This window comes from Mesoplodon mirus (assembly GCF_964341445.2).
Source record: "Mesoplodon mirus genome assembly, chromosome: 17".
NCBI classification, from domain to species: Eukaryota; Metazoa; Chordata; class Mammalia; order Artiodactyla; family Ziphiidae; genus Mesoplodon; species Mesoplodon mirus.
Window position 1 is genome coordinate 728641 of NC_138993.1, and position 144179 is coordinate 872819.

The 144179-nt window shown below is 43.2% G+C and overlaps 3 protein-coding genes across 4 annotated transcripts; 1 reads left to right on the plus strand and 2 right to left on the minus strand.

Moving 5' to 3' along the window:
• Positions 1-1991: 1991 nt before the first annotated feature.
• On the minus strand, positions 1992-7091 carry LOC309792484 (uncharacterized protein; the record flags this gene model as incomplete). Its single annotated transcript, XM_082602148.1, has 6 exons — positions 1992-2243; positions 4089-4338; positions 4433-4582; positions 5280-5640; positions 6073-6129; positions 7003-7091. 5 exons carry the CDS (start codon positions 7089-7091, stop codon positions 4195-4197), a joined length of 801 nt encoding a protein of 266 aa, XP_082458274.1. The 3' UTR covers positions 1992-2243; positions 4089-4194.
• A 10388-nt stretch (positions 7092-17479) lies between these two features.
• On the plus strand, positions 17480-102580 carry LOC309792771 (zinc finger MYM-type protein 2). 2 transcript variants are annotated; one of them, XM_082602576.1, is made up of 25 exons: positions 17480-17498; positions 18552-18620; positions 39106-39962; positions 45085-45370; positions 46561-46726; positions 47670-47882; positions 60327-60398; positions 65313-65463; positions 65926-66041; positions 68680-68796; positions 70701-70851; positions 73118-73290; positions 80310-80475; positions 81124-81158; positions 86968-87097; positions 88047-88162; positions 88772-88940; positions 90154-90279; positions 91087-91181; positions 92667-92835; positions 93919-94070; positions 99036-99150; positions 99772-100023; positions 100313-100433; positions 101708-102580. In XM_082602576.1, the coding sequence occupies exons 3-25, from the start codon at positions 39116-39118 to the stop codon at positions 101898-101900; spliced, it is 4131 nt and encodes a 1376-aa protein (XP_082458702.1). In that variant the 5' UTR covers positions 17480-17498; positions 18552-18620; positions 39106-39115; the 3' UTR covers positions 101901-102580. The 2 variants fall into 2 exon arrangements, with proteins under 2 accessions (XP_082458702.1, XP_082458703.1); XM_082602577.1 differs by lacking the exon at positions 17480-17498 and adding an exon at positions 17508-17614.
• Positions 102581-134211: 31631 nt separating this feature from the next.
• On the minus strand, positions 134212-135444 carry GJA3 (gap junction protein alpha 3; the record flags this gene model as incomplete). The annotated part of the gene is made up of 1 exon (XM_082601902.1): positions 134212-135444. The coding sequence occupies one exon, from the start codon at positions 135442-135444 to the stop codon at positions 134212-134214; it is 1233 nt and encodes a 410-aa protein (XP_082458028.1).
• Positions 135445-144179: the final 8735 nt, after the last annotated feature.

Consider the following 144179-nt stretch of genomic DNA (forward strand, 5'->3'; position numbering starts at 1 on the left):
AAAATTAGTCTGTATCTGTTTCTGTAGATTAGAGTCCTAAAGTTAGAATGAGAGATCATTGCTCATTTCAGCATCACATGTACTAAAATTGGAACGGTACAGAGACGATTAGCATGGCTCCTGTGCAAGGATGACATGCAAATTTGTGAAGCATTCCATATTTTTTTAATTTTCAAAAAAATTTTTTAAAAAGAATGAGATCATAGTATATGCAAATTTTAACTCTAACAGATATTTGTATTCATCTACCAGTTTGTATTCCAACTATTAGTACATGATAGTAGCTCTTTTTCTCATACTTCATCAGCATTGGTTGTTAACAGTTTTTATTGTTATTTAAGAAGCAAAAAATTGTAAGAAGTTAAAAATTGTAAGATTTTTGCTTTAGGATGCCTACTGCAGCTAAATTTGTGATTGTAAAAAAACTGAAAACACCCTAAGCAGTAATTAATATACAAATAATTACAAATTAGGGAATATACTTATTGCAGAATATCTACTATTAGCCATGAAGAAGGAGGTGGAACTACAGGGTATTTCTCCCAAACTTCCGCAGTTCATACCCTGTGTGCCAGGACAATGCTAAGTTCTTCACGTGTATCAAAGCTTCCAACTCTCATTACAACCCCATGTGGACAGTGCTATCATCATACTTAACTTGTGTTTAAAACAAAATTCAACTAAGTTTGGAGAGCTAATTGGCTCTATTCAAAGATTCATGAAGCTGGCAACATCCCTTCTAGCAGACAGAAGGGCTCTCTGCAGAGCTATACAGAATGGAAGGTTTTTATAAGCTGGAGGGTGGGGCAAGGAAGTCATTAGCAAAAGAAAAGAAAGGGTTATTTGGGGCCAGGACATCATTTTTGGGGATAAAGGACTGGGCAAGGGTTTTGTCATGCAGACTGCCTCTCCTTCCTCCTGGTTGGGGGTGGGGGGGAGGGGCGGGGGAGAGGATGGTATTACTTCATTGGTGCCAACCAGAAAATTCCAAACTGGTTGGTTAAGATTACATTTCTGGGGAAGGTTGAAACTGTAATTAGATTAGGTGTTAAATCTTGGCTTTAGCACGTGATGCTTTAGCACAAGTGGTTTTTTCCTTTAACAATTACAAATGAGGGAACCAAGGCAGTACCACATAGCAATACTGTAGACTACTAAGCAGCAATTAAAAAGGATTAGGTGGGGGGCTTCCCTGGTGGCGCAGTGGTTAAGAACCCGCCTGCCGGTGCAGGGGACACCTGGTCTGGGAGGATCCCACATGCCGCGGAGCAACTAAGCCCATGAGCCACAACTACTGAGCCCATGAGCCACAACTACTGAGCCCGTGCGCCTAGAGCCTGTGCCCCGCAACAAGAGAAGCCACCGCAATGAGAAGCCCGAGCACTGCAACGAAGAGTAGCCCCCGCAGCAACTAGAGAGAAAAGCACGTACGAAGACCCAATGTAGCCAAAAATAAATAGATAACTAAATAAATTTATATATATAAAAAAAGGATTAGGTGGACCTATTTGTACTGATCTGGAACATGTCTGTACCATATCATTAACTGAAAAAGCCAATGTGAGAGTGATAAATGATACGATTCCATTTTATATTTTAAGAGTATAAATATTTATTTATTTATTTATTATTTTTTTTTTTTTTGCGGTACGCAGGCCTCTCACCGCCGTGGCCTCTTCCGTTGTGGAGCACAGGCTCCGGAGGCCCGTTGTGGAGCACAGGCTCGCGCAGGCCCAGTGGCCATGGCTCACGGACCCAGCCGCTCCACGGCATATGGGATCCTCCCAGACCGGGGCACGAACCCGTGTCCCCTGCATCGGCAGGCGGACTCCCAACCACTGCGCCACCAGGGAAGCCCTAAGAGTATAAATATTTATGTAAACATACCTGTGTGAGCATAGAATCAAATACAGAATATTATTCTATTAATAATTTGGACTTGAAAGATTTGTGAAGAGGGTTCCGACTGATGTCCTAATGTCTAATTTACCTAATTTTAAAGGAAAGAAAGAAAAAAGAGGAGGAAGGAAAAGATAGAAGTAAAATAAAGAAGTGAAATAGTGTTCATCCTTGGGACCTCCCTGGCGGTCGAGTGGTTAAGACTCCACACTTCCAATGCAGGGGGCGCGGGTTCTATTCCTGGTGGATCCCACATGCTTCGTGCTCAAAAAAAAAAAAGTGTTCATCCTTAATGGTAAGCAAAAATTGGGTGCCACCATGGTTAAGCAGCTTTTTCCTTCCACCTAGTGATGGAGAGAAGAAAATTATTAACCTACTCAGAATTTGGAAGCTATTCAAAGCAAACGTGTCCCCTTAGTTTATTTAAACAAAGTCATTAAGTTTTCTCCAACCATCTGATTATTACACGATCTGATATTTACTACATTATACACTGGTCACTACCACACCAGCTTCCTCCCCATTCCCCACTTGCAATACTAACTGGCCTCCAGATTTTTTCTGAAAACAACAAAAGATTTTGTTTCTTAAGCCAATTAGTTCCAAATAACTCTTACATCTTCAGTTAGCTTTCCCAATGTTTCTGTAAGAGAGCCCACTGGACTATATTGCAGATGGCTTGGGGCCTTTTACTTGGTTTCAATTCAGTTTCTCTAGGTAGAACCAGACATTTTGTCAGTGCATTTGGGGATTAAAATGCATATTTCCCCAGAGACACGCTATAACCTATTCCCACTTTAAACTCTAGGACATGTCCTATATTAGGAAAATTTTTATGAACTATATAACAGAAATAAATTAGTAAGTATATGTTCTGCATCTATAGTTACAATGCACATGGGAATACAAAGATAAATAAACTATCATTCCCGCCCCCCAAGAGAACAGGGAGAAGACCTGTAGACAACAAATATTTCCACCTACATTACAGTATTTTCTTCGCTGTAGCAAAGTTCTGCGGAAGAGGAAGGGAAAAGGGTAGGGGAAACTCGACAGAGGAAGTAATGTTTCAGCTGGACCTTCAAACAACAGTCTTTAAACTTTTGCTCACATACTCCCTAGAAAGATTTTGATGAACTATAAACACTTTTACACATATAAAGTGACATCTAACATAATTTCTGTGTAGTTAAAATATGCCCATTAAAAATACAAATCTTAAATCACTTTTATTAATGTGTTCAATGGCATCTAAATACTGTATTGTCAGGCTTCCCTGGTGGGGCAGTGGTTAAGAATCCACCTGCCAATGCAGGGGACGCGGGTTCGAGCCCTGGTCCAGGAAGGTCCCACATGCCGCAGAGCAACTAAGCCCTTGAGCTACAGCTACTGAAGCCCGTGCTCCCTAAAGTCCGTGAGCCACAACTACTGAGTGCGTGTGACACAACTACTGAAGCCTGCGTGTTCTAGAGCCCAGGCTTCGCAACAAGAGAAGCCACCACAATGAGAAGCCCATGCACCGCAATGAAGAGTAGCCCCTGCTCGCCACAACTAGAGCAAGCCCACGCACAGCAACAGAGACCCAACGCAGCCAAAATAAATAAATAAATAAAAAATTAAAAAGTACATGAACAAGAAATTCTTCAGTAGTAGGAAATTTTACATGATTCATTTTTCTTGCTTGAACTTCATTTCGTTTCTACTTCCCCCATAGAATTTTATCCTAGTGTAATATATATTTGTTCTTAAAAGTCTGCTGGCAATCATCCTATGATATTGCTCTGCAACAAAAATATGTAAATAAGTTTTAATTGAAAATTTTCTAGGCCCATAAAGCTAAGTGTTAGACATTTTTTAATCAATGAAATATGAATTACATTGATAACTTTCATTAAACCGACACAATGTACTATGCACTTCAATTAATAATGCATAAAAAGTAGAATTTTAGGGCTTCCCTGGTGGCGCAGTGGTTGAGAGTCCGCCTCCCGATGCAGAGGACGCAGGTTCGTGCCCCGGTCCGGGAGGATCCCACATGCCGCGGAGCGACTGGGCCCATGAGCCATGGCCGCTGAGCCTGCGCGTCCGGAGCCTGTGCTCCGCAACGGGAGAGGCCACAGCAGTGAGAGGCCCGCGTACCGCAAGTAGAATTTTATAGAAAACTCTTACTTAAGGTATTTTTTAATTACCTTTTTGATTTCCTCGTTGACCCACTGTTTTTTTTTAGTCGCATGTCATTTAGTCTCCATGTAATGGTTTTTTCCTCATTTCTTTTTCTGTGGTTGACTTCCAGCTTCATGTCGTTGTGGTCAGAGAAGATGCTTGGCCACAGGGAAGATGGTGCCAAGGACCATGCAGCGCACGACGCAGCGGCCCGGGGTGAGGCCCGCGGCTCTGTAGGTGCCTCGAGCTCTCACATATGGGGTGCTGTTCAGGCCCCTAAGAGCAGGACGATGCAGAGCAAGAAATCTGACCCCAGGAGCCCGCTTCTGTCCCTCACGTCCTCTGCTTCCCCGGCCAGCATCAAACTCACAGCATCCAGGGCAGAGGGGATCCACCGTGGCCACCAAGCAGGGAAGAAGGGACAGGTGTCAGCAGGGGACGGAGGGTCCTGTGGTCCACAATGGGTGGCGTGGGAGGCCTGCCAGACAGCCAGGAGGAGGATCATTCCTCCCGGTGATCCCTGTGAGAAGGGGCGGCGAGACGTGTCACTCGGACCTGCAGCCTGATCCCGAACGAAGCCTTTTGGTACGAGACGAAGTTTCTAGCGCTTCGTTAAGCCCCTGGGCTGAACAGCAGAACTCTGCCCACACCTCGGCACCGGCTCCAGAGGACGGCCAACCCCCGGACCGCCCGGAAGGACCCTGGAGCCGCGGAAAGGCCTTTTACTCTCCACCCTCCTGCGGGGAAGGCGGACCCAGAAGACCGTCCTGAGGGCGCTCCCAGCGCAGCAGGCCCGGGGGCCGCAGCTCCAGGGGCAGGACTGGGTAGGCAATGACCTAGCGCCGGGCAGGGGGCGTGAGGGAGAGGATCGAGGGCTCAACATGCAGGCCGAGGTCGGGGGCTGGCACCGTCCATCGCCCTCACCTGAGATCCAGCCGCTCACCGCGGGTCGGCCCCCGGCCCGGGCACCAGGAGTCTCTGCAGCCACCGCCCACTGGCCGGCCCCCCACCGGCCCCCGCGGAGCTCGTCCCCCCAACCCCGCCCCCAGCCGGCCCCCGCCTCCCTCCCCGGCCGCGGCCCGGACCCCAGGCCTCCCCAGACGGGCTCCCGCCCCGCGGCGCACGCCGGCCGGGGGTCTCTAGAGCCCGAGCCCCCTCTCCCGAGCCCGGCCTCCCGTCCTCCACCGGCACGTTTCCGAAACGGGTTGCACACTCACCTCGGGCCCCGCTGCTGCAGCCGGTCCGCGTCCGGGACGCAGGCTGCGGGACGCGAGCTCCCCGGGGCCGGCCTCGCCCGCGGCTTCGCGCTCCGGCACCTGCACGGCGGCCGCTGCTCTGCCCTCGGGCTGCGCAGCCTGCCTCCCGCTTCTCACATCGCGTCTGATGGCTGCCCCTCGGCCCCCTCCTCCGCCGGCGGGGGGACTCCGGCGGGGCCTGCGGCGGGGGCTGCGCCTTGCAGGCGGGGGCCCGTGTGTCCTAGGGTGGGACTGGGAGCCCTGCCCCACTGGCCACCCAAAGAGCCGCGCCACGCCCGTCAGGTCCCGCCGCCCCAGGTCTTTTTCCGGGACAGCTGGGCAGCTGGGCGACGATAGATAGACAGATATATAGATAGTTAAATAGATACCTGGGCAGCTGAGTGATCCTATATATACACCTGGGCAGTGGGCAATGATAGATAGATAGTTAGATAGATAGATAGATAGATAGATAGATAGATACCTGGGCAGCTGGGTGATCCTGTATATACACCTGGGTAGCTGGGCGATGATAGATAGATAGATAGATAGATAGATAGATAGATAGATAGATACCTGGGCAGCTGAGTGATCCTATATATACACCTGGGCAGTGGGCAACGATAGATAGTTAGATAGATAGATAGATAGATAGATAGATAGATACCTGGGCAGCTGGGTGATCCTGTATATACACCTGGGCAGCTGTGCGATGATAGATAGATAGATAGATAGATAGATAGATAGATAGATAGGCAGATAGATAGATAGATACCTGGGCAGCTGGGTGATCCTGTATATACACCTGGGCAGCTGGGCGACTCCAGGGCAGCTCGGTTAACTGAAGAACACATAAAACAAGAACAAAATGAAAGAAAAAACGCTTCAAGGTTATTTCTAATATTATAAAGAACTATTATGGTATTATATGAAAATAATTAAATTAGAAAAACAGAACTTGGACAGCTTTGAAATTAGTTACAAATAACAGTCATTTATTTGTATTCAGAAGCATTAATGTATTCCTAACAGCTGTTTTTCCAAGTTTGTGGAAAAAGAAAGTAAAAAGCACTCATAAGTAGAATGCTCAATAACGTTTTACTTACAAAATTTGGACTATATTTCTTTCAAAAATCCAGTCAATTCAAATTAGGATTACTTTCTTGTTCTCCTATCAGCTGTTCTTCTTGATAGATAGCTTTTTTTGTGTGTGAATCTTCTCATCTTTTCTTGAACAAAATTGATCAGATTTGCTGACACTTTAATATCAGAAAGTCTTTGCGTCTAAACTTTAAACTAGCTTCTAAGTCTTTTTTTTTTTTTTTTTTTTAAATTCTGTTGGCCACGCAGCGCGGCTTGTAGGATCAACAGTGGCAGCCTGGAGTCCTAACTACTGGACCGCCAGGAAAGTCCCTCCTAAGTCTTAGAAGTGGCTTTCAGTGCATTTGTACCCCGCACCCTTCTATCTCAGTGCCACCTACTGACCGCTCTACCTCCCTGCTGAGGCCAGCAGCATCAATTCTTGCCCAGACCACAAATCAGCTTCCCAAATTCTGCTCTTGCTGCCCTCGAGCCATCCTCCACAAAGTGGGCAGGGTTATCTGCTTAACATTCACATCATACTGTATCACTTTTTCACTTAAAAACCCTCTTTATGGCTTCTCCAGGCACGAAAAGAAAATTCAGACTCCTCAGCACGGCCTACAAAACCCTCCTTGAACTGTGCTTGCTGGGCACTGCCTGCTCAGGAGGTGTCACTGCTTCCCTTGGTCCACTACACTCCACCTTGTTCATCTCCACTGCTTAGGATGGGTTTAATTCTTGCTTTACCGGCAGTCTAGAACAATATTCCCCTTGTTATTCTAATGGTTCCTCCTAAGGCAGATCTCAATTTAAATGTTACTTGCTCAGAAAGGTCTCCCACGATCAGTAGCACAGGTCTCCACTGATATTCCCTATTAAGAAGCTCTGTTTAATTCCTTCCTAGCACTCCACTGTAATTATTTTATTCATATTCGTTTTTGTTCATTTTAGTGTTTGTCAGATCCTTCTAATCGAGTGTACACTATACTCTCTATGAGGCTAGGGATTATATCTGTCTTATTCACTGTTCTATCCCTTGCACTTATCATAGTATCTGGCATAACTCAGTTAACATTTGTGGAATGAATGAACATCAAAGATCTGAGGGACTTCCCTCGTGGCTCAGTGGATAATAAGAGTCCACACTCCCAATGCAGGGGGACCAGGTTCAATCCCTGGTCAGGGAACTAGATCCCACATACATGTTGCAACTAAGAGTTCTCATGCCACAACTAAGGAGCCCGCGTGCCACAACTAAGACCCGGTGCAACCAAAAAATAAATAAATTAATTTTTAAGAATCTTAAAAGTTCCACACAATGTTAATAACATGACTAATTTTTGTTACTACCACTAAGTGTTAGGGTTTTTTTTTTCATTTTATTGAAGTATAGTTGATTTACAATGTTGTGTTAATTTCTGCTGTACAGCAAAGTGACTCAGTTACACATATATGTATTCTTTTTCATATTCTTTTCCATTATGGTTTATCACAAGATACTGAATATAGTTCCTGTGCTATACAGTACCACTAAGCATTAGCTGATAAAACTTTTCTGTCTTATCATGCTTGATGACTCTAACCCTGATTACAATTCTTATTTCTTTATTACATTTAAAAAATGACAATTGAATTCAAAATTAGAATAATTCAAAATTATCAACATAGATATGGTGTCTCAAAAGCACTTCCCACAAACCGTTTTATATCACATCACACATAAAAAATAAGCATGTCTTTTTTTTTTTTTTTTTAATTTCCCTACCTGTCATGAGTATGCAGTCATTCCGGGTCCCACTTTTCCATGGATAGATCCTTGGACATGATTTCTGTTTTAGGGGTAGAGGGAAGCCAAAGTGCAAGTCTTCTGTAGCTACATATTAGTCTCCACCGTATGCATCTCATCTTAAAATCTTTTTACCTGACAACAACAAAACAGAGATGACGATCCTATTCTCAATGACGATTGTTTTTTAAACAGGTTTTTTTTCTTAATTTATTTATTTTTATTTTTGGCTGCCTTGGGTCTTCGTTGCTGCTTGTGGGCTTTCTGTAGTTGTGGTGCAGGGGCTTCTCATTGCGGTGGCTTCTCTTGTTGCGGAGCATGGGCTCAAGGCATGCAGGCTTCAGTAGTTGTGGCACGTGGGTTCAGTAGTTGTGGCTCATGGGCTCTAGAGAGCAGGCTCGATAGTTGTGGCGCACTGGCTTAGTAGTTGTGGCTCGCGGGCTCTAGAGCGCAGGCTCAGTAGTTGTGGCGCATGGGCTTAGTTGCTCCGTGGCATGTGGGATCTTCCTGGACCAGGGCTCGAACCCCTGTCACCTGCATTGGCAGGCGGATTCTTAACCACTGCGCCACTAGGGAAGTCCTCAATGATGATTTTATTCTTCTAGATATCACCAGTTTTTTACTGAATCTCTTCTTCACTTCTAACAAGACATATATTTTTATCGGTGATATAAATATTTGAAAACATTCTGTGGAAAAATATTGATACATCAAAATGTTAACAAAGTAAAATAGCAAGGAGAGACCACTATACACCTATTAAGTGGTGAGACTGCAAAATACTGACAGCACCAAATGCTGATGAAGATGTGGACACCAGAAACTCTCATCATTATCAGTGGAAATGCAAAAGTTCACTTTGATCCATGGTATTTATCCAAATGAGTTGTAAATATGTCCACACAAAAACCTGAACATGGATGTTTACAGGAGCTTTATTCATAACTGCCAAAAACTTGGAAGCAACCAAGATGCCCTTCTGTGGGTGAATGGATAAATAAACTGTGGTGCATCCAGACAATGGAATATTACTCAGCACTAAAAAGAAATGAGCTGTCAAGCCAGAAAAGCCATGGAGGAATGTTAAATGCTTACTGCTTAGTGGAGAAAGTCAATCTGAAAAGGCTGTTTACCCAGGCTTTGGAATCATAGTATGATTCCAACTATGACATTTTGGGAAATATAAAACTATAGACCCTTTCACTAAAGGTCAGGGATTGGCACAAGTTACGGGGATGGAGTTCCATAGGTGGAACACAGAGGATTTTTAGGGCAGGAAACCATTCTTATGATGGTATAATGTTGGGTACATGCTATCATGTGTTTGTTAAAACTCACAGAATGTACAACACCAAGAGTGAACCCTAGTGTAACCTATGGACTTGGAGTGAGTATGTTGTGTCAATGTGGGTTCATCCACATTGACACAACAAATGCACCACTTTGGTGGACATTGTTGATAGTGGGGTGGGCTGTGCATGTGTAGGGACAGTGGGTACATGGGAACTCTGTACTTTCTGCTCAATTTTGCTGTGAGCCTAAAACTGCTAAAAAAAAAAAAAGGTCTGTTGAAAAAAAATGTTACCAATAGCCATCCTTGGGTAAAGAATTACAGGTAATTTTCTTTTTCTTTTGCACCTTTTGCACAGGCTTTCCAAGTTTTGTTGTTGTTATTGTTTGTTTTTTGCTTTTGTCACTGACTGTGAATTTATTAACTATGGAAGTAGGAAAAATATTTTAAAAAGTAAGTATACTAAATTCAAAACTGTTAGACTTGCTTAATTTTAGGTTTTAATCTCTTAGAGAATAATAGCTACCTAGTACAGAAACTCAAAAGAAAAAAAGTTGATAATATAAGGAACGCTTAAATGGGCAAAAATTAAGCTTTAAATCATTATTTCCAGCTTATACTTTTATAAAAACCATAGAATTTAATTACTGGAGAGGACCTCCATAATCACTGAATAGAATTTTCTTTTTAAAAATTTGCTTCTGGTTGCAGTCAGGACCTCTAAAGCTTAGAAGGCATTTGGGTGGGCAATGCTGCCTGCAAGATAAAATGAGAAAAATGGTGGGTCCTTGTACTCAAGTATGAAACAGGTAAGGTGGAGCAAAGAGCATTCTTTGTTAAGAATATAGTGGTATGGGACTTACTTGGCAGTCCAGTGGTTAAGACTTCGTACATCCGATGCAGAAGGTGCAGGTTCGATCTCTGGTTGGGAAACAAAGATCCTGCAAGCAGTGCGGTGCGGCCAAAAAAAAAAAAAAAAAAGAATATACATATATATATATATACACATATATATGTATATACATATACACACACATATATAGTGGTAAACATTGGATTATTTAATAATAAAAAAGCCACAGGAACTGAGAGGAAGGCAACCTTCATAATAAGTTAGGAAAGTGAGAGGGGCTGGAGGAGACGCTGGGATCCTGAGGGATGAGAAGGCTGTGAAGATAAAAGTGGACTTTACTTCAAGAGCATATTATGCACAATTCCCTTATTTTATTGAAGGAGAAACTGAGGCTCTGGAAGGTCCAGGGTCACAAAGCTGATGAATGGTGGAGTCACATCAATGTCAGTTCTGCGTTCTCTTCCAGATCATTACAATGCTTGTCCAGAGACTTGTTCATCAGCTGTATTTCAGTCTCATCAAATGTAAAGCATTTTTTTAGGAAGGAATAAGTATTTCATATATTAGGAAGAATGGCAACTTAAATCTCTATTTTTTTAAAAATGAGTTTTTCAATCTATAGTTCATTCCAGACTACTCTCAGTATTCAGTAACATCTTGTGTTTTCACTTCTGTTTTAGAATCTGAATTTATCCATGATTTGCTTTCTCTAGAATAATGTTTTTCAAACCACAGTTTGTAAGCCATGTAGTCAATTTGGTGGGCTGGAACCACTGTTCATTAAAAAACAAACAAATAAAAAACAAAACAAAAAACAGTATAGACTAGATTTAAATAGATTAGAATAGAAAATATTAAAATTCATCTAAGGTAGTAAATAAAACAATTCTATGAAACTTTTTTTTAATTTAATTTAATTTTATTATTATTATTATTATTTTTGCAGTATGTGGGCCTCTCCCGTTGTGGAGCACAGGCTCTGGACACGCAAGCTCCGCTCATGGGCCCAGCAGCTCCGCAGCGGCATATGGGATCCTCCCGGACTGGGGCACGAACCCGTGTCCCCTGCATCGGCAGGCGGACTCTCAACCACTGCGCCACCAGGGAAGCCCACTATGAAACTTTTGATTCAGATATGTAATTATGTATGAAGGTGGGTTTGTACTATGCCTCCTTGTATAATATATATCCTAGTGATTGTCATGATCAAAAAATTTCATGGGGCCTCCCTGGTGGCGCAGTGGTTGAGAGTCCACCTGCCGATGCAGGGGATACGGGTTCGTGCCCCGGTCTGGGAGGATCCCATATGCCGCGGAGCGGCTGGGCCCGTGAGCCATGGCCGCTGAGCCTGCGCGTCCGGAGCCTGTGCTCCGCAGCGGGAGAGGCCACAACAGTGAGAGGCCCGCGTACGGAAAAAAAAAAAAAAAAAAAAAAATTTCATAACGCCTAGCCACAGCAATCAGACAAGAAAAAGAGATAAAAGGAATACAAATTGGAAAGGAAGAAGTAAAACTGTCACTGTTTGCAGATGACATGATACTGTACATAGAAAATCCTAAAGATGCCACCAGAAAACTGGGAGAGCTCATCAAATGAATTTGGTAAAGTTGCAGGATACAAATTAATATATAGAAAGCTGTTGCATTTCTATACACTAACAATGAACTATCAGGAAGAGAAGTTAAGAAAACAATCAAAACAATCTTGAGAAAGAAGAACAGAGCTGGAGGAATTATGCTTCCTTACTTCAGACTATACTACACAGCTACAGTAATCAAAACAGTATGGTGCTGGCACAAAAACAGATGCATAGATCAGTGGAACATAATAGAGAGCTCAGAAATAAACACACACACTTATGAACAATTAATCTATGACAAAGAGACAGGAATAAACAATAGAGAAAAGACAGTCTGTTCAATAACTGTTGCTGGGAAAACTGGACAGTTACATGTAAAAGAATGAAATTAAAACATTTTCTCACACTATGTACAAAAATAAACTCAAAATGGATTAAAGACCTAACTGTAAGACTAGACACCATAAAACTCCTGGAAAAAACATGGCCAGGAAAGTCTTTGACATAAACGGTGGCAATAGTCTTTTGGATCTGTCTCCTAAGGCAAAGGAAACAAAAGAAAATACAAACAAATGGGACCTAATTAAACTTAAAAGCTTTTGCACAGCAAAGGAAACCATCAACAAAATGAAAAACCTACTGAATGGGAGAAGATATTTGCAAATGATATGACTGATAAGGGGTTATTATCCAAAATATATAGGCAGCTCATACAGCTCAATATTAAAAAAACAAACAACCTGATAAAAAAAAAGTGGGCAGAAAAGTGGGGGAGGGATAAATTGGGAGATTGGGATTGACATATGCACGCTACTATGTAGAAAATAGATAACTAATAAGGACCTACTGTATAGCACAGGGAACTCTACTCAACACTCTGTAATGACCTAAATGGGAAAAGAATCTAAAAAAGAATGCATATATGAATATGTATAACTGATTTACTTTGCTGTACAGCAGAAACTGATGCAACATTGTGAATGAACTGTACTCCAATAAAAATTAATTTTAAAAAAGTGGGCAGAAGATCTGAATAGACATTTTTCCAAAGAAGACTTACAGTTGGCCAACAGGCACACAAAAAGATGCTTAACATTGCTAATCACTAGAGAAATGCAAATCAAAATCACAATGTGATATCACTTCACACCTGCCAGAATGGCTACCAATCACGTGGAGAAAAGGGAACACTTGTACACTGTTGGTGGGAATGTAAACTGGTGCAGTCACTGTGGAAAACAGCATGGAGTTTCTTCAAAAGATTAACATATGCCAGGGTTTCTCTGGTGGCACAGTGGTTAAGAATCCACCTGCCAATGCAGGGGACATGGGTTCAAGCCCTGGTCTGGGAGGATCCCACATGCCGTGGAGCAACTAAGCCCGTGCGCCACAACTACTGAGCCTGCGCTCTAGAGCCCACAAGCCACAACTACTGAGCCCGTTCACCTAGAGCCCATGCTCCACAACAAGAGAAGCCACAGCAATGAGAAGCCCGTGCGTCACAATGAAGAGTAGCCCCCACTTGCCGCAACTAGAGAAAGCCCGCGTGCAGCAACAAAGACCCAATGCAGCCAAATAACTAAATAATTTATTTAAAAAAAATTAACATATACCTAAAATCACCCAGCTCGTTGTGGGTAAAGCAAGTTCAAACTTGGGCAGCCTGCCTCCTAAGCTGTTATATTGCATCTCAATTACTGGTGAGCTCTTGGTTTCCAAAAATACAATTGTACCTAACACTTATTTGTATTGAGGTATAATTGACATATAATATTATATTAATTTCAAGTGTACAACATAATGACTTGATATATGTATATTGTGACATGATCACCAAAGTAACTCTAGCTAACATCTATGACCACAGAGTTACAATTTTTTTTCTTCTGATGAGGAATTTTTTTATTTAAAAAAAAATTTATTTATTAATATGGCTGCTCCAGGTCTTCGTTGTGGCATGCGGGATCTTTCGTTATGGCATGCGAGTTCTTAGTTGTGGCATGTGGGACCTAGTTCCCTGACCAGGGATCGAACCTGGGCCCCCTGCCTTGGGATCATGGAGTCTTAGCCACTGGACCACCAGGGAAGTCCTGTGATGAGAACTTTTAAGATCTACTCTCTTAGCAACTTCTAATATTTGTATATTGCTTTCATAGGAGTTATTTGGTCCTTACAACACTGCATTACTATATATTATAAATGGCTAAACTGAGCCTTAGAAGATAACTTGCTCAAGGGTTTGAGTGGCCACACAAGTATTTGAAATGCAAGTCCTCTGCTCAAGTCTTCATGTTGCCTTCCTGCAAAGCTTAGTATGCTTTTGTGATTAGTACAGAATAACTCCACACACACAATTTTAGTAACAGCTTTATCAAGTTATAATTCCGTACCATAAAATTCATCCACTTAAAGTGAACAATCCCATGGTTTTTAATATATTCAGAGCTGTCCAATCATCACTACAATCAATTTGCTCCAAAAAGACACTCCACACACTTTAGCTATGACTCCTCACCTCCCTAGGCCTGGGGAACTAATATTCTACTTCCTATCTCTATAAATTTGCCTCACCTGGATAATTTACATAAATGGAATCATACAGTGTATGGTGTTTTGTGTCTGGCTTACTTCCTTTAGCATCCTGTCTTCAAGGTTCACCCATGTGGTAGCCTGTGTCAGAACTTCATGCCTTGTTATTGCTGAATAATATTCCATTGTATGGATCTACCAGATTTTGTTTATGCATTCATCAGTTAATGGACATTTGGGTTGTTTCCACCTTTTGGAAATTATGAATAGTTCTGTTGTGAACATTCAAATAATTATTTTTATAAGTACTTTTCTATAAAATTAAGTGTAGTTTTTTTTTTTGCGGTACGCGGGCCTCTCACTGTTGTGGCCTCTCCCATTGCGGAGCACAGGCTCCGGACGCGCAGGCTCAGTGGCCATGGCTCACGGACCCAGCCGCTCCGTGGCATGTGGGATCTTCCCGGACCGGGGCACGAACCCGTGTCCCCTGCATTGGCAGGCAGACTCTCAACCACTGCGCCACTAGGGAAGCCCAAGTGTAGTTTTTCTTTAAATTATGACACAAACATTTTTTTCCCCCCAGCTTTCAACTCTCAGCTAAAATTCTCCCTGATATCATGTAGGTAACCCAGTGAACATTTTCATGCACAAATGGATTTGAATGAATACAAAATGTGACTAATATATACTACAGTAATTATTAGTCTTGTTAATTAATTATAAAACATAAATAATTTCATAATTAGTAGCAGTATAGAGCTTCCTTAAATTGAACAGCACGCAGCAATCCAATCTATCGCTGAAGTCTATGACAGAGCTTATTTGGAAGTACCTCTACTTAAGCCTTCTAACTATAAACTCAATGAAGAGAAGTTACTGCAACGGTACATGGTGACAGAAAAGGGATGGTACTGTAAGTTTTCACGGAGTGATTACAGTATTGCCCTGCATTTGGTAATAGGGGACAGTTCTGTTGTGAAGATACTGACATCGAGAATGTCAATGTAGAACAGTACTGTGTAATACACAGAGTCTTACAATATTTTGTTTTATCAAAAATTGAAAATTTTTATAATTAAGAAATAAAATGCAGAAAAATAAATGATGCCATTTTGAGAAAGTGGGTTTAAATACATATTGGACATCCTCCAATTTAAATAAAGAGCAGCATATTTATTGCATTTAGCCATAGGTGTGAGGACTACTTGATTGTTTTATTCATAATGAATCTCACTTTCTATTAGACTACGCTAAGTGGCATCTCTATAAAGTCGGTCTTTACTGAGACCTTCATGGATGATTATAACTTCATTAAAAAATTCATGTTGACTTAGTTCACTCTGTATGACAGACACTAGGACCATCCACCTTGCTACAAATAGCTCAACTTCGTTTCTTTTTATGGCTGAGTAATAGTCCATTGCATATATGTGCCACATCTTCTTTAACCATTCATCTGTCGATGTACACTTAGGTTGCTTCTATGTCCTGGCTATTGTAGAGTGCTGCGATGGAACATTGTGGTGGGAAGCTGCTGCATAGCACAGGGAGATCAGCTCGGTGCTTTGCGACCACCTAGAGGGGTGGGATAAGGAGGGTGGGAGGGAGACGCAAGAGGGAGGGGTTATGGGCATACATGTATGCATATAGCTGATTCACTTTGTTATACAGCAGAAACTAACACACCATTGTTAAGCATTATACTCCAATAAAGATGTTTAAAAAAAAGTTCATGTTGTTCACCATCGTGTTGAACTTTAAAGTGTAACAACACCCGTCTATTTACCAGTAGGCAATCCTGAAATCTGGGTCCACTTTATCCATCCATTTACTCCCCAACATCGTCGGCTGCAGTCCCACCGACGGCCGCCAGGGCGGCCTCCCCGCTCGCCTCCTACGTGGAACCTCGGGACCCGCACAGCCCGTGACGTGCGCTCGGGACATAGGTGTAGACGGCGAACAAAAGCCGAGTCCTGCCGCCCAGGTGGCTCCTTGGTCGGAACTCGCCCGGCCCCACCGGGCCCAGCCCGGCCGGCACCTGCGTTCCCTCCCGCCACGGGGTCGGCCCGTCCGCCTCGGTGCCAACGAGGGCAGAGGCCCAAGGGCAGGGACGCGGCGGCCCCGCCGGGGGCGGCCCAGCTCTTCCGACAGGCGGGCGCCCGGCTCGGGGACCCGCAGCCGCCTCCATCTTGGCCAGCGGAGGCGGGAGCGGCGTCCGGCCCGGGCCCCGTCGCGCCGGCCGGGGCCAGGTGCGGAGCCGGCAGCGGGCGCCGTCCCGGCGGCCGGGCGGCGGGGCCCAGCCCGGGCTTCCCGGGACGAGTCGGAGTTGCCCCCAGTTCCCCCCGCGGCCCCGACAAGATGGAGGACGTAGTCTCCTCCCGCAGCCATGACGGGAGCGAGGGACGCCTCCCCACGGGGCTGAGGCGAGGGGAAGCGCTTCCAGCCTTCGGAGTGCGGGGACCCCCCTGCCGCCGGCCTCCCGGCCCCCGGCTCCCGCCCGCGTCGCCGCAGCCCCTGCCCGCTCGGCCCTCACGGGGCTCCCAGACACTGGACAGGGAGGGCGTGGGGGACATCGAGGCCGCGGCGCTCCTCGGGCGGCGTCGCTCGCGGCCGCTGCAGGGTCAGGCGGCCCGGCTCAGGCCCTTGGGCCGCCCGGCCCCGATAGCTCTCTGCCCCCAGGGGTCGAGCCGAGGCGGGTGCGGCGGGGACGAGAGTCAGCGGCCCGACCCTGACGGGCCGGGCCGGAGTGGGGGCGGGGAAGGGGGGGGTGGAATGGAGGTGCGGGGGTGTGGCCTACGCCTAAAGGACAGGGCGTCGGACCACCCCCTCGAAGGGGGGGTCCTGAAGGAAGGCGGACGCAGCCAATGGGCGTGCCCGAGGCCCCTGGCCCGCCCTCCCCGGCCGCCAGTGAGGGCGTGGGGGGCGGGGCTTGCCGGGCCGGGCCGCGCCGCCGCGGCCGCAGCCTCCGCCTCCTCACCAGCGCTAAAGCCGGGACTGGACCGAGCGGAGTTGCGCGTGTTGCCGAAGGGGGGGGGCCGGGGGCGGGGAGGTTCGTTCCGCGGAGCCGCAGCCAGAACCGGGTGAGGCTTGTCCCCGCCGAGTCTCCAGCCCTGGGCCGCCGACAGTGGGGGTGGCCGGGAGCGGCGCAGCCTCCGGAGGCGGAGGCGGAGGCGGAGGCGCCGGGAGGCGGAGATGGGTGAGGGCGGCCTCCGGAGCCTCCCACCGACCCGGGACAAGCGCCCCGCGGCGCGGCCGCCGTCGCCGCTAGCGCGTCGGGGCCTCGGGCTGCCGGCGGCTCCGCTGATGTCCCAGGCGCCTTGGCGGGCGGCCCGCGGGCTGCGGGAGTGCGGGCGCGGTCGCGAGGGCCGGGTGAGGCGGCCGCCGGCGGCGGGGTTCGCTCGGGGCCGCCCGGGGCGGGGGCCGGCGGCGGGGGTCGCGGGGGGGGGTGGGGGTGGGGCGGGGTGGGGGAGGGGCGCCTCCGTGGGTGCTCGGGGCCGCGCTCGCACCCTCTCGGCGGCGGCGCGAGGTCCCCAAGTTTGGCGGCGAGGGCTCGGGCCCCCCGCGCCGGTCCCCTCCTTTGCCGCCCCGGCCCCGGCGCGCGCGCGGCTCGGCTCCGCACGTATTGTTTGGCCGGGTCTCTAATGGCGGACGGGGAGGCAGCGCTGCCGGTCGCCGACTGCGGGGGGGCAAGTCTCGGGCCCGGGGCAAGAGCTCGGGGCAAATGTGGGGGGTTTCCGCCCCGCGGTGACGCGAGCCGCCCCCCGCCCCTGAGTGGATGCGGGCGCGATGGGGACGGCGCTGGGTGGGTCGGTTCGGGGGATAGGATTCCCCGCTGGCGTCGAGGCTGCGCTCGCCCTTCCCCCTCCCCCTCCCGGAGCAGGCCTGCTGCCCTCCGCCTCCTCCCTCCAGGGTTTGCCTTTCACGTGGGTTTTGGTCCCAAATAAAAATTTTACGCCGTTTCGCTCTACTTTACGTAGGAGGGGGTTGTTGATCACGGGCTGGGGAGCAATAATCGAAGGTCCGAACCTCCTTGACCTCTTATTCCCTTCTCTGTCTCCTCCTGGTGGAAGAGGCTTGGTTCTCCCACCTGGTTAGGTGTTCTTGATCCATTTTTCATTTTTCCTCTTACCCAGGACCAGGAGTTGCCTTCATCTCTACCTGGTGCATCTCTGGCAGAACGTGAGGAGGAAAACACCCCCATTGTGAGTCTTTTGCCCCTCATTTGAGGCTCTTAGAGGACGTTGTCAGGTTGTCGGGCCGGAGCGTCTCCGTTGTTTTGAGGGGGCGGAGCTTTCCCCTGGGTGGCAGCTGCCCCCGGGGCGCAGCCTGGGTAATGGCTGGTGAGGCAGCTGGGAGTGGGCGCTGCTGTTTGCACCGCTGCAGACATCTCTCCTGCTGCAATACCAACCTCAGCAACCAGACGACGGGCTCCTGCAGCTGCTCACGTTACCCGGGATGGGGGGTGGGGGAAGGAGGGCATATTGCTGGCGCCCTCTAGAGTTCCAGGGCGGGAAGTGAAGTTGTTGCGTTTCTGATGCTCGGTGTGCAACCATCTTTAACACTTTCTCTTCCTTTACAATGGAGAATTGATTGAAGGGATTGGAGGAACAGAAAGACGGATTTAACTCTGTGTGTACGACGTAAAACACAAATTTTGACCCTTGGGGTTCATGAGTTGGTAGATGTCTTTGATGTGTTTGCTTAGGAAAGGGCATGAGGTCCACTCCTCCAGTTCTCTTAGTTTACCAGCTAGTGTGCTGGTGAGACCAGTCCGCTGCTGTGGTTACTCTTAGTCCCCCATATTTTGTGATGCTTAGTCTTCACTCGAGTTGTTCTTGAACGTGTTATCTGAGGGTTATCGTTTATTGCTTGCAGTTTGTTGGTTTTAAGGTAGTCTTGGAATGTGCGAGACACTAAGGTAACCATAACGAGTCATTTTCCATCAATTGAAATTAGTTACAAAATATCAGTGAATTTTAGCATCCTAGAAAATTGTGTCTCTGGAGCCTCCTGACAGTTGGTATGGTAACTTGCAGATCTCTGTCAGAGGTGAGTCATGAGTATAGTAGCTCCTGCTTAAATATTAAGTCCCAAATGGGTCAAAAAATAATTGATGATGAACATACTGATTGCATACTGATTGTGAAGGATGATGTGAGGATGGCAACTTGTATGAAACAAACACTACTTGAGGCACTTTCATGTATTATTTCCTTTACTCTTGGCAAATAGCCTGCAGGGTAATAAAAATAGCATGCATTGAGCCCTTATTGTATGCCAGCACTATAGTAAGCTAAGTTTTTTTAAAAAGTTAACTATGAAAACTTTCAAATTTATGAGTGAGAATAGTATATTGAACCTCTTTGTACCTATCATTTACATTCTATAATTATCAACACATGTCCAGACTAATTTTTAACATGTATTAAGTAATTTAATCCTCATGAAAACCTGGTGTTTTTTATTCCTAATTCGTAGAGGAGGAAACAGAGGCATAGGCAGATAGCTAGGTAGTAGTATTTGGTAAAGTAAGGATTTGAACTTAACCAGTTTGATTACAGGCCTAAGTTCAGCAACTGTGTTGTCCTGTTTTATTTTTAAATTTTTTATTTATTTTATTTTGTTTTAGTTTTTGGCCACGAGGGGGCGGGGGTGGAATGTGGGATCTTAGTTCCCCCACCAGGGATTGAACCCACGCCCCCTGCATGGGCAGCTTGGAGTTCTAACCACTGGACTGCTAGGGAAGTCCCACGTGTTGTCCTGTTTTAAAGTGTATAATATGCTTGTTTTACAAATTTAGAAATTGAAACTGAAAAAAATTGAAGGTTACAATTTTCTCAGCGGATATTGTTTTCATGGAGAACAGTGGGTAAACAAATACGAAATGTTTAACTCTTACTGAGTACCTTTTAAAAAAATAGTACCACAGTTATCAATTAGATTATTTGACTGCCTTAAAACTAACAGGGTCTGTTTGAAACAGAAATAATATATTCTCTTTTTTCAGTGTGTCTGTGCAATTTAGTATCTATAATTGTTTCCTAAATACTGTAACTTGAATGACTGTAACTTCTGTAATGAGTTTAAAGCTCTTTTCAGGCATTAGATCATTCAGATATAATGGATCAAGGATTAGATCTTTCAACTAGATGGGCAATGCTTATTTTATCACCCCATATTTTCACAAAAGATTTACCTTTATAAAGTTTTTTCCTTTGTTCTTATTTGTGATGTTGATGGGGGAAGGTCGATTGGTTAAATAAACATTTGGAGATGAGGACATACAAAATATATAATCAGGACTTTCCTGTAATGTCAACACATGTATACCAATGAAAACCATGGTTCTTTCTAATACAGTTGATCCTTGAACTACATAGGTTTGAATTGTTGGTCCACTTATACCCAGATTTTTTTCAATAGTACTACACCATCTGCAGGCAGTTGGATCTGTGGATACGGAGGAACTCAGTAATAGGAAGGACCAACTATAAGTTATACATGGATTTTTCTTCCTCCCTCCCCCCTCCCCCCTTCCTTCCTTCCTTCCTTCCTTCCGTCCTTCCCTCTTTCCATGCATGAGGGATCAAACCTGTGCCCCTTGCAGTGGAAGCTTGGAGTCCGAACTACTGGACCGCCAGGGAATTCCCTATACATGGATTTTCAACTGCTACCCCCTGACCCCCACCCCCATTTTTTGAAGGGATGTAGTTCTTGTTTTCCTTAATGATTTAGCTCAGAATTAAAGTCTTTTACTTAAAAACACCAACTAATGGTGCTTTAATGCGCCAGACAATAAGATGAAGATAAGCTGACAATTTTAAATTGACATTGATTAAATCAAAGTTCTTTATTATACTTAAATTTATTGCACACTTAATGTGAATTAGGTGCTTTTAGATGTACTTAAAAGTATTTTGACATTTAAAAATACTTCACATATTTATGGTACCTTTCTTTAATGAATCCTTAATAGTATGTATTCCTCCCATTGTCCTTTTAAACAGTTGAGGGAAAGAGAGTGGTCCTTGCTTTTCCATGTTCTGCTTATATAATCTCATGGGCTGGAGTTTTGTACCTCATGTGGTGGGACATCTCTGAATCACTCAGATGTCACACAGATGCTGACAACGAATGTTTTCAGACTTGTGTGTGGATATGGAGCTTGACATACCATCTTTGTACAACAGTGTTCATATCCTTAAAAGTTTTATTGTATGTTGCCCTTGTTTGAGGTACAAAAGTGCCTAAACTTAATGTACTTGAGACAAAATGAATCTTCACCTTTAGTCAGATGCTGTGTTATTACTGTGATGGAAAGAATGTGTATGAATGCCGGAACTCTATCTTTGTTGTCAAAAGGTGTGGTATAATTAGAAATTTTATATCTTTTTCTAGGCATTCATGTCTGTCTGCCCCATTAACAATATTATTCACACATATATTATTATATTGAATAACACTTACTCTAGGAGGACTTTGGCTTATTCAACTTGCATGTGTTTTTTTTAGGCAATGCAAGATGAGCCTAAACCCAAGTGCTTTCTCCCGTTGGATTATCTAACAGTATTTTATGTAGGGCATTTTAAGTTAGGAAACAAGTACACAGAGAGATTGTATTGATTCCATGCATTTTCCATTTTTTCATTTCAGTTGGTTAATTTTTTTCTGTTCCTGTCAGAGCATAGAATTGGGATTTTAGAATTGAACAGGACTTCTAAAGCTAATGAAATCTCAGAGTTCTTATGGACAACTCCAGTATGTAAGAACCATAAAGTTGTCACTGAGAAAAGTTGCTTTTAGATAAATCAGTAATTTTGAACTATGGGGCTCTGGGTAACAACTGTAGTTTTTTATTTTTTATTTTGGTTGTTTACCAGCAAGAAAATTGTTTTACGTAGTTGGAATTGCAAATTTTTTTTATCTGTAACCTGTTTTTTAAACAAGTCACTTTTGTAATCTTAGGTTTCTGTTATTAAAATAGTAATGAGAAGAGAATTATGAAGGCCAGCACTAAACACAACTTAGTAACAAGATAAGTTGGTCATCTTGAAGTGTGTTAAAAGTTGGATTACAGCACATTTGAGCATATCTGTTGTTTTATTGCATATTTTTAAACGTATTAATTTTTTGGATCAAGTTTTACACAACACTTGAAGCACTTTGTAACTGCAGAATAAATTTTTGGGAACTATTGAAAAGTCTAGGGTTAAAATGTGTAGAGAGGTTTGCTGAATTGCTTGCTCACATGACTAGTTTGGGATTTGTTCTTAGTTCTAGTTTATTTTTAACTTCATAGCAGTCCATTGAAAATTACAAGTAATAAAATTTAAGAAAAATTTGGGGTCTTTAAGTTGAAAGAAGGGTATGACTGTTGGAGGTTTTATTTTTACCGATTTGATCAGTGTCCCATAAGTGTTCATGTTTACTACTTCAAGGAATGATTTAAGAGTAAACTTTGGATATTAGGATAAATATTTGATAGTCCTGGCTTTAAAAAAAAAACAACAAACTTTCACATATTTGTGTTATTAATGTGATCTTGTTTTTATCTTTCTTGAAGAGTTACCAAATTATTGTTAGAGAATTTCAGCCATTCTCTTTAATATCAATAGGCTGCCAAGGGTCAGATTTCTCTTCTCCAGAGGGTTCTAGATATTTGTCTCTCTCTGTTCCTAGTGAATTTGAAGGTCAGATTTGTTTTTGTGAATTTAAAGTATTTTATCCTTAAATTATTAAATATTTTAGTGTGATTCTGATATTAAACTGTGATTTAAGATAAATTTACTAGGAATAGGATTAATTGTTGCAACCTCATTAAAATCTTTGGGAAGGATCTGTTATAGTTCTTGCAATAAACATTTTGTTTTCTAACTATACATTTTGATTGGATAAGAAAAATACTTAGGACTTCCCTGGCGGTCCAGTGGTTAAGACTCCGTGCTTCAACTGCAGGGGCTGTGGGTGTGATTCCTGATGGGGGTAAGATCCCACATGCTGCGCAGCATGGCCAAAAAAAGAAAAACTTTTTAAGTAAATATTTTAAGTAAAATTGTGATGCACAGTTAGAGGTTTCAGACAGAAGAAAGTTTATAAAATGTGACTAATACAATGAAACAAATTACTCAGTTGTTTTACTTTATAGCAGTGCCATGTATATGTGACTTTTTCTGTAGTAACCTAGATTCCTTTATTAATCGTAAGAATTTAATCTGAAATTATGGTTTTGTAACTTAAAAACATTAAAGAAAGTTTGTAATACTGGAACAGTTTCATAATCATTCTTTTCAAAGAGGTATATCTTTTGCCTAGGAAGAGTGGTGTTTCTTGGACTATTGAGCTGGACCAGACTGAGAGTAGTTCAGGGTAATCAGGGCACTGTGGAAATCATTTATTCAACAAATTGTGTATCGTATACTATCTATTATATATCAGGTAGTCAGAAAAGATGTGTTCTGTTAATGTTGGCTAGCAGTTTCTTTGGTGCTAATGCTCATTTGGGGTGGCCCCAATGATTATCAGATTAGTGAATTTTGTTTCCCGTTCTGTGGAAGTAAAGAAATGTTAGAGTGGAAGTGAAAATTTAGGTTAAATGAAATTTTTATCTTGTCTTTTTGTTTTAGATTTCTATTGGTATTTTTTTCTTTGAAGCTTGTTTTATTTTAATTATTTTACTTTATTTTGATTATTTCTGGCCCTCATGTGGTATCTGAATTCTTGTATGTTCATGTTTGCATGTTTGTTTTTTTCCCTAAATTCTTTTTTTAAAAAATAATTAATTTCTGGCTGCGCTGGGTCTTTGTTGCTGCGCGCGGGTTTTCTCTAGTTGGGGCAGGTGGGGCCTACTCTTCATTTCAGAGCACGGGCTCTAGGCGTGCGGGCTTCAGTAGTTGTGTCACGCGGGCTCAGTAGTTGTGGCTCACTGGCTCTAGAGCTCAGGCTCAGTAGTTGTGGCTCACGGGCTTAGTTGCTCCACTGGACCAGGATTGAACCCGTGTCCCCTGCATTGGCAGGCGATTCTTAACCACTGTGCCACCAGGGAAGTCCTGTTTGTTTGTTTTGAAGTAATGAAAAATTTGCTCTTGTTTTAATTAGTTATATAAACTTGTCGCTTTAAAATTAAACTTGTTTTAGCTTTACAACTTTCATTACTATGAATATTGTCTCACTTTCTATGTTTATTTTTGTATGTCTGTTTTAATACTGTGAAGTCCTGTTTCCAGGAAGTCATTACATTCTATATCTGCAAACAGTTTTAGTTGCCCATCAAAGCTTGTGTTGAATTTGGTCTTTTTCTTCCATGACACAAGCTCCTGACTACCACTATTCCTTGTTGTCTTCATTTGTATAATCACGTTTTGCATCCTTGATGTCCTTGCCCAGCTGTTTTCATCCTATCTTCCTCTTGGACTTAAGTGTTCATTTGCCTTTCCTAACTTTCTTTTGCATTAAAAAAAAGAAAAATTACCACACAGTATCTGGAAAAGGCATCCTATGTTGTAAGTCTAATTTTGCTGTATTTATATGAGGCGTATCCAGATTTTATTAAACTTTTGAATTTGGTGAGATCATGGAAGAAATTTGCTGAAAATTATCAAATTTCACTTAAAATAAATTTTCTTTTATATAAATTATGCCTCAGTAAAACCGTTAAAAACCATTTTTGCTCCACCATTTACCAACTTGTGGTCTCTGGTAAGTCATTTAATCTCTAAGCCTTAATTTACTCATACGACAAATAAGTATAGTACTGCCTACTTTCTTGAGATTGCTGTGAGGTGGGTTAAAAATAATACAGAGTATGTGATTGGCCAGTAGTAGGTGCTCAGTTAACAGCAGCTACAGTTCTTCCCTATTTATATAGAGCAAACATCATGAATTTGTTGCCACCACTGGGATAGTACACTCAGTGAATGCTCATGCGATAGAAGGAATTATGTTCCTGTTCACAGCCTTCTCTCTGACGGCTCCTTCATTAGTCTTTTAAGTGTGCTAACATGCTCTCTCTTCCAGAATCTCTGCACCTTTCCCAAACTTCCTTTTCCTGTACTTTTCCAAAGAAACTCACTGATTTGCACTCTCAACACTATACCAAATCTGCTGTTTTGAGGTCACTAGTGACTTAATTTTCAAATCTTAGGTGCCTTTTTTTGGTCTTAATTCTGTAAGATTTGAAATTTATTATATTCCTTGAAACTCTATTGACTTCTGGGACTTTGAACTTAACATTATCTCATACTTGTGATGATCTCCTTCACTTCCCCTCATTAGATTCAAATATGGAGACCTTTATGTATCCTTATTTCCTAAGGTACTTAGCCCTCTCCTGTTTTGTTTTGTACTTTGACCTTAGTCCATTTTGTTAGAAAGTGGGAGTTACATTTACAAGGCACTTTCATCCTATTTCTTTCCCCAGTCTACAGCCAGATTAATTTTCCCTAAAGCCCAGTCTGATCACATCACTCACTTTCCAAAATCTTCAGGGATTCTTGCTGGCATGTGAAACAAAATACAAACTTATAAACTAAGCCTGGGCTTTAAAACCCTTAAAAAGAAGAAATCAATTAGGAAATGCATAATATGTGATTTTTTTAGGTAGATTCTCAGTGTTCAGTTTGTGGAGACTGTCGTGTAAATGAATAACTGTAAACAATGAAGCGTAATCGGTGGCCTACAGAAATGAGTAGTTGTATGCATATCAGAAAGGATAGTTCTTAATATTTTGGTTATAAAGATAAAATGTGCCCTTACAATCAAGTAATAAAGAAGTATGTGACATAGAAAGTGTAAGTTCCCCCATAATCCCATGATGATTTTTCCTGCTCATCATACTAATAATTTTGCATATATATTGTTACCAACAGTCAACATTTTCGATAATTGCTTCCCTATCCTTATGTTGCCAAAGTCTTCAGCTGATTAATGTTTGAATTCTACTAATCAGTGTATTAGAGCAGGTCACAAGTCTCAGTTCTATATGATAGAGGGTCATGTGGTAGCATTAGTTCAGCAGAAGCTTAATGAGCAAGGTGGGAAGAGTGGTGCTGGAACTGAGCCTGCCCTGAAGGCAGGGTCAGATCAGGCAGGAGTCTTATAACGGAAGTAGACTGGAAAGCCACGGAAGAAGCAATTGATGTAGTCTGATTTAATTTTTAAAAAGATCTTTAGATAGTCTGGGGAATATAGTAGGTGACGTCAGTAATCCAACAGAAAAATGGTGATGAATTTCTAGGGCTAGAGGAGTGTCAGAAGAGATGGTTAAAAGTGGACAGTTTCAAGATTTATTTGGGAAGTAGGATAGGAATTGGGGATGGCATGGCTGTTGGTGAAGAAAGGAGAAGATATTAAGGCCTCCAGACTTCTGGTATGAGTAGCTAGACACATAAGATCCCCAAATGGCAGAGACTGGAGGAGGGGCAGATAAAGAGTGAAAGAGCATGCTTGAATAACTAGATGTAGGGAGTAGGCAGTTTGGGGCTTTGAAACATCTTGACTGAGATAAATTAAGGACTCTGGGACATTGAGGTATTATTTAAAATCATGGGAGTGGATGAGATCCCTAAAGAAAGTTAAAATTACTTGAAAGTACATTGCAGTTAAAGTTTGGTCCTATGGGAAAGAAGAGGTTATTCCTTACCCCAGAAATTCTGTGCCCTAGAGCTAACCTGAATCAATCAATTAATTAATTAATTTACTAGATCAAAAGAGATTTTTGTTTAGACGCTGTCATAGCCCTTGAATGGATTTTTAGTATGTTAATTAAATGATTCCTGTCAGCTTCTAAAGCCAGAGTAGCATTGTTGTGGATCTCTGATAAAGATGTTATAAAATGATTTCGTGGCTAGATGGTAAGCAGCATGAGGTTGTATGCAGAGGTCATAATCTGTGTTCATCTGTCACTGACCCCTGTCCCCTTTGCTCACTCCCCAGAGGTTAGTGGTAGCATCAGTTTAGTGTGTATTACTACAAATCCTTTTTGTGCATATGCTGACATGTACCTATAAGAGTAATAAAGTAAATTTATATGTGCATTTTAAAAACATGTATATGTATCTTTTTGCAACTTGCTTTTTTCACTTAGTGGTATGTCTTAAAGATTTTTCTGAGTTAGTACGTAAAGGTCTCTTCAAACTGTTGTGTGATACTTCATGACATGGATTTAACAGTTTAGCTATTCTGTTGGTAGACATTTAGTCTATTTGGAATTTTTTGTTATATATAAAATTCTGCATGAAATATACGTGTAGTAGTTTCTTTGGGTTCATGTGTGTTTTCTCTGGGGGAGATTCTGGAGAACAGGAATTACTGAGTCAGTATGTGCATATTACATGTTTTTATAGGTACTGCCTAATTGCCTTCCACTGGACCACAGTACTGACTACCCTTTCTACTAGTTTCTCCACATTCTTGACAATACTGGATGTTCTCAAATAGTTAAAGTTTTGTCAATTTAATTTATGTTCTTTCTAAAGTATGGATATCAGTTCTTGTTATATCGATTACAAATATATATACACATTATATATTATATATAACTATATATCTTTTGTAAATTTTTATACCTTATTTATGGTGCTTCTTTGCTATGTAAACATTTTATAATGTAATGGGAAAAATCCATTTCACTATTGCAAGAAATAGGAGCAATTATAATGAATATGCAAGACTTTTATGAAGGAAATTGTAAAATAATACAGTAGGGCATACGAGAAAACCAGAATGGACAGATTTACATATATCTGGATGGGAAGACTTCAATAATGTAAAAAAATTAATATTTTTGTCTTCAAATACCTCTAAATTCAATGAAATCCTAACTAAATACCAGATTAGATACATATGGTACCAAATTTAAAAGGTGTAAAAAGGGTAGAAAGGTAAAAAAAAAAAAAAAAAAGGAAGACTCCCCCCTCTCCATCCACACAGTTCTCTTCCTTAGAAGCAAACCATTGTTGTCGTTTTCTTGGCTGTTTATGTAGTTATTCTGTGCATGTGTGCGCGTGCTCATGGTGCGTGTGTTTATCTGTTGTTAGGTGCCTTGCTTGCATTTATTTTATGGGAGAGGTGGTTCCATATTAGTGTGGAAGTATGTTGAGAGCTGCCTCAGTTGTTTCCAAGGCTGCCTCATGTTTCACTGTTTGTCTTTATTGTCATTCATTTTATCAGTTGTCTATTGAGAGACATTTAGGGTGTTTCAGTCTTTTAACTTTACAATGAATACCTTTCTACATTTTGTTCTTAAAAACATGAGATGATATATCTGTAGGAAGAATGTCTAGGAGTGGAATTGCTTGGTCAAAGAAATATTTTTTTGAGTTGCTGTCAGTAGAAGTTGTACCAGTTTACACTGATTTACACTATGAGAGTACACAGTTAAACCTTTTGATTTTTGTCAGTGTGTTAGGAGAAAATTGGTGGCCGTTTATTGGAGTTTTAATTTGGATTTCTCTTAAATATTTCATATATTTAAGAGACATCTGTATTTTCTTTTCTTGTGAACTCTGTTCACTTTTTTTTGGTCCTTTATTCTCACTGGTTGTTGGTTTATCTCATTGATTGTAGGACCTCTTTGTCTTCATTTTTTTAGGATATGAGTCGCAAATATTTCCTTTGTAGTTAATCATTGTTGTATGTTTGGTATTTTTTCCCCCCATAGAGGTGTCTTCTATTTTTTTTTTCAGAAAAAATTCTGGTAAAATGTATTAACATAAAATTTACCATTTTTACCTTTTTTAAATGTGTAGTTCAGTGGTATTAAGTATATTCATAAGTGTTTCTTAAAAATCACCACTGTTAATTTCCAGAGCCTTTTCATCATTCCCAAACATAAGCGTCATACTCATTAAACATAATGCCTGGTGCCTCTTTACCACAGCTCCTAGTGACCTCTCTTCTACCTTCTGTCTCTATGAAATTGCCAATGGTAGGTACCTTAAATAAGTAGAATCTTAAAATGTTTGCCATTTTATGCCTGGCTTATTTCACCTAGCATGTTTTCAAGGTTCATCTATGTTGTGGCATATATCAGAATTTCTTTCCTTTTTAGGACTGAATAATATTCCATTGTATGCCTACATTTTGTTTATCCATTCATTTGTTGATGGACCCTTGGGCTCATTCTACCTTTTGGTCATTGCGAATAAGACTGCTGTGAACATTGGTATCCATTTGAGTCCTGGCTTTCAGTTCTTTTGTATATATGTATATAAATAAATCTAGACGTGGAATTGACTGCTCATATGTTAATTCTACATATAGCTAATTTTTGTATGTCTCTCCAGGACTTGTTATTTTCCTTTTTAAAAAAATAACATCCAGGGCCTCCCTGGTGGCACAGTGGTTAAGAATCTGCCTGCCAGTGCAGGGGGCATGGGTTTGAGACATGGTCCAGGAGATCCCACATGCCGTGGAGCAACTAAGCCTGTGCGCCACAACTACTGAGCCTGCACTCTAGAGCCCACGTGCCAGAACTACTGAGCCAACATGCCACAACTACTGAAGCCAGTGCACCTAGAGCCTGTACTCTGCAACAAGAGAAGCCACCGCAAGGAGATGCCCGTGCACCACAACGAAGAGTAGCCCCCACTTGGCACAACTAGAGAAAGCCTGCGCACAGCAGCAAAGACCCAACGCAGCCAATAAATAAATAAATAAATAGATAGATAGATAGAATAATTAAAACAAAACAAAACATTCAGGGACTTCCTGGTGGTCCAGTGGTTAAGACTTCGTGCTTCCACAACAGGAGGCATGGGTTTGATCCCTTGTCGAGGAACTAAGATCCCACATGCTGCATGGCACAGCCAAAATAAAACAAACAAACAAACAAAAAATCCATCTTCATTGCTGTGAAATGGTATCTCATTTTGTTTTTTTTTAAATTTTTACTTTTAACTGTGGTAAGAAAAAAACAACAACACATAGCATAAAATTTATCATCTTGGCCATTTTTAAGTGTATAGATCAGTAGTGTTAAGTATATTCACATTATTGTGCAGCAGATTTCCAGAACTTTTTCATCTTGAAAAGCCGAAACTCTATAACAATTAAACAATTCCGCATTTACTCCTCAGCACCATCCTACTTTCTATTCGTATGATTTTTGACTTCTTGAGATACATTATATCATTTATGTGTGATCATACAGTGTTTATCTTTTTTCACTTAGCATAGTGATCTCAAGGCACATCCTAGCTGTAGCATATAACAGGGTTTCCTTTCTTTTTAATGCTGAACTTTTGGTTGCATCTACCTTTTGGCTATTATGAATAATGCTGCTGTGAACATAAACACGCAAGTGTCTCTTTGAGATCTTGATTTTAGTTATTTTGGATATAGTATACCCAGAGTTGGATTGCTGAATCTTACGGTAATTCAATTTTTAATTTCTTGAGTAACCTCCATGCTGTTTCCTATAGCTGCTGCACCTTTTTACATTCCCATCAGTAGTGCACAAGAGATCAAGTTTCTTCAACCAACCAACCAACCAACCAACCAACCAACCAGTTTCTCTTCACTAATACGTGTTACTTTTTGCTTGTTTTGATAGTAGGCATCCTAATGGATGTGACAAGTTTCCTGGTTTTGATTTGCATTTCCCTAATGACCAATGATGTTGAGCATAGTATCACTGGGAAGAATTTGAGAATGATCAGTGTTAATTCTTCTTTAAATGTTTGGTAGAATTCACCTGTGAACCCCTCTGGTCCTGGTTTCTTTGTTGGGAGATTTTTGATTACTGATTCAATCTCTTTGCATGTTATAATTCTATTCAGAATTTATATTTCTTCTTGAGTCAGTTTTGGTAGTTTGTATTAGGAATTTGTCCATTTTATCTTGGTTATACAGTTTGTTGGCATATAATTGCTCATAATGTTCTCTTATTCATTTCTGTAAAATCAGTAGTGATATCTTATTTTCATTTCTGATTTTTTTTAAACTTTTTTATTTTTGGTCTGCTATTCACATATCAATTACTTTCTTTTTTTTTTGGCCGCACCGCATGGCTTGTGGCATCTTAGTTCCCCGACCAGTGAAAGCGCCAAGTCCTAACCACTGGACCCCAGGGAATTCTGTTCGTTTCTGGTTTTAATAATTTGAGATTTTGTTTCTTTGTCAGTCTAGCTAAAGATTTAATTTTTTCAAGGAACCACTTATTTTTTTTTTCTATTCTGCTTTCTGTTTTGTTTATCTGTGTACTCATCTTTATTACTGCATTTTTTCTACTAGCTTTAGTTTAGTTTGCTCTTTTTCTGGTTTCTTAAGGTGTAAAGTTTGTTTATTGATTTGAGATTTTTAATGTAGGCATTAATAGCAATAAATTTTCTGCTGAGCACAGCTTTCATTGCATCCCTTAAGTTTTGATATGTTGTGTTTTTGGTTTTTGTTTCAAAGTATTTCTTCACTTTCCCTAGTGATTTCTTCTTTGACTCATTGATTGTTTAAGTGTGTTAATTTCTACCTATTTGTGATTTTTCATTTATGCTTCTGTTATTTCTAATTCCATTCCATTGTGATTAGAAAAGATACTGTATCATTTTGATCCTTTTAAATTTTTTTTAAAAAATAAGTTAATTTATTTTATTTGTTTGGCTGTGTTTGATCTTTGTTGCTGCACACCGGCTTTCTCTAGTTGTGTTGAGCGGGGGCTACTCTTCATTGTGGTGCGTGGGCTTCTCATTGCGGTGGCCTCTCGTTGCAGAGTACGGGCTCTAGATGCGCAGGCTTCAGTAGTTGCAGCATGTGTGCTCAGTAGTTGCGGCACGCGGGCCCTAGAGCGAGTGGGCTTCAGTAGTTGTGGCACATGGGCTTAGTTGCTCCGTGGCACGTGGGGTCTTCCTGGACTGGAGCTCGAACCCATGTCCCCTGCATTGGCAGACGGATTCTTAACCACTGCACCACCAGAGAAGTCCCTCATTAACATATATTGATAATTATTTTTTTATGCATTTGCCTTTTAAATCATAGGGGAAAAAGTAGTTATAAACCAGAAGTACATTAATACTGGCTTTCTATTGATTTACTTTATATTTATATATTCAATTGTGTTCTTTATTTCTTACGGCTTCAGTTTACTCTCTGGTGTGTTTTTATTTTTGCTTGAAGAATTCTCTTTAGTCTTTCATGTTGGGTAGGTCTGCCGGTAATAAATTCCCTTTTGTTTATCTGGAAATGTCTTAATTTCTCCTTAATTTTGGAGGAGTTTTTTTGTTGGATATAGAATTCTTGGTTGACAGATTTTTTTGTTGTTCTTCACCTTTTTAAATGTCATGCCATGGCTTCCATGGCTTTGGATGAGAAATATACTGATGATCCAAATCTTTTTGAGAGTCCATTGCATATGATGAGTTACTTCTCTCTTAATTTCAAAACTCTCTTTTACTGTCGGGTCCACAATTTGATTATTACCTGTCTTGGTGTGGCTATCTTTGAGCTCAACAGACTTGAAGTTTGTTGAGCTTCTTGGATGTGTATATTCATCTTCATCATATTTGGGAAGTTTACAGCCATTGTGTCTTCAAATATATTTTTTGTCCCTTTTTTTCTCTTTTTATGTTACATGTGTTGGTGCACATGGTGGTGTTTCACAGATCCCTCAGGCTCTGTTCATTTTTCTTCATTCTTTTCTTCCTTCTCCTCAGACTGGATAATTTTAATTATTCTGCCTTTCAGTTTACTGATTCTTTCTTCTGCTTGCTCAGATCTGCTATTGATCCCCTCCAGTGAGTTTTTCATTTCTGCTATTTTTCACCTCCAGAATTTCTGTTTGGCTACTTTTTTTGTTTTTTTAATTGAAGTATAGTTGATTTACAATGTTGTGTTAGTTTCAGGTATACAGCAAAGTGATTCAGTTATACATATATATATATTCTTTTTCATATTCTCCATTATAGGTTATTACAAGATATTGAGTATAGTTCCCTGTGCTATACAGCAGGTCCTTGTTTATCTATTTTATGTATAAAAGTAGTGTGTATTTATTATAAAAGTAGTGTTTATCTATTTTATATATAAAAGTAGCATGTATCTGTTAATCCGAAACTCCTGATTTATCCCCCCCCCCCCATTTCCCTTTTGGTAACTATAAGTTTATTTTCTCTGTCTATGGTCTGTTTTGTAAATAAGTTCATTTGTATCATTTTTTTAGATTCCACAAGTAAGTGATACCAAGTGATACTTGTTTTTCTCTGTTTGACTTCCCTCACTTAGGGTGATAATCTGTGGGTCCATCCATGTTGTTGCAAATGGCATTATTTCATTCTTTCTTCCCGCTGAGTAATAATATTCCATTGCATATATGTACCACATCTTCTTTATCCATTCACCTGTCGATGGACACTTAGCTTGCTTCCATGTCTTAGCTATTGTAAACAGTGCTGCTATGAACACTGAGGTGCACGTATCTTTTTGACTTAGAGTTTTCATCTTTTCCGGATGTGTGCCCAGGAGTGGTATTGTTGGCTCATATGGTAGTTCTATTTTTAGTTTTCTAAGGAACCTCCATACTGTTCTCCACAGTGGCTGTACCAATCTACATTCCCACCAACAGTGTAGGAGGGTTCACTTTCGTCCACACCCTCTTCATCTGTTTGGTTACTTTTTTTTTTTTTTTTGGCCACGCCACATGGCTTGTGGGATCTCAGTTCCCCAACCAGGGATTGAACCCGTGCCCCCTGCATTGGAAGCGTGGAATCTTTTTTTTTTTAATATAAATTTATTTATTTATTTATGGCTGTGTTGGGTCTTTGTTGTGGTATGCAGGCTTCTCATTGTGGTGGCTTCTCTTGTTGTGGAGCATGGGCTCTAGGCACATGGGCTTCAGTAGCTGTGGCACATGGGCTCAGTAGTTGTGGCTCGCGGGCTCTAGAGCACAGGCTCAGTAGTTGTGGCGCACAGGCTTAGTTGCTCCGCGGCATGTAGGATCTTCCCGGACCAGGGCTCGAACCCATGTCCCCTGCATTGGCAGGTGGAATCTTAACCACTGGACCGCTAGGGAAGTCTCTGTTTGGTTACTTTTTATGATTTGTATCTGTTTAAAATAGTTTTCATTTTGTTCATACCTTATTTTTGGATTTCCTTTAATTCTTTGTCCATGCTCTCTGTTAGCTCATTGAGCGTATTTAAGGTAGTTGACTTAATGTTTTTTTTAATATTTATTTATTTACTTGGCTGTGTGAGGTCTTAATTGCAGCATGGGGGCTCTTTTAGTTGTGGTGTATGGGATCTAGTTCCCTGACCAGGGATTGAACTCGGGCCCCCTGCATTGGGAGCGCAAAGTCTTAGCCACTGGGCCACCAGGGAAGTCCTGATTTAATGTTTTTGGCTAGTTACTCCAGTATTTGGGATTCCTCAGGGATGGTTTCTAATTCTTTTATTCCTGTGAATAGGGCATACTTTTCTGTTTCTTTGTGTGTTTATACCGTTCTGAGAATATTATACCTCTGGATATCTGATTCTCCCATTCTCCTTAGATTGCTGATTTTTCCTTGGGGATGGAGCTGTTTATTTTTGACTTTTTAAACATTTTTTTGCAGAGTGTGAATTTCTTGTTGCTTGTGTCCTTGAAGTTACTGTTCTATCACCCCTGTGGTGAGCTAGTGACCTGACAAAAAGTTTTTGTAAATGTCTGGTAGAAAAGAAAAAGAACACTATACAGGGTTGTGTTTCATTAAATCTGAGAGATGCTACTGGGAATGCTTCTGCTGCCCAGAGGGCTGAGACCAAGAGGAGCCCAAGCCACAATCCCAGATTTTGTTGGAAGTCCCTCACTGCCAGTCCTGTGTTCAGCCAGACCCCAGAGGACTGCAGGTGCTGTCCCCTTGGCCGACCTGGGGGGAGGAATGGGGGATGCTCGCCCACTTAAAGTGAGCAGCAGCCTCTTCTTCACACACTCCCCTGGTGCCTAATGTCCAGTCAGGTGCAGAGATCCAAGAGATTGCTTCCAGTCCCTCTGTCCAGTCCAGCCTCATTAGTTACTTGGGTAAAGGGACCCATACCCAGAACTTCTAATGCTGCCATTTTGGGTGACATCTGTCTACATCTGTTTTTAAGGACCTGTGAGGACCTGTTGCCTTATTCTTCTAAAAATTATGTTGATCAAGATACTTCCTACTTTATGACAAGTGAATGTTGACTATAAGTTTAACTTCATTTGTAATCCAGTCATTTCAAACTTTCTTTACTGTGGGTTTTTGAGGTGTGCTGAGTTGGTTACAATGAGTCATGCTCCTTTGCTTTCCCTCTTCCAGAGTTTTGGTGCCGTTGAATTATCCCTTGTTCTCCTTGTTCTTGTGGGTTTGTCTTTTTTTTTTTTTTTTAATCTCCTTATTTAGTTGGTCTTTTGATGGAAGCAACATTTTATCTCTGTCTCCAGTTGACGATACAATTAATTTAATATTAATTTCTACATATTAAGTTTATACCCATCATTTGACTAAATTACAGGCATACCTCGTTTCATTGCACTTCTCAGATATTGCATTTTATTAGAAATTGAAAGTTTTTTGTTAAAAATTGAAGGTGTATTGAGCAAGTCTATCGGTGTCATTTTTCTAACATCATTTTAAAATTAAGGTATGTACTTGTGTTTGACATAATGCTGTTGCACACTTAATAGACAACAGTATAGTGTAAATGTAACTTGTATATGCACTGGGAAACCAAAAAATGCATGTGACTCACTTTACTGCGATACTTGCTTTCTTGTGGTGGTCTGGAACTGAACCCACAGTATCTCTGAGGTATGTCTGTATCTCATTATAGTAGTTTTTCAGGTAAATTTTTTGAGTCTTTGAGATAAAGGCTAATACAATTTGCATATAATGATAATTTTCCTTATTTCAAATTGTTATATCTTCCTTTTTCATGTTATTACATTGGACGGTACTTCCAGAACAGTGCTGTGTAGTAATAATAAAGAATATCCTTACCTTAACCTTGACTTTAATGATAGTATTTTAATATTTCCCATTAAGCTGGATGATATCTTTTGGTTTGATATATATATATATATATATATATATTTATAAATCCATTTTCCCATTTTATTGATTGATTGATTGATTGATTGATTGTACGCGGGCCTCTCACTGTTGTGGCCTCTCCCGTTGAGGAGCACAGGCTCCGGACGCGCAGGCTCAGCAGCCATGTCTCACGGGCCCAGCCGCTCCGCGGCACGTGGGATCCTCCCGGACTGGGGCACGAACCCGTGTCCCCTGTACCGGCAGGTGGACTCGCAACCAGTACGCCACCAGGGAAGCCCCATTTTTCCCATTTTATTAAGAAATTTTATTCTTTCTTTATTTTGTGGCCACGCTATGTGGCTTGCAGGATCTTAGTTCCCTTACTAGGGATTGAACCTGGGCCACCGCAGTGAAAGTGCCAAGTCCTAACCACTGGACTGCCAGGGAAGTCCCAAGAAATTTTATTCTTACAAAGTTTAATTTGTCATACTGCCTCAGAACTATTACAAGTGCCATTAACACATGTTGAATAATACCCTTTCCTCTAGAGTAGAGAATAATTCACCTTAGCTTTCTTTGTACCTCTTATGGTACCTAGAAAGCTCTGGAGCTTATTAATGAGGAAGTGATGAATGCTTTTCTTGAGTCACTTTGAAATGCTTTCTTTGTGATTTTCTTTGAAAGTTCATAAGCTTTTCTCAGCAACTACTGATACTTTATTGTTATGAATGTCAACATTTTATTTTTTAACTACCTTTTCTTTGTTTTTTCATGAGAACATTGAGTATTATGTTGATTCTCACAGAATCAAAATATTATAAAGCTGAAAGCATTTATAATTTATGATGATTGTCTCAGTCCATTTGAGCTAGTATAACAAAAGTACCATAGACAACAAACATTCATTTCTCAGAGTTCTGGAGGCTGGGAAGTCCATGATCAAGGCTCCTGCCGATGGGGTTGTCTGGTGAGGGCTTGTTCCTGGTCATAGACAGGCTGCCATCTTGCTGTGTCCTCACATGGTGGCGGGGGAGGGGGGGAGGAGCTCTCTCTGTGTCTTTTACAAAGTGGTCACTAATCCCACTCATGAGGGCACCACCTTCCTGACTTAATCACTGCTCAGAGGCCCCGCCTCTTACTACCATCTCGTTGGAGGCCAGGATTTCATCATATGAATTTGAGGGGAGGCACAAGCATTCGGTCCATAACAATGATGGAGTGGAAGCTTAAAAATGAATTAGAAACTTATGGAAATCTTGAGGTATAGGCAAAAACTGCCTGGTGGTTATTAGGAGTTATCTGTGTTAATTGATTTTCATTCAGTTATTTATCTCTTTAAATTATAAGAAAAACCCTGGGAACTATTTTTATACCCTTTTATTCTAGGGAAAATTGAAGCCCAGAGAAGTAGTTATTTGCTTGACGTTAAATAGCTAATTAGAATTGACTTAATGTAGAAAAGTGGCTAAAAGGAATAGATTTTATTTGGATAAGGTAGAAATGATCAATTTTAATCAGATTCTTTTCTTTATAGGACTAAATGAGCGTTTGGTAGTTGAAGCATATTATCAGTGACATATAGAAGTGACCAAATTTATTTATAGTATAGGATTTGAAAATAACTTGTTATGGTTGAGTAATTATTCTGCTTGGGAAGTGGATTACTGCAGAGAACCGTGTAGTAAGGAAAGTCTTATTCTCTGCTCCACGGTTATCTTGTGAGGAGAATGAATGGATACCTTGCAGCCACCAGAGGGCACTGTGGACTCAGTTGTGGCTTAAGCCCCAGAAATTGTCTTCTGTTTTAGGTATACTAAAACATGGACAAGATCGAGAAAACTCGTGCTTTAAAAGCCTTTGCATTCCATAACCTCAGTAGATTTACGCCACATTCCTCTGAAAATTGTTTTTGTTGATGAGGATACTTCCTACCTTCTGGCAAATGAATGTTAACTACAAGTTCGGCTCCATTTGTGTTTAAAAAGCTCAGCTCAGTGCTCTGTGTCGACCTAGATGGGTGGGATGGCGGTGGGGGTGGGAGGGACATACATACAGCTGATTCACTTCGTTGTAACATTGTAAAGCAATTATACTCCAATTAAAAAAAAATCTCATTTTAGCTTGGCACTTTGGGCTTGATATTTCTTTCTTTTGATACTTGTGTATTTTGAATATTGATTTGGTTACTGTTCTATTGAATGGCTGTGTCCTTTTTTAATTAACAAGAGCTGTGCTACATTATTGTATTGTTTAATACTTAATTACATATTATATAGTAGTTATGAATATTCACATCCTGACCTCTCCCACTTCCTGGCTGTGGTTTTGGACAGCTTACCTTTTTTTTTTTTTTTAAATAAATTTATTTATTTTTGGCTGCGTTGGGTCTTCATTGCTGCGCGCGGGCTTTCTCTAGGTGCGGCGAGTGGGGTCTGCTCTTCGTTGCGGTGCACAGGCTTCTCATTGGAGTGGCTTCTCTTGTTGCAGGGCATGGGCTCTAGGCGCTTGGGCTTCAGTAGTTGTGGCACAAGGGCTCAGTAGTTGTGGCTCGTGGGCTCTAGAGTCCAGGTTCAGTAGTTGTGATGCACGGGCTTAGCTGCTCTGCGACATGTGGGATCTTCCTGGACCAGTAAAAGTACCTTTAAGAAATTTTTTGAATTAGAGTAACATCAAAAACCATACAGTGACATTTGTAAAATTTCTTTTCCCCCCATCTCCTTAACAGGTTCTTTGGCATGGACACAGGTTCATCAGGAGGATTAGAATTGACTGATCAGACTCCTGTTTTGCTGGGGAGGACGGCCATGGCAGCTAGCCTCACGGACGTAGGAAATTCATTTAGTGGGCCACCTAACCCTTTAGTGAATAGGTCTAGTAAATTTCAGAACTCATCAGTGGAAGATGACGATGATGTAGTGTTTATCGAACCTGTACAACCTCCTCCGCCTTCTGCACCAGTGGTAGCCGATCAAAGAACCATAACATTTACATCATCAAAAAATGAAGAGCTACAAGGAAATGATTCCAAAATTCTTCCTTCCTCAAAAGAATTGGCTTCTCAGAAGGGAAGTGTAAGTGAGACAATTGTCATCGATGATGAAGAGGACATGGAAACAAATCAAGGGCAAGAGAAAAATTCCTCCAATTTTATTGAACGGAGACCACCCGAGTCTAAAAACAGAACCAATGATGTGGATTTCTCCACTTCCAGTTTTTCAAGAAGTAAGGTAAATGCAGGAATGGGTAATAGTGGTATCACCACAGAACCAGACTCTGAAATTCAGATTGCTAATGTTACGACCTTAGAAACAGGTGTGAGCTCTGTGAGTGATGGCCAATTAGAAAATACTGACGGGCGAGATATGAACCTAATGATCACACACGTAACATCACTGCAGAATACCAGCTTGGGAGATGTCTCTAACGGACTGCAGTCCAGTAACTTTGGTGTTAATATGCAAACATACACCCCGTCTTTAACTTCACAGACCAAGACTGCAGTAGGACCTTTTAATCCTGGTAGAATGAATGTGGCAGGAGACGTATTTCAGAACGGAGAGTCTGCAGCTCCTCACAATCCCGGTAAGCCTGGAGGGGCTTCTGCCCCGTGGAAGGGATTTTGCACTGGTGGAGTCTTTGTGTATTGTAGTCATTGGTGCTGCTTCGGTTAGTTTATTCATGTAAGACATAGTAATTCTATTGACTTTAAGTTTGAAAGTTTAACTAATAAGGGACGTAAAACCGTGTATATGGTATTTCTCTGTAGATAATTAGAAAATCAGATAAATTAATGTCTAAAGGAAGTAAAACAAAATACTCTTTATATTCACCACCACTAAAGTCTAATGATTTGGCATCTTATTTGTCACATACTGACTTTATGCTAGTGTATTTTTTTTAAATTCATTTATATTTGGCTGCATTGTGTCTTCCCTGCTGTGCGCGGGCCCCCTCCAGTTGGCAGTGAGCGGGGGCCACTCTTTGGTGCGGCGTGCGGGCCTCTCATTTTGGTGGCTTCTCTTATTGTGGAGCATGGGTTCTAGACACAAGGGCTTCAGTAGTTGTGGCATGCAGGAGCAGTAGTTGTGGCGCACGGGCTTAGTTGCTCCATAGCACGTGGGATCCTCCTGGACCAGGGCTTGAACCCGTGTCCCCTGCATTGGCAGGCGGACTCTCAACCACTGCGCCACCAGGGAAGCCCTATGCTAGTGTATTTTTAATAGTATTGTTTTAATGTGTAAAAAGAGAACAAAAAGATAAATAGCACATGTAAGGAGCAATATGTTGTATAATTGCATTTAGATTTGTTTTTACTTTTCCTGTGTTTAATTTTGACTGCCTGTCTGATTATAATTTTTACTTATTAGCACTTTGTTATTTTTTCTTATATTTAAAGATTGGTAAATTTCTTGACTACTTGAAAACATTTTCTGCAGGCATTGTTGCTCTGTGGCAGCTGTGAGAAGAGCTCTGTGGCTCTTCCTGGCTGTGTCCGTGTCCGCCCCAGGCCTCTGTGTGGCCTGCCGGTCTCTCACACGCCTTCTCTCCGTCCTTCTCAGGCTGCATCGTTTTAGGCTCCTTAGCAACTTTATCAACCTAGGATTGTGGAGAATAATAAGGAATGACTGAAACCTAAGCCACATAGAATGTTCTGTGAAATGCGAGTTGTTTTCCTTTCATACTTATTATTCTTTTGGTTATGAGAGTAATGTCTAATTATTGAAGAATGTTTGGAAAATCCATAATTAAAAAATGATGAAGAAAGGTTACCACTGTTATTAATACTTTGAGTGGTTGTCTTTCAGTGTTTTTCCTTTGTATTTCTTAACTTGGTTGAAGTGCAGTTCTTCGTAATTTTGCTTCCCGTTTCCCCACATTTAATATTACTCTGTATTTTCTCATACCATTAAAGTTATTTATACACAGAAGTTTTAATGACTGCACAATGGATTTGGTTATACCATTCCCATATTTGGTTTTTACATTGTTTTCCTTTTTTGCTCTTGTCGGTCTATGATGAACTTTTTTTTTTTTTCAAATTTCTGATTATTTCTTAGATTATATTCCTAGAAGTGAAGTTACTGGGCCAAAGACTCTCACTACTCCCATCCCTCCAAAGATTTTTGGTTGTAAAAATTTTCTGCTTTATGCTGTTTTGAAAGAAATATGTTTCTTATTACTCAGTTTTGAAACTTCCTAATGTCTTCCAAGATCCTTTCACCCTGTATGCATTTATATATATCTGTTGGTAGGTTATCGTATGCATATATGTGTATGTGACATCGTATGAACATTTTTAAGTTATGGAAATGTATTGTGATGCTTCTTTCTGGAAAGTTTGTACCAGTTTATACTGCTATCAGCTGTGTATTAGAGGGTCTTTCCTTCTACCTCACATAAAAGTTTAAGACATGATAATAGTCAAATTAGTTTCAAAATAGCTGTTTTGTCTTATAAATATATGAAAAACATAAGTGTATGAAAAAGAACATAATGTTCAGTCTTACTGTTGAGAAACACTTAATTCTAACCTGAGATTGCAATATATGTATAGCTTTGCAGACTTTCCCTTTCTCCTGCTCTTTTATTTATTTATTTATTTTTTGCGGTACGCGGGCCTCTCACTGCCATGGCCTCTCCCGTTGCGGAGCACAGGCTCCGGACGCGCAGGCTCAGCGGCCATGGCTCATGGGCCCAGCCGCTCCGCGGCATGTGGGATCTTCCGGGACCGAGGCACGAACCCGTGTCCCCTGCATCGGCAGGCGGACTCTCAACCACTGTGCCACCGGGGAAGCCCTCCTGCTCCTTTAAATACCTAACAATAATCTTGAATTTTTGACCATATCAAGAGTATATGTTTGATTTTGTTAATTCTCTATTTAGTTCACTTCCAGTTTTTACTATTTAAATAACTCTTCAGGAATATTCTTATCCATGTATCTCGGGATACGTAGTACCTGAGGACTATTGCTGGGTCAAAGCACATTAAGAATTGTGTTCCTGTTCACACAAACTCTTAACACAGGGAATGTAAAGTACGCATCAGAAAACCAGACAGATACACCTCTTGCTCCTGACTTTATGGATTAGCTCTTGTGTGTTTGTGCTTTGTTTGTCGTAGAGAATGATAACATCGTGGCTGTTCATACTGCTGGCTCTCAGACTAATGGTGACTTGGGCAAATTAACCTCTATGCCTTAATGTCCGTTGTATGAAATAGAGAATGATTAAGTCTCTTCCATTCCTAAAAGTATTTTGATGTTGGAGGAGGTGAAAATTTGAAAGTAGGGGAATGTAAGAACTGAAGCATAGATAAAAGGAGCCATTGCATTATTTATACAGGGCCTAGCATGAAATTGAGAAAAATTGCCATTTTTCAAAATCAAGTTAATAGATAGATGCCTTTAGTTTTAACTAGGTTCCTTTTTAAAAAAATTATTTATTCTGTCTCTGCCGGGTGTTAGTTGCGACACACGGTATATTTAGTTGCGGCATGGGGACTCTTAGCTGTGGCATGCATGTGGGATCTAGTTCCCCGACCAGGGATCAAACCCACGCCCCCTGCATTGGGAGCAGGGAGTCTTACCCACTGGACCACCAGGGAAGTCCCTAACTAGGTTCCTTTAAGTATATATTCAAATGACAAGCCTGCAGGTTTGAAAATCCTAAGGAGCCACTATTTATGTTGCAAAAGCTATTACTTCTAACATGTATGCAAATATAATTTTTTAAAATTTATTTATTTATTTTTGGCTGCATTGGGTCTTCATTGCTGTGCAGGGGCTTTTCTTGTTGCAGCGAGCAGGGCCTACTCTTCATTGCGGTGAGCAGACTTATCATTGCGGTGGCTTCTCTTGTTGCAGAGCACAGGCTCTAGGCACACGGGCTTCAGTAGTTATGGCATGCGGGCTCAGTAGTTGTGGCTCGCAGGCTCTAGAGTGCAGGCTCAGTAGTTGTGGTGCACGGGCTTTAGTTGCTCTGTGGCATGTGGGATCTTCCTGGACCAGGGATCGAACCTGTGTCCCCTGCGTTGGCAGGCGGATTTTTAACCACTGCGCCACCAGGGACGTCCTCAAATATAATTTTTGATTTAAGGCCCTTCATAATATGGGATTGCCAGTTGTTTCAGTGATTTGCTTTCTTCGTGTTCCTTAGTATTTTTACCTCTTTTATTAAAACAGGTCAGTTACCCTGATGATAGCAGGATAACAGGATTCCAGAAGGTACTCCATTTACTCTGTGTATAGAACATATATTTATTTGGAGGGGTTGTGGAGTAAAGTAAAATTTGAAGAGCAGTATATGAAGCCCCTTGAAACCATTAGGTTGATGGACTGGGTCAGAACCAGGAAATTGCCCTCTTCAAGGTTTTGGTAGTAAAGAAATTTTCTCATACTCTGGATATATTTATACATTGTTTCTCATATGGAAGGGCATCTTTTTTGTATGGAAATACAAATTTCAGAAGAAACTAGAAAGGAAAAATATTACAAGAGACCAAAGTAGTAGAAATTATAATAGAAGTGGTAACATGAAAAGTTTCAAAATGAAAACACATTACGGTGTATTGGTATTGTAGTGCGAGTCTGTGTGACAGTAAGTAGTATGGTGAGCTGGAGACATCCTGCGAGGTCCCAAAGAAGCTTACTGAGAAAGAGAGGAGGGAGAACTCTGCACCCTGGCAGTCGGTTCCCCAGGCCTTAATGCTGTGCCGTGAAGCTGTGCTGCTGGCAGTGGCAGAGCAGCGGGGTGTCGCGTTGGTCCCTAGACGTTGGCTTAGCGTCACCACTTCTGTGTAACGCTCCAATTTCTGTGACATCATGTGGTATACTTAGAAGCCATGGAATGAAACATGTATATGGAAAAGCTGTTCTTAGAAAGGTGTTTTTTTTTTTAAATTTTTTGGCTGCACCACGTGGCATGTGGGAATCTTAGTTTTCCGACCAGGGATCGAACCTGAACCCCTTGCATTGGAAGCGTGGAGTCTTAACCGCTGGACCACCAGGGAAGTCCCTAGAAAGATTTTTTGTTTGTTTGTTTGTTTGTTTGTTTGTTTTAGCGGTACACAGGCCTCTCACTGCCGTGGCCTCTCAGCACAGGCTCCGGATGTGCAGGCCCAACGGCCATGGCTCACAGGCCCAGCCGCTCCACGGCATGTGGGATCCTCTTGGACCGGGGCACTAACCCATGTCCCCTGCATCAGCAGGTGGACTCTCAACCACTGCACCACCAGGGAAGCCCTAGAAAGATGTTCTGAATATAGTCATTTGTAAACTTTATCCGAGCTATATTGTATTTGTCAAAGGTTCTGGTTGGGAAAGATTTTATTAGATATTTATGTTGATGTGTGTGTTCCTCGCTTAAAGTAATATTTTGTAAATTCTTCCTGTTTAGTAACTAATGGCTAATATTTTTTAGTGCTGCTTATGTGCCAGTCACTGGTTTATAAACCATGTACTATCTCATTTAAAGTTACCATTTCCAGTTTAAAGAAGAGTTAGGCACAGGGTTAGTAACTTCCCAGTCTAGTAGGTAATGGAGCCTGAATTTCAGCCATCAATTCTGACTCCAAAGTTTGTGCCCTTGACCTCTCTGCTATACTGCGCCTTATCAATGTCTGAAACTTGGACAGAATGGAAAGTTAAAACTGTGTCTCTGATATAAATTTCAGTGTATGTGTTTTTGTTTTGTTTTGTTTGTTTAGATTCTTGGATCTCCCAGTCAGCATCCTTTCCCCGAAATCAGAAACAGCCAGGGGTGGATTCTTTATCACCAGTGGCCTCGCTCCCTAAACAGATCTTCCAGCCTTCTGCCCAACAGCAACCCACTAAACCCGTTAAAGTCACTTGTGCAAACTGCAAAAAGCCTTTGCAGAAGGGACAGACAGCTTATCAGCGCAAAGGCTCAGCTCACCTCTTCTGTTCCACCACCTGCCTCTCCTCCTTCTCCCACAAGCCTGCTCCAAAGAAACTTTGTGTCATGTGTAAAAAGTAAGGTTTACCTTGCAGCGTATTTCCTTATGGGTGAATATTGGTGGTATAAAATGTGATAAAAATTGTTTTAAAGGTGAATTACTATGTTTTAAAAACTTGTAAGCTTGTTTGAATATTAAAGCCAAACTCACATTTATGATGGCTTTGGAGTGTTCTCTATCAAGCTGAGGTGGCTTAGGATTAAAAGCCTTCCTATTTGGATAGGCTTTGGGGTTGATTTAGATACTAGGCCCTTATAATTAATTTTATCTGTAATCTCCATTGGACTTACTGAATTTGTAAAAATACATACATGCTTATTTACATTATTAATTATAAGAATTTAGTTGTAGCCAGACAAAATTGTTAAGCAATTTATGTATGACTAGTTTTGTGTTAAAATAGGTCAAAATTTGGACTACCTTCATGTTAAGATTGTTAAAAATTGGCAAATCTTTGGATATTATGTGCATTTATTTATGTTTGTCTTGAACGTTAAGTCATTTTAATACTCACTTCTTCAAGACTCAGGTACCTTTTTTTTGACAGCCTTGGAGTGACAGGACCCTCTCCTGCCATTTTTTAGGTCTGGTCTCACTAGTTAAACATGAGCTGAACATGGTATGTTGTGTGCAGGGTTAACCAGGTAGGTTTTCTGCGCCATCTCTTGGCGCAGCCCACGTTTGTAAGGATATTTTCGGGTCTTAGACCTGGGAAAGGCTGAGTGCTCTGTGTAGGTTCAGTAACTTCAACTAGTGGGACAATTGTTAAACAGTGTTTTGGCTGCTTCACAGCAGTAGACCTGCATACAGCAATGTAGGACCCGGAGCTTGAGAATTAAAGGAAAACTTCAAAGGTCATCAATAGTGTCATTTCCTAGCATGTCTAATTGTAGTTGAAAGCTGTACAGAATGGTAGGTGGGGTTATGTTGGGTTATGGGATGTATTTAAGTTCACTTATCCTCTCCATATTTCTGTGACCTAGGTACCTCATGCTTTCTGCTTACCCATGAGAGGGAAATTGAATAGGTGTCGTAAATTTATACCTCAGTAAATTAGGCCTTGACATTAAACTCCATGTAAATAACAACAATTTTTTTTAAGTGATTCCAATATCTGAAAGCCTTGTGGAAATTAAAAATGTCAGTTATTACTCTTTAATTTATTTTAAAGAAGAGTTTGACTTTGCTGCTCCTCGTATTTTTCAGAGATATAACTACAATGAAAGGAACTATTGTTGCTCAAGTGGATTCGAGCGAATCCTTCCAGGAATTCTGTAGTACATCTTGTCTGTCTCTTTATGAAGACAAACAGAATCCTACTAAAGGAGCTCTGAATAAATCAAGATGTACAATTTGTGGTAAACTAACAGAGGTTTGTATTTTTGTGCTTTATCATTTAGTTCTAACTAATGGGAATTTTTTTTTTTTTTGCGGTACGCGGGCCTCTCACTGTTGTGGCCTCTCCCGTTGCGGAGCACAGGCTCCGGACACGCAGGCTCAGCGGCCAAGGCTCATGGGCCCAGCCGCTCCGCGACCAACCACTGTGCCACCAGGGAAGCCCTAATGGGAATATTTTTGACTTTTAACTCTTTTGACATAATCTTTCATCAGTATGTATTTCCTTAAAAGTGAGGGTATATAAAACCTATCTTATAAATATCCCATTATGTAATCCCATTCTCCCATAGGGAGAATGATTCACAAAAAAATTGAAATATAACATCAATTGACTTTTTTCCTGAGGTTGGGAGCACTCACAGAAAAAACCATGGTGTTTAAATAGGCTGACTGCACGTGAGAGACAAGGAACAATCTTGCTTAAGAAGTGGAACAAGCGGAGGGGATGTTTTTGAGGACTTCGTTAAAAATGTATTACGGTTTTTGCATTTGATGAACTAAAAAGAAATCTGTGTATACGTACTTCATTTGAATTATTTATAATGTTAGTCCTCTCCTCCCTGTTGTACAGCAATGTACTTATATTTAAATAATTTTCTTTTGCATTTGTCTAAAGATTTCCAGTCTGTTTGGAAGTTTTATACTAACACTGCCCAAACTGGGTTGTTTCCTGTCACTTTTAGATACCTCTAGAGAAGTTTGTACGATGACCCTGGTGGTCCTCTCTGCCTTGCACCGTATATATATGTGTATAAAAAAAGTTTAAAGAAGAATGAAATGTACTTTGTCTTGCCTTTTCCCTAAACAAGCCTTACACAGAAAAACTGAGGCATTTTCTTTCTATTGGAGCACCTTGTTACTTAGCTACATGTCACATATTGATTTGTTTTTTAAAATTTTGCTTGTTTTTCTTTTAGATTCGCCATGAAGTTAGCTTTAAAAATATGACTCATAAGCTGTGCAGTGACCACTGCTTTAATAGATACAGAATGGCCAATGGTCTAATAATGAATTGCTGTGAGCAGTGTGGGGAGTACTTGCCCAGCAAAGGTGCTGGAAACAACGTCTTGGTCATTGATGGTCAGCAGAAGAGATTTTGCTGCCAGAGTTGTGTCAGTGAATACAAGCAGGTAATTCATGATCTGATCAGAATCAACCGTTGTTTTGAATGTGCTTTTAAATTGCTATAATAGTTTCACTCTAACAGCATTAATCAGATTTATCTTGAAGTCTCATTTAATTCCATTATTGTCTTAACAGCTTAGAGATAACCAATCTCAAGTGAATACTGAAATACATGTAGGTTATTGGAAATAAGTTTGTGATTTTACATAGAAAGGTAGATGCTTACCAAAGTGATTCCTTTTTTGGGTGGTGGAGAGGGGTCGTAAATATGGTTTTTCAAATTGTTGATGCTTAGCGTAGGAATGATTATTTTATTTCCATATGATTGTTAATTTAAAATTTAAGGTCTTTGACTTAGTTTATTTTTTAATATATACCTGTGGTTTCAAAAGTCAGAGCAGTCTAGCTCACATTTCTTTTTTCTCTTGGTTCCTACTTATCCTTTATACATATCAGTTTTAATTCTTACTATTTTGTTTTCTTTCTGAAAAATTAAGGAAATAATGTATTCTTAGTTTCTCTTTTATCTGTACAAAAGGCAGCATACTGTATGTACTGTACTGTACCCTCCATTTGTATCTTGGAATCATTCCCTGTCAGTATATTCCTTATTCTTCCTTATTCCTTTTATGGCTGAGTTAAATTTTCAGGAGTTCTGTGAGCCAGTTGTTAAAACACGCATTATTAAAAGTTAAGTTATAGAAACTTACAGGTAAATTATCTTTGTATTAGTCTGCTAGAGCTGCGGTAACAAAATACTGAAGGGCTCAGACAACCAAGAATTAATTTTCTCACAGTTCTGGAGGCTTAAAATCTAAGGTCAAGGTGCCTTTCTGGGGTGGTTTGTGGTGAGGCCACTCCTCCAGGCTTGTAGGTATCCTCCTCCTTGCTGTGTCCTCACGTGGTCTTTCCTTTGCTCTCAGAAGGAGAGAGCGTCCTGGTCTGTCTTCTTGGACCTAACCTGTAGGACTTCATTCAACCCTAACCGCCCCCTTAAAGGCCCTATCCCAAATACAGTCTTGTTGCGGTTAGGGCTTCAAGATACTCATTTGAGGTGGGGTGAGACACAATATTGAAGACAAAGAAAGTAAATACTTAAAACATACCACTTCCTAATTACTTTATTACATTTCAGTATTACCTGTGCTCTTGAGGTTCTTTACATTACTTGTGAGATGGAAATATTATACATAATGGTGTGCTTCTGTGTATCTCTCCCCAATTTCATGTTTAGTTTTATGTTGGTGGCCTGAAATTAGCCACAGTGGGGCGAGTCTCCTGGTAGATGCTGCAATAAATGTGGTGCTTACTCTCACTTCCCGAGAGCTAGTGGTGAACCGTATACGAGACAGCACGGGGCTGACTGTTGTTTGTTTGATCACTTTGCTGTTCGTGGTGTTGGGGTTATTTCCCGTGTTTTGCTGCTGCAGATGACAGATGATGAGTAACCTGTGCAGGCACAGCCCAGAGGTCTTGCGGGTTCAGTTCCAGACCAGTGCAGTAGAGCGAATGTTGCAGTAGAGCAAGTCATGTGAATTTTTTGGTTTCTCAGTGCACATGAGTTACGTTGACTATTAAGTGTGCAATAGCACTGTGTCTAAAAAAATGTACACACCTTAATTAACAAAAAGATTAGCCGTCACCTGAGCCTCAGCGAATCATAGTAGTAGCATTCCAAGATCACCGAGTATACCAAGAGATCACTGTAACAAATACAGTAATAATGAAAAAGTTTGAAATGTCGCAAGAATTACCAAACTGTGATACAGAGACACGAAGTGAGCAGATGCTGTTGGGAAAACGGCGCCGATGAAGTTGCTCCACGCAGGGTTGCCACAGACCTCCAATCTGTAAAAAAGGCACCACAACGAGGTCTGCCTGTCTACGCTTGACTCTGTGGAGAAGTTTCAGGGTAGATTCTCAGGAGCGAGATTGCTCAGCCAGAGGTACGTGCACATGTTGGTTTGTTAGACACTGTCAGATTCCCTCTGCGAGACTTGGACCAGTCTGCATTCCTTTCAGCAGTGTATGTGGAAGTGCTTGTTTCTCCATAGCCTCTCCAGCAGGGACTTTGAGCACTTTATTCCGTTTGGTAAAAACAGTATGTTTAGTAAAATTGGTATTTCTTTTATTAGGAATGCTGATGAGCAGCTTTTCATATTTCACAGCTCATTGTCTTTCCTTTTCTGTGAACTGTTTGTTTACCTCTTATACCCATTTTTCTGTTTGGGCTTTGGTTTGTCTCAGTCTTTCCCCCATTAAGTCCAACTTTTAATGAGCAAAGTGCATCTGTAATTTGTTCGTGAAACAATTATTTAGCAACTATTTTGCAGGTACTGTGCTAATTGCTTGAAATAGTCTGATGGGAAGTACAGTAGACAGTTCCTGCTTTCATGGGATTTGCATTGTGCTGGTGTAGTTCAGATTTGTTAACATAAGGAAGGTTTTGCGGTGATTGAAAGGATCAGACTAATTATAATCTCCAGAACTCAATGTGGTGTTTGATGTTGGTGATATCATTGCATGAGTTATCTTCTGATACCTAGGTTTGGTAAGAGCTAGCTGCCCTGGGTTAAAGTCGTGGCCCAGCACTCATCCTCTGTGTCCTGGGCAGTTGCTTAAATCCCCCCCCCGCACCCCCGCCCCCCCGCACCCTGCCTTTTTTCATCACGTGTCTTGCCTGATGGTATTTCCTACAATTTTTTAAATTTTTATTTATTTATTTTTGGCTGTGTTCAGTCTTTGTTGCTGCTTGCAGGCTTTCTCTAGTTGCGGCGAGCCAGGGCTTCTCTTGTTGTGGAGCACAGGCTGTAGGCACGCGGGCTTCAGTAGTTGTGGCTCATGGGCTTAGTTGCTCCGCGGCATGTGGGATCTTCCCGGACCAGGGCTCAAACCCGTGTACCCTGCACTGGCAGGCAGATTCTTAACCACTGCGCCCCCAGGGAAGCCCCCTACAATTTTTAATGAGTGGAAATAGTAAGTACCTTTTTCTTTTCCCAGTGGTAATGCCTTTGGTGTTTCCTCATTAAATTAGATGCCAACTTCAGGGTTGGTAAATATATTTTATCATATTAAAGAAGTATCCAAGGATTTGTTTCATTACATGTTTTATCAGAAATGAGAATCGAGTTTTGAAGGTCTTTTCAGTGTCTATGGCAGTGATTGTATGATTCCCCCCCCCCTTTATTTATTTATTTTTTTGGTTGTGTCAGGTCTTAGTTGTGGCATGTGGGATCTTTGTTGAGCCATGCGGGATATTTCGTTGCAGCGTGCGGGCTTCTCTCCAGTTGTGGCGTGCAGGTTTTTCTCTCTCTAGTTGTGCCATGCGGGTTCCAGAGCGCGTGGGCTCTAGTTTGCAGCACGTGGGCTCTCGTTTGCAGCACATGGGCTCTCTTGTTGAGGAATGCGAGCTCAGTAGTTGTGGCACGGGGGCTTAGTTGCCCCGCGGCATGTGGGATCTTAGTTCCCCCACCAGGGATAGAACTCGTGTCCCCTGCATTGGAAGGCGGATTCTTTACCACTAGACCACCAGGGATGTCCCTCCCCACCCCTTTAAATCTATTAATATGTGAATTATTTTAATGGATTTCCTAATTCATCTAAACATTCTTGCATTATTAGAATAAACCATACCAGATCATTATTGTATTTTAAATTTTATTTCTAGTTGTTAATATTTAGTACTTTTCCATTGGTATTCATAAGTGAGATTGGTCTTGAATTTCCTTTTTTTGGTGCAGTCTTTAAGGTATCAGTGTTATATTTGCTTTATAAAAATGCTCAGAGGAAAATTCATACCCTTATATACTTAAATGAGTAAAAATGAACATAAATGAATTAACTATTAAACTCAAAGTTGTAAAAAGAAAATAAATTAAAGCAAAAGACAGGAAAAAAGATAAAAGTAGAAATTAATGAATTAGGATATAAAAATAGTACTAAAATAATTCAAAATGTTGCTTCTGTAGGAAATCAAGTCTTTGCAAAACTAGACAAACCGATTGTCAATCAGGAACAGAGGTTTAAAAATGCACAGATTCACAAAGATAAGAAATGACAAGTTGGACTTACCCATCAAAACAGAGAAAATTGGAGAAAATCAACAAGGGACTACTTTGTACAACCCTATATAGAAATGTTGAAAACCTAGATCAAGTGAGTCATTTTCTATCAAAATATAATTTCCCTAAATTGACTCCAGAGCAGATAGAATAAGGCAGAGAAATTTCCATAGAAGAAATAGAGATAGTTATCAAAGAACTACCCCACAAAATGAAATAGGCTCAGATGGTTTCACAGGGAAATTCCATCAGATTTGAACTAGGTAACCTTAATGTTATTTAAACCATTCCAAAGCATTAAAAAGGATGAAAACTACTCGTGTTAAAAAAAAAATTGTGGTAAGTGTATATAATATAATATTCCTAATTTTAAACATTTTTAACTATACAATTGAGTGACATTAATTACAGTCATAATTTGTGCAGTCATTACCTCTATTTCCAGAACTTTTTCGTGACCCAAACAGAAACTCTGTGACAATGAAGCCAATAACTCCTCATCTTCCCCTTCCCCGCTGACCCTGGTGATCTCTGATCTACTTTCTGTCTATGAATTTGGTGACTCTAGGTATTTCATATAATTGGAGTCATACAATATCTGTCCTTTTTGTCTGGTTTATTCACTTAATGTGATGTTTTGAGTTTCAGCCATGTTGTAGCATTGTTTTTTATGGCTGAATAATATTCATTGTATGCATATACATTTTGCTTATTCATTTATTTGATGATGGACATTTGGGTTGTTTCCATCTTTTGACTATTGTGAATCATACTGCAATGAACATTAGCATATAAGTATCAGTTTGAGGTCTGTTTTTCAGTTCTTGTGGGTGGAGTGGAATTGTTGGGTCATAGGGTAATTCTATGTTTAGCTTTTTGAAGAATGGTTAAACTGTTTTCCACATCAACTGTATCAGTTTAAATTCCTACCAGCAATACATGAGGGTTCCATTTGCTGTCCATCTTTGCCAACACTTGTTATTATCCATTAAAAAAATTTTTTTTTTATTATAGACATCACAGTAGGAGTGGAGTGGTATATCTTTGTGGTTTTGACTTGCATTTCCCTAATGACGTTGACTATGTTTTCATGTGCTTTTTGGCCATTTGTATGTCTTCCTTGGAGGAGTATCTATAGAAGTCATATATAGTTTTTTAAAAATGTTTGTTTATTTGGCTGTGTCAGGTCTTTAGTTGCGGCATGTGACATCTAGTTCCCTGACCAGGGATCAAACACAAGCCCCCTGCATTGGGAGCACAGAGTCTTAACCACTGGACCACCAGGGGAGTCCCTCATTTTACTTTCTTGATAATGTCATTTGCAGAAAACATTTTAATTTTAATGAAGGCCAGTTTACCTCCTTTTCTTTTGTTGATTGTGTTTTTGGTGCCCTATCTAAGAATATGTTACCAAATCAAAGGTCAAGGTGGTTTATCCCTATGCTTTCTTCTAAGAGTTTTATGGTTTTAACTCATATTTAGGTCTTTTGTCCATTTTGAATTAATTTTGTTGATGATGTGAGGCAGGCATCCAACTTCATTCTCTTGTGTGTGGAAATCCAGTTGTCCCAGCACCATCTGTTATTGGATTTGTGTGGGTTTTTTTGTTGTTGCTTTTAATTTTTTTACTTTTTCATTTATTTATTTAGCTTTTTGACTGTGTCATGTGGCATGTGGGATCTTAATTCCCCGACCAGGATGCGAACCCGCGCCCTCTGCAGTGGAGGCTTGGAGTCTTAACCACTGGGCCACCAGGGAAGTCCCTGTTAATTGGACTTGTGATATTTGTCAAATATTAATTGGCCATAGATGAGTAGGTTTATTTCTGATAACCATCTTTGTAGGAAGTTTTGAAATCAGGAAATGAGTCTTCCAACTTTGTTCTTCTGTTTGGATACTCTAACCCCACTGTAGTTTTGTATGACTTTTCCATTCCTGCAGAAAAGGCTTTTAGAATTTTGAAAGTGATTGCATTGATTCTGTAGATCGCTTTGGGTAGTACTGACATTTCTGCAATGTCAAAGCTTCCTATGTATGAACATGGGATGTTTTCTCATTTACTTAGGTCTTTATTAGCTCTAGTAGCTTTATTGTTGATCCCTTGGGGTTTTCTTTTTTTTTCCTTTTTCTATAAATTTATTTATTTTTATTTTTGGCTGCGTTGGGTCTTCGTTGCTGCGTGCAGGCTTTCTCTAGTTGCGGCGCGCAGGGTCTACTCTTCATTGTGGTGCACAGGCTTCTCATTGCAGTGGCTTCTCTTGTTGCAGAGCTCAGGCTCTAGGTGCGTAGGCTTCAGTAGTTACGGCATGTGGGCTCAGTAGTTGTGGCTCTCAGGCTCTAGACGCAGGCTCAGGAGTTGTGGCACACAGGCTTAGTTGCACCGTAGCATGTGGGATCTTCCTGGACCAGGGCTTGACCCCGTGTCCCACTGCATTGGCAGGCGGATTCTTAACCACTGTGCCACCAGGGAAGTCCCTGGGTTTTCTTTATATAGAGTCAGTTCATCTCCAGTAGTGATAGTTTTACTTCTTCCTTTCCAATTTAGATGTCTTTTATTTCTTTTTCTAACTTGTTCTGGCTAGAACTTTCACTATCATGTTGAATAGAAGTGGCAAAAGTAGGCATCCTTTCTTGTTCCTGACCTTAGAGGGAAAGATTTGTGTCTTTCTCCTTTGAGTATGCTGTTAGCTATGGGTTGTTCATATATGGCATTTGTTACGTTGAGGTGGTTTTCTATTCCTAGTTTGTTGATTGTCTTTTATCATAAAAGGGTGTTGAATTTTGTTAAACTTTTTCTTCATCATTTGAGATTATCATGTGGTTTTTACCTTCATTCTATTCATGTGGTATATTACATTGATTATTTTACATTTGCATTACTGGGATAAACCCCACTCGGTTATGGTGTGTAATACTTTTAATCTGCTGCTGAATTTGCCTTACTGATATTTTCCTTTAGATTTTTGTATGTATATTTGTAAGAGATATTTGTCTGTACTGTCTGTCTGTCTTTGGATTCAGGGCAGTGGTGGCCTAATGGAATAGGAGTGGGAGGTGTCCACCCTGTTCTGACCTGGGGAGAGTTTGAGAAGAATCTGTGTTAGCTCCTCTTTCAATGTTTGGCGGAATGTCCCAGCGAAGTCATTTGATCCTGGCTTTCCTTTGCTGCAAAACTTTTGATGACTGATTCAGTCTCTTTACTTCTTACAGGTCTGTTGATATTTTCTGTTTCTTCCTGAGTCAGTTTTGGTGTTTTGCTTTTTTTTTTAAACGGAAACCACTCCAGGTATTTATTTATTCATTTAATTAATTTTTTTACCTTTGGCTGCGTTGGGTCCCTGTTGCGGCGTGCGGGCTTCTCATTGCAGTGGCCTCTCACACTGCGGAGCACGGGGTCCAGGCGCATGGGCTTCAGTAGCTGTGGCGCGTGGGCCCAGCCACTCTGTGGCATGTGGATCCTCCCGGACCAGGGCTCGAACCCGAGCCACCTGCATTTGGCAAGCGGACCCCCAACCACTGCGCCACCAGGGAAGCCCCTGGTTTGCATTTTTTAAGGGATTTCTGTCTCATCTAGGTTATCCAGTTGTTGGTGTATAATTATTCATAGCATTTTCTCACAGTCCTTTCTTAGGGAATATTTGTAGTATTGTCCCTACTTTTGTTTCTCTGTTTTGTTCTTTGTGTCTTTTTTCTTAGTCTAACTAAAGGTTTGTTGGCTTTTTTTGGTCTCTTCATTGGCCAGCTTTTTGTTTCAGTGATTATATTTTCATGCTCTTTATTTCTCTGCACTCTATTATTTCCTTTCTTCTGCTGTCTTGGGTTTAACTTTCTCTCTTTTTCTGTTTCTTTAAGGTGTCAGGTGTAAGTTATGTATTCGATTTAGATCTTCTCTTCAAAAATAGGTATTTGCAGTTATAATTTTTCCTCTGAGCACTGTTTGCACTGCATCCTGTCACTTTTGGTATATTTTGGTTTTGCCTTGACTCATCTGTTAAGTATTGAAAAATTTCCCTTGTGATTTCTTCTTTGACCCATTGGTTAAGAGTGTGTAGTTTTTATATCCCTATATTTGTAAATTTTCTAGTTTTGTTTTTGTTATTCATTTTTTATTTCATTCTGTTATGATTGGAAAAGATACTCTGCGATTTCAACCTTTATACATTTATTGGGACTTTTTTGTAGCCTAACATATGGTCTTTCCTGGAGAATGTTTCATGTGCACTTGGGGAGAACATAGTGGCTTGTAGTGTTATTCATATCCTGTACATAAGTGCCAAAATCCCGTGTGGCTGGTCTGTCCATTATTGAAATGGGTGTATGTATTGAGTTCTACAGCTGTTACTGTAGAATTGCCTGTTTTTCCCTTCACTTCTGTCAATGTTTGCTTAATATATTTTGGGTCTCTGATATTTGGTGAAAAAGTTTATAATTGTTCTATCTTCTTGATGAATTTACCCTTTTTCCAGTATGGTTTTGTTTTCTTTTGTTTCTTGTATTAATTTTTTGACTTAAAGTTTATTTTGTTTGATGTTAAAATTTTTTTTAGAAATTTGTGGTGTATTGTGGGGATTCTTGTGGTTTATCCATTCTAGGGTTCCTTCAGCTTCTTCTCCCTGAAATTAGTCTTTTGCCTAATTTGCAATGTTTTCAGACTTCTGAGTACTCGTTCAGCCCTGCCCTCTTTTTCCTCTTCCTCCGGGACTCTAATAATGTAGTTATTATATTACTATAGTTACAGTCCTGCAGGTCCCCGAGGCTCTATTCTTCTTTATTTTTACCTCCAAGGCTGTGTTATTTCTAATATTCAGATTGGATAATTTCTCTTTTCCCCTTCCATGGTCCTGTCCTCTGTCTTTTCCATTCTGCTCTTGGTCCCATCCATTAGGGTTTTTTGGGTGGTGGTTATTTATTTATTTTACTAATACTTTATTTTGTTTAGAACAGTTTCAGTATTACAGAAACATTGATCAGATAATACAGAATTCTCATGGTATAGCCCCTCCCCTCACCGTTTCTCTCTGTATTGACACCTTAAATTGGTATGATAATTTGTTACAATTAGTGGACTCATACTGAAATATTATTAGTATGTAAAGTCCATAGTTTACGTAAAAATTAAGAAAATCTGAATAATGTCCATTTCCTGGTCCAGGATCCCATCCAGGATGCCACATCATATTCAGCAGTTGTGTCACCTTAGGCTCCTCTTGGCTGTGACATTTTCTCAGACTTTTCTTGTTTTTGACGAGCTTGACAGTTTTTAGGAGTCAAGTGTATTGTAAGAGTCCCCTCTGCTTTCATCTCTAGACAGACTGGGCTCTGGCTTTAGGAGGGAGATGACAGAGGTGTTGGCCTTTTGCACTTTTGCAGTTTTCATCACATAACAAGGAAGGGTACATGTCTCAACATGACTTATGACTGTTGACGTTGATGTAGATCACCTCGCTCAAGTGGTGTCAGGATTCTCCACTGGAAAGCCCCCGCCGCCCCCCGCCTCCGTTCCTTGTTTAATGTTTGGAAGAAAGTCACTCTCCTTTAAGGTGGAGTATATAGTTACCTGGAATTTTTCTGCATAGGACTTCTGCCCCTGTTTTCAGTCCTGCAGTTTCCATTTGGACCTTCTATTTCTTTGATGAGAATCTCTGTTTTTTAATTGTTGTGTTTTTTTCCCTTGTTGAAGCATTTTTATCATGGCTGCTTTAAAATGGTTGGCGCATAATCCTAGGGTATCAGTGCTTTCAGCGTGAGCATCTTTTGACTGTCTCCTTCTGTGGCTCTGGCTCCCTCCCCTCTGGGCTCCAGGGGGGCCTGCTACTGCGCTCGCTGCAGCCCCACTGGCACCAGGAGGATTCTCCTCCAGAGGACAGAGCATTCTTCATAATGTCAGTAAATAAAGCTCACTTCAAAGTGGTGTTTCATCTTCTTTTTCAGTTGTCATAGTTTTTATATTTCTCATACTATTTGTTCGTAATTTTAAGTAGATAAGAGGGAATCTGTGTGTGTGTTGTCACTGATAAAGGGACATACTCAGACATGTTTGGAGAGCACTGCAGTGATGCTCTAGTGAATGTCTTTTTCTAAAGCCTGGGAACTAAAACTGTACAGTGATGTTTTTTCGTCCCTGCTCCCGCATTCCTCCACCCCCAGCCTTCTGTCTCTAACATCTAAGTTGGCCGCTCTTGTTGTTCATCCCTGTCCGTGTAGCCCAGTTAGTGTCTGGAGTGTACAGATACAGGTGATTAATCATCTAGATCCCGGCAGTGGGGACGGTCTAGTGCTCAACACTTGGCTTTCAGTATTTTCCATTTTCTTAAAAAATTTTTTTTATTTAAAAAAATTTTTAATTTTTATTGAAATATAGTTGATTTACAGTGTGTTAGTTTCACATGTACAGCAAAGTAACTTGGTTATATGTACACATAAATCTATATATTCTTTTCTTATATTCTCTTCCATTGTAGATTATTGCAAGCTGTTGAGTGTAGTTCCCTGTGCTGTACAGTGGGTCTTCGCTGGTTATCTACTTTACATATAGTGGTGTGTGCATATTTTAATCTCAAACTTCTGATTTATCCCTGCCCCCCTCCCCCCGTTTTCCCCTTTGGTAACCATGAGTTTGTTCTATATCTGTGAGTCTACTTCTGTTTTGTAAATAAGTTCATTTGTATCATTTTTTTTTTTAGATTCCACATATAAGGGATATCATATGATATTTGTCTTTCTGTCTGACTTACTTCACTTAGTATGATAATCTCTATCTAGGTCCATCCATTCTTGCTGCAAATGGCATTATTCCATTCTTTTTTATGGCTGAGTAATATTCCATTGTATATATACCACATCTTCTTTATCCATTCCTCTGTCAGTGGACATTCAGGTTACTTCCATGTCTTGGCTATTGTAAATAGTGCATCAGTGAACAATGGGGTGCATGTATCTTTTCAAATTATGGTTTCCTCCAGATAGATGCCCAGGAGTGGAATTGCTAGATCATATGGTAGCTCTATTTTTAGTTTTTTAAGGAACCTCCATACTGTTCTCCATAATGGCTGCACCAAATACATTCCCACCCACAGGGTAGAAAGGTTCCCTTTCTCCACACCCTCTCTAGCATTTACTGTTTGTAGGTTTCTTGGTGATGGCCATGCTGACTGGCCAGAGGTGACACCTCATTGTAGTTTTTTTTTTTTTTTTTGCGGTACACAGGCCTCTCACTGTTGTGGCCTCTCCCGTTGCGGAGCACAGGCTCCGGACGCGCAGGCTCCGCGGCATGTGGGATCTTCCCGGACCGGGGCACGAACCCGTGTCCCCTGCATCGGCAGGCGGACTCTCAACCACTGCGCCACCAGGGAAGCCCTCATTGTAGTTTTGATTTGCATTTCTCTAATGATGTTGAGCATCTTTTCATGTGCCTCTTAGCCATCTATATGTCTTCTTTGGAGAAATATCTGTTTAGGTCTTCTGCCCATTTTTGACTTTTTTTTTCATATTTATCTGCGTGAGCTGTTTGTATATTTTGGAGATTAATCCTTTGTCACTTGCATCATTTCCAAATATTTTCTCCCATTCTGTAGGTTGTCTTTTTGTGTTGTTTATGGTTTCCTTTGCTGTGCAAAAGCTTTTAAGTTTAATTCAATCCCATTTGTTTATTTTTGTTTTTATTTCCATTACTCTAGGAGACTATTTTCCATTTTCTTGCATAGTATTTTGACTTGTAAGGAAAGCAGGATACTTTCTGCAAAGAGTAAGGATATAAATTTCTATGTGCTGGAAGCTGTTATATGTGCTTTAAAAAGAGTTTCCAAAACAACCCGTTTGCAGATGATGAAAACTGTAACTGTGTAATTTCCAAATCAGTTTTCTTTTGTTTTTGTTTGTTTGTTTTGTTTGTTTGTTTGTTTTGGCCGCACTGCAAGGCTTGTGGGATCCTAAGTTCCCTGATCGGGGATTGAACCCAGGGCCATGTCAGTGAAAGCACCGAGTCCTAACCACTGGACTGCCAGGGAACTGCTGAGATACCGTTTTATGTATTATTAATAGATTTTACTAAATACATTTAGAATACATTGTCATCTAAGAGAAATATGTGATTTTTTTTGCAAGGTCTACTTAGAGGTGAGTCAAATCTAAGGGTCTGTTTTTAATTCTTTTTTATCTAGTTACTATTATTTTTTTATAGGATAATTATAAAGTTATGATATATAATAATTATTCTGTAAGCTGGTCAGTGGCACTGTAAGACAGACAGGCATTTTTAAAAGTTGGAACGAGGTTGTAAGTCACAAAACAGGTAATTAAGAATCAACTTTTACAGATTGCTTGTTGACCTTTCGATCTAGCAGCCTTTCTTTATATCTTTTTATAAAGCCTTTTAAAATCTTTTTTTAGGTAGGTAGCCATCCAAGCTTTCTGAAGGAGGTTCGCGATCACATGCAGGACTCTTTCTTAATGCAGCCTGAGGTAAGCAGGAGTGTGGCTGGGGTTAAGGCCTCGACATGACATGCTCTGCTACTGCCTTTATTGTGTGTCTGAAAAATCGTGTACGTTTTGAAGTGTATTAACATTTATGAACTTAAAATATGTCAGATGATGATTATTTTCTTACTTTATCTCAAGACCGACAAACTTTCTCATTTCACTAAATTTTACATGTGTTTTCTTGTGATGCACTCATTTGCTTTTAGGTATTTATGTTATTAAAAAATTATTTTAAGATATAGATTTTTAATGCACAGTCCTTGACCTCAGTGGGCATTTAAAAAAAAATAAATTTATTTGTTTATTTATTTACTTCTGGCTGTGTTGGGTCTTTGTTGCTACGCACGGGCTTTCTCTAGTTGTGGTGAAGTGGGGCTACTCTTTGTTGTGGTGCGCGGGCTTCTCATTGTGGTGGCTTCTCTTCGCTGCGGAGTGTGGGCTCTAGGGTGTGCGGGCTTCAGTAGTTGTGGCACGCAGGCTCGGTAGTTGTGGCTCGTGGGCTCTAGAGTGCAGGCTCAGTAGTTGTGACGCACAGGCTTAGTTGTTCTGCAGCATGTGGGATCTTCCTGGACCAGGGCTCGAACCCATGTCCCCTACATTGGCAGGCGATTCTTAACCACTGTGCCACTAAGGAAGCCCCCAGTGGCATTTAAATATAGGATATAAGAGTCCTTCTCTTGTGCCTACCTGAAAGAGGAGGGGGAAAAATCCTTTCTTTCAAAAAATGTTTCCAAATCTATATTCCCGTTAAGCCACATGAATAAATTAGGACTTTAATAATAAATGTATACAATTAAGAATAATTATAATTGTAGTACAGTGATCAAAATAAGGAATTTTATATTGATATAATACCACTGATTAACCTATAGACCTTATTCAAATTTTGTTCATTAATGTCTGTTATAGCAAATTGAGGAAAAATAATTTATAGCATCCAATCCAGGATCATAAGCCATTATTTAAAAACAAGTTTTTTTCAGTTTCTCCCTCTGTTCTTCTGAGACCCTACTTCCAGGTGTATTAGATTTCCTGCTCCTGTCCCACGGTCACGGTGGCTCTGTTATTTATTGAGGTTTTTGAAGTCTTGTTTTCCTTCTGGCTTCATTTTAGAGACCTTGTGATGTGCCTTTCGTTTTACTGATCTGTTCTAATCAACTCTTGGCTCCATGTGGTGTAGTTTGTGTCTTGGACTTTACTGGTTTTCTCTAGAGGTTCCATCTGGGTCTTTTATGTCCTCTATTCCTGGCCTCACTGTGTTCATAGTTTTCCTCCATGGGTTTCTTGAGTATATCAGCGTATTTATCATAGTAGCTCTTTTAACATCTTTGCCTACTATTTTCCTATCTGTCCTTTCTATATAAAACTTCTATATAATGAGTTATACAGTTGACTGAGAGTCAACTTGAGTGAATAAAAGAAGTATAAGGTTTACTTGAATTTATCTCTTAATCTTCACTTAGTATAAAAATTAGTATAATAGCATGTCATTGTTGAAGTTTTATCACTATCCCCCTCTCCACAGGATTCTTCACTATTTTTATGCTTTGGACTCCCTTGGTAACATGGTTAGATGGTTTCTCAGCATGCTGTTAAATGCATAAAATAAAATATCTATGATTACAACTAGAACCAATTATTCCAAATATAGTTATCAAAATATTTAAAAATTTTTGAAATGTGATATATATACACTGTATTAATGCATTAAGTAATAAGGTATAGTGGTTATTAACTATAATTTTTTTGGGGGGGGTTCGCGGGCCTCTCACTGTTGTGGCCCCTCCCATTGCGGAGCACAGGCTCCGGACGCGCAGGCTCAGTGGCCATGGCTCACGGGCCCAGCCGCTCCGCGGCATGTGGGATCTTCCCGGACCGGGGCACGAACCCGTGTCCCCTGCATCGGCAGGTGGACTCTCAACCACTGCGCCACCAGGGAAGCCCACTATAATGTCTTTTGAAGTAATGTTGGACATCAATGATATATTGAGCCACCTGCCAGTATAAGATAAAAAGTTGGGGATTTTTGTTTTAGCAGGTTTTGCTAAAACTAATGTGGTTTATTACCTCTAATCAGAATGAAAAGAAAGCTACATTTCAGTTAGATGTTAATGAATATAAAGATAATAACTTTTCCATGTGATGTCATGGACCTAAGTTTTTTTCAGTTGTATCTGGATGTGGCCAGGAAGTCAGTTCTGTGCAGCCACACTTGTGCCCATTTCCTAGATTAGATTTGCAGTAACAAGTCCATCAAGGCTTTATCTCTTGAGCACCTACCCTTGCCGTCCACTTGCTTGGTTAAAAATGTAGTAAATGAGATATTTTACTTACATCTAAAAGGAAAAATTAGGGAGAAGTTTTAGACTCATGTGATGGTTAATTTTGATGTTCATGTGGAGCTGGTTAACATGAAAATGTAAGGCACCTTTTTTCAATGACTAGACTGAAAACGAGCCCATTTGCCGCAAACTCCCCATTATTTTTTCGTTTTACCTCACCAGTGTTGTTTCTATCACATCTACCTCATACTCCTTCTTTTACTGAATTTATAATTTATTTCCCCCCCATGCCTGAATGGGGAATATAATAATTGTGAATTTGTTCCGCTTAGTTTTGTTCCTTAAATCACTCAATGCATATTTGTAGGGTGCATGAAATTTAAATATGATTATGTTGTTTACATAGGAAACAGAGAAAACGTGGCATGACAGCATATATCTTTTTTGCTAATACTCTCCCGTTGGATGGGCCTTTTTGTTGTTGAAGTAGTGGCAACTGTGAAAGTGGCTGTTAAAGAGTTTTCAGTGTTAATGATTCTGTTTTTCTCAGTTTCACACAAAACTATTTCTCAGTGGGGACCAGTTGCTTAGTAGCTTCTTGCTTACTTGACCCAGGTCAACTGGTCTACTTTTTTTGGGTACGTCTTAAAACTTACTAACTACTTAACCATTGTGGCAGTAAAATCATTGTCGACTTGAAGGATATTTCTAATAAGTTAAAAAATCTATTGCAAGATTAGAATGGATGATTGGACCTCATTTATAGCTGTAAAAGAATTCTTCATAGATGCTGCTCTGTGGAGGTCTCACATCCACCTGCTGGGAGCTGCTTTATTTTTCTCTCTGTAACTCTGTGATACAATGGCAGGTGTCCTGATATTTTTAGTGTTCCTCATTTGTACTGTGGTGCCAGGTTCTAAACATTCTTTTATTTTTCTTTGTTTCATTGATGTGTTTTCCTTGATACTTCTTCCTATATAAATAAAATTTAAATTATTATATTAGGCCCCAGGAAAACATGTTGTCCTTTCAAACAGAACAACAGCCTTCTCCTCTGCTGTCCCGAACATTGGGAGAGTCAGAATCAGACTGAATAGGTTTACAGTTATTCTTATTTTTTCCGTGTTAGTATCCTTTTGCTATTGATAAGTTTTTCTTTTCAGTTTTTCTTCTCTTTTCTTTTTTTTTGAGCGTATCAGAGCTTGAAGAATGAGTTGGTTTCCACTTTGAAAAGTAAAACTTACGGCTTCCTTTGGGTGATGTTTAAGTCAATAAGGAACCACTAGGAATAGAACACGCATTCTTGGCATGGAAATAGCTGTGTTTTCTCATGACTTTTATATTAATTGTATGCTGAGAAGGTTTTTCCTTTTTTCTTTTTTTGGTGTTGATGTTAAGTTGTTTTTGGCTAACGTTTTTACCTTCAGTTTCTTATTTTATTTTCTCAAATCCTGTGGCATTTGTGAAATTTATCCATGCAGTTTACTCATTTTTTTGTTATTTTTGGCCTGATTGTCTTCTTCCCTGACATCTATTATTCATCCATCCATGGAACGTTGAGCACTTCTTATGTCATCATATTGTACTAGGTGGTGTTGGGTGCGAAGCTGCGTGAAGTAATCTAAACATCATGTGGAAAGACGGATGCTCAAGTCCCTTCTATAAAATGACCTTGCGTCTACGAATGCGGAGGACTGACTGTACGATTACTTTGCATCGTGACATGTGATATTTGATTTAACTGATTATGACAGTTCTGTTACAGTTCAGAAAAGAAGTCAAATACAAGTTGCACTTTTAAAGGCTTGCTTTTACTTTTGTTTGATTTCTAATTGTGACTATCAAGTCAATTTTTAAATGCAAACACACCAGTTCCCTCTGAATTGTATTTTTGTAAGACTGTCCATATTTCAGTGATACTGCTTTTGTCTAGTAATTTCCAAGCTGCACCTCCTTTGGCCTTTCCTCCTTTGGTCTTACCTCATTCTCTGAATTACATCAGGGTTGGCAATATTCACCTTTGACATGAATGACTTTATTATTACCTATTGACTAATTATTAACTTTAATAACCAAAAATCATTTTGAATGAAGTTTTTTTAAACTAAAAAAATGTTAAAGTTTTTATATTTTATTTTGGTTGAACGAGGTTTTAAATGTAGTAGAAAGGTGTTAAATCAGTTTTAAGAGAAGTGTCAGAGTCCTTGGGACAATAGCAGCTCAGCTCTGAAAGAGGGTAGTTGTTTGATTATTAGGACTTAATATTTTGTAGGTTCATTTAATTTCTTCTGTTGCATGACAAGGAGGTGTGTCATCATTGTGAACAGAAAACACTGTGCCTTTCTTACCTCTTCAGTTTCTACTTACTTATATGTAAGGATTCTATTAATAGGGAAAACCACTATTTTTGAAGGAGACAGCTTAGATCATAGTTTTGTTTGACCCTAATATAGCTGCATTGCAGTTAACTCTTTGCATCAGATGAAGACTTCTGACCCACTAAGCCTGATTAGAGATGAACAGAATTGTTTTGCAGAGAGAAAAAGTATAATGAAGAGTACAATGTTTTGTTCTAGTTAAATTTTTAATTTTCTTTTTATGTTTCAAATTTTAGAAATATGGAAAACTGACCACTTGTACTGGCTGCCGAACACAGTGCAGGTTTTTTGATATGACTCAGTGTATAGGTCCTAATGGGTATATGGAGCCTTATTGTTCAACTGCTTGCATGAACAGTCACAAGACAAAATATGCAAAATCACAAAGTAAGTCTCAGGTATTTGGAAAGTTAAAAAACTTTAGTAACATTAATAATTTCTTAACTACTCTTTCTCCTCTGACTTTCTTTTGACGCTCACTTTTAACTGCGTAACTGGTTTATCTTTATTATCACACTGAACTTCCTTAGTGCAAACTTTAATGCTTTTGATCAGTTAATTTTTAAATGATTGGTGAAGCTCTGCCCATGTCTGCACTCCTAACTCAAATTGTTTTCCATTCAGACATGATCTAAAGCTGAGATTGTTTCATGTATCTGTGTATGTTTTAGAGATAGTATCAGTCTTCTTTTATGACAGTATTTTTTTAAGGTGCAAATAATCTCAGAAATTAATAAAATAACATTTACATAAAGTTTCATTAAACTATTCTCAGAGGTCAATTAAGATTTTTTTAAAAAAACTTTGATTATTTTATAAAAAATCAGATATGTACTTTTTCTCTCCTAGGTTTGGGAATTATTTGCCATTTTTGTAAGCGAAACTCTTTACCTCAGTATCAAGCCACAATGCCTGATGGAAAACTGTATAACTTTTGCAATTCCAATTGTGTGGCTAAATTCCAGGTTTGTTATTTACTTTGCCTAATGCTTCCAGTAAAATACACAAAGAAAATTAACGATGTAATATACTTCATCTTTATTCAATGTGCTGATTTTTACATATTTTGTTGAGGGTCAAATTGGAGGGTAGAGATTCTGGAGTCAGCGCAGAGGTAGCTTCACCAGCTCTCTAAGCACAGTTGCTCGAAATTGACTTCTTAATTGTTATTTATGATACAGACTTGGAAGGAAAGTAAATTTTAGCTACCAGCCTTTAAAACAAAAGGGTGAGTGGTCTAGCCAGCAAACGAGTTTACTCGGAGTAGCCGAGGAGGCGGCCCCACAGGCACGCCTGGAGACTGAAAGAGGGGAGGAAAGCGGGGAGCTGGGTGAGATTGGAGCCTGGGGGAGCTGGAGGAGGGCGAGCGTCCCGGGTGGGGCTGCTCACCGCTGGGTTGCCCCTGGGTTGCTGGGCAAGCAGGCACCTCTCCTCCTGCTGGTCTGAAGTTAGCCGCCCAGCTTCCTGGCCCCATTTTGAATGAGGTTTTTCTTGATTCATTTTCACATAGTGTCATTGAGCTCAGTGCCTGCCGTGCAGTTGTTTCTTAGCAGATGGTTTGAGTAGCATCTGACTTTTACGGGTTCTGTTTTATGTTAAGTGGGTGGAGGATGTCGGTACCCTTACCCCGGGAGTGACAAGTGTGCACGTTTTCTTCACGTCTTAGAAATTTGCTGTGGGACTGGAGACGGGACTCGTCCCGGTCGGCCTTCGGTTCATTCAAGATCAGCTTCAGGGAGACGTTTTTCGTTTCGGTCAGTGTAAAGAAGAGCTCTCTGACATAGTTGTCAGAGCTGGAGTATGGATAGTCTCAGGATAGGACTGCTGGATGTGTTCAGATGTAAGCTGGTTGACCAGTAAGGTGGAGTAGTTGGGGATTCAGTATGAGTTAAGTGGTTTACCTGATGTGTATGAAATTTCAGGCTAGATTGAGTTCATTAGTTTGAATTCAGCCAGGGGAATGTTGTTTTTGTTAATAGTTAGACCTTGCCTGAGCTTAGGTAATTAACCACATTCAAGATTAAACTTTTCTTTTGGAAGTTGGGATGTGGCCCCTGATACATCCTGAGAGTGGTAAACATTGCTTTCCACTTGTTGGTTCTTCTCAAAATAGAAATTAAGGACTAAGGAAGGGTTAATTATGGGAGAGGAGGACAGTGTCTTTGTCAGATTTTTAACTTTCTTCCTTTTTGATGTTGGGTAAACTGAAATGTGAATTAAAAATGTTTTCACTACTTTTTTCATTTAATTGAAACTTGTATTGCCCATCATTTGATAAGAACATTTGTGTATATACATTGTATATTTTAAAGAAACAATTTAGACTCTTACTTCGGAGGAATGCATCCAAGATAAGCCTGTAGGGCAGCCTCATCACTCTGTGACTGCACAAAAGTACAAAGTTGACAAATAGAAAAGCAGCATTTTTTCTTTATTTTAAAGCAAACTGTAGATCTTGAAGTTTTGTGTCTTCCTTAGATGTTTTTCCATTTCATAGTAAGATAATAGGATAACATTTCATTTGTTTTGAAGGGATAATTAACTTTAATGGACTTCAGTTTTTTGGAAACACTAAGGTAAGGGTATTGTTGCTGGGTTTTATTTTTTTAAATAATTCATTCACCTGGTAGTTACGGTCTTAAGTAAGCGTGTTTTCTTTCTTTTCACAAATTCTAACTGTGTTGTATGATGTATGTCGAAGTTTTAAAATGATAAAGGTTTTTTTCTCCCTCCATTGCTGCCTTGAAAAATTTTGTACTATTTCATACATTCAACAGATTATATGTAATATGGATTAAAGAGTGATAATTAAATATCAGCATACTCTACTCATCACTCAGATTAGAAATTAGAACAAATTCCCCGCCCCCCCTGCTGGGCATGCTGCCTGGCTTGTGGGATCTTAGTTCCCTGACCAGGGATTGAACCCAGGCCATCGGCAGTGAGAGTGCGAGTCCTGATCACTGGATCACCAGGGAAGTCCCAGAACAAAACTTTTAAAGCCCATGTATGCTTATATCTTTTTCTACTCTGTAAATCGTTTTAACTCTTAAAAATGTAATAAAACTAAAATAAATTTCTGGCATCAATACCAGTCTGTAAAGCTTACCCCCCCCCCCAACTTTGTTTTAAAAAAAGTATAAAAAGGCTATTTTCATGGATGGACTTGGAATGAAAATGATGGCAATAATGCAACAAATCATTAGTAAATTAGCTACTAGAGGCAGAACTAGGAGCTAGGTTCTTTTGTGTTTATTTACTAGTTCAGAACTTGGTGAACTGACCTCACTATTATTTGCTTGTGTTTTCTTAAAGAAAAAATCATAATTGAACTTTATGATTTTTTTTCCTTTTCCGTATTATTTTAAATAGTTAGTAGGAATCATGTGGTAGAAAATGAACTTCAGTTTCATAAAACGAACTTAGCATACTAGTATTTTTAAAGACAAAATTTAGAAGTGTAATTTTATACGTTGAGGAAATAAGTATTTAAGAAAGATAGGTACTATTTTCCTGGACGTCGTTGATATTTGATGGTCGTCACACACAAAAGAACCTTCTAAGATCCACCTCAGACTCCGTGTGTTTTGTGCTTTGTTTTAGGCTCTCAGCATGCAGTCATCTGCCGACGGCCAGTTTGTAGCTCCAAGTGATATTCAGCTGAAGTGCAACTACTGCAAAAACTCCTTTTGTTCAAAGCCAGAAATCCTGGAATGGGAGGCAAGTCCTCTTTTGTTAATGGATGTTACCTAGTGCTAAAATGAAAGTCTGGAATAGTAACTATGACATTTCCATTTGAGAACCTATTTCTTAGTGGATAAGGATTAGTTCAGATTATGTGATGATTGGATTATTTGCTTTTTTCATGTGGGAGTAGCACCAAGAAAGGATCTGTTTCTTTTTAGGTCAAACAAAAAATTACTGAAGTCACATCCACGATATATTGTGTTCATAGTAGCGTACAGAATGTCATTTTAGCCACATACCTGGGGTGTCTCTTGTTTGTGCAGTGTTGTTGCCGTCTCTTTCCCCACCCCCCATCTTTATAAGTATTGTCTGTTAACTGTAGTATCTTACATTGCCTTATGTTTACCATGTTGTCATTAACGTTTTATAATTGTGTTTTAATAAAGGAATCCTAATATAAATTTTATTCTCCCTTTCTCATCACTCTTTCCTTCACCGGTTTATTAATTTACTTTGCTGTGTCTTTTTGCCGTAGCAAAAACTGTGAGCATTAATGTTTGGTTCAGTAAGGGGGCAGTAAGGAATGGATGGATGGATGGGGGTGGGAGGAGGATGGGACAGGGTGGCCCTGGCTGGATGCTGCTCCTGGAGCGGTGTTCACCTTCGGCTGTTCTTTCTTTCCACGTGTTTCAGGGCGTGGAGTATGTAATAAATGGTGTACAAGCTGTAGCGCTAACCGCAGCTGCTCTTGAGCCAAACTTAACAGTGGCTCTTGGCCAATCCCTCCGTATCTGAGCCTTAGGCAGAAGGTGATCCCCAGAACTGGACTGCGTGATTTCTAGCGTACTTCGGAACTCTGACAGTGTATCATTCAGTCCCTAGAGAAGTGGTGTGTTTGGTTCTTGTGTTTGGTGCCGTCTCAAGAGCAGTTAAACCAGTCGTTCTTTGAGACCGTTGTCAGCACCCAGTGGTGAGTTTTAGTGACCGTTACCGTCTTTAAATCACAGCAGGAAGGATGTTGAAGGCCCTGAAAAAAACAGAAACAAAGTTAAATCATTCACCTACTTAATGTTATAATCCTTAGCGATACATTTCCTATAGGCCACAGACACCCAGTTTAACTAATTCACTGCTATATTTACACATAGCGCCACAAAATTCAATACCATTAACTACCCTAAAATTACTCAGTGAAAGAATAAAGGTATAAGTATCACTAAGACAAGATGGCAGTCTGGTGTTGCTAACAGAACTGGAGAAATGGGAAAAGAAAAGCTGCTGCCCTTTCCTGGTCGGCTGGATATTTGAGAAGTAGCTCTGGCTCTTGTGGATTTGGGGCCAGGAGAAATAACTAAATAATTACTAACCTTGCTCTATTCAAGGGAACCAACTCAGTCTCACACTTGGCCGCACACCGTGTGATGACCCCCAGTGGAATACTTTACCCATAGTAGGTCTGTCACTATTAAGCTGTGGTAGGAATGCGATCGAGTCTGCTTGACTGTACTCAACAAAGAATATTTCTTTTTTCTTTTTTTTAAGAATATTTCTTTTTGAGTGAAAATGATATAATTGTCATAGTTCTTATCTTTTTGTAGCTTATCCATGTTGTATCTTCCATTGTTTTCTTCCCATTTCTCCAGTTCTGTTAGCAACACCAGACTGCCATCTTGTCTTAGTGATACTTATACCTTTATTCTTTCACTGACTAATTTAGGGTAGTTAATGGTATTGAATTTTGCGGAGCTATGTCTAAATATAGCAGTGAATTAGTTAAACTGGGTGTCTGTGGCCTATAGGAAATGTATCGCTAAGGATTATAACATTAAGTAGGTAAATGACTTAACTTTGTTTCTGTAAAAGTGGCTTGTGTATTTCTTAAACTTGTTCTTGAGGTGGATGTCATATACTTACCAAGGTTCCCATTGTGCATTTAGAACAAAGTGCATCAATTCTGCAGCAAAACTTGTTCAGATGACTATAAGAAGCTGCACTGCATAGTTACATATTGTGAATACTGTCAAGAGGAGAAGACTCTTCACGAAACAGTGAATTTCTCTGGAGTTAAGAGACCTTTCTGTAGTGAAGGCAAGTGCATATACAGTGTTGTTCATAACTTTCATTAATATTTAATGTTTATTTTTTGCCGAAATATTTTCAAAATACGTAACTACATATGTTCAGAGTAGTGGTACAATTGTATAGCTGAACAAAAAAATTGAGTTAGCTTTTCTACTGTTATTTTATATATATTTATAGACCTCTGGGCCTCAGGGTGTTTTATCTCTAAGAATTTGGTAACATGTTTTTCCATTACAAGGAACTTTTGAGAATAAACTAAAAGCATTATCATACCACGTTATTTCTAAACAGACAGATTGTGATCTGAAAGTTGATTTTCCAAGTGGATTAGAATTATTTTCCATTGGCTTCATTCCCTGCCCATTTACTGCCTAGTCTACAAAGGTATTCAGTATACCAGAAGGAACATCACACGAGGCATTACTACAGGCAGAAAAGACTTTTAGGTTTTCTATTTGGGATGCCAGGGAGACACTGGCTTTTGTATTAGTACATTCAGGAATTCTCTTTCCTCTCATTTATACTTTTTGCTGCTCTGGTGCCAGGCGGCAGATTAGAAAAATGGAGTTTCTTTCTCATTCTGATTCTCCAGAGATAGGAGCCAGGATTGTAGCTAAGGGTTTTGGGCTTTTTCTATTTTTACTTTTCCCCAAATGTCCTATTCTGCTCTGTGGCTCTCACTCTGTTCTTTCTTTGGCCCCAGGCACTGGCCTCCCAGCTTTCCTACCTGCTGTCCTCATCAATTATTTTCCAGTTTTTTTTTTTTTTCCCCTTCTTCCTGGATCCACTTTTTCTATCGATTTCTACTGCTAGTTAGAGGCAAGAAAAAGGTTGGAAAATCCTAAAAAAAGCAGTAGGGAATGGCAGCAATATCAAAAGATTATTAGTCCATTCAACAGGTGCCTCCGTTTATACATTAAGCATTTCACACTTGAGGTCATGTCTGCAAGAGGGTACTGCTTACAGCAGGCATTCCTATTCATGAAGGCTCAGTCCCCCAGATGAAAAGTAACCACGTTTACTGTTAAGATTGCAGCTGTAATGAAAAGTGACGTAATGTTTCATTAAAGAGATTGATTCTGAATTTAACTCTTTTACCTGAATTTTTGTGCAGTGACAGTCTCAGTGATTCACAAATCAGAGTGCATTAGTGTTGAGGGCTAGCATACATATCAAGGATCTTGCATCATTTGGATTATATGGATTTTACTAAAATGAACGACAAGTTGAAACAAAAAGATAATTGACATTAAAGAACATAATCTTCAATTAGAAGGACTTTCTGGGCAATAAAAGGTTAAAAAGGACGTCTGTTTTTTTCCTGTTTAGTAATATATTTGCTTTCTCTGACTGCACCTAGTTCTCTGCTGGAACCTGTCAGAAATAACAAAACATGTAATACCTGGTACTACCATCAAAACCTAGTTAGAAAGATAAAGCTAATAAAGGTAAAATATTAAACATGTTTTAAGATATAGTTCAAAGTGACAGAAAAGAAGCCATAAGGACAGTTCGTAAGTAATTGCCAAGTAAATTACATAGGAAACAGTTGCAGTCCCTATGAAAGGATGGGTCGTATTTTGGTAGATACATGAGTGGAAGGTCATTCTTAAGTGCACAGCATGAGTAGATATATGAAGATTATTTAATCCTTATAGAGATATCATAGGGGATAACTAAGATTTAAATGTAAGGACCGTTAAAATAATGCATTTATATAGTAGGTAAAGGAAGTGTTTTGATTAAAGAACAGAATAACAAAATGCTGTTTTTGGACGAGTCATTAAACCAGTGTTACTTCCCCGAAGGTCCTTTAGGGTGACAGAGACGGGCAAGGCTAGAAAACTGAGCTAAAATGCCTGCTTAGCTGAAGGTATCTTTAAGTTTGCTCATTGCCTCTCAACAGTCTCCACTTTTCATTTCTCTAAAATGCCCATTTGTGGTGTGTTTGTGATACTTAAGCAGGATTCTATTGGATTATATTTACACAGAGCAGGTTCAACAGTTCTGAAGTGTTACTAGATTTGAAAGTCTTAGAACATGAATTATTTGAACCCACACCATATCTCTTGTAACATTCCATGTTCTGTTGCAGTTTTCACAGGCTGGTGTTGATCACAGTAGATCTCACAGTTTTGATCAGGAGACAAAGAGGACTGTATATGTGAATTTATAAACACTTTCTAAAGCCAGTGCTCTGTTTGACCCGTAAAACTGTTTCTTACCTCAAAAATGAGTTTTTGTTTTAATAATAAAACCTTATATTTCTCAGGCTGCAAACTGTTGTACAAACAGGATTTTGCAAGGCGTTTAGGATTGAGGTGTGTGACTTGCAACTACTGCTCTCAGCTGTGTAAGAAGGGGGCGACGAAGGAGCTGGACGGCGTGGTGAGGGACTTCTGCAGCGAGGACTGCTGCCGACGGTTCCAGGACTGGTACTACAAGGCGAGTACCGCCAGCCCCGTGGGCCCCCAAACTAAGATGTATCTGTATTTTCAGCAGTGTAGTTTAACAAAATGGATTATTTGTCTAAAATTTGTGTCTTTATCTCACTAAATAGAAATGTTTTTGATGAGTACTTTATCAGTTATGAACATTGGCAGGTAATTGTTTTAGATACTTAGGATGTGTTTTGTTTTTTTTTTTCCTAAGTCCATAGTTTATAACAGGGTTCAATCTTTTTTTTTCTTTCATACATTTATTACTTCTTTATTTATCTATTTGGCTTCGTTGGGTCATTGTTGCTGTACGTGGGCTTTCTCTAGTTGCAGCGAGTGGGGGCTACTCTTCGTCACGGTGCACAGGCTTCTCATTGCGGTGGCTTCTCTTGTTGCGGAGCACGGGCTCTAGGCGTGCGGGCTTCAGTAGTTGTGGCACATGGGCTCAGTAGCGGTGGTGCAAGGGCTTAGTTGCTCCGTGGCATGTGGGATCTTCCCGGAGCAGGGCTCAAACCCATGTCCCCTGCATTGGCAGGCAGATTCCCAACTACTGCGCCACCTGGGAAGTCCCCAAACATCTTTTTAAATAAAGAGAGGAACAAGATACTTTCCAAGTTGTTATAGGCTAAGATTTTGCTGCACTTTGAAAGTTACTTCACTATTTTACTGTTATTTCTGACTACTGTAAGCCTTAGAATTAAGGTTCACATTTTAGAAACACACAGCACGAATACTGACACGCTGGAGGCTGCATCCCTTTCCGTCTGGATCAGTACCTTGTTACAGACAGATGAGAAATCACTCAGGAGATGTTACTTTGATGCCTCTAAGCGCTCAGTTTCAGGTTAGCACACAAATACACCTTTTCCTCCACTGTTGAGGAGGCTTTATTTTTAAAAACTGATTTTGGATGCAGGTGTTTAGTGGACACAGATGTGGAAACTCCATTTTGCTCTTACTGTCTGTCACCCTTTTCACCATTTGCTTTGCTGTTTGAGACAGAGGTTGTTACCGTGTGATATTGAGGAACCCCTGTCATTAGTTTATCATATAGATTTCTGTCCAGTCGTATAATTATGAACTCAAAACTTCAATTCTTTCAAATAGTCTTTCTTGGAGGATATTGTTTTTTGTTCACAGCACATGGGCTGTATTTCTCTGTTTGGCTTCTTTCTTTGATTCTTCCTGTTCTCTTTTATATCACTTATAATTAAAAGAGAGAAATCGTTTGGTTTCCTTTTTTGGGAAGCAAAGAAGTGCTCTTTGGCGAAAGACCAAGTTATTCTAGGTGTTGCCATTTGTTCCAGTTTCCTATTTAAAGGGTAATTGTAGCTCATGTTTTTATAAGTTCAATGATGAAATTTCAGGGAGGCAGTGCATTTCAGAAAGTTAGTTAAATAACTAGTGACAATTCTGTGTTTATGTTTAATGTCAGTATTCTATACATTAAACATTTTTATTATTCCTTGTCTTACTTTAAACCCCACAAATCTTTATATAATATATACAATAGCATTATTACAAACTGTACTAATCTGAGGAGTAAAGACGCATGATAGGAATTTGTAAAGCAAGCAACAGGGATGCTTTTTACTGTACTCAATAGGATTACATCGCCCCTCCTCATTAACTGGGCCCTGTGTGGAGGCAGCCGGTGCGGAGTCAGAGATTCCCTGTGTTCTGTGCTGTCTGCTCGAGCAGCGTCTCTTCTGACACTTTTCATGAGTCCCCTTATCCACTGCTACCATTACATGGTCATCTTGAAAATGTGTTAAATTGAGTCCCAACCAAATTATGATTTTTTTCCTGACCTTCTTTCCCCTTCCACTTTTTAAATTTAAGAACTCAGAATTTTAGATTTTAGTTTATTAGAAAACGTGACCCATAATCTATCAAAAGTGCCTCATCAAGGAATGTTTACAACGAGAGCAGCCAGCCCAGCTGATGCCGCCACAGAGGAGCACACGCTGTATTTACCTAGAGTTTCAAGAGCTTTACATTTTTGTTTGTTTAAATTTAAGTATTTGATATTATATTTTTAAAATTAAAAATATAATATTTATACCCATGTTTGTTTAACTTGACAAGACCTTTTGAATAATCTGTGTTTTCAGGCCTGTAAAATGGTTTCCTTTTGGATTTAAAATAGAGGTTAATTAAATACTGTCTCTTCGAAATTAGAATACAAAAGCCATTGAAATCATGCAACCAAAAAACGCTGAGAATAAAATTAATGTTTTTTTCTTCTCCCAGATAACTCTTTAGAAGGAATTAGGTTTTACTTTTCCTCAAAGTTAATGTTTCCAGGCATAATGTGAAACCAGGTGGGAGGATAGTTCTTTTCATTTCTATAAGTTTAAATTTTTTGGAGAAAAAGGATTTTGTATTGTAATAGAATAAAAGCTAGGTGTTTGACACACAGCGAAGATACTTCCGAAGTCCCACTGTTTGCCAAGAATACTTTCATAGTACTTCTTAATAGAACTAATAAGCTTTTCTTAAACTTTCTTCAAATTACAGTTTTTTGATATAGGCTTTTTTTTTTTTTTTTTTTTTTTGCGGTACGCGGGCCTCTCACTGCCGTGGCCCCTCCCGCTGCGGAGCACAGGCTCCGGACGCGCAGGCCCAGCGGCCATGGCTCACGGGCCCAGCCGCTCCGCGGCACATGGGATCCTCCCAGACCGGGGCACGAACCCACATCCCCTGCATCGGCAGGCGGACTCTCAACCACTGCGCCACCAGGGAGGCCCAAAAAATTTATTTATTTTTGACTGCGTTGGGTCTTCGTTGCTGCGCGTGGGCTTTCTCTAGGTGTGGCGAGCGGGGGCTACTCTTCGTTGCAGTGCGTGGGCTTCTCATTGCGGTGGCTTCTCTTGTTGCGGAGCATGGGCTCTAGGCGTGCGGGCTTCAGTAGCTGTAGCACATGGGCTCAGTAGTTGCGGCTCACGGGCTCTAGAGCGCAGGCTCAGCAGTTGGGGTGCACGGGCTTAGCTGCTCTGCAGCATGTGGGATCTTCCCGGACCGGGGCTCGAACCCGTGTCCCCTGCATTGGCAGGCAGACTCTTAACCAGTGCACCACCAGGGAAGCCCTAATACAGACTTCGATTTGCCTTAAAAACCAGTAGTGAAGGGTGACAGTGTTAAATTCTTCAGTGCAAATGCCCCAACAGTCAAACAGCATGACTTTGGGCTGTAATCAAATTAATACTTACATTTTAATAAGCCTTATTCATAAAAGGATAACTGAATGAAAAATAATTTTGGGGCTTCTGTGTTTTTCTTTTTTGTCTATAAACTGCCAGAAATATTGATTTTAGAAAATCATTCATTGTTTTTGACATTAACTTTTGAAAGGAAATACCTAATATTCTCGCTTTAAATGTACCTTTGGGTAACTGAAGAATTCTTATCACTTGAATGCTTTGCATAGTATCCAGTGCCCAATCTTTTATTACTGCATTCTTTTTTTAAATAAATGACTATAAAATCCCCTGTTTCTTTTTTTTTTTTTTTTTTTTTTTCGGTATGCGGGCCTCTCACTGTCGTGGCCTCTCCCGTTGCGGAGTGCAGGCTCCGGACGCGCAGGCTCAGCAGCCATGGCTTCCGGCCCAGCCGCTCCGCCGCATGTGGGATCTTCCCAGACCGGGGCACGAACCCGTGTCCCCTGCATCGGCAGGCGGACTCTTAACCACTGCGCCATCAGGGAAGCCCTCCCCTGTTTCATTTTGTTCGTGGTTCCCCCTTGCAAAATTAGGTCTGACTGGGGAAGTGGGCAACAAGAGGCTGGAAGGTTACAAGGATGTGTATACATCAACCCAAACTGTCCAAGACAGGTAAGGGGCTGTGTCAGTGTAGGTCCAATGACCTTTCCTCAGTTACTGCAGAGGAGGCTCCTGGATTAGTGGAGCGGTTGGATTAAGGTTTTTGAACTGAGTTTCATTAGTACCTGCCTATTATTTAGATTGTTTGAATCAGTAACTTTTTTTTTTTCCTCCTCAAAATAATACACAACCCTTGATTTTTCACAGTGACAGGAAAACCACGAAGTATTTTTTAAACCAGAAACATGTGTTCTTACACGGTAGGAACGTTAAGCTTTCCTAAGAGTCCTGTCTGGTGAGTAGGACGTAGTGGTGTTGGTGTAGGCAACGAATGATGGGCATTAGTGAGATTTTCCATTTAGCGTGGTTCCAGGCACTTTACCAGGAGTTTGTATGAGTGGCTGCAAAAGGAGAAAACAAGCCAAAAAACAAGAGGGTTCACAACCTCTAAAATTTTGATTATGGTATTAAGCTTGAATTAGTATTGAGTTCTGTTATTATCCTTTTTCCTGAAAAAATACATACATATTTTGTTGCCATTTGCAAATTAGCACTAATCTTGCTCCTTTTTTTTTTTTTAATTGAAATCATCTAAATTTGTTTTGAACTTCCTGGAAGAAAGGAGCTTAAAGTGTTGTTAGGACAGAAATCCAAATGTCTATAATTATAAAATAATGAAGCGATTTTATTGTTCAGATTCTTTGGGTGGAATGTACTTGGTTGTAGGCTCTAGGCCTATTAAATTATTGTGCAAGTGGAAATATTACCGTATACAAAGAGTCAGCACAGTACTTTTTATACAAATACGAATTGTATACAAATTGATTTGGGTTTTAGATGTTACACTGAGAACCTTCTTACAGCATTTTACATGTTAGGATTTTTATTTCTAGTTACTCATATTAACTCATTTGTTTTTCCATTGTCTTTGTAACTTGGTGCACTTTAGTAAAGCCTTGGTTTTGACTTGGACTGTTTGGTTTGAATCCTGCCTCTGCACTTTGGCATTTGGCCCTAAGAAGTCACTTACTGTATTGGGACTTTAGTTTCCCGCCCCGTTGTGAGGCTTGTGGAATGGAGAGGGCAGCCTGGCCTTTGTTTTCAGGTTCTCATCTTCACTTTTGCTGTGTTCTTGTGCTCAGTTCCTCCCGTGGTACTTTGGCTTTTCTTTGAGTATAAAGTATAGAAAGGAAAAAATCCCGGAAACCTGGAGCACTTCAATGATTATTTTAAAGAACAGTCTTTGCTGGTGAGAGTTTTATATAGGGACTTTTTTTATTATTGAGTAAACTAGGACCTGGTTGATAGTGAGTGCTAATGTTACTGAGATTACCATGTTATATTACCAGCAGTATACCATTTAAGCTCACAAGTTTTTGGACAAGAGATGCAATATTGGCATCACTTAATAGTCATAATTTATACTGCAAATCTTCATTGGTTTAACATTTATTCGGCAGGAGAAATCCCTGACCTGGAGAAATAAAGAGCCTGTGTTCTGACCCTGGGTGGGTATGTCTGTTACATAAGACCTGTTTACCCACACAGCCCTTTGTTCATGTGCCAGCCAGGAATTTGTTGTAGTGTTGATTCATGGGACTCCTGTGGAGACATAAAGTGAGTGGTTTCCAAACCCACAGTATAAAAGTCTGGGTGATGAGAGCAGCGAGGGAAAGCTACAGCTGTGACTGTTACCAGCTACCAAGTACTTAATATTTACTGCTTTGTCAAAACTTCTAAGTTGGTGGCTAAACTAAAGGGCAGTTTTTAAAATTGCAGTAATTTATTTCTACTGTAAGTAGATAAAAAACTTAATTATGAAAGGTACTGTATTTGAAATTGATTGTTATACCTTTTGGCCCACTCATTGATCAAGATGTTAAGAAATAGTGAAAATGGGCAAAATCTAGGTAAAATGGAATCTCTCAAAAATCTGTGTCTAGATTAATTGATTCCCCAATCATAGAGTATAACTTTTTATGTATGAATTTTAGTTGGTTTTATTTTGCATATTAAGTTGTAGACTAGTTAGGGCTGATTGTTTTCCTAGATGTAGTTCACATTTGTGATCTTAAAATATAATTGTTTTTTAATTAATTAAATACTGAGTGTTCTAAGACATGAACTTGAAGTTCTTGTTATTAAAACAGTTATTGGGGCTTCCCTGGTGGCGCAGTGGTTAAGAATCCACCTGCCAAGGAAGGGGACAGGGGTTCAAGACCTGGTCCGGGAAGATCCCACATGCCGCGGAGCAACTAAGCGCATTTGTCGCAACTGCTTGAGCCTGCTCTCTAGAGCCTGTGAGCCACAGCTGCTGAAGCCCATGCACCTAGAGCCCGTGCTCCGCAACAAGGGAAGCCACCGCAACTAGAGAAAGCCCCTGTGCAACAACAAAGACCCAACGCAGCCAAAAATAAATTAAAAAAAAAAAACAGTATCAAAGCCCTTCAAATTTATTATATTAAACTATTGAAACAAAACATTTCAAATCAACATCCATGATTTTCTCAGCATAAGAGCTGGTTTCAAAATTATTCTGGTCTATACAGTTGTATTAAATGGGTCCATTATGAGCTCAGTTGAACCTGGGAAATCTGTTCATTAATCAGAGATTTTCAGTGTAGTATGATTGTGGGAGACTTCGACCAGTATATCATTATGGCTCTCAAAATTATTTTGTAATATTAAAATGCATTGTACTGGGACTCCCCTGGTGGTCCAGTGGTTAAGACTTTGCCTTCCAATCCAGGGGGTGCGGGTTCGATCCCTGGTCAGGGAGCTGAGATCCCACATACCTCGGGCCAAAAAACCAAAACATAAAACAGAAGCAGTATTGTAACAAATTCAGTTAAGACTTTAAAAATGGTCCATATCAAAAAAAAAAAATCTTAAAAAAAAACATCATACCAATTTGGTCTACCACTGTTCAGTTTTTTTGGTTAGCCTATCTTTGTAATGCTGGTCTTTGACTTCTGGTAAGTATAGAAAGGGATTTTGACAATTAGGTAAATTACTACTTTTTAAACTTTTGTGGATTTTACTGTATGTTTATGATTTATATTACAATTTTATTTTCTCTTTATCTGACATTGTTTTATCACATTTGACAACAGTCACTGAAATGTCTAGAAATCTTGTAAAATACATGTCTGACTTTTTAAACCTTGTCGTGGGAGATGTCTGACACCTTCCTTTTGTCGTCAAGGCTGCCAGGTGTGACTGCTGTAAATCTCAAGGCACCCTGAGGGAGAGGGTGCAGTGGCGAGGGGAGATGAAGCATTTCTGCGACCAGCACTGCTTGTTGCGTTTCTACTGTCAGCAGAACGAGCCCAACATGACAACCCAGAAAGGCCCTGAGAACTTGCATTACGGTATGTGATCGTTCAGGCAGTAACCTGAAAAACCTGTAAAGCAGTTTTCAGTTTCAGAGATCTGGATTCGAGGTAATGATAATAAGCAGTTGATTTCAGAGATAGTTTAATAGCAACTTCCGTAGTTTCCCGGGGTGGAAGTGCCTTCAGTGATGTTTCTGTAGATGTACTGCTTTTTGTTTTATTCTCTTAAAAATTTAATGCTAGTTGAAAAAAATAGAGTCTACTTGGGGGTAGAGAGAAGCTAAACCGAATTATAACCAAAATTGTAAAAAAGTTGATCTGCCTATCATGTGTCACTTGCAATTTTAAATGAAAACTATTTTTAGCAAATTGTATGTGCTGGGGGTAGGTAGGAGAAACAACGAAAACCCTTTAGACTTATTTAATAAATGAGTTAAGTCTAAGAATATAGTATTGCTCCCAAAGCAGTGTATACTTTCTGAGGGGACAAAATGGGGAAAGACTTAATTCCACTACTTAGCTCTGTATTTCAGCTCTCAAATCTCATATTCTTTACTTGAAAGAACTTAAAATATATTTTCTTCAGTAACTATTTTAAAAATCAGTAAAAATTAATGAGAAATATGGATTTAGAAAATCCTGCAGAAAGTGATATTGTCTTATTTTAAATTTGTTTGTTTTTAGATCAGGGTTGTCAGACGTCCCGAACCAAAATGACAGTAAGTATTGCTTAAGTAAAGTGCTAAATACTGACTTTCTTCATGTGGGGAGAAAAAGTAATTAGTCCATTTTCATCTGATTGTAATAATAAAAGATTTTTTTACTTTCCTCTGTTGAGACAGTTGAAGATTCATATTCTGCTAAATTACCCGATATAAAAAAAGGTCCTTTTCTACCTGCTAAGGAATATAAAGGTGAATTAATTGTGGCCTTTACCCACATTGGGCGAGACAGACATATAAATATTTGCACTGAAGCGCTCATCCCAGCTGCATCTTTAGGGCAGTAGCAATGGTGCGTTTGAAATGGTTGAGTGTATGCGGTCCTGGCAGCTGTGACAAAACTTCTGAACAGCTGAGTAGAAGGTTGCCAGTAGACGATGAAGAGTCGGAGGAATAATAATGTTCAGAGGCGTGCGTGTTTGGCCAGACTGTTCACTGGGGCCGGCCTTGGAGGGACCTGAGGGGGATCCTGGGAAGCGGGAGGCAGGCCGGGCTAGGCGGATGCCCCTCAGACAGACAGGTCTGGAGATCTGTCCTGGGGGCCAGGCCCAGGGAGTTTGTAAGCTTGAGGAGTTCTCCTGTAATGCTTTCTCCTGGGTTTTTTTCTGTTTTCTTTTTTTTCTGTAGTGTTTTTCTTTCTCTTGGTGTAATACATCAGATTCTGCTTTTACATTAGCATTTCAAGGCTCTTGTGGGCTGAAAGTGGCCGTTTCTGTATAAAAGGAGCCTTGCACTGAACAGTGGGCCGGCCCTCTTGTGCCCGCCTGCAGGAGCCACCCTGATCCAGGGTCCTCTGTGGGAGCCATTTAGCAGCATCATGGTGAGCCTCTGCTCGTGTGGCCCTGGGCAGAAGGAGTTAACCAGCTGTGGCTACACATTGGAATTACCTGGGGAGTTCTCAAAACCTTTCGAATACCTGGGCTCCAACTCAGAACTGCTGTAGTTTTGAAAAGTTCTTTAGGTGATTTTAACATGTAACCACAGTTTAGGATCTCTGATGTAGATGAAAGATTGGTGTTTTTATATTATTCCATGCAGTGTTTGTTTTTGGCTTGATCTTAGTTCCCCCGCGCAGGGATCAAATGGAACGCAAGTGCAGAGTCCTAAGCACTGTGCTACTGGGGAATTCCCGGTTTGGGGCTTTGATGTTAATAGTTAGAATGCTAGACAAGTAAGAGTGCTTTTTTCTTTGCTTTCCTCCCCTATCTGTTCTGCCCTTGTGGTAATTTATTTTTAAGTCAGATAATTCAGGAGTATTCAGCTGAATTGTCAGGTTCTAACCAGGCACTTGATCCATGCTGAGGAGTGTAAAGATGATCACTCCCTGTTTGGCATCTGCTTGCAGCCGTAAGGCGACTCCCAACCTTGTTTCAAAGCTTTGACCAAGGCTTCGAGACACCCTTCCGCCCGCACAGAAGCAGGTGCTCTTCTGCAGCAGCACTGAGGCCGCCTCATGGAACGGATGGAAGGATGGGCCTTTGCAGCCATCACCTCCTGTCACGTAGAGCCCCTTCCACCTTGTCCTTGGATGAGAGCTCAGCTGTAGAGTTTGGGGCACGTTACTTTACGGTTCTTTGTGTGACTTTCCCCTTATTTGTAATGTGGGTATGAAGACGGAACCTCGTTGGGGTCATCACCAAGAGCGCTAACCCACGGGGGCAGGGCGTGTGGTGTTGGACACACAGGGCCTGCATCGGGGAAGCCACTTGAACCCTGACTTCAGAACTCTTCGCTCTGTCACCTCCACTGGGCTGTACAGCTTCTGAGCCTCAGTTTCCTCATCTGTAAAATAGGAGTGAGAAAACACCTACTACCCCTTGTGGTGCTGAGAGGGTTAAAGAATTCATTTCATGAGTTGTGTGACTTTGGTGCTTTGCATAGTGTCCTAGTCCGTTTGAGCTACTGTATATCGTATAACAGGATGCCATAAGCGAGGCAGCTTACAAACAACAGAAGGTATTTCTCGGAGTTCTGGAGGCTGGAAGTCTGAGATCATGGCTCCGGCAGACCTGGTGTCTATTGAGGGCCTGCTTCCTGGTTCCCAGATGGCAGTCTTGTCGTGTGTCCTCACGTGGGGGAGGGGTTTTTTTGGTCTCTTCTGTGAGGGGCACGGATCCCATTCACAAGGGCTCTGCTTTCATGACCGAATCACCACCTAAGGGTCACACCTTCACATGACATCCCCTGGGGATTAGATCTGAGTGTGAATTTTAGGGGGTCATAGACATTGTCTATAGCTTATAGTCCCTGGCCATATAGCAAATACTCAAGAGGTGTGGTGGCTTTCGTCATTATAATTTTCATTATTTGGGGTCCTTCAGAATTCATTATCAGTAGGAATAGATCCTGCCTGTTGACCAACAGAAAAGTAAGAAGCATTATGAAGTGTTGGTTTTTACCAGGTGGCATAGTTTAGTCGACTTAGTGCCCTGTCAGCAGAGTGACGAGTAACCTAGGATGTCTGTGCCTTTGACCCCTGGCTCATGAGGGGGTTCTAGAGTATTTCCCAGTGCAGACCCAACTTACCCAGGTTTGGTATGTAGTAGATACTCAATAGCTGTTTGTTAACTGTTCCTCCCGCTTTACAGTTGAGGAAATTGAGGCTCAGGAGACCTTGTCTGATGTTGCACAGCGGTGCCGTCAGACCAGCCTCCGTGGCACGGGGTTGGAAATCCTGGTGAGCGTAGAATGAGCTCACACGGGACCAGCCCCCTTGGCTATGAGCATGACTTGAAACTTATGAGAGATCCACCGTACACCGTTTTGTATTAGTACCCTTTCATGTTTGTGAATTGGCCTGCTCTCTAAGATGTGTCTGTCACCCCTGAATCAGTGCCCACTAGCTGTCGAGGTCACCTGCAGACCGTGAGTGTCCAGGGGTGTGGGCCACTGGGGCTGCTTGACCATCTCCTCTCAGCTTATGCTTTAAGCAAGTGTCCTCTTCACAGTCTGACGAGTGCCAGTTTTTCCTATTTTTGTGCTTTGTGTTGGTGATTTTGCTGCCGGGTTAAGCACCAGAAAGTGCTGTGTGTCTGACTGGGGGACCCGTGTGAGTTCAGTTTCGTGGATGGACGATATGGTTCATCTATAAAGAGGGATAAGAGATCCAGCGTCTGTAGGGCTAAGGTAAACTCTAGTGCGTGGGGAAGCTGTGGGAAAGATGGTATGGTGACTAAATTTGTGGATTCGCGAGCTTGTGACTGATTACAACAGAGCACAGTGACCAGCAGTGTGGTGAGACTGTCAGCTCACAGCCTGTCACCAGGATCAGGGAAAGGGTGGCCTCTTTGTGCTGGTGCTGGCCCACTCACATGTGAAAAATGTGGGCCTTGCAGGCCCCGGTGGGTTCTGCAGGTCTGGGCTCTGCAGAGGGGGCTGCTGGGGGTTACGCAGGAAGATGCAGGTTGGCTAGTTTTTGCAAGGTCTTTGGTAAAACGAACCTACCGAGTGCTAGTGGTCTCGAAGCCCTGACCTGAATCCTTCTGAGACTCTGTGACCTTGCTCTTGGGCCAAGGCCAAGGCCAATGGTGACCAAGTGCAACCCTCTGGTGCGTAGAGCCCCAGACCACGAGCACTTAGAGGGGAACCTGACAGAAAAAGCAGGGGTGGTGTCCAAAATATTCTGGGGTTGGTTTCGCAGCTGTATCATCCTAGAAGTTGAGCTCGGCCTCCAGAATGAAAACCTTGAGCCTTCGGGTTTTGTTTTTTGTTTTTTTTTTTGTTTGTGGTATGTGGGCCTCTCACTGTTGTGGCCTCTCCCATTGCGAAGCACAGGCTCCGGACGCGCAGGCTCAGCAGCCATGGTTCACGGGCCCAGCCGCTCCGCGGCATGTGGGATCTTCCCAGACCGGGGCACGAACCCGTGTCCCCTGCATCGGCAGGCGGACTCTCAACCACTGCGCCACCAGGGAAGCCCGAGCCTTCGGGTTTTGATTATCGGATGTTATCCATTGCGGTGGAGGACTCAGAAGCCACCCCCAGACGCGGAGTACCCCTCCCCCACCCCCAGGAGGGCGCACTGGGCTTTCAGGGCCCAGTTGCAGCGAGGACGCCGGGGACGGGCCCCGCCTGGCAAATGAGTGGCGTTGGAAGATGTTTGACGAGACTGCGTGGAAAATGTCCGTCTTTTAAGGTGTTATAGAAAATAAAAAGAGGAGCGTTGAAAACATGGTGCGCATCGCACACAGATAAGTGGAGGTGGTTGTGGCAGAAAAGGTGGCCAAGCCCAGCGGGGAGACCGGACAAGGTGGCAGATCAAAGCCGCAGAATGGCTGCTGGAAGACGGCCCGATACCCCCGGAATTCTGCCCTGACCGCGGCTGAGATACTGTCCTGGGGTCCTGCCGCGGGGCCGGGATGGGCCCGGGCAAAACGCCGGGAGACCATGAGAGCTTCATTTCTGACGCGAGTCCCGCAGGGACGCCCGGCTTTCCCCGCGCAGCCCTGGGACGGCGGCGAGGCGCCCTCGCTTTCCCGGACTCGGGCTCCGCCTGCTGCGCATGCGTGCGCGGGGCGGGGCTGCGTACGCCGCGTTGCGTACGCCGCGTGCGGGGCTGCGTACGCCGCGTGCGGGGCTGCGTACGCCGCGTGCGGGGCTGCGTACGCCGCGTGCGGGGCTGCGTACGCCGCGTGCGGGTTGAGTTCCCTTTCGGAGCGAGGGTTCCGTGTCCGCCGGGGTGTGTGCGCTTGGCACCCGAAGACCCGAAACTCTGAATTGTGTCCCTTTCCCCGCAGCGGTAGGTGGTGTGCACAGCACCTTCATGTCGCCTCATAGGCACAGAGCTGCAGCTTGGTTTACAGCGTGTGTGTGTGTTTCTGTGGTGTAAACGGTACTGTGGTGAACAGGCGGAAACGCCTGTATCGAGAGGAGACGTTCCGAAAATTGCAGTGGTTGGGACAGAGGAAACAACTTCAAGTTTGATAACATTTTTGGTAATAATTTTCATCATTTTTCTTTTCAAATTTAGCACCACGTATAAGCAGTTTGTGCAGTGGAGAGAGCTAGAGTTATCAGAAAGCCATAATAAGAGTCTAATTATTTTCAAAATTCAGGTTAACAACTTTGCTTTTGTTTTGTTTTGTTTTTGTTTGGCGGTACGCGGGCCTCTCACTGCCGTGGCCTCTCCCGCTGCGGAGCACAGGCTCCGGACGCGCAGGCTCAGCGGCCATGGCTCACGGGCCCAGCCGCTCCGCGGCACGTGGGATCCTCCCGGACCCGGGCATGAACCCGCGTCCACTGCATTGGCAGGCGGACTCCCAACCACTGCGTCACCAGGGAAGCCCAACAACCTTGCTTTTTTACTTAAGAGTGAGACTTGTCTTCTATGTTATTTTAAAAAGTACGCTGGGGCTTCCCTGGTGATGCAGTGGTTGGGAGTCCGCCTGCCAATGCAGTGGACGCGGGTTCATGCCCCGGTCCGGGAGGATCCCACGTGCCGCGGAGCGGCTGGGCCCGTGAGCCATGGCCGCTGAGCCTGCGCGTCCGGAGCCTGTGCTCCGCAGCGGGAGAGGCCACGGCAGTGAGAGGCCCGCGTACCGCAAAAAAAAAAGTACCCTGTGGTATCTTTCGAAAAACACAAATCTGTAGAGTGAACGATTACTACTGCTTTGCCAGTAGCTGGGATAGATTCATGTTGATCCTTCCAGATTAAGACTTTGGTAGACATAGTAGAAACAGCATAAATTGATTATATTCTTCCACTTTTGTGTGTTCTCGCTGCTGGACCTAGAAACCAGTTACTATTAACAGCATAAAGTAATAAAAATTAGAGGCAGAAATAAAAATGTTTCTCTTTGCTTCTCTGTAGGGCTCAGCACCACCCCCTTCTCCAACCCCCAACAAGGAGATGAAGAACAAGGCAGTTCTGTGCAAACCTTTGACCATGACGAAGGCAACTTACTGCAAACCTCACATGCAGAGCAAGTCTTGTCAGACAGGTGACTCGCATCCTGACCCTCGCTGAGTGAAATCCATGCTTTTCTCAAATAATGGGCTACAGAATAGATTTGTTGGGTCACTTTGTCACTTTCTGTTGATTTTGCTTATCTGGTTTTAGACATGCCTTCAGAATACAGCATGTCATTTAAAGTCATTAATAAAGATCAATCTCTAACAAAGGCCTGCAAGTTATGTCACCAGTGATAAAACGCTGTATCAAAAATTTCCTTGGGGGCCAAGACCCACTAAAGCTACAGTGCTCTTCTGAGAAAACCATCTATTTGAGTGTGGTCTACAACCGTAACTACTCTGTCTCCTTGTCAGAATGAGTTGAAATCATTCAGATACGTATTTTCATCAAATTTAAACGTTAGCTGTATTCTGATTGTTTGATTAAGTAAACCATTTTTGGGGGGTGTGAGAGTGTCTGGGACCATATAATACTTTAAAAGATGTTTTCTTTCTATTTTAAAAAAGTCTAGGGACTTCCCTGGCGGTCCAGTGGTTAAGACTCTGCTCTTCCACTGCAGGGGGCGCAGATTCCATCCCTGGTCGGATCCCCACGTGCCACGTAGCCAAAAAAAAAAAAGTCTAAATTCTGCTTGTGCTCTCTATAACTTAGGACAGCTACTGCATTCAGTTTTGTTGTTTTTGGTTTTTTTGTTTGTTTGTTTTTGGCCACGCCGCGCGGCATGTGGGATCTTAGTTCCCTGACCAGGGATGGAACCCGTGCCCCCTGCACTGGAAGCGTGGAGTCTTAACCATCGGACTGCCGGGGAAGTCCCTGTTGTTTTTAACTTACCTAATTTTTTGAAAACTGGGAGTTTCTTTTAAATGGGTACTGAGGCACTTAAATTTTTCTTTGTTACCACATTACTTTGTCTGAGCAGCTGTGTTTAAGTGTGGTCATGGTTGACGTTGCTCCTTGAACACGTTCTGTGCCCCCAGACGGTGAGTGGAGGACAGAGTACGTCCCGGTGCCCATCCCGGTGCCCGTGTACGTGCCGGTGCCCATGCACATGTACAGCCAGAGCATCCCCGTGCCCATGACTATTCCTGTGCCCGTAAGTCAGACTTCCAGCTCCCCTTCTTCCTGACATCTCTCAGGTGCAGGCGGGGCAGCAGTGGGGTGGCGGTGACTGCTTCAGTGACACTGGTGGGACAGAGGGTGGAGGCTTGGCTTTTCTTCAGCAGTTCACTTGGGTCTGGGTGAGGCTTTGCCAGGGTTTGCTCTGTGTGTAATCAGTCAGGTAAGCGCTTGTCCTTGAGAGAGAAGTTCAGCCGATGTCTGCACCTGCTTTACACATACTGTGTAAACATATTTGTGTTCATTTTAGAAAGAAAGATTTGTGAAACATAAGGTTTACAACTGATACATGGAATGGAGGCTCATATAAATGTCATCCCCTGCAGTGCTGGGGATACTGTATCAGGGCTTGGCTACTGTACTGTAGTCCCCTGGCAACAGAAATGCCTCAAAAATTACTTTGTTACTTCAAAAAGTAGCTGCTTGTATTTGGGGCTTTCTTGGTGATACTTAACATACGTGTTCTTTCGAAAACTTCTAACCACTGCAGCATTATGAAGTAGATCATGTGTCAGAGTGATTTTTAATTTGGAAAAATACCTTGTAATGTTGAGTGAGCCTGAGAGTAAGTCCTTTGGTTACTTAGGTGCCAGTACCCGTGTTTCTGCCCGCCCCCTTGGACAGCAGTGAGAAGATCCCTGCGTCAGCCGAGGAGCTCAAAAGCACAGTTTCTTCAGATTCCCTGGGCACAGAGCTGCTGACAGTGACCGACATGGCTGAGGACGAGGGGAAGGCAGAGGGCGCCGACATCCAGAGTGAGTCCCCCGCTGCTGGGGCGGGCGGGGGACAGCATCGGGGTTGAGGGGCTGCTATTAGAGCGAGGCCGGGCTGTCGCTGTGCTTCAGCCTGAGCGGGTGTGGGCACGCTGCAGCAAAAGTGGATTTCGGGTTATGAAGCCCGCACTGTATCTAGCAGGTGCTCTCTGATGTCGAGCCCAGGAACTTGTACGGTCCCTGTTTTAATTGCTAACAGGATTTAACTTGTAAAATCGACTCTCAGTTATTCTTGTTTCAGTGGACAAGCTCAGACACAAAAAGCTAAGTTGTAGTAGGCTTTTATAATTCAAACTCTTATTTTATGATGGTTATCCCCAGTTTTGTTTTATTGATTTATACTAAGAAAGTAAGTTGCATTATCTAAACCAGCGTTTGTCTTAACTTCTGCTAGGGCAGTGCTTGCCAAACGGTGTAGCAGGACGTGTGTCTCTGGGAATGCCTCTCCTGCCTCAGCCCTCCGGGGCCACCCTGAGCTTCCTGCTCCCCCTCACCCAGAGCACAGTGCGTCTCGCGGTGACAGTATTTGGGAAGCACTCTGTTAGGGAGTGGGAAATGGATTTAGTGGGTTGCAACCAGTGTTTTCTGGTGGGGGGAGGTTTAAAAAGAAAGAAACAGAAAAAATATGTCAGGATGAATCCCTCCTAGAAAGGGTATTGTTTTGTGAAACTTTTGTTTCCATCGTGTACGCATGTGTCTCTGTTTCCCACCACTACCCTGAACTCAATAAAATGCCTTTTTCACTGGGTTGCAGTACAAATGTGTTTAAAGCAACCGATCAAAACATTAGAAGCCAGTTGTGAATAAGCATATATTGAATGATGTGAAAACCTAGGTCACAATTCAAAAAGAATGTTGAAAATTACAGTTACCCATGCTCGTAAGTTTATTTTTGACAAGAGATTGCTCTTAGAAACACTCTACAGAGTTGTTTTACTATTAAAGCATGCTTTTTAACTTTGTAGAGGGGCAGTCAAAACTTAAAAGATTGAAAGTTTTTGTGTATTCGTGATTATCTAATACAAAGTTTATAGTAGCTTACATTTCAAGGTAGCTGCATGCTTTTTCGTTTTGTACATATTAATATAAGTATTCCTATTTTGCATTTACAATTAAATGGCTTTTGCCAGATTATATGTAGGTATTGTTGCAGTTTTCTATTTTGATTTCTGATGATATTATGGCTTGGTTACAGGTGTAATTACTGAAACGGACATAATTGGTTCAGATCTCTTGAAGAACTCTGACCCAGAGACACAGTCCAACATGCCTGATGTACCATATGAACCAGATTTGGACATTGAAATAGATTTCCCCAGAGGTAGTAAAAATGCTGTTTTATTCTTTCCGTGCGAAGTGTGGTTCTGCACTTTAGTTATGGTGTCATAATCGTGGTTATGATCATTAACAATCTAATGTTCATGTCATTGCCTGTACTGTTATTATTGGTCTTTTCTTTTTTACCCAGATAAAACTCAGCAATTAACTTCCAAAATGAAGCGTATGTTGAATTGTAGGAACTTAAAAGGAATTTCCCAGAGCCTTAAAAAGAAACTTTCTTAAAACTAATTCATTATAGAAACTTTTGCAGATATAGAAGTGTTGGTGTCTTTTTAAAAATTTAAATAAAATATTGATAGTTTTTTTCTTAAAATCGTTTTGAAAATTAACCTTCAAAGGGAAACAAATATTTTCAGGTCTTTTATTGTAAAAGAAATGTGTTCTGTTTTTCATTGTTTTATTTTCTTTATCAATGGCCAATAAGCATATTGAATAGAATGTAAAGGCTTTTACATTGGAAAAGATTTAATAGATTGAAACAGATTTGTACTGAGACCATTTAGATCTTATAATTAAATTTCAGGTTTTAGTAATTTTTCTGTCACACACTTCCACAAAATTCTGTGTTGATACGCATTGTACATGTGTTTTTTAAGAGTATGAACAGGTGTTATCAGAACTTACAGACCAGGTTAGGTAGAGAAAATGGTTTGTTCTCCACCCAGCACAGGCTGCCCTGTGCATGGTGCTTGTGCGCATTCAGCGGGTGGTCCTTCGTTGGCTGAGTTTATATAGCATAAGTCTGCTATTACGTTTGAAATGAAAGTTCTTCTGATTCATTTGTCAGCTGCTGAGGAGCTTGATATGGAAAATGAGTTTTTATTACCACCTGTTTTTGGAGAAGAATACGAGGAACAGCCTAGACCTCGATCTAAAAAAAAGGTATGAAATGTAACAGTATTCTTGCATTCACATCCTGTCTCTGTGTAATAGAGGGCAAGTGTACTTGAGCTTCAGTTGTGCCTGAGAATGTGGGAAGGTACTTTGTTTTCTGGAATTAAAAAGACTTAAGAGGTGTAAAGCTTTTATTACTTCATTTCTAGGTAATAAAAATATATCCTATTTAGCTGTAGTTTCATAGCAGAAGAGTGAATATTATTGCAACTTTTTATTTTTAATTTTTATCGATAAAAGGTTGTCATTGATAAACGGTTTACATATTTGCTAAAAAAAAGTAAATTCAATCATTAGACAACAACCTGAGACTATTTTCTAGGGAGCTGTTTTTTCCATTGTTATTTTTGATGAGGTTGAGGTACACAGTTGTTATATCTGGTCTTGCTGAAGCATCCCAGCACATAGGAGGATGTGCTGGACAATTCAGTCATTCAGGGATCCCAAATCTAAATGTACAAACGGATATCATTGTTCTGAACATTTTATTAACAACTTTCTGTATTTCTGATTTCCAACATAAAGCAAGGTTTTTTTTTTTTAAAAAAAGATGATTTTCACAAATTTCCCCATAAAAGAAAGAAAGGAAAAATTGAAAAAAGGAGTGAGAACCTGCAGTAGAATGAAATTGGACTCTTACTTGACACCACACACAAAAATGAACTCAAAATGAGTCAAAAACCTAAATGTAAGAACTGAAATTATAAAACTCTTAGAAGAAAACATAGGCCTAAATCTTCATTAACTTGGGTTAGACACTGTTTCTTAGATGTGACACCAAAAGAACAGGAACAAAAGGAAAAAATAGATGAATAGGGTTATATCCAAATTTAAAATTTTTGTACAGCAAACAGTACCATCAAGAAAGTGGGAAGGGGCCTCCCTGGTGGCGCAGTGGTTGAGAGTCCGCCTGCCGATGCAGGGGACACGGGTTCGTGCCCCGGTCCGGGAAGATCCCACATGCTGCGGAGCGGCTGGGCCATGGCCGGTGAGCCATAGCCGCTGAGCCTGCGCGTCCGGAGCCTGTGCTCCGCAGCGGGAGAGGCCACAACAGTGAGAGGCCCACGTACCACAAAAAGAAAGAAAAGAAAGTGGGAAGGAGTTGAGGAGGCATCATCTATGAGGTGGAGTCTTCGAGAAGTTCTTCAGTTTCTCTCTTACATTAATATTTGGAATCCTTCTATTTCAGATTTTAATTATTATATATGTATTTTCTCATCAGTGACTCTCAACTCACAGTAGTAGTTAATATGATTCTGTTGTACAAAGTAGTTTATGTAGAAATACAGCTTTCCTGGAGAGAGATTTCAAGTAATGTCATAGGTAACTTGTCAGATCAGAAATTCCAGTTAGTTCTAATCATGTAAATATATTTCTTTGTAATGTGCATTTGTTGAGAGATGGCTTACATAAAGTCATGAAATAATATAGGCTTAAGAAAAAGAAGATTTGACAGTGGTGTTTTACTACCAGGGAGCCAAGAGGAAGGCAGTGTCAGGGTACCAGTGTCATGATGACAGTTCTGACAACTCGGAGTGCAGCTTCCCTTTCAAGTACACGTACGGGGTAAACGCCTGGAAACACTGGGTCAGAACGAGGCAGCTTGATGAAGATCTTCTGGTGTTAGATGAGCTAAAATCTCGTAAGTGTTCTGATTTTGTTTCCCATATGTACTATTTAAAATCAAGGTTTTTATTCATATTTTGGTAACTGCTCTTCTGTGCATCCATTTATGTGCATGAGTGAGCTTGCGCGCGTGTACACACAACACACACACGCACGGGCATGCGCTGTGTTGCACAAATGAAGCCCTTACAGTAATGTCAGTTCATGGAGCTCTTGTTGCTTGCTGGTCGGTACAACTCAAACAAACCTTCTGTTTCCTTATTGAAGTTGATGATTATGATGATTGTGGGTAAAGAAGAAAGTTTGCTCTAAGCAGATAGAGCCCTTTGCAGCAGGCCAGACTCTACTGTGGATGGACCAGTCCATGGCACCACAAAGAGGGTAGGAAGTATGGCCTTATTAAGGTGCTAGAGTCAGACTGCCAGGGGTCCTTCACGTCCTAGCATCTCAGTTCCCCAGCTCTGAAGCTGGGGCGGGGGGTAACAGTATCCACCTTGTAGGGTTGTCATGAGAATTACGTTAGAAAATACACATAAATTTAGAACATTCCTTCATCTGCAGTAAAGGCTTAATGTTGACTGATATTAGAATACCCATAGTATGTGAAAATCCAGAAGGTACTCAAGTGAATGATTAAGTACCATGAAGCTACATGTACTGTACATTAAAAAAATGTTTTTCCTTGAAAAAAATAAATCAAGGTTTTTGTTATTAACTGCCTTTGATTTTTAAAAGCATGAATATAGCTTAAAATATTTTACATTTAAATGTAGCTGTTGGGCTTCCCTGGTGGCGCAGTGGTTGGGAGTGCGCCTGCCGATGCGGGGGGCGCGGGTTCGTGCCCTGGTCCGGGAGGATCCCACATGCCGCGGAGCGGCTGGACCCGTGAGCCGTGGCCCCTGGGCCTGCGCGTCCGGAGCCTGTGCTCCGCGGCGGGAAAGGCCACAGCAGTGAGAGGCCCGCGTACCGAAAAAGGAAAGGGGGAAAAATGTAGCTGTTATTTTACCTTTAAATTCTTACACAGAATAAAGTGATTTCAGAAAGTTTCTTAATCTTAAGACAATAAATAATTACTATTTTAAACTTTATTTCTTTTTAGCTAAGTCAGTAAAGTTAAAAGAGGATCTACTCTGTCACACCACAGCTGAGCTTGACTATGGCTTGGCCCATTTTGTCAATGAGATTCGAAGGCCAAATGGGGAGAATTATGCACCTGACAGCATCTATTATCTTTGCCTTGGGATTCAAGAGGTGAGTGATTTTATGGTTACTTTTGAATATAATTGTTGTTAAGAAGGGTTGTTGTGGTAGGTTCTTGGAGAAAAAAATGTTTTGCTTCAGGAATATTACGGAACATCAGGGTTTATTGGCTTACCAAGAAAGGCAAAAGTAATTTATTCGAAAATACTGAGGTATTATAAAGGGTTTTCTTAGCTGCTTTGTATACAGGTGTTTCTGCTATAATGTGCTGTGTCCCTAAAAGTGAACTTCAGGTTCTCCAAAACTGTGTACCAAAACCAAAAAGAACTTAGGTGAAAAACAAAGTTAGTAATGGACCACTCGAAGCTCATGCATCTTTTGTAACAGGACTGATGATGTGTTTGTTTGTTACCATGTATATGTATGATAATCAGGTTGATTTCATCCCCACCTTACAATTGCGAATCAATGAATTAACATCCTGAGGCGTGGTGTACATACGTCTATATATAGATCTGTGCTGACACACATGTAAACAGGTAAATAACTTCTCTGTGCAAATAGGTCTGTTTCATCTCTGCTGTGTTTCTAACTTGTTAAATAGTGTAAGTACTCGTTAGTTCTTTGGAATCATCTTATAAAAGATTTCATTCTTTAGAGGTTTTAGGTAAACTTCAGCCACATGTTTGTGAATCTTGAATGAATACATTTCCCATAATAAACATGAAGATCCACTTTAGATAATGACTTTTAGTTTTGAACAGATCGTACAGGTTTGAGCCCAGAGGTCAGAAAAGGTCCTAGCTTTACATCCTATGTATTTGTAAATATGGTAAATGATAGGAAGAAATATTCTTATGTAGAGTTTTGATTATAGGCCTAAAATTAAATATTATGCTGCTAACAGGTAGTTGGTGCTGAAATAAATTACTGGAGAAAACTAGAATTGTCTTAATTTGTATTTCACTTTCCCTCTTCAGGATAGAAATTTGCCTAAGATTATCTAAGCAGTGGTGGGGAATAACACATAGCTCTAAATTACTGTGTATTCAGAGACCATCACATATTTTACAGTAGCAAAATATTTATATATTAGAACTTCTAATACCATTAGAGGTTTGAAAGCTAAATGGATTGTAATATTAATGATTATAAATTATGTCTTCAAGTAGGTTCATTTTTTTCCAATTTTTTAATTGTGGTAAAATACATATAACACAAAATTTACCATCTTAACTATTTTTTAAGTGTACAGTTCTGTGGTATAAAGTACATTGATAATCTTGTGGAAACATCACCACCATTCATCTTCATAACCCTCTTCACCTTGCAAAACTGAGACTTTGTCCCCATTAAATACTAACTCCTCATCCCCCACTCCCACCCACTCTTCTTTCTGTTTCTGTGAGTTTGACTCTCCCAGGTACCTCATGTAAGTGAAATCAGCATAATGTCCTGAAGTTCATCCATGTTGTAGCACACGTCAGAATTTCCTTTCTTTTTAAAATAGGTTCTTTATATACTGAAAAATGTTTCCTTAAAATAAATTTTTACCACTGGAACAGTACTCTTAAAAATGGTCAAGATGGGGACTTCCCTGGGGGTCCAGTGGTTGGGACTCCGTGCTTCCAATGCAGGGGGCTCGGGTTCAATCCTAGGATCGCACATGCCGTGCGGTGCAGCCAAAAAATTTATAAAAAAGAAAAAGGAAAAAAAAAGGTCAAGATGGTAAATTTTATGTTCTGTGTATTTTTACCACAATTGGAAAACCAGTTGTTTTACCCTTCTCATCACTGGACAGATTTTCACAGGCTTGATTTAATTTTTTGTAAAAGACTGTATGGTATTTATAACCAGCTTTAAAAATAACCTTCAAGCTCACTGTGGTGATAAGATGTCGAAAAGATAGTTTCCAGAAATCGTTGCTGTTTGTTGGTACTTCCAGCATGCGTACAGAGGTAGAAGCTATTTTGGAAGAACGTGCGTCTTTTTCCGTGTGATGCGTTTTCTGATTCCATCCCTGGCTGACAAGAACAGCAGCACGGCTTCCTCTCCAAGAGAAGTGCGGGTGGGCCAGCTTCTGTCCTCCCTCATAGACGCAGCAGCGAATCCTGTTCTTCCGATGGTGTTAGGGGTGGTGGCTGTCGCCAGAGGTTCACATAATGTGGAAATGTCTGAGGAAGAAAGAAGGGGCTCCGTGAGCCCCACAGTCCCGGTCAGTCTTTCACACACTTCGACATCTGTGTGCGAGTCCTTCACACCACGTTTACCCAGAGTGGGTGGTGGGCACCTGTTCCCCTGGGTCCTCCCACCCCATCGCACTTGGCTAGATGTGCATGCATCTCTGTTTTTTTATGAACGTGGCAAAAGACATGGAAGCTTTGTCCCCAAGGACAGGGAACCATGTTACACACTTTGGTGTCTTTCCTTCCCTTTGCTTCCCAGTCGTTGGGTCAGCCCCTGAAGACGTCTGGGTCAGAGCTCAGTGAATTCAGTCAGTGACGAGCATTCCCTTTGTTTTATAAACAATGTGCACCCTCTCTTCCCCCCCGCCAGATCTTATATAATTGTCCTGAAGAGCTGGTGCTTTTATTTCTAATCTTCCTTCTGACGAGCGGGAGTAACGTTAGGTCAACTCAGATGATGGTGCTCTGGCCTAGTTGCTGGTTAGCGTACACATGGTTTATATTCTTCATCCTTTTACTTTCCACTTGCTGTGTCTCCAGGTATAAAGTAGGTGCCTTTTAGGCAGCATATTATTGGGCCTTGGTTTTTATTTTTTTTGACTGTATTGGGTCTTCGTTGCGGTGCACGGGCTTCTCATTGTGGTGGCTTCTCTTGCTACAGAGCACGGCACGTGGGCTCAGTAGTTGTGGCACACAGGCTCAGTAGTTGTGGCTCGCGGGCTCTAGAGCACAGGCTCAGTAGTTGTGGCACACGGGCGTAGTTGCTCCACGGCATGTGGGATCTTCCCGGACCAGGGCTCGAACCCGTGTCCCCTGCACTGGCAGGCGGATTCTTAACCACTGTGTCACCAGGGAAGTCCTGGCCCTGTTTTTCAAATTAAAAACAATTTTAATCCAGTCTGATAATATTTGTCTTGGTGTGTTTAGACCAACAAAATTTTTTATTTAAAGAACTGGCTGGTAAACATTTTAGGCTCTGTAGGCCATACTTAATCTGTGGAAAGCAGCCTGGGCGCTTGCACTCTCTTTTAAGAAAACTTGGTTGTATTTGTAAATAGGCAGCAGGCCAGCCTTCAGGACTGTAGTGCAGACCCTGGTTTAGACCTTTTACATTTAATGTAATTAATCACTGGATTGAAAATCCTGCTTGTTTGTGCTTGTAAGACAGTTGACCCCCCCTTATCTACAAGGGATACTTCAGGATCCCCACTGGAGGGCTGAAGCCTGTGTATACTACAGTGGCCTCTACACACCTACTTGTGATACAGTTTTGATTTGTAAATCAGGCACAGTAAGAGATTAACAACAATAGTTACTAACAGAATAGAATAATTATCATAATATGCTGTGATAAAAGTTACGTGAATGTGGTGTCTCTCTCTCTCTCTCTCTCTCTCTCTCTCTCTCTCTCTCTCTCTCTCTCAGAAATCTTATTGTACAAATTTAACACCTTTTCCATCTTAACTAAGCACTGACCACCCTCTGTGGCTGTAGCTTTTATAGTTTGAGGTGTGACAGCAAAACTAGCCTGAATTTTTTTCCTGCTTTACGACATCGCAGACAGAAGATTCGTTCTTACTGTGGCTCTCAGCAACCTCAGCATCCGATTTTTTTCTTTCCTGATTAAGTCCAGAACTGTCACCTTTTCACTCAAAGGAAGCACTGTGCATCCTCTCTCTGGCGTGTCCGAATTGCCAGCTTCACTCCTCTTGCTTTGGGGCCATAATTATGTAAAGTAAGGGTCACTTGAGCACAAGCCCTGCGACCCTGCAGTGGATCTGACAACCCAGATGGCCACCAGGTGGCTGATGTGCGGGATGCGCCGGACTAAGGGGACCAAGGGTTATTCACGTCCCTCCGGGCGGGACGACATGACATCGCGAGATTTCATCATAGCTTCTCAGAATGGCCTGCAATTAAAATTTATGAATTGTTTATTTCTGTCATCTTTCATTTAATAGTTTTGGACCTTGGTTGACTGTGGGTAACTGAAACCATGAAAGTGAAACTGTGGATGAGGGGGCACTGTATCTGTTCTTTGTGGGGGTTTTTTGTTTTTGTCTGCTTTCTTTTGAATTATTTTTCTGTGATTACATTTATCTCCATCATTGGTTTATTATTTATGCCTGTTAAATTATTTTTAGTGGGTTTGCAATGTGCATCTTCAGTTAATCATTATATACCTTCAAATTTTCTTGCCCCATCTCACATGTGATAACCTTAAGCCCTGTAATCCCAGTTACCACCTTCCGTTCTTCGTGCTGTTTTCACATATTTTACTTGGACATTATTTTTACCCACTGGGGATGGACTTCGCAAACTTTGGTGTTTAAGTCATTCTTTAGCAACCCTCACTGTTAAGGTTTGTCATAGTAAGTTGTAAGATTCTTAAATTTGCACTAACTCAAGGAGAGTGGGGCATAGAGAGGAAACAGGGGGAAAAGCATCAAGCTCACAGGCTGCTCGGAGAGGCTTCACGCGCAGAAACCCTCCCACCCTGCTCTCACCCTTCGTGTCCGTGGACTGAGTGCTGAGCATTGGAGCGACGTGCTCTGTTTGTATCTGACAGACTGAAGATTCTCATCTAGTTCTTACGTTCTGAGTTCTTGCCTTTGTATTTCAGCTTTGAGTTTTTTAAGCAACAGATTAATTGGTAACTTATGTTTCTTTGATTTCCAGATATATAGAGAAGGCAGTCATCTCTTATTAGTATGCTAATAAAGACAAAGACGTAAGACGTTTATTTTTTCCTTAGGAAATAGAGTATAAGTGGTCTGTAATTAGCTCATATAAATCTTAAATCCTTCAAGTTTTTTTTTTTTTTTTGTAGTACTTGTATGGTAGTAATCGAAAAGACAACATATTTATTGATCCCGGATTCCAGACATTTGAGCAAGAATTGAATAAAATACTCCGAAGTTGGCAACCAAGCATACTTCCAGATGGTAATGCTCCTTTAAATAAAATGTCACCGACTTGCTGCTGGGATTTTCTGTGTTTATAGAAAGTGTACTAAAGATAATTAGGAAATAATTTAAATGAGAGAGTACTTACTCACGGACGCATCGGCCTTTCGTTGAATTAGAAATGAATGTGGTTGATAGCTAGTGTTTATGAAGAACTTTGTAACAAACGTGACCCACTTTCTCTGGAGTAAGAAACTGGATGTTCATTTCTTCAGCCCTCCAGTTGAGATTCGGATGTAAATTTCTCTAAGAAACCTCTGATTTAGATGTATAAAGAAACATTGCTGGAATGGAAATCACCTACTTTTCTTCAGGATTTCTGCAGGTGTAAAATTCCCTTCTGACCAGGGCCTGCTTGTCCTCCGGAAGACCAGGAGCAGACTCCAGGCCTGACCCGGGTGCTGGCTGTGTAGTCTGTTGTGTTTCCCGGCTCTGTGTTGTCTCAGAGCTGCATAGGTGATTCTGAAAGTCATTCCAGTTGATCTGGAGTGAATGGAGGATTGGAATAGGTTTGTTCTTGACTTAACTTTTATCTGTTTCTAGCTGGTTACGTGAAAACTGTTTATTGTAATTCTTTAAAAATCTTTCTCTCTGTTTAAGGGTCAATATTTTCTCGAGTTGAAGAAGATTATCTCTGGAGGATAAAACATCTAGGATCACACTCTCCAGTAGCTCTTCTGAATACCCTGTTCTACTTTAACACTAAGTATTTTGGCCTGAAAACAGTGGAACAGCACTTAAGGCTTTCCTTTGGCACTGTGTTTAGGCATTGGAAAAAAAACCCTTTAACAATGGAAAATAAAGCATGTCTTCGATACCAAGTGTCTTCCTTATGTGGAACAGATAATGAAGGTAGTGTAACAGGTTTTCATTTGGGATTGTCTGTGGCAGGGACTGCCACTCCTTGCCTTACTAAAGACCACCTGGTCACTTGTTAAGAACCTAAGGACTGTCATTTTCATAAGATAAGACAACCTATGTTGTCTTAAAATTAGGAATTACCAGAAGCCATAGTTTAGAGCTCTGAAGCACACCTGGTCCCATTCTTTGGTGTAAGAGATACTGGGAGTGATCAGAGTGAATAGTGTCACCTTTCTTCAAGGTTGCTCTTAGAAAGTTTATGTAATTTTTATTTCTTAAGATAAAATTACTACTGGAAAAAGAAAACATGAAGATGATGAGCCAGTATTTGAACAAATTGAAAATACAGCCAATCCTTCTAGATGTCCTGTGAAAATGTTTGAATGCTACTTGTCTAAAAGGTAAGTGTTAATGACATTTGATTTTTTTAAGTGGTAGTAACAATTAGTTGCTGTGAATTTATCACTACCAAGAGGTGACATTTTTTTCCTTGGTCCTTTTTTTTAGATTTCTCTCTTTTCTCACTTATGAAATCCTTCCAGTTATAACGTTTTTAGCCCTGTTATTATAAAACACCCAGCTTATATTTCATGTTTTAAGCACATGTTAAGAAATCGCTCTCTACTAACAAAATGACTGCTGTTGTAGAGGTCAGACAGTACATGTCTTAGGCTTTTGGGGCTGTGGTGTCTCTGTTGCAGCCAGCTCTGCTGTGGCAAGCAGAGAGCAGTCCTGCCTGGGCCTGGGTCCCAGTGACGCCATGGTGAGAAGGTGGAGAGAGGCGAGTCCTGGGTTCTGGAGGGAGATCCCTGAGGTGTCTGCAGGGCGCGGCGTCTTCTCAGGGCCCTGTGCGTTCCAACTGCACCGCTGCTTTCCCCCGCGGGTACCAACAGGCATTTAAAATATTTTAAACCAGTGAAATTTTTGGAGACCACAAATTATTTTATGCTTGTTCATTATTTTAAGTATGCACTGTGTAATTTTTAAAAGGCAGGCATGAACTCAGAATGTATTTTCGTATGTAAACAGTTTTGTAAATTGTTTTTATAAATTTTCTCCAGGTTAACTCTCAAGAACCATAAAAGCAGTAATGTCACCTATAGAATGATTATTTTTAATAATATTTCTGACAATAGTTTTGGGTGGCCCTGCACCAGTATCTGGATCTTCCAATGGTAGTAACTATTTATTAGTTGGAAATTCCTGTCTCAGTATTATCTTATTTTAAAAATTATATCTTTTGTGTAACGCTGTTACGTATTTTTATCTTATATGCTACTGTATTTCATCAATTCTAAGACACATTTCTCACATTTTATACTGTCTCTGAAACTGGGATGCATATTATAATTGATGCATCTTGAAATTATAATTGGCAGTGCTTTACTTGTTTAATGGCAATATTAAAATAATGATTAAAAATAATGTTTCTATCGATGGTGTATTGGATTCAGTGAAATACAGAATTTAAATTATAGTGGGAAAATAATCTTTTATTGTAGAAATTAACTTTCAGAATATCTCAGTGATAGAATATTTAATGTAGATAATTATGCATGTGGTCTGCCCATGTAATGTGGTTAATGGTAGCAGAATTATTCTTGAAAGAAAAGAAGGAAGTTGTGAGGAATTTCGTGTACATACTGTGACATGGACTTTCTCCTTTCTCCTGAAGTCCACAGAATCTAAATCAGAGAATGGATGTTTTCTATTTGCAACCAGAACGCTCTAGCTCTGCAGACAGCCCTGTCTGGTACACGTCTGCTTCGCTGGACCGAAACACCTTGGAAAATATGCTCGTACGGGTTCTTTTAGTAAAAGATATTTATGATAAAGACAATTATGAACTGGATGAAGACACAGAGTAAAAAGAAACGTTTTAGAAGCAGTCGGGAGAGAACAGCATTAGGTAGTCATGCTGCTAGACCTTTACTATGGAAAACATTTCACGTTTACTCCTCTGTTTTGAGTTTCGTAGCAGTGCACCCGCCCTGGGTGTTACCTTGTAAATAACCTGTGAGTGAAAGCTGCCATTATTCTATGTAGTGGTGTTAGGATACTTACAAATACATGCAAATTCTTTTTTTTATTATTATTTATTTGATTAGGTATGTTTGTAACTTTTTACATTACAAGATACGAATGAGAATGTGCCATGTATAATTTTTTCTTGTAGTAAGAAACACCCATATTGCACAACTCTGCTGTTGCAAAGCTTCCTGGAAAGGGGGCTCTTCTGCTGGGTTCTTGACAAGACGGTTGTGTGGGGGGAGCACCTACTAAAAGTTTAGAACTTGCAGCGTCTTTCAGAATTTTTAAAATAAACTGTAAACTAATAGGCTGGGGTTTTTGTTTTGTTTTTTGCGGGGGTTTTGTTTGTTTGTTTTTTGCTTTAGTTACTGAAGCCTTACCAGGTTATGTAGAGAGATACCATCTTATGTACCAAAAATAGACAAGAAAATGCTGTCGATACTGGTGTACTGTAATGTGAATCTATACTGGTGAACAGAACTTTTTGTTCCCCTTATTAAAACCTTAGTGTCCTTTTCTCATTTGTGGCTTTCTGCATCACCCCAAACGATAATAATTATGTATATATACTTACATACGTGTGTGTGTGTATGTACATATGTGTATACACACATATAGAGAATGATGCTGATAACATGATCATGGAGACATTTTCTTTGCAAAAATGATGAAAATATAAAATTCTGTTTCCTACGTCAACCCTAAGTATCCCAAATCCCCTTCATTTATAAGCGTTTGGTTTTTCTCTCCCCTCGAAGATACAGGTCATGTTTCCATCCCCGGGTGGTACTCCACAGCTTCACCAACTTTATGAGAATTCTTGTGCCTGCCCTCAAATATGACTGATGCACACGCTGGGTGTTTAAAAATGCCACTCCTGAGAGTGTTGTTACGGAAAGTCGAGCTAGTTAAGTAAGACAGCACCCGTTTCACTATGAGGGTTAGCAGGGCAGTGACTGACGGTTCAGACTGATGGATAAAGTGTATCTCGAAGGAAATTACGTTCGATGTTAGATTGTTTGGCTTTTACATTTTAATTACTTCTTACAGAAGATTGTATTAAAAAACTTTGTACTTCTGCATAGCGATTTATCCATTCAGACCTTTTCTTTTAGAACAAGAAGTTTACATAAAATCCTACCTTCTAAAGACCGAGAAAGTGCCAGCTGCAGTTATCATGAAGAAATCCTTTGGCTGACTTCATTGAGCTTGAGTGTGATCATGTAGTCTTGTTTCCAGTTCCTCAGTCACCACGGTGATGTTCGTTATTAAAACTGTTTGGGGGAAATTGGGCTATTTTCCACAGTGGTTAAGCAATGTCTACACATCCCTTAAATATTTCTCTCTTCCTTGTGATAAATGTTAACATTCAGAAGAAATCTTCTCATTTATGATTTGGAAAATTTCACAAGTGTAATCAGCTGTATATTTAAGCAATAATTAACAAATATTTTTGGCATAAAAATTACTTTTTAATGTTCTAACTTGTTTTATAAGTTTGAATAACGTTTTTGTCCCTTAATTGATTTTGTATTTCTGGATTTGATATTCAGACTGACAGTAACAAATCCCATACACTTAAATAGGTATAGATTGCTTGTTGTCTGTTTAATGAAGTAGTTAACATATTTAAAATATATAATACAAAAAATTTCTCATCCTCACCTTTTTCCAGAACTACTGCTTTAAGCACTTTTCATATAAACACATATTGTTGATTAAAGGTGATTAATCCTAACCATCTTTTATTCTTTGAACTGGTGCTATATTCCATCAAGAGCAATAAAGTTTTCCCCAAATGTCACTTAATGTATATTTTACCAAATACCCTACATTTCTCCTATGATCCCACTATTAATAGCACCGTGTCTTGCTATTTTCATTTCCTTTATTGTACATTTTGGCTTTTCTAAACAGACGTGTCTGCATAGTTTTGATGTTGGTATGATTGAGGATTTAGAGCTCTTGTCTGTGTCTTGGTTGCAATCCAAGGATTGGTTAACTTGACTCTCAGCGGGGGGGAAGAAAAAAATAATACTATTTTATGAGAATTGTTTGTTCTGTGAAACTTGCTTCATCTAGAATATGTTTCGTTAGTTCCTGAATCTCCTTAGTTTGTGTGGTCCTAGATGACTGCTGAGAAAAGGGTAGTGAAATGATAGTTTCTTTCTGCTTCTTAGTGATTTCTGATGACGGCATCCTGTAAATATAATATTGTTGCCTTTAGATGTCTGTTGGAGATGCTATATTTTTCTGTTCTGAAGATTTTGCCATTTAAAATGAATCAATACAAAAGTTTTTATCCATATTGAGAAAAGTGAATTTCCCATGCAAAATTGAATCTTCATTAACACTTGCCTTTTTTTTTTTTTTTTAAGACTTTTAACTGTATTGGGTAATGTAAGATATTAAAGGACTTTTCTAGGCAAGAAGCTCAACTCTTCTTTTGGCCATAAAAATACTTTTTGTTCAAATAGTAGTTCTTGTTTCTTTCTGTCCTACTGCGTGGAGTTGTTACCAGTGGATTGCACACACTGAGACAGGGAGGGGGTGCATGTTGTGCTGTGCGTTCAGACTTCCGTCACTGTTTTCTGATGGGGTTTCCCTCTGTCCTGGGTGACTGCTTTGTGGCTGCGGTGGTTAGGAGTGCACCGTGTTAGGGTCACAGTAACGCAGACGTGGTAACATTGCACAGTTTGGGTCTCTACTACTCTAATTTCGGTCCACTTAATCTGAGATCTTAAATGTCTTGCAGTCTTAAATCACTACGAAAATTTACACTTTTATTTTGCCAGTTATTTCCAAAATGTATTGTTATACGCATATCACGTATGTTCTGAGTGGACCCTGCCTGTAGGGTCATCTCCTTACCTACCCCCTCAAACAATGCAGTCGTGAAAGTGTGCTTGAAAATGTTTTTGAAGAATAAATTTCTTTAACTAAATTATAATACTGTTGAATTTTCCCCCTTAATAAGCCCCTTACTCATTTTTAGAGAAGTTCTTTGGATTTAAGTTTTTCCATTCTGCTGTGTTCTTAGGAATAGACCATTGTTAATGTTGTTTTCCTGTATTAAGTACTTTTTTGGTCGTTTCTGGGTATATCATGCTTGAAAATGATACCACATAACAAAATCTTATAAATTTAGAAGTTGATGACCAGAACAGGTTAATTGTGTCAGTCTGGATCTGAGAGCAGAAACACTTAAAATGCTTTACTTAGAAGCTAAGTACCCCAAAATACCTAGAGGGTATTTACTTAGAGGGGTGCCCCAAATAAGTTGCTGTGATCCCCTGCCTTATAATGAACTGGACAAGAGGATATTTATTTAGAGGGGTACCCCAAATAAGTTGCTGTGATCCCCTGCCTTATAATGAACTGGACAAGAGAAAGTTGCTCTTAATATCTGGACATATAATGTACTAATTAATTACTGAGTTAAACAATCCATGAATTTAGACCTTTTGAGAAAAAAGAACCAAAGAGAAACTAAGATTTAATCTGTAAATAAAGTACGTATTAGGAATAGAACCGGAGGGGGTCCACGGATCATGTGGGTATACCAACGGAGGTCACTGTATCGTTGGATAACTCCTCAGAGGTAAACTCAGCACATGAAAATTCACTATCCCAAAATCTAAATAACAAATCTTTGTTTCGTATTTCCCCTGTGCTAAAGAGCTACTGCCAACCATGGTAGTTAGGGAGGGAGAGAAAATAAAAGCAGTGTTCCAAAGGTTACAATTATGAGGGTAAACAAGCTATACTTGTATGGTTATTTAACTCCTAGGGAACACGTAGGGAATGTATCCATAATAGTTCAAAACAGACAAGATTGTGGACACTCAGAAATACCCTAAAAGGCTATTATGGTCTAGAGTAGTTTTCATAGAATTAGCACCACCTGTGGTTTATTTAGATTCCTGTAACCTTGACATTGCTTATGGCTCTGTAAGAAATGGTCAGTGGAGCAATTTCCGGTTATTTTAATGGTTCCGTTTTGGTGGCATCGGTCCTTACCTCTGGCTTTCAGACTAACTTGTAATAGCACCCAAAGGGTTCGCTAGAGCATGAGTTAGAGATAATACTGAAAAGTATGAAACCACATTGAATTAAGATAATTCAGCTTCTAGGTTATATGGTGTGGATGGAACATACGAGGTCCAATACATTATAGAAATTTAAAAGAACTTCAGCCACTGAGGATTTATTTCATAGCAATTGCTTTTGAAAAAAACAGAATCTCAAATTTTTTTAAGTCACCGGTGTTGCTGCTCATAACCGTATGAGCAAGGTGAAACGTTTCCATTTTGATCACGCATCTGTACTTCTCAACTGCCGTCAGCAGATGGCAGTAGTGTACAGCACCAGGCTTCAGTTGCTTTTTTGTCTCTGTACGACTGTAAGTACACTGTAGTCCCTTAGCAGAAATTCTTGGGGGTTTCGAATTCAGAATTTTCTTTTTCAAAAATACGTGTGCTTGTAGGTTACATAGGGCCCTCAGTGGGCTCGGGGCAACACCCTGTAATCAGTATCTCCTCCGTGCTAAATCAGGTATCGATAGTGACGGGGTGAGCGGTGTGTGGCCACAGAATGCTTTGCATGGCTTAGCTCGGCTTTTGTCACAGGCACAAAAAGATTTTCAAACTTCTTGGATCTCAGACTTGCTGATGAGCAATTGCAAGCCTGTAATAAAACTAGTGGCAGATCTGGTATTTTCCTTCAATAAAACATCTAGTATTTTTTTCTCTTGTATCGCTTAGTTTGGGTAGAGGTAACTGAAGGCTTACTGTAAAATTTGCCTATTCAATTTAAAGGAAAACGCAGGGAATGCTTAGAACAGGCATAAATAAAATGACACTTGCAGAACCATTACTGAATGCTGAAACTTAAGAACAACTGCTTGCTTTTACTTTCCTTTTTGCCTCAGTATTTGTAGCATGACTGTTCTGCATAAATGTGATAGGGCTTTCTGAGTGGCTGCTGTCGTTTCCTGGAGCCATTGTTTATTCATTCAACAAACACTCGAGTGATGGTTCTCTCAGGTACTCTAAGCCAGGTACTGGGAGCACAGTACCTCTCCTCGAAGACTTAGTCTAGTTGGAGAGAAGTGAAAGTGTGATGGAATGTCAGAATAAGATGGGGCCATGGGCCTTATTGAGCACAATCACTTGTATGATGAAATAAATTTAATACACAGGTCAGGTAACTTATCAAGCCCCTTCTCTTAGTGAGGCCAGGTCTCTGTACTGTGCCCCCTGCTTCCCATCCTGCAGAGGGAGAGTGGGCGCCGACTGCCCGGATAGGGCGGGGCCGCACCACCGGCCACGGTCAGGGGCGCCGTGCTGCAGGAGCAGGTGTTTCACCAGAAGGTAAGGTTACGGGCTGGGGCAAATGTGCTTTCCTGCTCTGTCCCGAGCACCTGGAGAAGCTCCCAGCATACACTAGGTGGTCATAAATGTTTGTTGAGTGAATTATTGATTGTAAGTACCTTAAGATTCAAGCACCTTGAACGTGAACCATGGGGAGCATGACCCATGATCCATGAAATAACACCTACTTTTTGGTTCGCCTTTGACACTAGTCTCCTGGATGCTTTGTGTGTGTCTGTCCGATTTGCCCTGCGTTCGCTGGTGCTGCTTGAGCTCCTGTAACCTTCCATTTATGACGGCTGAGGGGTTGGGATGTAGATCTTGATGATTTGTAGTCGTGATCAAAAGAGAAACACTTAAAAATCACTTGTGAAGTTTGTTAAAAATGCAAATCTCTGGGACTTCCCTGGTGGTCCAGTAGTTAAGAAGCCACCTTCCAATGCAGGGGACACGGGTTCGAGCCCTGGTCTGGGAAGATCCCACATGCCGTGGAGCAGCTAAGCCCATGTGCCACAACTACTGAGCCTGCGCTCTAGAACCTGTGAGCCACAACTACTGAAGCCCGTCCGCCTAGAGCCTGTGCTCCACGAGAGAAGCCACCGCAATGAGAAGCCCGCGCACCGCAATGAAGAGCAGCCCCCCGCTCGCTGCAACTAGAGAAAGCCCACGTGCAGCAATGAAGACCCAACGCAGCCAAACATAAATTTATTTTTTAAAATCTGCCACAAACATCTTTTTTAAAAAATGGAATAGAATTGAACGGAATAGAACTTAATACGGGCATTTTTCTCATGAAAAGTGTTCTGTACTTGTGTACTGAAATATGCTTTTCGGTCAGAGTTTTAAAGACTCCCTGTAGGAAGCTCACTGAGAGAAGCCGTATATCCGTGGAAGGACTCGCTGAAAGACTCCCTGTAGGAAGCTCACTGAGAGAAGCCGTATATCCGTGGAAGGACTCGCTGTTAATGGGAGCCTTCTGTTTTGTTTTCAGTCCTGCTTTCTTAGTTTCACCTACATCGAGCTGCAGGGAATTGTGAACACAGAAGCTTATCGTTTCGCCGTGACTAAGTGGCCGCCCGGCTCATTTGAGATGGACATTTTGTCTGCCTGTTCCCTTAAGTTTGAGGCTTTTTTATCTTCCAGGGTGGCTATGGGAGTGAGATGAATAGTTGCCGGAGTGCTTTCGGTGGGAAAGCCCACGAGGTATTGTTGAGATGGTCTCCAAGTAAAGCTCGGTAAGTGGTGCAGCTGTGAGCCCAGTTCAGGTCCTCCCCGGGCCTGCGTGCTCCTTCACCCCTCTGCTTTCCACTTCCTGTTCTGGTCTACGCCGGCCATCCAAGAACTGCTTCCCCTGATAGAAGGAATGTTTCGTAAGCATCTACCAAGACCGGAGTAAAGGCTGAGCAGCAGCAGAATTCTGGAAGGTAGGCAGATGGACTTTGGGGCCACAAACAGCCGCCCCTGGAGCAGGTGCCCTGCCTGCCCCTCACCCGCTGCTCTGTCCACCCACTGTTTCTTCTCAATTATTTTTAGACCTTTGCCTTTCTCCTGAAATCTAACACTTTCCCCCATACTGAAGCTCAGGGGTCAGCCAAACTCATGTAAAGGACCAGAGAGTCAATATTTGAGGCAACATGAAGCATGGTATGTGGGCACTTGCAAGAGGAAACAAATTTCCACAGATTTTTTACTGACCAAATTCGAAATATAATAATTGAGTACAACATTTCCTAATACACAGCTACTATGAGGAGGATAGAAGGTTTCACTGTCATCAGAATTGATTGCAAATGTTCATCTCTTAGCCTTTATGTATTTCAGTTTTGAAAATGTTTTCAAACGTAAGTACGGCCACATGTTGCTCTCAGTCCGTGAGCACAGGGTTTTAATTAAGCACGTTTCTCACTTGGGAGGCGTTTGTACAACTTCCTAGATTTTGATATTTGATGTTTGCCTCTTAGCAAGTCATTATGTTGCAGATTCATCACTTCCAACTGAAGATTAGAGGGAATCTCCTCAGTTGCAAAAGCTAAATAAAATTTGAAATACTCAATTTTCCTTTACAATTGCAATGGTCTTTGAAAAACACTGCTGGAACTGTCGTTTGAGCTTGGAAAATATACCTGCTCTACGTGTGTGGGAACCGAGGTGCTGCTGCTTTCACTTGGGACAGCCTGAGAAGTGACGTTACTTGGGATTCAGGCAGCGTTCGTTGCTGGACGTAACTGCAGTGTGTTTTGTGTACAAGCACTGCCTTGGAGAACACTTTGTTTTGATGTGGTGGGTTTGCACTGGTAAGAAATAAATACGTGCCGTGGCGGCGCAGGGCGGTACACCCAGCGCTCGTCATTTTAGGTTGACTTTATTCGGGAACTTCATCAAGCCTGCAACAACAGCTGATTTCCCGTGACAGTGGTTGGGTGCCGTTCCGCCTGTTCAGCCCGGGGGCCGCCTGCGTGTGGCCTGTGACCCAACACCCAGAACTGATGGCGGGAGAGTCCCCGCGAGGGGCTTGCCCTGACACCTCTGGCTCAGTGTTCACCTCGGGGCCCGCTGGTGAGCGGATAACCCCCTGAACACTTCCATTTCAACGGAAGCGGCTTCTGCTCCACGCGTGTTTTTGCACCGTTAGTCACATCTTGCCAGATGCTGCTTTCAGGTTTTCCTGAGTGAGTGTTGTGTCAGCTTGTTTGAAGGAATTCTTGTCTGTAGTTGTCAAATCATGGAGGCCAGTCTTCATTCCCTTCAGACTTGGCATTGACTTCTTGGAGAGACAGCTAAGCAATTTGGGTAAAAAAACTTTTCGCTCTTCAAGAGCTGAGGAAAAGCACTTGAAAACATTTGTCTCCTTTTTCAATTTTTGACTCTTCAACTCTGAGCTACTCTTTTGCCAAAAGGCTGAGCTTGTTTTCTCTGGATACATTTCTTTGGCTGCTGCAATCAGATGATTTGATTTGATCCATAAATGCGCACCTGGCTGACCGATGAGCCGCTTGGAAACTTGCTTTCGTCGCAGCCTTATTCGGATGTTTATATTTTGTGAGGAAATCCTGCTGGAATGAGGTATTCCATCTTGCGTTTTCTAGCTTTCTGACCGTCGCTCTCCCGTATGTTGGAAACACTGGGATGGAGCCCAGTGTGGTCGTGTTGTGCATATTGCATTCCTTCAGCACAGCTGGGGGGTCTTTGCAAAAGCAGCACAACAGACGCCCTGTAATTCAATAACAGTAATGCAGCATGACATTTGGAGAACATTTTGTTTCAACGTGGTGGGTTTGCACTGGTAAAATAAATAAATAAATACGTGACACGGGGGCACGAGCAATACACCCAGCACATGAAGCGCTGCCTGCCCGCTGCTGGGAGAGGCCAGACCACCCTGTGCATCTAAGCTGCCCTGGATGATACGCAGCTGCGAAGGCATGGCTGTGTTCCAATAAGACTTTAGTTGTGGACACTGAAATTTAAATTTCTTATGTCACGAAATATTTTAAATTAATTTCTGAACCATTAAAAAATGTAAAAAAGTCCTCGTTGGCTAGTGAGCTGCGCAGAAGCAGGCGGCGGGTGAGGTGTGCTGAGTTGCTTGGCCTGCCTCTTGCTTCATTGGAAAATATGACAGGTGTCCAAGCCGGCAGAAGGCTCCGTGGGTCCCCGTCACATTCACCTACAGCACGTGGGCCTCTCCTGCCAGCCTGCGGTCTATTGTAGGGCTTGTCTTTTAAAATCCTCTGAAATTCCCCTCACACTGTGGCAGAATTCCTCAGAGTTGTCTGTCCTCATGGTCCTTAACTCCTGTTTTCTCTTAAATGTTGAGAAGTTTTCTGTCATCCCACTAGGCGAGCTCTCCATGTCACCAGGACCCGTGGAGACTCTGAGGCCTCTTGTTACTAGCCAGTCAGCAGCTGCAGGTCACTGCCTCTTTCTGAAATGCTTTTTAAAACTTAGTTTCCTGTATTCTACGTTCTCCTGATTCTTCTACTTTGTATAATGCCCCTTCTTGGTATTTTGATAATATCCCCCTTGTTCTCTAACCTCTAAAAACCGGGGCGTCTGTTCTATTAACTGAGCCCTTTGGGCGCTCGTGTGGGTTCAGTGACTCTTAAGTGCCGTCAGTACACTATGGACTTCATCACACGTGTGAAAGTAAACATATCCAAACTGAGGAATAAAGGGAAGAATGCCTTTATTTTGCTCTAGTACTTTAGCTGCATTAACTCAGTTGATACAACCGCCCTGAAAGCCAGGCTTTTACGATCTGTAAAAGGCCAGATAGTAACCATTTTAGGCTTTGTGGGCCTCTTAACAGTTTTGTCTCATGTTCTTTGAATTTTTTCAACCTTTTAAAAATGTAAAAATCATTCTCAGCTCACAGGCCACGCAGACACAGGCTGTGGGCCAGATCTGGGCTGTGGGTTGTGTGCTGGCCTCACTAGGAGCCATTGTAGGGTAGTTATATTATCCCCATTTTGCAGATGGAGAAACTGAGGTACAAAGAGGCTGAGTAACTTGCCCAGGCTCACCAGCTAGGAGGTGATGGAGCTAGGGTTCCCATGGGTGGCTCCAGACACCACGTGTTCAGTCACTACACTAGTGTCTAGAAGGCTAAATACGTCCAACAAAGAGGTAGTGGTTTATGCCCCAGCATCCCAGGAATTGGATTAAGCAGATACCCTGAAGATAGGGTGTAGTAGATGGTTTAAAAGTCTCTAAAAGGAGCCGTTTAGCCCTTTCCAAAATCCTCTGCCCCAGCAATGCAGCGTTCCCCACGCCCATGGGGTCTGGAGGCTTATGGGAGGGTGAGGCCGAGGGCCGCAGACACCAGGCGGAACCGACAGGAGGGCTGGTGGGAGACCCAGCCTAGCGCCCAGGAAGCTGGAGATCTGGGGCACCCCCCCCACCCCAGGAAACAGATGAGCCCAGGACAAGAGACAGAGACCCCACAGTCTTCTCCCCACGGTGAGCCTTCCCTGAGTCTGGCAGGAGCCCCTGCTCATGTCCACAGCCTCCTGTCAGGTGTCTTCTCGTTCTGGAGAAAGGACGGAAACTGCCAGCTGGAAAGATGGACATCCAAATAAAAGGAAGGTGCAAGAAAAAACTGGAGGAAGCAGAAGAAAACTTTTAAAAACTTTAAAAGTGATATTCGAGGGAAGATAAACATACAGGAAGCAATCAGAAGCTATGGAAAAGGAATGTTAGATTAAAAATGCGATGGAGGGACTTCCCTGGTGGCTCAGTGGTTAAGAATCTGCCTGCCGATGCAGGGGACGTGGGTTCGATCCCTGGTCCAGGAAGATCCCACATGCCGCGGAGCAACTAAGCCCGTGCACAACAACTACTGATCCTGCGCTCTAGAGCCAGCAAGCCTCAACTACTGAGCATGTGTGCCACAACTACTGAAGTCCACGCACCTAGAGCCCGTGCTCCACAACAAGAGAAGCCACTGCAATGAGAAGACCCCGCACAGCAACGAAGAGTAGCCCCCGCTTGCCACACCTAGAGAAAGCCCACGCGCAGCAACGAAGACCCAACGCAGCCAAAAATAAATAAATTTTAAAAATATATACGATGGAAATACCTAGTAGAAAGACTGGGTAACAAGGTTGAGAAGATTTGCATAAAGTCGAGCAAGAAGATGAAAAAGGGCAAAAGATGAGAGAGAGAAGAAAATTTGAATTTCAGCCTAGGAGGTCCAACATGAAACAACCAGAACTTCCAGAAAGAACAGAAAATGCAGGGGAGGAAGATGGAGCAGGGCCCAGGGCGCACAGAGTGACTAAAGACTCTGTGACCCAAGACGCGTTGTTGGGAAATGTAAAAAGTCTGCATGTGAAGAAAAGACTCTAAAGGGTTTCACAGAGGAAGGATTAAAAAAACAACACATACAAAAGGTTAGGAGTCAGAATGTCATCAGGCTTTTTAGCAGCCGTGCTGGGAGATAGAAAATGATGGCACAGTGCCTTTAAAATTGTGACAAAAGTGATTTCCAGTTTGGAATTCTGTAACTTGCCAGACTACCAGGATGTGTTCAGATATGCAAGTTCTCAGAAAGTTTACCATTTGGATACATTTGTCAAAAAGCAACTCAATTCCCCCCAAAATGAGGTGACCAAGGAGGAAAGGGAAGATGTGGGTCCAGGAACAGCATGGGAGGGAGGTGACGGGCCGGGACCAGGGTGCGTCTCTCCCGGCCCCGCCTTGTGGTGCTGGAGCTGGACCCGCACACGTCTCCTTTGTGATGTCACAGTGTCAGGTCTCGCTGGAGGGCACTGGAGGGCCTGGAGAGAGTAAGGGGCTGGCTTCTCTTGGGTTTCAGGCATTGGTTTTCTCTTTTCCAGGCAAGACGGCCAGGTTTCACTGAAACCTCAGCATTGGCACATCCCCCACCTTTTCTGCCAACAGTAGGTCACAAGCACAGGTCTCTGCCCCGGGGTGGGGGGGGGGCGCTCTCTCCCCATCCTAGAGACAGCAGCTGCTCCCTAGCCCCGATGTTTCCACACTTAGAGTTGTCAATTCCCTAATTGCTAGTTAATAGTTGTGTTAAATTTTCTCTGTTCATATTACTGATGTGCTGTCTCCTGGCTGGACCCTGTCTGCACACACGGTACTATAAACACTGAAATGTATTTTGCCAAAATGTGGGATGTGGTTGTGTTGGGACAGTGGTGTAGGGAGACGTTTCCGGGTGGGTACGCGAAGGGGTGTAGAAGCGGGGCCAGTCTTCTGTGGTGGGGAGTCAGGAGATGACATTACACATTTTAAAACTCAAGAAAATGCACTGCAAGTATGTTTAGAAATACGGTTGTAATGACCAGAAGACAGAGCTAAGTGATACGGAAGTTCTTGCCTTTGGGCAACAGGACAGGAATCAGGAGTGTGACAGGAGACGGCTAGGTCTTGCTATTTGCCCTTGGTACTGCTTTGTTTTTAAATCATATAAATGTACTACCGAAAAAAAAATAAATGAATTCACAATAACCAAAAGGTGGAAACAACCCAAATGTTTATCGATGGATTATGGATAAACACTGTGTGTAGATACAATGAGATATTATTTAACCTTGAGAGGGAAGGAAATTCTGATACATGCTACAACATGGATGAACCTTAAAAACATTATGCTAGGTGAAATAAGCCAGACACAGAAGGAAAAGACTTATGATTCCATTTATATGAAGTACCTAGAATAGGGAAACTCATTGAGACAAAGGAGAATGGTGGGTGCCAGGGGCTGAGGGGAAGGAGAATAGGGAATTAGTATTTAATGGGTACAGAGTCTCAGCTTGGGAAGATGGAAGAGTTCCGGAGCTGGATGGTGGAGATGACTGCACATCAGTGTGGATGTACTTAATGCCACTGAACCACACACTGAAAAATGGTTACAGTGGAAAGTTCCATGTATATTTTATAAGAATGAGAAAATTTAAGTCTGATAAAAATTGGTGCATTAAATATATGAGTCTCAGAGAAAGAGCATTAATTCATGTCGGCGACTTGAAATAGGAACGTCTGTGTGGAGCTTGAGCCTCAGCCTGCGCGTGAATGTTAATTTGGTCTTTTCTGTGCCAGCGTCAATGGCCCCCTTCCTCACCTGGGCCGCCGCCTCGCTTCCTCATCTGGGTCGTGATTTCGCCCCAGCGACGAACCAGGTGTGTTGGGAGCTGCACTTGGGTCCCAGCACCGCCCCCCTACCAGGGCGTACGTGGATGCCCTGGAGGTGGGACAGCGGTCCTCGCGGGGTCCCCGCGGTCACACAGGACAGACGGCGGATGGACAGACGGATGGGGAGGGGGAGGCGCGGGGGCGTGGGGCGAGCCTGAGGTCGGGTACCTGTGTCCTGTGGGTGGGGGGGAGGTGGAGCGCTCGTTTCTCCCGCGGGTCCGCCGACCCCCGACCAAGCGCTGTGCTCGGAGCCCCGGGGCCGAGGCTCCAACAAGCGCGACCCGGACGTTCCAGGAGAGTCACCGTCGGGGATGCACCGAGGGGCCTTGGGGGGGTAGGGGGTGCGCCGAGGGCGGGGCTGCTTCTGCACCGACGGACTGGCGCGGGGTGCGTGGGATGCGCGGGGTCCCTGAGGCGCCTGGTCCGGGTGCGGCCGGGAGCGGCCCCATCGCAGACAGGCTCCGCAGGGGGCGCCTCGGGCGGGCGGGCTGAGCGCGCTGCTGGAGCCGTTTCCGAATAATCTTTTTAAACATTTGCTCGCTTGTTACTTTAACAGAGATGCTGACCCGGGAGTGGTGGCGGGTGGAGAGGCTTGCAGGAAGGACCAGCCTCTCTGAAGGCCGCCGGGGAGGCGTCGGGTTTGCACCCAGTCTGCGGACAGAGGGTCCCCTGGGGCCTTCCTTGGAGGCGGTGGGGCATCCACGGCGGGGCAGCCTTGCCGGGGGCCTGGCCTCCTCCCCAGACGGCCCAGGACAACGTGTCTTCTCCCCACACCTGCTGCTCCTTCTGCAAAGTCCGTCTTTCTCCGCCTGGTTCCGTTCTCGTCATGTTTTGTGCCCGCAGACGGGCCCCAGGACCACCGGACACCCCGACCGCCGGCCACTTGCCGGGGTCCAGAGGTGGGGCTGGCCTTGAAGTAGGGCTCGGCGCACAGTGGGCGCTGAAGGGTGACTCTTGTTATTATTATTACAGGAAGTTGATAGCTTACAACATTCTTCAGTTGAGAAGCTGCAGGAGAAAAACTATGCCCTTTGCCCAGAACTTGAAAGGAAAAAAAAAAAATCTATACTGAAGTATTAGCTGTTGTTCCAGAGCCTGTCTGGATGCACTTGAGCTTGTTCCTTTGTGTGATAAACAGTATGTTTTGACTTAAGCTGGTGGGTAGTTAAGCAGCTTCATGCCGCCACATCTTGAAAGCCTTGTATGTGTTGGTTGGGCGCATTCATGATTTTGTTCCCCTCCGTGTGTGCAAGAAGGAACGAGGTTTTCTCTTTGGCAACATGGGATGGATTCCTGTGCGTGACATTTCCAGTGACACGGGGGAGCATCAACCAAGAAAGAAACGGGTTTATTTTGTAATTGAAATCTCAACCCTGTGGTAGATTCCAGAAGCCCTCAAATCTAGGTGAGTTTTGCTCAAAGACTGTGAAAAAGCAAACCTTCTGAAATAATAGGTAATGGTTTAAATCCCCGTTTGTCTTTCTTCTTCTCCCCCTAGTCTGGTGATGTGGACCAGAAGCTTCTCCATCCTATTGAATTGAATCTCTGAGACAATCATGTGGTCAAGCTTTCAGTCAACACACAAAAAAGAGCCACGGCTACACAGTGACACTGTGATGAGAGGCTGATGGACCACATATTGGTGACCTGCAGGGAACCGGGAGCAGGTAGCAAAAAAGATTCTAAAGAGCTTTTTTAATGAGACATAGTAGAAAGTAATTCATTACATTTTGGAGTTAGGATTTTTAAATAATAGCTTTCTGGACAATTCTCATTCTTTTTGGTAAATATTCTGCTTTAGATTTAAAAAAATATTTTGGGTAAGATTATTTTGTAAAAGCAGTAAAGAATATTAAATTGTTATAGTAAAGGGGAAACATTTTAATACAACAAATATATCTGAAACTTCACCCTCTTGGCATATCAATATTTCCTCCATCTGGTCCTTATCCATATGTTCATGTGATTTGTATATAAATACAATTACATTTATATTCTACCTTTGCATTGATAGATCATAAGTATTTTTAATGTAGTTCTCCTGAGCATTTTTGATTACATAAAATATCTCTGTAGTTTACTGTGACCTCTTAAAAATGGTTTTTAGCACAACGTCATTGGGAATAGGCTGCCGCTGTGCTTTACTCATTACTGCTGTTTCCTTAAGATTAACTTTATATTTATTAAGACCCACCTGTGAGGACTTCCCTGGTGGTCCAGTGGCTAAGACCCTGCACAACGCAGGGGGCCTGGTTTCCATCCCCGGTCCGGGAACTAGATCCCGCATGCCGCAGCGAGGACCCCGTGTGCCACAGCTAAGACCCAGCGCAACCAAAATAAATAAGTATATATCAAAAACCAAACAGGGCGTCCCTGGTGGCGCAGTGGTTGAGAGTCCGCCTGCCGATGCAGGGGACACGGGTTCGTGCCCCGGTCCGGGAAGATCCCACATGCTGTGGAGCGGCTGGGCCCGTGAACCATGGCCACTGAGCCTGCACGTCCGGAGCCTGTGCTCCGCAACGGGAGAGGCCACAACAGTGAGAGACCCGCGTACCGCAAAAAAAATAAAAATAAAATAAAAAATAAAAAACAAACAACCTACAGCCCACCACCTGTTAAAAAAAAAAAAGGAAAAAGAACCACTTGTGAAATAGATGTCTGTGCCTGTCTGTGAAGTGACTTAAAGGGTACCCAAAAACCGACAAAACCCAACCCCCAAACACAAAGGATCTTAATCTCTAGGAATGGTAGAAACAACATTGTTTCTTCATTCACGCTTCTTCATTTGATCAGTATTGATCGGGCATCAACAACGGACAAGGCAATGTGGGAGAAGTGTCTTACAGAGCAGCCAGGGAGCATCAGGACCAGCAAGGGCACCTCCACCCTTGGGTGTCATGTGATCCATGGGATGGGAAGGCCACAAAATCAGGGCCATAGTGCAAGGAGGCTAAAGGAGCTGTTGTCCATGTCGGTGATATGGGGAGATGTCTGGAGGGGCTGGATTTTAAACTGGGGTCGATGAGTGGGTTGGGAAAGACAGGAGACATTCTATTCTTAGAGACTAACAGAAGCAGGTACTGAAGAAGGACCCGCTAGCCGTGTTAGGAGATTGGTGGGTGAGTGGGTGTTCCCTTGGTTCAGGTGCGGAGTCCACGTGGGGAAACAGTCCCCCAAAGCCAGTAACGGCTGGAGCTGGACTGTGGGACCTCGAAGCTTTAGTTAGTTAGTTAGTTTATTATTATTATTTTTTTTTTGCGGTACGCAGGCCTCTCACTGTTGTGGCCTCTCCCATTGCGGAGCACAGGCTCCGAACGTGCAGGCTCAGCAGCCATGGCTCACGGGCCCAGCCGCTCCGCGGCATGTGGGATCTTCCCGGACCGGGGCACGAACCCGTGTCCCCTGCTTCGGCAGGTGGACACCCAACCACTGTGCCACCAGGGAAGCCCTCGAAGCTTTATTTAAATGGGACCCACAGATGGTTTTTAAATAGGTGAGTGATTTCAAAATGGAGCTTTAAAATATTAATATAAGTGGTTTTGTTCAGGATGGGCTGAACTGGGCCCAGTCTGCAGGCAGAGAACGCAGTCCAATGGCTAGGGAGCAGGTGGTAGGAATAAATGTGAGAGTTGCCAGGCAGGGGAACCGGGGCTGAAGCACAGACAGGATATGGGATTGAAGGGGAAGGGAGCTGGTGGTCGTTCTCAGGTTTTGAAGGAGGGCCGTGGGGAGCAGCACCCAGCCCGGGCAGACCTTTCATCCAGCTTTGGCTGCGTGCTGTTGGGATCCAGGTGGGACCCTGAAGACCAAGGGCAACTCCGTGATGACAGCCTAGGAATGGACGAGATCTCAGGAGAACCCTAAAGGGAAGAGAGCAAAGGACGGGGACTCTGGGAATGGCCACATTTAAGGAGAAGAGAGAGAACAAGTAGGGCACGGCCAGGAGGCGGGCGGGCGGGGCTGCAGAGGGTCCCGGGCGTCAGATGCACCGGGGCCAACGGGGACGCTGAGCTAAGCTGAGCTAAGAACACAGGCCAGGAGCTTGGGAAGAGGAGGCCGCCCCCGTCTGAGGACTTTGCTGGTGAAGGGAGTGGAGATCAGAGCCCAGCCTCCCTCTGGAGGCTGCCCTGGAAGCAGGCCCTGCAACTGTCCGAGGGCAATGTGTTCCCACTCACTGGCCCTCTGAAAGGCTCTGTGAGGGCAGACTCAGCCCACTGGCCCTTTCCCATCCACACCGTCTTGTCATGAGCTTATGCCTGGCCTCTGATGCGGTGAAGTTTCCTCTCCTTAGGTGAGGAGGCTTCCGTCCACGGGAGGTGAAGTGTTCTTATCACAAGACCATCTGGGAACAGGTTTAACAGATCGGTAGACTGGAAGATTTACCCCGACTGAAGAGAATTTAACAGGATCTGAGTTAAAAAGAAAACAAGACTCAAATGTCAACATCCAAGCCAAGAGACAAAGGCAGGGAGCGGGGCGTTTAGTCTCCACGGCTGGCGGGTGTTACTGCCAGGGTCTGTCTGCCTCTGTAGATTGGAGCAATTTCCTCTCCCTCCACCCTTATCCCCACACCAGCCGGCATCGGGCAACCTAATCCAAACGCCACATGCCAAGCCTACTGAGAGATTCAAAGGATTTCAGGACTGGAGGGGCCCCTTGAGGTGACTGTCAGATGAGAACCAGGGACTGGCAAAGCTGCTGCCTGCAGGCCAGGTCCTGCCCGGCCTTTGGGGGGTTTCCTGGTGTGCAGGGACACCAGGGGCTCACAGAGTCTGGCTGCTCCCGAGCAGCAGCAGCAGAACTGAGTAGTTGCACCAGAGACCGTCTGGCTTGAAAAATCTAAAATATTTACTACCCAGCTGTTTACAGAAAATTTGAGGAACCCTGGCTGATATGGCTGGCTCCCTAGCTAGCTGTGCTCCTGTCATGAGCAGACGGACCTTTCTCTTTCAACCTGGGCGAATTGTGATGCTTTAAAAAAGAACCAGGAATAATTTTTAGAAGTCAGAGTTTTCCATTAAGTGGCTTGGCCGGATTCCAGAGAGTTTCTATTCATTGACGGTAGAGCAGGACCGGGCACATGTCGTGAACACAATCCTCAGACCTCACTTTTGTTTCTGCTCAATCCCTTGTCCTTTGAACCAGCACAATAAAAGTGCTTCAATAAGCAGGGTCAAGTAGGATGGACCAGAGAGAAATGTGAAAACGAGATTATGGCTGTGATTAGAGGCCGAATGCCCTCAGTCACACAGCATGAACTGAGACCACCTTTATTATAAACAGCTGCCTGGCTGGTATAGACTAGATGGCAACTGCATTTTAAACTGCTTTGTTCAAGTGAATGAAGCATAGTCATTTTGGAAAACAGGGAAGCAAAGTTTTAAAAGAGCTGAAAAGGTTTTCAAATGCTCATATTTTTTACGTTCCTGAGGGACTTTGGTCACTTGAGTTCCTACGTGGGATGTGACGTGGTCCCACACTGGGGGGGCTCTGATCTACCCTCCCCTCACCGGCAAAGCCCTCGGACGGGGCGGCCTCCCCTTCCCAAGCTCCTGGTCGGTGTTCTTCTACAAGTATAGAAGCATCAGGTCTTTTGGTTTTGGACTGATGTGTAAATGAGAATCAGTTAACTTGGGAAGTGCGTCCACCAAGCCGTCCAGAGTTAGCTGGACATCCTCTCCTTAGGTGCGGAGACTTCTGTCCACGGGAACTGCTGGTTTCTTTGGGAGGCAGGGGGGCAGGTACATCAAAAGTCTCGATGGAGTTTATGTCTTTTGACCCAGCAAGTCCACTTCTAAGAATGTGTCCTAAAGAAACAGTGATGTGGAAAAGATTTATGGACCACACGCACTATTTAAAATAGCCAAAAATCGGAAATAATTTAAATGTCCAACAGTTGGATTCTGCTTAAACAAATTGTCATACATTTATATGGTGGAATGTCATGAAGCCTTTAAAATTAAGATTTAGAAGAAAATGTATTAACCTGGAGGAATGTTCATAGTATATTAGGAAAGAATATCAGAATAAATATGATCACTTGGAAGTATCTCAAAGAAAATAAATCAAAACATTAGCAAAGTTTATTTCTGGGGGTGGGATTTTAAGTGTCCTGTGCATTTTTCTTCATGCTTTGGTGTTTGTACTTTCAGTATCATGTGTCTTGGTGTAGATATTTTTTCCTTTGACTTGAGATCTATTGGGCTTTTGAGTCTATGGACAGGATCTTCGATTAATCCTGGCAAATTCTCAGCTGTAATCTTTTCAAATACTGCCTCTGCTCCTCCTCTGTTTCCTGCCCTCTGGTCACTGATTAGACACCCGGGACCCTCTCTCTCTGTCCTCATGTCCTTGAACCTTGTTTTCATTCTTCCCATTTCTGTGGCTCTCCCTGCAACATTCCAATCATTCCTTCAACTGTATCTTTAGTGTTTCTTCATCTGTGTGTTCAGTCTATCCACTGAGTCTTAAATTTCAAATATCATTATTATTTTAAAAAATTTCTAGAACTTCTATTTGGTCATTAGTTATAATTTCTTGTTCTCTGCACGTATTTTTAATCTTGCCTTTAATTCTTTAGACATAGTAAACATAGTTCAATTACATTCTGTCTGATAATTCTAAAATCTAAAGTCCTTGTAGGTCTATTTCTGCTGTCTGTTGTTTCTGTTTATTCTCAATCATGGAGCCTCATTTCTTTTTCTTTTTTTTACTTTTTCTTTTAAAAAAAAAATATTTTATTTTTTAATTTTTTGGCTGAGTGGCTTGTGGGATCTTAGTTCCCAGACCAGGGATCAAACTCGCACCCTCAGCTGTGAAAGCACCAAGTCCTAACCACTGGACCGCCAGGGAATTCCCTGGAGGCTCATTTCTTTTGTGCCTGTATGAGTTTTATCTGTGAGCTCTGTAAGAGTAAATTTAAAAATGAATTTTTCTGGTCGTTGAAAGGGAAAGAGAGTATTACCTCTCAAGTTGCTACTCACTGGAAAATCATTTGTGGGTTTCTTAGAGATGAAAGATAAAGAAAAATTCCTCCAGAGAGGAAGTGCAGGTTTTTTTTTTTACCCTATTTGGAGATGCCTTAAATCCAGCTCTCAGTGTGAAGGGACTTTACTGAACTAGGAACGTGAGTTTAGGCTGCAAATCTGCAGTGACAACTAGCGATGGTTGTAAGTACCTGGGGCAGGATACCCCGTCCCCTGGGCACCAGGGTTGAAAGCAGCAACGTTTCTTGCATTCTTTGGAGCAGGGGAGGGACTTCTAACTTTTTTTTTTACAACATAAACCCTGCTTTTTTAAAAAAAATTTATTTATTTTTGGCTGTGTTGGGTCTTCGTTGCTGCACGCGGGCTTTCTCTAGCTGCGGCGAGCGGGGGCTACTCTTCATTGTGATGCACGGGCTTCTCATTGCGGTGGCTTCTCTTGTTGCAGAGCACGGGCTCTAGGCGCGTGGGCTTCAGTAGTTGTGGCTCACATGCTCAGTAGTTGTGGCTCGCAGGCTCTAGAGTGCAGGCTCGGTAGTTGTGGCACACGGGCTTAGTTGCTCTGCAGCATGTGGGATCTTCCCAGACCAGGGCTTGAACCCATGTCCCCTGCATTGTCAGGCGGATTCTTAATGACTGCACCACCAGGGAAGCCCCCTCTTCTAATTGTTAAGCTGAGTGTGCGGTCCTCCGGGTGCCAGGCTTTGGGTGCCTGTGAGACTCCTCGGATGGACGTTACCCTGAACCCTAGTTCCTCCTATGACATCATGGATACTGAGGCTCAGATTAATCCTTGACCCGTTTCTTCCTCTCTGTTTTGCACCGTGAATCTGACAGGACATCACGGTGGCTCTGTCTCTAGTTATGTCTGGAGTCTGACCTCTTCTCACGACCCCCTTCCGCTGTCCCCTCTGGCCTCCCCTCTAGCCTGACCACTGGCACCGCCACTGAACATTTCCTCGGCCATTTCTCTCCCCCAATCCCGCGTTCGGCTGTGGACGTGCCGCAGCTGTGGGGGGTTGGCAGGTGTGGCCCCAGCAGAGGCTGAGACTCCTGCTGGCCTGTGTCTGCCGCTCCCGCGACCTGGAGCGTGGGCCCTGGTCCTCCTGTTGGCAGACGCCCTGCATCAGCCAACGGCCAGCCTCTGTCAACCCCAAACAGCAAACCGTCTGTGATGGTCAACTGTATCTGTCAACTTGACAGGCCGTGCACGGGGTGCCCAGGTATCTGTCCAAACGTGATCACGGGTGTGTCTGGGAAGGTGTTTGTGGATGAGATGAACAATGGAGCTGCACGCCTCCTGAGGGTGGGCCCCATCCGAGCAGCTGAAGGCCTGACCAGAATGAAAAGACTGCCCCCATGGGGAAGAGCGAAGCCGTCGGGACACTGCGTTTCTCCTGCCTTTACTCTCGGACTGAATCATTGGCTCGTTTCGGGTCTCAAACCTACTGGCCTTTGCACTGGAGTTTTACGCGATGGGCTCCCGGGGCCCCCAGCCTGTCGACCGCAGACCTCGGGGGTCATCAGCCTCTACAGCCATGGGAGGCAGCTCCTCAGCATACACCCCCATGCCGCCCAGAGGGTTCACTAGCCGGTGAATGGACGAATCCTGGAATTCTCAGCAGTAAAAAGGCATAAACTACCGAGACAGCAACAACAGACAGGGATCTTGAGAGCCCTGTGTGGAGTGAAAAAGACACAGATAAGTTCATACTGTGTTTCCATTTGTGTGAAATTCCAGAGAAGACGCATCTGTGACGCTGGAGGGCAGCCTGGCGGTGCTGGTGAAGGGCAGGTGACCTGAGGGGCACGGGGAGCCCGTGGGGTGACGGGCATGGCCCCAGTGGCGGTGGCACTTTGGCGCACGCAGGGCAGCCGTGCGTTCTGTCTCAGTAGAGCTGGTTTTGCAGAAAGAATCAGCCAGCCTGGCGGGAGTGACCTTCTCTGAAACCGTGTCCTTCGCTGCCCCAACCTGCGTCAGAGGACGTTTAGACGGTCGGGCAGAAACCAAGTTGGGCCCAGCCCGCCTGGAGCGCAGGGGCCGGGGCGGGGGTGCCCCTCCCGCTGCTGTCCCGGGCAGGCGGTGATGCTGGCCCTGCCCACCCCCCTGCCCCTCCCTCACCCCGTGGGGGACCTGACGAGGCAGAGGCTGGGCCGGAACAGAACGTGGGGTGTCCCTGGCCCTCGGACCTCCAGCCGGCCTCACCCTCAGTCTCACGATGCCTGGAGGTCTGGGCCGAGCCGACTCCCACCTTCAACACGATCCGGAGGCCACGGATCACTTCTCACCAGGGAAAGCTTCCCAAGACAGAGTGTAAAGGAGCAAACGGAAGTCTCACGAGGCCTGGAACACGGGTGAACAGGGAGGACCTGTTTCAGCTTTAGCCGGACTTGCCAAACGGGTCAGTTCCAAATGGGTGCGAGGATTCTCGGCAGCTGTTCTGCGTCTCGTCCGGACCAGCCCCGTCTGACTAGTAGAGGCGGTCCTAGGAGATCTGGTCGTGCAGCCCACGCCGGGTGGCGACTTTGCTGCTGTAGTTAAAGAATTAGTTTCTTAACCACGCCTTCAGCCATGTTAACACCACTCCCCCAATTTGAGAACTCATTAAAAGAGAAACGCTTGATCATAGAAGCAGTAACCTGAATTTTGTCCAATGCACTGAGAATTCATTTTAAATGGAAACGTGTTTTCTTGCTGAGGACTTTGGGGGGTGCCTCGGGGTGCGAAGGAGCCAGTGCCATCTGACGTGCGCGATGTTCCCTGCAGGCTCAGAGCGCCCCTCTCGGTGCTGGAGAGAAGGTGCTCTGTGACCTGGGGCAGGTGCCTGGGCGTCTCTGTGCCTCAGCTTTTGCCCATGAGAAGGAGGTGGCGATGGGAGCCTCCCCCCCCCACACACACAGGCTGCTGCAAAGGCCGAGGGCAAAGGACACACCAGCTGTGAGGCGCATGATGCATATTTTGCTTTTGGTCTAATTTGCAGCTTTTGCCTTTGACGACACTATTTGCCTTGTGTGGTTGTTGTGAGGATTAAGTGAGTTGATTTAGGTAAACTGTCTGATAAGTTCAATAAGTCAAAGTTATTTATTTTGGAAGTTAATAGCTAAGGATGTAATTGTAAAAATTATTAATGTTGGATGATGCATTTAAACCTAAAGTTATGTGTTATTTGCCTGTTTTCATTTGGATGCGGCCTTTTCACATGATCTCTGGATGTCGATCTCACCACAACCCCATGAAGTGAAAACCCTGACCCCAGGCAGCCACTAATCTGCCTTCTGTCAGTGTCAGTGTCACATCTTGTATATCGGATATTTAATATGTCACATCAGTGTCACATCTTGTATATCGGATATTTAATATGTCACATCAGTGTCACATCTTGTATATCGGATATTTAATATGTCCGTAATCTTTAGGAGAATCTGACATATTAGGGAGTCTGACAAAATAGGCTTGTAATTTCTATGGAAAGTGTATAATTAGGCGTAGACTTGTAATTTTTTTTAACATCTTTATTGGAGTATAATTGCTTTACAGTGTTGGGTTAGTTTCTGCTGTATAACAAAGTGAATCAGCCATATGTATACATATATCCCCATATCCCCTCCCTCTTGCGTCTCCCTCGCACCCTCCCTATCCCACCCCTCTAGGGGGTCACAAAGCACCGAGCTGATCTCCCTGTGCCATGCGGCTGCTTCCCACTAGCTATCTATTTTACGTTTGGTAGTGTATATATGTCCATGCCACTCTCTCACTTCGTCCCAGCTTACCCTTCCCCCTCCCCGTGTCCTCAAGTCCATTCTCTAGTAGGTCTGTGACTTTATTCCCGTCTTACCCCTAGTTTCTTCAGAACTTTTTCCTTAGATTCCATATATATGTGTTAGCATACAGTATTTGTTTTTCTCTTTCTGACTTACTTCACTCTGTATGATGGACTCTAGGTCCATCCACCTCACTACAAGTAACTCAGTTTCGTTTCTTTTTATGGCTGATAGACTTGTAATTTTTAAGTTAAAAAAGTTAAGAGCATTTGACAAAGTTTGTAAATGCTATTGGAATGTATACAAGAAGTTGAAAGTTCCTGTACTTACAACTTTGATTTATTGGATTTTTAACGAGTTGTTTAAGGTTGTCATAAGTTTTTTGAGTTGGGGATATAGGTTGCATGTGCTATTCAGACATTTGAAATATTTAAGAAGAAAAATGAATATATTAAATTTATAAGTGCAGTTCATGGAGAATGTGGAGAAGATAATTAAATGGATTGATTTTTAAGAGTTTAGTTGGTTCAACTAATTGAAGGTGATTCTTACGTTATCTGAAGTTTTACACATAGTAGAACGTGACGTAAGATTTTTACAATGAATGTAAAAGCTAGAGAAAAAAAGGTTTTTTTTGAATTTGAACTTTAATAAGCCATCATTCATTTGAAATTTAAGTAGCCATAAAGTTCTTTCTGTGCATTAAAGTCCCTCTTGCTCATTAAAAAAAAAACAAAAAAACCCAAAGACCCAAACCACACATAGACACAGTCTCACAACTTTAATTTACACAGAGCTGGACACAGTCCACACTCATAACTGAATGGGCCTTGGCGTTTCGTGCACAGTGCCGGCTCCCAGCCTTTGGAGTGGGGGAGGGGTTGCCTGGCGATGACCTCATCGTGGTGATGTAGGCCCTGAGCTCTACCTGGAGTGAGCAGTTGGGAGAGGAACCTGCAGACGGAGGCTTGGATCTGTGATATTAGTGTTGGCCTTTTCTTACGAAAAGAAAAAACCCTTTCTCTCCAGAACACACTGGGTTTCCTGTGATCGCTCTGCTCTTGGTATGTGGCACGATGCCCTAGTACCAACCCCCGACACCCGAGAGGTGCCCTAGGACTGGTGTCCTAGCACCTTTGAGCGAGGGAAGCGGGACCCCAAGCGCACCCTCAGCCGCAGCCTCCATCCGCAGCGAACGGCAGGAAATCACACTCGGTTCTGCATCTGCCTCGTATTTCGTCTGGTTTGGGCCCTAAACAGTTGAAGAACAAACCTGAAAGGACGACGAGGAGGCCCGGGGTCCGCACACACTCACACACTCGGGGTAAACGCTGGAAGGCAGGGCGCGCTTTCTGAAGGGGTTTGAGGGTCTTGGGAATGAAAGTCCTTAGCTCCCATGTTTCCTCCTTCGTGGGGACCCCGCGCACGTGTTGGGGAACCAGGACCCCGAGGCCGGCGCCGGGGGCCTCGCAGGTCTGAGCTCCTGCCAGAGGCCCGCTGACTTCCGAGGGTGACTTTGTTGTTGCCGTTGATCTCGCTTTCAACTTTGAGAGGAAGCTAGAAGTGGGGGCGCGGCTTCTATTCCACGAGAGTCTCTAGCTCCCCGTTTGGGCCTCCACCCCACGGACGCCCTCGGAGCCCAGCTGGCATCATCTTACCCCTGGGCGTCCCGGGGTGCCGCCCAGCCCACCCCACTGTGGACCACGGGACCTGCAGTTCTGGCGGACGGGGAAGGTCCAGGTCTGGTTCTGTCGGCGTCGCACACAGTAAAGCTGCACGTGCATAGACTCTGGGGAGGGATGGCCCGTTGGCGCCCGGCGCCTGTTCCTGGAGCAGCAGACCGTTCGGAACGCAGGGGAGGTCCCTGCAGAGGCGGCGAGCTTTGATCCAGCGGCCCCACGTGTGACTCCCGTGGCCTCAGGCCAGGGGGACGTCCACATGCCTTCACTCGATATTCACACGTGCTTGAGAACTTACTCAATGACAGAAGTTTCTGGGCCGCGTTCAGAGCTCGCTACTCTCTCGTCTCTGGGAGCAGCGGGGCTGGATGGCTTCTGACGGTGAGACTTCGCCACCCGCTTCCCTCCACACGGTGCCTCCTTCCCCCTCCCGAAGGTCCCCCAGAAGGAATACTTTCAAGTGAATGACAACAACAGGAAAAGCGTGACACCGACAAGAAAAGAGAGAGGGAGGCTTTGGGAAGGAGAAGAGTTCTGTTTCTTGCCAGGTGTGTTCAGTTCATCAAGCTGTGTGTCCTCCTATGTGTATATTTTAGTTCAATGTAAAACTTAAAAATTTTTTGCATGGGTATATATATATATATATATATATTTAATCATGGTAAAATGCACAACATAGAATTTACTATCTTGGCCATGTTTAAGCGGCATTACGTCACGTTGCTGTGCAGCCGTCGCTGCCATCATCTCCAGAACTTTGTCAATCTTGCAAAACTGAAACTCTCCCCGGATAACGCCTCTGCATCCCCCTCCCCTGGCCCAACACCCGCCCTCCTTCCTGCCTCTGTGGATCTGGCTCCTCTAGGGACCTCATGCAAGTGGAGTCACACAGTACTTGTCCTCTGTGACCAGCTTCTTTACTGAGCATGATGTCTTCAGGGTTCATGCGTGTTTAGCAGGTGTCAGGATACCCTTCCTTTTTAGGGCTGAATAATATTCCATGATATGGAATAAACCCTTCCATTTCCATGGTATAAACCCTTCTGCTTTAAAACAAAGGTCAAAGGTAGGAATGCATAGACACAAGAAAACTTTGTCAGCCCGTGGATAATTTTAATTCATTTACCTGGAGGATTTGTGTGGCGCTTCTGTGGGTCAGGGTCTACACGGAGCAATTTCTGTCCATTCTGGTCTACTCCCCACAACTTTATTTCCATTTTTCGGATGAGAAAACATTAATAAAGGCAGAGAGGTGAAACCACTTCCTCGAAGTCACAGGGCTGGAAAGAAGCAGTGCTGAGCGCAGACCCTGTCCTGTGACTGAGGCCGAGCCTGGGCTGGGCTGCACCTGCCCACCTTGCAGGGTGGCTGCGCCGGGGGAGAGGGGAACTTCTGAGTTACAGGATGTGTGATGGCACCACTGAGCCTGCGTGGAAGCCGTGACTTCCTGCCGACCACTTCAGGGTCACCTTGGGCCTGGCTGAGCGGGGCCTGCAGCCTGGCGGCCTGGGGTCGCCTTCCCCGACAGGGCCCGCAGAGCGCGCACCTGGGCACCTTCGCGTGGCCATAGTCCCCCCGGCTGTGGAGAGTCCCCTCGCCACCCCCGTGCGCTTGGCCGCCCCCCGGAATGCCTGATGGGGTGGGGGGCGATGGGTGCCACCTCCCCTCTGAGCGCCGCTCGTGTATCCGTGGCGATGGGTCAGGACGCGCCCCTGGAGTCCCGTGCGTGCAGCTCAGGCCTGGCACCGCCGGTGACGCGCTTTCCACAGGGCTGAGCCCCTTCCCAAAACTGTCCATGGGGACAGCTTTGGCACCCATGGTCACAACCAGTGAAGAGTATGGGAACTTCCCGCCAATTCGTGTCTGGTGGGGTTGCATTTTGAATTTGGGTTTCTTTCGAGCCTTCGAAGCATCTGGGCTGGTCTTGGTGTTGTTATGCTGTGTCCTGCATCCATCCAGAAGTGGGTTTGCCAGGCGGGGGCAGTGTGAGTGGGAATATTGCATTTCTGATTAAGAACTTGCCGTCAGACACATACAGGTATCGCCCTGCGTCATAAAAGCAGAGCTACAACTACAAAATTATGTGTAATTATACACAGAAGAGTCTTCCCCAAGAACCGTAAACTCCAGCCTTGCTGGGGGAAAGATCTCTTGCTCTTTAGACAGAGCTTAGCAGCTTTGTGGATGGAGGAGGACTTCTGGGGACAGACAAGAAGGTTGACATTTACAGTATGACTTCTTCCTGAGAGCTGACAGCAAGGGGCAGCAATGCCACAAGAATCCTTGAAGTCACTTTTCTAAGTTGGTTAAGTACATGTGAAAAGACAGAAGAGCTACTGCAGTAATTCCTCGAGCTTCTCTTGTAGGGAAGAAGGTTTTGCTCCTTATTATATCTAAAATATAATATAAATAATTGTTATTTTGAAAACCTGCTCAGGAATTCCATCAATAAAAACAATGAGCCCTGCTCAGCCATAAAAAAGAATGAAATTTTGCCATCTGCAACAACCTGGAGGGCCTTGGAGGGCATCATGCTGAGTGAAGTAAGTCAGAGAAAGGCGAATACTGTGTGTTTTCACTAAAATGTGGAATCTAAAAAATACAACAAACTAGTGACTATAACAAAAAAGGAACAGACTCACAGATGGAGAACAAACTAGTAGTTACCAGTGTGGAGGTACAACCTGCTATGTATAAAATAAATAAGCAACAGGAACATATTGTACAGCACAGGGGATACAGCCAGTAGTCTATAATAACTATAAATGGAGTATGACTTTTAAAAATTGTGAATCACTTTGTTGTACACCTGAAACTTATATAATATTGACATCAACTATACCTCCAAAAAAAAGTTTTAAAAAGTTAAAAAAAAAAGAAAAACAATTAACTCACTACAGAACTAGTGATTTAAATTTAAGGCCAGTTTTAATTACTTATCTGGTAAAATGCTTATTTTCAGTTACAGTTTAATCTATGAAAGATACTGTTATAGCACAAAAAGTTTTAGGAAGAGTTTTGTAAATATTATGACCTAAGTTAACATTTACATATATGGTACTAGGAACAGTTCACTGTTTTAGAGTTATTTAAATTCCTAACTGACCTTAAAAAGTCTTGCTATGGCATTCCATAATGCAAAGGGGAAAAAAATCTTTTGGGCAGTAAGAAATCTTAGAGTGAATAAACTGAAGCTCTGCAGTGTAATGTGGAATTAGGAAGAGAAATACATTTTCTGACTTTAATGTACAATGTCTACATGTTATTTTAAAAAGTTATTCCGAGAATACCCTGAGCCCTCTGAAGGCAGGGGTGGGGTGGCAGGATCTTTACAAAAGATTCACCCTTTGAAATCATGCAATACTTTGTATAAGAGTTTAGTTTGGGTGGAGATCCAAAAATTGATCCATAAGTCAACGTTACAAATATCAGAAGAAAAGTTCAAAAGAAAGCATTTTAGAAAAAGCACTTTTTTCAGTAACACTAAAGAATTAAAGAAAGTGTTAATAGAAGGGGGAAAAAAAAAAAAGCCTAAACAGAAAAGAGAACTAAATCTCATCAGGTTAATTTTTTTAAAGGATGTTTGAATTGTCTTCACAGTTCTTATTCTAGGTGTTCTCGTACAAGAAATCTATGATCTAGCCACTTAATTAAAGATCAAAGAAGCTGGGATATATCGGAAAGAGTCAGGCTTGTTCTTCTCCCCTTTCTCTTTTCTTTTTAAACTTAAGGTATCTTTTTTGTTAATTTCATGGGGGAAAAACAACTCAGTAAAATAAAGTTTAAAAAAGGGAAAGTGAGTGATGACGTGTGAAGTGTTTTAGGATTTTTAAAAATGGATTTAGGCACTGTGAATGCAGTAATACTTGACATTTTGTAACCACTATAGATTGTGCAGTGCCAGCCGGATGACCGGGCTTCCAAAAACAGGGGTGGAAGAATATAATTGTCTTGTACGCTGTGGATTAAAGAAACAGAGTGTGTAAATGTAATAGGTATGGCATTTCAGTTTAAAAATAAGCTTAGGGATTTTAAAAATTTCTATTAAATTGGGAGAAAAATAGTTTCAGTGAAATTTCCAAATAATTAACAAGCCAGAAGAAATACATCTGGAATCTTGACCACAGGGGTGATGGTTTCTGTTTTTAACACACATATTAGTGCTAAAAGTGATTGAATAGAGGCAACCGTTTCCCTGGCCATGTCCCTGTGAGGGAGGAGGACCGTGGCCTTCAGGGTCACGGACGCCCCAAATAGCAACATAATGTAAGACATGCTTTCATTGTTTACACAAACTGAAATCAAAACACTAACCTGAAGAAATACCACACTCACCGTGGAATTGTGAAATTTTGCTTCTTTATCAATTAGTGGTTTTCAAGTAGGAGCATCTAATTTTACCCTCCTGACCCGGCACCGAGCGGCCCTACTAGACTATAGACCAGACTGGCACCTTCACCAACTTGCAGGGAATAAAATCCACATTTAAAGTGTAGAAACGAACTACAATTACAGTTTTCACTTCCATCTCCAGCCCCACTCAGAATCACATCGTGGGTCACGATTGTACCTGACATTTGTCCTGGTGGAATCTGGGGTACTGAGAACATTCACAGCCACCCAGCAAGCTGTCCTTTCACCGTCTGGTCACTGCGACAGCGGCTGAAGCTTTTTTATCAGAAAGCTTTTCAAATTTGGATTTTCCAGTGGCCCTTCTCGCCCAGGAAAACTCAGCCCCACAGCCGGGGGCCTGAGGCATCCCCTGTGGGTAAGGAATTACCTTCTCTCCAGTGCACCAGCCTGGGGAGAATGGAGAAAATAGCCACTTGGATAAGTCTCTCCATCAGTCTGCTGGGAAAGGCTTTAATTTCCAAGCAGGCGGTCACCAGCCAGCTGTACACAGTCACCTTTTCATCAGATTGTCAGTGGGTCACTCTTTATGATATAAGACACAGCCTGGGCTTCCCTCATGGTGCAATGGTTAAGAATCCACCTGCCAGTGCAGGGGACACGGGTTCAAGCCCTGGTCTGGGAAGATCCCACATGCCGCGGAGCAACTAAGCCCGGGCGCCACAACTACTGAGCCTGTGCTCTAGAGCCCACAAGCCACAACTACTGAAGCCCGCACGCCTAGAGCCCATGCTCCACAGCAAGAGAAGCCACCGAGATGAGAAGCCCGCGTACTGCAACAAAGAGTGGCCCCCTCTCGCTGCAACTAGAGAAAGCCCACATGCAGCAATGAAGACCCAACGCAGCCAAAAATAAATTAAATTAAAAAGAAAAAACACAACAGTCTGCTGTGGAGTCTGGCCCCAAATACATCATCAGGAAGTTACAGTAATTCACAAAAAGATGAATCAGGTGGGGCAGGGTACAGTTTTGTGGGACAAGAACTGACCACCGCAGAGGAGGCAGGATGTGAGGTGTGACAAGGACCAGGCTCAACATCACCAGTGTCCACTGGCTTGTACACAAACAGCGACGGGACCCCTGTGTCATCTTCTAGCCTCCCCGGTCAGCACAGGATCCGTGTAGACGCCAAACGGGGCCCTCCTCCCAACCAGCACATACACTCACGCGGGCAGGAGACCCCGACACTGTCACTCATGCTTCAGAAAGCAAAGAGGCTGCCCACAAAGAATGGTTAGGAAACTTGAAGAGTTTTATTTTGTACTGTTAAAAAATGTAGGTCGTGGATTCATCTGTATAAATAATTTTTCTGGCAACAGTAGTTAACTTTTAACCTCCCATTCAAAAACTTCACAACTTCAAGCGTTTGAAATGCACTTAAAGATTTCCCCTGCTTTTGTTTTATATGGTCCATTTTCACAGTAATTAGCCGACTCATAAAGTCAAAGAATTTCTTTCAAAATAAAGTTCAAATCTTTACTAGTATGTAATGGGACACATTTGCATTCTCTTGGTCAATATCCATTTTAATACTTTTATTTTCTTTCATTTTTTCCCTGAAAGATAGAAAGTGGGGGAAATAGGCTTACCTGTACGACTCAGATCAAAGCACAAAATGTCATTTAAAAAATAAATACCTAAGGCATACCGGCCACCCTTCCTCTCAGTTTCCTCGGCTGTTCAGACTTATCTCAAGGGTCTGCTCTCCCCCTGCCGCGGTTCTGCCTCTGGTGGGCGGCTGCTTCCTGTCACTTGTCATGAAGTGTGTGGCTTGATATCCTGCGCTTCACATGCCGGTTCAGAAACTCAGTGACGCTACATGGACTTGCTCAAAACCTTTTTTTAGTGCGGTTTGGCAAATATCCCAAATGAAATTCAACTCTAAGTTAAAGTCTCACACAGAGATAAGGCTAAGAGCATCTAGACTTGCTGGGCCGTCCAGAGGCTCCGGGGCGGGGATGGGGGCGTAGGAAAGGAAAAGCGAATTGCCCCGAACTGAAATGCCGCAGACACCCCCGCTTTGCCACCACAGAACAGCGCCCCGCGGAGACCGCAGCACCTGCGGAGGCGGCCGGTGTGCTGGGCGCGGGGGCTGCTGGGAGAATCTCTGGCGGCCCCGCCCCTGCGCCCCCTCCCTGCCTCGGACGCGCTCCCCACTACCTCCCAGCGTTAGGAACAGCAAGCACTGACACACGAGCCCGACCCCCGCTCGCCCCCTCCTCCCGCCTCCAGGCTCCACCGCCGGTGCGAGCCCCCTGGGTCTTGGATGCTAGGCCACCGCTAGATGGCCAAGTCACTGGCCCTGGCCCGGCCGCCGCTGGATTTACTGGCCTTGCTGGACCGGCCGGGGTCTGCGGGGAGCTCGGGGGACGCGTGAAGCTCCACGGCAGTCACCGCCCCCTCCCCGTCGCCGTCGCCCGAGCTCCCCGCCCCGCCCTCCGGAGGGGGCTGCTGGGGGCCGGCCGGGGGCTTCGGCGCTGCAGGCGCGGACAACGGCGGGGAGGCCTTCCCGGCCGAAGTCTGCTGCTCGGCCTCCCGGTCGGCCCAGTTCGGCGCCGTCGCGAGCAGGTGCTGGTGGCCGCTGGGGAAGCCAGCCGGGTGGCCCTTGCCGGGGGTCCCGGGCAGGGCCGCCGGCGGAGGGGGCTCGGGGTAGCCTGGGGCCGACGCCTGCCCCAGGGAAGAGGCCGAGGGCGCGTAGTAGGGCGGGAACCCGATGGTGAGGGCGGGTGGGTTGGAGTGGGAGGGCGGCAGGAGGGGGCTCCCACACCCAGGCTTTGCGGCCCTCACGCTGGAGCCGGGAGTGTCCGGGGGGTAAGGGTCGGTCATCCCCTGTTTCAGCTTCTTCCAGCCCAGGTGGTAGATCTCCAGCATGTTGAGCAAGAGGGACACGCAGGCCACGGCCAGCATGAAGAGGATGAAGATGGTCTTCTCCGTGGGCCGCGAGATGAAGCAGTCCACTGTGTTAGGGCAGGGCCACCGGTCACAGCGGTACAGCGGCTTCAGCTGGAAGCCGTACAGGAAGTACTGCCCGGCGATGAAGCCCACCTCGAACAGCGTCTTGAAGATGATGTTGAAGACGTAGGTGCGGAGCAGGGCGCCGGCCAGGCGGACCTTGCCCCGGTCGTCGCGCACCGGGGGCCTGTCCTGCCCGAGGGGCGGGCCGTCGGTCTGCAGCCGCTCTTCCTCCCTCTCCTTCCTCTTCTGCTCCATGCGCACCAGGTGCAGCACGTGGCCCAGGTAGATGAGGGTGGGCGTGGACACGAAGATGATCTGCAGCACCCAGAAGCGCACGTGCGAGATGGGGAAGGCGCGGTCGTAGCACACGTTCTCGCAGCCCGGCTGCTGCGTGTTGCACGTGAAGTCCGACTGCTCGTCCCCCCAGACCTCCTCGGCCGCGGCCCCCAGCACCAGGATCCTGAAGATGAACAGCACCGTCAGCCAGACCTTGCCGATGACGGTGGAGTGCTCCTGGGCGTTCTCTAGGAGTCTCCCCAGGAAGCTCCAGTCGCCCATTGCTTCGGATTGCTAACCTGCAAAGGAACAGGCTCGTTACTAGGCAGGCTCGCCAGGTGAGCTGAGGGTGCGGCCCCCGGGCAGCCCTGGGCCCCGACGGGCGTCGGAATTCGCTGCCATGGGGAGCTATGCTCCCACTGACCAGCGGGAACTCTCCACGGGAAGGTGTGTGCGTGCACGTGCACGCACAGGTGTGTGTATGTATATGTGTGTAGGTATAGGTGTGAGCAGGCACCTGCATGCGTATCTCCCGGCTGTCCACCGAGCAGGGTTTGGTAGCTGTCCACAGCACGTGTGGCCCTGAGCGGCGGCAGTTACACGGCACAAGTGCCAGCGTGAGGGAGACGACCGCAGGCTGCTCACGCTCTCACTTCAGAGCCAAGGACGCTAGGAAAGGTGCCCGAGGGGAGGGACCTCTCCCCAGCCTCCCGACTCCCGTCCTGGTCTCGTCCAGCGGCTCTCGGGGGCCATGATGCTCTGCACACAGCTGGGTGGGTTCCTAAGCGGACCTTTCTGTTCAGGTGAAATCAGAGGGATTTTCCCAAACGGCCGCGGTTCCCACGCCACTGCTGTGACTCCTGCCATGTCCACCTACTGCCTCCCCTCCCCCCCCTCCTCACCAGGCAAATGTTCCACAAACGGTCAGCTCGCTGCAGGCCCAGCCATGCCGCCTCCCCCTGCAAGACGGGACCCGGGCGCACGCGGCCAACGGCCCCACGGGAGGCGGCAGGGGGAACCCAGGGGCCTCCGTGCCCTGATGCAGGGCACTGCCAGCCTCACGTATACACACACAGACACACACACACAGACACACACAGATACACACGCATGCACAGACACACGCATGCACACACACACACACACGACACACACAGACATACACACACACAGACACATACACAGATACACACGCATGCACACACAGGCACACACATGCACACACAGACACATGCATGCACACACGCACACACAGATACACACACAGACACAGACACACACAGATGCATGCACACACACAGACACACACACTCATGCACACACACAGACACAGACACACACACGCATGCACACAGACACACACGCATGCACACACACATATATACACACTCATGGCCCTCCAGTGGAACCAAAGACAACTCTTCTCACATTGAATTTTAAAATGTTTAAAAATATTGATGTTTATGAGTTGGTTCTGAGGCAAAATACAAAACTTTACTGTGACCTAAAGAAACAGACAAAAGTTAACTCTCTTTAGACCAAATTTCCAACTCTGTTTTGGTTGTTTGAGATCTTTCAAGACATCTTACTCTTCTCAGATCCCACCGGCCCCCCTGCCCCTGACTGTGACTGGCACCTGTTCTATTTTGCTTGTTCTCAGAGGGTAAAATGTTTAAATTTAGAGACAACTTACTGAACGTGAAGGAAGTCAGGTGTCAGGCACTTTCTGGGTTAAACCTGACTCTCACGCAGACACTGCAGCCGTCCATCTGGGCCTGGACGGCACCGCCTCACCCCGGCCCCCCTCCCCCTGCTGCCCCCCTGCCCCTGCTGCCCGCCAGCCCATCCGGGCAGGACGAGGCCGCTGTGCCCCCAGCGCTTCATTCGAGTTTCCGCACCTGCTGTTTCTTCACCTTAAAGCTCGGCCGGGGGGCGGGGCCCGGCCTGCTGACGTCCACACTTAGGCCACCGTGGGGCCGCGCTGGCCCTTCGTCCTCGTCAGGCTGCGCCCGCGGGTCTGCCACCCTCCCCAACTGCCGCCCGGCCTCAGAGGGCCCCCGGCGGCGTGGCCTCAGGCCTCCACAGAAAACCTCCCGGACGGTCCTGACCACCCGTGGCCTTGCCCTTTGGTTCCAGTTCTGAGGCCACGGCCCTTTGTCCGACACCTGCAGGCAGAGGGGTCGGGCACAGGGCACTCAGGGCCTCACCAGCCGAACACTGTGGGCCATTCGGTCCTTCTCCTGCCTCGTCGGGATGAGCGGGCGCAGGTCATCCTTGCTGGGGAGCCGTCGGAGGGATGTGCCAGGCCGAGGGCAGCAGGTCTGCACAGCCGGCGCCCAGAGGGAGGGGACCCGGAGACTGGAGAGTGTTGCTGGCATCTCCCTGCGGGGCCAGGGAGGCGAAATGTCCTGCAGTGTGTGTGTGTGTGTGTGTGCGCGTGCGGGAGGGGGGCAGCACCCGCGGCATCTGCCCTTTTATTAGGAAACCAGACACAGGAAGGAACCGTCCCACCCCAAACGCCCTCTGCTGAGAGACGCGGGCTATGGATGGGCTTGTTCAGTCAGTCAGAGGGAGGAGGCGCGGTGGCCCAGCCTCTCCAGAGCCCTTGGGTCCAGGGGCCACAAAACACTTCCAAACAATGTGCCTTAAAGCTGCACCACGACCCCCAAGTGCAGCCTACAGAAGGGGGTTACCACCTGCAAACCCAGTGGGCATCTGGCAGCTTCCAAGGCAAACTAAGTCCACGACGGCACCAGTGAGCATGTGTCCCTGGTGGTGGAGAGCCTGTGTCCCCCCGCGGGTGAGACTGCGTCCCCGGGGGGAGCACCCATCCCCTGCACTGAGCGGCAGCACAGGCTGGGACGCTTTCCTGGGAAGGAGTTTCGTCTATGTGTGAAGAGCTGTGGAGGTGAGGACATCCTGACCCACAATTCTACTTCCAGGACGTCACACGAAGGAGCTAATCAGAGCCTTTGATAAGTGGTGCACACGGACGTTTACTGTAATACTGCTGAGAAGAAGGAACACTTGGGAGTGAAGTGTCCCCTGAAAGACAAACAGTTAAATGAAGACGAGCAGCTGTCTGTCCACGGCGACATCGTGGTCTGGTGACCCAGCTGCCATGCCCAGTGCTGCTCTTCTCGAACATGACCAGGAAAGGAGTTCTTGCTTTCCCGTCTCCTTGTGTGGCTGGCGGTGACTACAGAAGGCAGTTCTATCCAATGATATGTGAGAAGCCAGCTGGGGAACCTCTAGGAAAGCCTCTGGATTTCTGATAAAAGGGCAGGCGTTACTCGTGCTGTCCCTCCTCCCTTCTTTCCACATTGAGTACAGATGTGATGCCTGGAGCTGGGCAGCCGTCTTGCAACCACGTGTCATAAGCGTGAGGGAACCATCAAAAAAGTCCCCAGGCCCCTGCTGTGACACTGTGGACCTGCTGAATTGACCCCAGCTGCCACCTCCAGACTCACGGAAGAGGAAGAACCTTATTTGCTTGTCAGATTTTCTGTCGCCTGCAGACAAAAGAACTCCCAACTGATATGCTATCTTAAAATCTTTATAAAATAAGGCCAGGCATAAGTGAAAAGCCACGGTTCATTCATAACCACCAAAATGTAAGGTATTCATTAGATTTTGCAAACATTTGTACGTGCAAATAGGAAAAGGGACGGCAGGGACGATACTGCAATGTTAACTGCAGGGTTCCTGAGAACCGGGCGATTTTCTGTTCTTTTCATATTTGTTTGCATTTCCCATTACAACTTAGCACATTTATCATCATAAAAGATTAATGACCATGACTTTCATTTTCTGAAGTTCTAGTTTTGGAAAAAGTCTGCCAATTCCTTTCTCATTGTTCTCTCATTATGGTCTGTAACCTTAGATCTCTTAAATCGTGTCCCTAATAAACACGCAAAGGACGAGCACAATACGTGTTGCACCACTGGCCCAACAGTGGCCGTCACGGAGGACGCAGGGCTTGCCCTGGGCTACGTTCTCCCCCCGTGGTGGGACCCCAGGTGCGCAGGGGCCGGACTGTCTCCTGCTGCTCCCGGCCTTCCTACCACACTTTGAAGCTTTGGTTTTGTTGTGGAAAACGCATGAATGAATGAATAAAAAAGTTAACCAAAGGGTTGAGTATCTTTTGGGAGACTGGCAACATGGGGCCAGGTCGGATACAGACGGGAGCCTCCAAAGCTCCTCAGCCTGTCTCTCCAGACAGCACACAGAGGCCTCGGGGTGTGTTGTCAGTACCACGCATCCCTAATAGCAATTAAGGAACAAAATAACAACAGAGGATGAGACCCTCAGAACAGCAAGCTCTGCTGGGCCAAGTAAGGACAGAAACCGACGACAGACAGACTCCACGCCCTACTGAGGCCAGAGTGGACCGTCCTGAGAGGCAGTCGGCAGAGGAAACGTACCATCCAGGCGCAGGGCCATCTCAGGACGAAGCTAGAGCCGCCCACAGGCCCCAGAGCCCAACGCTGTTACACCACTGAGCTCACACGGAGGTGGGACATTAATTTTCTTCATGGGATGGCATTTGACTGTTTTCTAATTTTATCTCAAGGAAAAATTTCATTCTGACACTATTGCAGAATGAAGAAGATCTTATGTCTCAAAGTTTACGTGGCCGCTTTCCCATTCTTCCGATGGTTGTTTTCCTTCCAAAATTATATGTTTCCCCTTGGGCTTGAGGTCATGTCGTTCTCCCTTCCGGTCCATCAATGGTTATTTGCTCAGTGGCAGCCTGCTGTCCAACTCTGGGCCACAGGTTCCGTTGGACACAGTAGAATTAAACACACCTGCTTCTGAAATCTGTGTGTGGAGACGGAAGTCAGGAAAACGGGCAGTGATGCAAGCGAAGAGGGTCTCAGAGAACAAGGACATCTGTGTGAAATCATGTACCCAGGGAAGAGGGGGGTTTGCCGCAGGATCAGGCGGTGCGGCTTCGGGAAGCACGAGGGGGAAGGAGTGCCTTTCCAGGCCGGAGCATCATCCCGGTGGCCATGGCAAAGGTGCGGCGGGCAGTCAAGGGGGCGGGGCGGGGGCCATAGGGCGGACGTTCACCCCGAGGGGACAGGACCCTGCAAGTGTTGCTCAGAAAGAAGGGCCTTGGGCAAAGGGCGGTGATCTTGGGTGAGTGCCGAAAGAGGCGCGACAGGGGAAGAGGACGGAATAGAGCAGCAGGCGGTGTCCGCGCGGAGCCAGAGGAGCACGGGGGCGGGGGCGGGACGCGGAGGGAGAGGAGCTGCCTTGCACGTTCCGGAAGGAAGGGGCGATGGAGGCCGCAGCTCGGGGCGGAAGTGCTCGGGGCGGAAGTGCTCGGGGCGGAAGTGCTCGCGGGGCGGAAGTGCTCGGGGCGGAAGTGCTCGGGGCGGAAGTGGTGGCATGGGCACGTGGCATGGGCACGCAGCAGGGCCGCCTCTCCCGTGGGAAGACCCACCTCGAGGAAAACCTTAGCGGCAACGTGGTCGGGTCGCTCCCGCCGCCTGCACAGGCCAGGCCCTGCGGGGCAGCAGGTGCCGGAGGCGCCGGGCCGGTGGAGCGGGGTGCCCGGAGAAGCAGAGACGAGGCCCTCTGAGGTAACAACATGGCGGCCACGGACGCCCTTCCAGTGCCCAGGCTGTGGGGCAGACAGGGCCCAGGGCACTAGCGCCCGGCGGAGGGAGGCTCTCTGGACGGAGCTGCGGCGCCTGGCACCGCGGAGGAGGGACCACAAGGCAGAGCAGGGGCAGCCGCCGCCTGGCAGCCAGGGCGGGGGCGGGGGGGGGCCGGTGTGGGAAGAAGCTTCTGCAGAGCGTGGACACGAGACAGGACTCCTCCGTGAGCCACAGTGGGCGTCTTCTTGGGCACGGGCTGGACCTGAGCTCAAGAAGAAAAGAGTTGGACAGCAAGGGGACAGGGGGCTCAGGCCTGGGTGCCCTGGAGCCGCAGGGAGCTGGGGGCACAGGGCGGGGCGAGAGGGGCGCTGGGGAGGGTGGCGGCCTCCCCGAGAGGGAGACACGGAGCGGAGCTTGGGGCGGAGCACGGCTCTCAGCTCCCGGGAGAGGGCAGGCCAGGGTGGCTCGGAGGGAGCTGAGCAGCGGGCAGGCGGGGGTCAAGCGGGTCAGAGGCACAGGCGAGCGGAGGCCGATGGACCACGGCGCTGGTGACCAGCACCCAAGCTCTGACTCCAGGTGAGACGGGAAGGTACTGGGTGGGGGGCTTGAACAGCTGTGATGTAATCCCACCCATGTTCTCACGGGACCCCTGGCATCTGTGCTGAGGACTGTCTTGGGGGCCAGGGTGAAAGCAGAGGGTCTGATGGGGGCGGGGCAGAGGGCGCACAGGGTCACGTCGGAACAGAGCGCAAAGAGGAAACAACTCAAAATAAATGTGTCAACATAACAGAAGACTCATTCTTCTTCTACTCTGGGGAGGTGACCCCAACATGTAGCTCTGTCCAAACTCCGAAGAGCAAGAGAGAAGCCAGCTCTGTAAGAGCCGGCCTGATTCAGGGCCACAGCAATGTGGAAAAGTTCAACCACAGAGACAAGCATGAAAGAGGAAAAAGCTGAACCTCCGAAGTGTCAGACTGAGTAACACGGGACACTTGTTCTCCGCAAGAGAAGGACTGATCTCAGCGACCAGCAGGACACCCAGTGGCAATGGCTGCAGACACATTGGATACCTGGCAGGACAAGTCCTTGGCTTTGTTCTTCATATTTGTCTCAACAGTTTTTGGCCTTTTATTTCTTCCATATGAAATTTAGGCAGAGCTTGTCAAGTTCCACAAAAATCCGGACACCGTTTTGATTGGAATTGCATAGGATTCACAGATGAATCAAATCTACCTCTTTACAATGTAGGGCCCCCACCACTAAGCACAACTGCTCCACGGAGGGCATCTTTATGCTGTTGGACGCCATCCCGAAAGCTCTTACACACCTTTTGTTAGATTTATTCCCAGGTAGCTTTGTGGTGGTTCTAATTCTTTGTTCTAAATAGTTGTTTTCATTATAATTTCTGAGTAGTTATTATTGCTACCTAGGAACCTTATTTCTATGTATCGATCTTGTATCCAGCGACCTGTTAGAAAGCCCCTCCTAGTTGCAAAAAGTCAGGAGATTCCTTTGGATTTTCTGTGAAGGACACACGGTCATATCGTCTGCCATGAAGAAGAGATGTGTCGTTCGAATCCCTGTTTTTTTTTTTTTCTTGCCTTCTTGCATTGGCCTGGACTTCTGGTACAATGTGGACATGGTGACATCTTTCCTTGTTTCTGCCTTAAAATGAATGCTTCTGAAGTTTTATCACGGAGCGTGATGTTTCACCTTGTATCTGGCGAAGAAATTTTCCTTCAGCCTTTGTCTGCTTTTGTTTTCTAAATCATGAACAAGTATTGGATTTAGTGGAATACTTTTTTTCCCCCCTGCATCTATGGTGATTTTTAGATGGTGAAACACCTTACTGGTCATGACTTTATTTTTAATATACTATCAAATTAAACTTGCTACAACTTTATTTTGGATTATGTGTTTGTTCATACTTAAGATTGATCTCAACGTTTTTTTGTACTATCATTGGATTTTGGTAAGAAAGTTATTTTAACCTGAAAAATTAAAAATTCTCTATGTAAAAAGCTTGTATAAGAATGTCCTATAATAGCTTTTGGGACTAACGTCTTTTTTTTTTTTTTTTTTGAGGGGGTTAGGAGGATGACTAGATCACAAATTCAATCTCATCAACTGTTATTGACATACAAGTAGGTTTGCTATTTCTTAAGTCTTTTTTTTTTTTGTGGTACACGGGCCTCTCACTGTTGTGGCCTCTCCTGTTGTGGAGCACAGGCTCCGGACGCGCAGGCTCAGTGGCCATGGCTCACGGGCCCAGCCGCTCCGTGGCATGTGGGATCTTCCCGGACCAGGGCACAAACCCGTGTCCCCTGCATCAGCAGGCGGACTCTCAACCACTGTGCCACCAGGGAAGCCCTTCTTAAGTCATTTTTGATCGTTTACATCTTTTGGAGAATTTTCCATTTCATTTAACTTTCAAATTTATTGGCATAAAATTGTTCATGGTATTTTCTTATGATTTAAAAAACCCTATGATATCTGTAGTTAGAGTCCTTTGTTTGGTTCCAAATATTGTTTGAGGCTTAAAATATTAGTCTTGGTGGCTTCCCTGGTGGCGCAGTGGTTGGGAGTCCGCCTGCCCATGCAGGGGACGCGGGTTCGTGCCCCGGTCGGGGAGGATCCCACATGCCGCGGAGCGGCTGGGCCCGTGACCCATGGCCGCTGAGCCTGCGTGTCTGGAGCCTGTGTTCCACAGCGGGAGAGGCCACAACGATGAGAGGCCCGCGTACCGCAAAAAAAAAAAAAAAAAAAAAAAATTAGTCTTGCTAGAAGTTTCTCTTTTATTAAAGAACCAACTTTGATATGCTTGAAACAGAATGAGAGGTTATTTTTTTCAATGTCTTACCATGCATACTATATTCACAGTACATAGAATACATCTACCAAAAATTCCTATGGATCTTTTAAATAGATAATGAAGATTTCAGTGTTTACTGGTAGTTTTATAAATGGCATACATACAATTTAAGAGTATCCTTTACCTTAGTATAAAATTATTCATTATTATATAGTTCCAGGGGTTTTCTTTCCTAATTTTAAATGGAAATTCAACTTTTCAATAATGTAAGGCTCTGGCAGGAAACATCAGTCTCATCCAGAACTGACTTAGTGAAATTATAATACACTAACTTTCAAGTTCTTTATTAATAATTCTAAAGCACTTCTAGTATTATATATTTTATTGGCAGAGGATAAATCTCCAGAAACATAAAATTGTTTTAAAATAATATTTTAATTATCTTATTTATTAAATAAGAATGTATGGAAAGCACTTTTAATAGTTCCTGCCATCCATGTATTATTATTATCCTCATATTTTTCTCTTTCATGTGGGGATTTTAATCATTTATGAATATTCAAAAAAGTCTTTCTTTGGCTAAGGTGAATATGGGTAAC

What these genes read in the sequence shown, in the direction of transcription:
- LOC309792771 (XM_082602576.1), top strand. Translation starts at nt 39,116, where the DNA reads ATGGACACAGGTTCATCAGGAGGATTAGAATTGACTGATCAGACTCCT. An exon ending in TGCAGCTCCTCACAATCCCG is followed by an intron (nt 39,963 to 45,084) that starts GTAAGCCTGGAG and finishes TTGTTTGTTTAG; the next exon opens with ATTCTTGGATCTCCCAGTCA. An exon ending in GACCTCGATCTAAAAAAAAG is followed by an intron (nt 91,182 to 92,666) that starts GTATGAAATGTA and finishes TTTTACTACCAG; the next exon opens with GGAGCCAAGAGGAAGGCAGT.